Source organism: Lemur catta, chromosome 9, assembly GCF_020740605.2.
Source record: "Lemur catta isolate mLemCat1 chromosome 9, mLemCat1.pri, whole genome shotgun sequence".
Classification (NCBI taxonomy): domain Eukaryota; kingdom Metazoa; phylum Chordata; class Mammalia; order Primates; family Lemuridae; genus Lemur; species Lemur catta.
This window is the reverse complement of record NC_059136.1, coordinates 29,430,930-29,575,108: the sequence shown is the minus strand read 5'-3', so window position 1 is coordinate 29,575,108 and position 144,179 is coordinate 29,430,930.

Genomic DNA, 144,179 nt, shown 5'->3' with positions numbered 1-144,179 from the left:
ATTCAGACAGCCCCTTCCAGGAAGTACTGACCCTGGATTGGTATCCTAGCTTCATCTCCCATCTCCTTGATGAGTACCTAGGGTTATTCTGGAAGCTCTGACTCTGTCCTAGTACAAAGACAAGACCACTGGGTAGGTCGTGTATAAATTCTCCTTTCTTCTTGACTTTGGAGTTAGTGTTTCTTTGTGTGAGGAGAGGAAAAAACCAAAGTGTTTTTTCTTCTCTTACACAGTCAGCACAACAGAGAACATGTCACCTCACTCTTCTTTTGGTCACGAAATATGTGTGGGAATTTCTCCTTCCTCACACAACCAATTCTGTGGCAGACACCAGCTGGGTGTCCTATAATTATTCTGTTCAATCCTAATCCTCTCTACCTGGAGCTAGCGCCTAATCCCACAGGTTGAGGCCCAGTCTCGCAAGACTGGCCCCCACATCAGATGCCAGTCACAAGCCCCAGGTTGTGGCCTGTGTGTCTGACTGATTGGCTATAAATCGGGATTCCCATGACTCCCTCCTCAAGTCTGATTAATTTGCTAGAGCAGCTCACAGAACTCATAGAAACATCATTTACATTTACACATTTCTTACAAAGGATATTACAAAAGATACGGATGAACAGCCAGATGGAAGAGGTGCACAGGATGAGGTATGGAAGAAGGGGCTGGAGCTTTCCTTCAGACACCCTCCCGAACCTCCACATGTTCAGCTACTTTCAGAAGCCAGTCCTTTTGGGTTTTTATAGAAGCTTCATTACATAGTCATGATTGATTACATCATTGGCCATTGGTGATCAACTAAAATTTCAGCCCTTGTCCCCTGGGGAGTGGACCACAAAGTCCCAACCATCTAATCATGCCCAGGCCCCTAGGGTGACCAACCCTCATTCTAAAGCTATCTCGGAGTCCCCAGCTACAAGTCATCTCATTAGCAGACAAGAGATACTCATTGCTCTAGAGATTCCAAGGGTTTTAGGAGCCATTATTTCAGAAAATGGGGAACCATGGCAAAATAGATATTTGACAATATTACACTGTCACTCTGTTATCTGCTGGGTTGGCAGGCCTTGCTGCAACTTTATAGGGTAGCATCTATGAGCCTTGCAGGAGAGTACTGTTCTTTTCCTGTCTTCAACCCACAATACTGTTGAGAAGGAGATGTTAAGTAAGGTAGGAAATCAGGGCTCTGCTAGTTCTGTACCCTAGTCCCCTGGCTGGAGGCATTCTTATTTCTCTTGCCTTGAGTTCATTTCAATCCCAGCTCAGCACCACTCCGTTTAACCCATGTCAATCCAACCTGACTCATCCCAAGTCGACTCAACCCAACTCAAGCAACTCAACTGAAATAACGAAGAGATGAGATCTTATATAAGTCACAGGAGAAAGCAATATTAATTAATCAAACATTTATTGAGCACCTACCATGTGCTAGGTAAGTACAATATTGGAATAAATGCAGGATATTATGGTGGTGTTGAGGAAGTGCATGTGACCCAAACTGAGAAGGTTTCCAGAGGAATTGATATTTGAGCTTTGTTTTAAAGGGGTCTTTGGAGTTATCCAGGCAAAGAGAGAAGAAAAAGATATTCTGGACAGAGGGAAGGACACAGACAAAGTCTCAGAGGTAACAAAAAGTGTAGGGCCATTCTAGACACTTCAAGAAGTTCAAGGTGACTGAAACATGTGGTGAGAGGAGGTGAAGAGGTGGGGCTGGTGTGATGGGATGAGATGGGAAAGTTGGGAAGATGGCCACATTCAGGTCACCCGCGGCATTCTGTGCCATGCCCAAGAGTCTGGGACTTATCATAAAGGAGCTGACCTGAGGCTGAGGCCCCATCTCATTCTCATAGATGGCATTTTCTGGTGTTACAGTAAAACTGGGATGAAATCTGTGTCCCTGTCTGCGGCCCTCACTTGCAGCCTGTCTCCTCTGCCTCTGTCACCCACCCACCCCGCCCCATCTTTTGGTAGCTTCCTAATTCCCATCCTTCGGAATTGAGTGTTCCTATCCAGATTGCCAAGCGGATGCTATAACCTAGGCCTTTACTGGAAGCATAGCGCCATTCTGGATGGCTGATAATTTTGTGTCTGATAGCGAAAACGCATGGCAATACCTTCTAGTCTTCTTATGTGCACATGATAGACAGAATACATATTTATATTTTAACAAAAACAAAACTCTTCCTCCTCCAATTGTTAGTGTACTTAAGCATTCTAATACAGAGAAAGGATTTGACAGGATCTGCCACTGGCAATGAGGAAACGGAGCACACAACAATACAATGCCAGCACACTTAGGGATACATTTGAAATCACCTACGTTCCCTTTCCCCCAATTTTCAGGGAAGTAAGACCAGTTGTAGAGAGGGTAAAGTTAGGATCAGAAAACAGGTCTCCTTTTGTCTGGACTCGGTTCCTCTGCAGTCCCAGAAGATGGGACTATAAAATCTGTGGGAAGATAATGCCCTGCTGCTACTAAGAGTCCTTGCATAGTTAAATCCGCTGTACCACAAAGACTTCCTGCAACCTGGGTCGTTCTACCCTGAATAATGTCTAATTATATATTTCCATGGTTACTTTGAGAGATAATAACGAGTCCCCCAACCCCCTAAGACATCACAAAGACTTTAGGAAGCATGTCGAAGGGAGAGCAAAACAAAACTACACAATTACCATATTCAAGCAAATAATCAGAGGCGAAATTGGCTACTGAGGCATATTATCTCTCACTAATTATCATTTTAAATGATGAAAAACTCAAAATGAATGGTACTTTCTCCACCCCTGTGCTGCACAGAGCACTCCTTTTCCCAACTCCGGGAACTAAGGACCTAATTATTTGCACTTAATATTTCAGCCCCATCTCCTTGGCACGGATTCCATTTGTTGCTATAGATGGGGGCCACACATCTCACAGAAAGTGCAGTTGTTAAAAATAAAACCCTTACTTTCCCTGCGTCCTTTTCCCACTTCCTAGCATGAAGGATAACTATAATTAAGAACAGCCCAATTAGGGACCATATTTCAGATTCCTTTGCTCCCCAAACCTGGCAGGGGTACCTCCTCTTTGCCTTGAGTGGGTGCCATTCCCAGAGAAGTGAAATGCAAGCATCCAGGCCAAGTCACTCTGGGCTCAGTAAAATTTTATTTGCCATTTCCCCTGCCACACAATTCCAAAGGGAGTTTAAATTCAAGTGATAACAAGATGGCCTTCTCAAAGGATTTCGAGTGGTTATTATTTGGATGGAAATGAGAAGTGGTTTGTTTTAATTACATCACTGATTCAGTGCCTCACTTATTAGGTGAGCACCTGTCACGGGCTGAGCTCCATGCTGGGAAGTGGCTTCACAGAGATGCACTTGACACAGTGTCCACGTCCAAGATGCTCATGGACGGGTGGGTGGCTTCATGAGCAATTGGGGTGCGGTGTGGTAACTGCAGCAAGAACCAGATAGCTTCTGTAGTGGGGCAGTAGTATTTGTGGAGACAGATAAGGGTAACTTCTGAGAATATAGTCACTGCAAAATAAGCATACTCTCCCAGGCCCACCTGTGGAAAGGGAGGTCTGGCTGGCAGCAGAGAAAATATTGAGTTGCTGTTGCTGAGTACTTGTAGGGAGGGTGGAACACGAGGCTAAGCATTGTGTAAAGTATTTTCAGGGCACTTGTGCTATGCTGAAATCTTTTTGGCCACATTTTCTACATACGTGTACATCAAGCTCTGCTTTGCTATGCCAGATACCCCGTGTTGCCCTGATGCAATACACCTTCATGCCTTTGCTCTTGCTGTTTCTTCCACTGTCATTCCCTTCTTCCCTATGTCTATGGAATTCTGAACCATCTTTCAAGGCCTGTTCAAGACAGCGTGCTGTCACAGAAAGAATATAGACTTTGGAGAAAAACCTTGTCTTTAATGCTGGCTCTGCTATGGGCAAGTTGTTTATTCTCTATGAACTCAGTTTTCTCAAACATATGAAGGCAGGGATAATGATCCCTACCTCTAAGAATGGTTGCAAGGATTGAGTGAGACAATGTAGGAGGCTCACAAGATAAAGCATATGGTGGGCACTCCATAGATACTACTTTCCTACCTGGCTTGGTGAAATCAATTTGCAGTAAATTAGATTAAAGAAATAAACAAGGAGCCCAAGTCCTCCAAACAAGAAGATATATTGGCCGGGCGTGGTGGCTCACACCTATAATCCTAGCACTCTGGGAGGCCGAGGCAGGTGGATCACTCGAGGTCAGGAGTTCGAGACCAGCCTGAGCAAGAGTGAGACCTCGTCTCTACTAAAAATAGAAAGAAATTATCTGGCCAATTAAAAATATATATATATAGAAAAAATTAGCCGGGCATGGTGGCACATGCCTGTAGTCCCAGCTACTTGGAAGGCTGAGGCAGTAGGATCACTTAAGCCCAGGAGTTTGAGGTTGCTGTGAGCTAGGCTGATGCCACGGGACTCACTCTAGCCTGGGCAACAGAGTGAGACTCTGTCTCAAAAAAAAAAAAAAAAAAAGAAGATATAAACCACTTCCTGTGGTCCAAGCCCCAAGCCAGCAGCTATGGGAAAGACAGCAATGTGAGACCTAGAGCTTTCATTAAAGTGCTGATAGCCCAGATACAGAGAGAAGCCCCACTGCACACATGAAACAAGCCAACCCAATATTGCATTGTAGTGTCTACATGTAAGCCACATGATGGCTGGGGGTATTTATCTTTGAGTGTTCAGTAACTAGCATGGTGTCTTCTATTGAATGAATGTGTAAATGAATTGAATGAGTAAATGAATGCACAGTATTTTGGCACCTTCTGCAGCAACTAGTTCAAAGTATGTGCTTAATAAATTGTTATCACCATTTCCATTAATGAAGGAATGGTTTGCATTGCATGTTATAGGCAATTTATGGTTTAGAAAGATGTACAGGAAATTTGGGATGAGATAGAATTGAGTTGTTTGCTAGATCTGCCTACCATTTACTGTCTGTATGACCTTCAGCAAGCCAAATATTGATAACTACCTCAGGACTTAGAGAGCAGAGGTCATAAAAGGACAGCTTGATCTCTCTGTCTCTCTCTGTCTCTCTCTCTTTCTCTCTGACTCAGAAGGGATTTCTGGCATTCCGCAATTCCCTCTACTCCCTATTGTCATACTCTGTCTGCAGATTAGTGGCTTAGGTAAAACCATACAGGACCTTCAGGGAGGAGTCTATGCCTGAGTTGAGTTTTAGAGGATGAGTAGGAGTTGGCCAGAAGTTAATGGGGGAGAGGGAGCAATGCTGAAAGATCCTAGTTCCTAGAGGGAGCAGGGAGATGTGCAGTAATAAGATGAAGAAGGTTCGTTCGCCTGGGAGGGTGGGTTGAAGGTACAAGGACAGTTGGAGATGAGGACAGACATCAGGTGAAGCTGGACCATGAAGGGTCCCGCAAGACACTCTAAGGGGTCTTCATTCACATCAGGTATAACAATTATTTAATTAAGGCCCTGTTGCATGTTGGGCAATGTCCTTATCACTGGGTGATGATGGATTAGGAAGATGTGGTCCCTGTCCTTGGAGCACAAAGTCCCACTGGGGACAGACAGCCAAGGAACAGGACATTTCAATGCAATGTGGCAGTGAATGCTGTAAGGGAGGTAAGAACAGGCGCTGGATAGCACAACAGAACCTTCATCTTTGTACTGTGATGTCACTACAACTACCATCACCATTTTATAGATGGGGAAATCAAGCTTGCTTGACTTCCAAGCTTGAGCTTGATCTACTGTGCAAGGGATGGCAGACAAAGTGCCAGCAACGGTGGCTGTGTTCCAAGCTGGGCTTTTGGGGTAGAGTCACTCTTACTGGTTTCAGGACCACAGAGATGCAAACTCACCTCTCAGGTCACCCTCCCTTCCAGGAGAGGGGGAAGAAGGTGGGTGTCCTGAGTGTGTCTCTGTAGTTCTGCAGTGCCCAGGCCTTGGTGCCTTTTTTGCCTTCTGTCTCCCTTTGCCCCCTGACATGCCGCCAGGCAGTTGCTTAGCAACCTCTCCAGCAAGACTGTGCATCCTGGCATAAATTTCTGTTATGCACAGGGAGAGATTTCTCCCTTCTCTCTCTCCTGCGTTTTAAGCAAAGAGACATCCTAAAATAGGGCATTTTTTTTCTAGTCCTTTTTTTTTTTTTTTTGACAGACAACTTCTGTGTAAATGTTGAAATCTGTGTTGTCTGTCAGGAGCAGTCAATCTGAAAACTTTGCTGAAGAGAATGTATATTTAGTAACGAGTGACAAAGAGATGAAGACATTGAGATGTCAATTATTCTGGTGAGCTAATACAAAAGCTGGGTATTTAAATCAAGTGGTTTAGGGAAATGAGAAGGAAAAAAGAGATGGGCTCAGTACAGATCATTGTATTTTAAACAGTGCAGGGCTCTGTTTTATTTAACTCCATCTGTTGCTAAGGTTGTCCTCGGTGTCAGCCTAACCCAGAGTGTGTGTGAGAGTATTCATGCTGCTACAGTGGGGCTCACTCTCAATCCTTGTAGGAAAAGATGCTGGATTTATAAACAGAGAGGCTGGATTTGAGCCCCAGCTCTGCGGATTTTCATATTTGAACCTGGCATGGTGTTCCCTTTGTTAAAATATGGAAAATTTCTGAATGAGTTGGGACATAGCCTGGCCACCCCCCCAGGCCCCTCCTGGCCCTCCCCCTGCATGCTTAAAGCCTCCAGCATCTTCCTTCTGTTCCCTAGTGCCCTGCACAGCACGGGGCCTTTAGGCCCCTAAATCAGTGCTCTTCTGCACGGTCAGTGCCAGGGCTGTCCTGCATGTGAAATTTGTCCAGTGCCGTCCCTATAACCCTAGGGCAATAGTTTTTAACCTGGGGCAGGGTTGTTCTCAGGAGACAGCTGGCAATGTTTGCGTTACCTTTGGCTCTCACAACTGAGGGGCAGGGTCGCTGCTGGCATTCAGTGGGCCAAGGCCAGGGAAGCTAACAAACATTCCACTATATACAGGGCACTTCCCCCTAAAGAAGAACCATCTGACCCCAAATGTCCATAGTGCTGACGGTGAGAATCACATTCTGCAGTGACCCCCTGAGGAAGAGAACCTGGTTGAGTCATCTTTGTATCTGGCCTCACATAGCACCTGCCATGTACTAGGCTGCCCAGCAAATCATTCTTTAATGAGTAAATGGCTGAATACAAGATGAATTCACCTAACAATTGAGCCAATACTTTCCTTTCCAGTTTCAAAATACTGAAACTGGACACTCCTCCAGCAGCTCAGTTGGTATATTGTTTCAGGCCAGATTTATTCTGGATGTCAGCTGGGATTCAAAAGTAGTTGTGATGTGATTATGTGGAGTAAATTTATTGCTGAGCAAGAGATGGTTGGGGATTAAATATCTTAACTTGCCTCTTAGGTGCAGGTTTGCAGTTGGTCCACAGTTTGCTGACACCCATAGAATTTTGTCTGTAGCTCTTGGGCGGGCTCTCTGGTTCCTAATGTCCTCCTCTCCACCTCAGCTCACCCCAATCTTGAATGATCTCCAGAAAGTCGGCTCTTCAGCCCATGTCTTTAAGATGTGGCACAACATGCATATGAGTGTCAACATTTCTACATCTCCTGAGTAGGGAGTTAAATTGTGTCCCCTAAAAAGATGTGTCCAAGTCCTAACACCTAGTACCTGTGACTGTGACCTTATTTGAAAAAAGGATATTTGTAGATGTTATTAAGATAAGGATACTGAGATGACATTATACTGGATTTAAGGTGGGCCTAAATTCAATGACGTGTGTCCTCGTAAGGCAGAGGGAGATTTGGGACACAGAGGCACAGAGGAGAGGAGGCAATAAGAATATAGAGGCAGAGACTGGAAAGATGTGTCTACAAGTCAAGGGACAACAAAGATTTCCAGGAGTCACCCAGAAACCAGGGGAGAGGCATGGCACAGATTCTCCTAGTGAAGGTTAATTTTAGGTGTCAACTTGACTGGGCCTCAGGGTGCCCAGGGGTTTGATAAAACCTTATTTCTTGGTGTGTTGTGAGGGTGTTTCTTGAAGAGATTAGCATTTGAATTGGTGGACTGAGTAAAATAGATGGCCTCTCCATTGTGCATGGGCATCACCCAATCCACCAGGGGCCTGAATAGAACACAAGGTGGAGGAGCGGAGAACTTGCCCCAGGGGCCTGACCACGTGAGCGGGGACCTAGGTGTCCCCTACCCTCATACTGGACTTACACCATCTGCTGCCCTGGGTCTCAGGCCTAGGGACGTGGATGGTCCTACGCCACAGCCTTTCCCACGTCTCCAATTTGTAGACAGCAGATCGTTGGACTTCTCATGCTTCATGATCATGTGAGCCAACTCCTCACAGTACATCTCGTCACATCTCCATCTACCTATGTGTCTGCCTGTCTGTATGCATGTATCCTATTGGCTCTGTTTCTCTGGAGGACCCTGACTAATATACTTCCTCAGAGGCTTAGAAAAGAACCAATCCTGCTAAGAACTTATTTCAGACTTCTGAACTGCATAACTATGAGTAACATGTTTCTGTTGTTTTAAGCCACCCAGTTTGTGGTAATTTGTTACAACATCCTCAGGAAACTAAAGTATCTTGCAAACCTGCTGCTCCTGGGTCCCATCTCCTGGGATGCATCACTGAGCTGCAGGTTGTCCAAGTTGCACGTATGTCCTGACTCAGCTCCCGCTAGACCCATGGCCTCCAGCTAACCAATGAGTCCTGCCGACTCTACCCCCTTAATTGCTCTCTCCTCTCCCCTCCACTGTGAGCTCCATTGCCACTGTCCAGTTTGGGGTCTTAGGAGTCACCACTGAACTCAGGGAAGGAGCCTGCTCCCACTCGACTCATGTCCTCATGCCTGGCCAGCCCACCCTCCATCCTCCTCTGAACTGAGATGCTATCAGATCCTGCATAAAACCCTGCATCGGGCCTTCCTTACAATAGGAACCATTCAGAATCTTCAGCAGACATGTCTGTCTTGACTGTCCTTTTATCAATTTTCTTTTTCTATTTTTTTTTATTATTTACAAAAACATTTGATTAGCTCCTAGAATACCAGTCCTTGTGCTTGGCCCTGGGCATATGTGGACCTGGTTTTGTTCATCCAGACATGGTTCCTGCCTCCTTGGAGCTTATGCTTGAGTTGAGGAGAGAGACACAAGTAGTGACTTCATTCCAGTAGAGATAAGTGTAGGATGAGAAGTTATTGGTGTTATGAGAGTGACTGATGGCAAGTGGGATTACTAAATTGCTAACCTAGTTTGGGGACAGAGAAATCTTCCCTGAGGATGTAATGCCTTAGCTGACAGCTGGGGGATGAGCTGACAGGAGGAGCGAGGAGGGAGGAGGTTCCGGACCCAGAAGGATCAGCCTGGGCATGCAGCATGGCCTGTCTTTGAACCTAGCAAGGCTGCAGGGGGCCGTTAGGACAGAGATGGGGTGAGGTGAGGCAGAGAGGCAGAGAGGGGACAGCCACACGGGGCTTGGGGACAACGATATGGGGCCTGGATTTTATTCTAAATGAAAAGAGAAGCTAGGTGAAGGGAGGGTTACCCAGCTTCACATCCTGCACACCCCACACCCAACCAGGACCCGGCTACATGTCAACATGCAATAACGATACAGTTCTGTCTACCAATACGTGATTTCCATGATCATCCAATAAAATAAGGATGTGAAAGTGTTTTATAAACTCAAGGCACTAATGATTTGTGAGATGTTGAATGAAATGAAATAAAATCTTAACAGACCTGACTTCATATTTGCTGGAAAGTTGCATTCAGTTATGAAAGTTTGAAAGATACCTCCTTTTATTACCTAGATGTATTACCTAACTACATCCTTTAAATCATGAAAATCAGAAACAATCACACAATGAGATTCTAGGGGACATATTTTTTAGAGCAAAGTTTCACAGATACGGGTGTGTGGACCAAGACTAGCATGTAATGAAGTTTTTACCTGTTCATAGCAGAACTGTCAGTGCAACATTGCCAGCTTACCTATTTTGGGAAGAATAATCTTCCCTTTAAAATTGAGATTAATTTTTTTAATGATATGTATTAACAAAATAAGTTACTTTCCTTAACTCAATAATTCAATTATTATTTAGCAAGTCTAAATATAAAAAAAAGTTGTGTCCACTGTTTTAGGATACTTTTTATATTTGAGATTGTTTTTTCCTATTGAATTTTTTGCAAGTGCTGAAGAAACCCCAAGGGAAATAAATTGAGCTGGAAGCATTGGTCTCTTTGTTCTGGAACTCTATGGGGCTGGAGGCAGAGTAAGAAGCTGTGATCTATTAGGCTTTAGCTGGAATGGACCTTACAAGTTCTCTCATCCCACATCCTCCCTAAGCAATGCTTTCATGCCTTCCATAACATCCCTAAGATCTGCAGGGATGACCAGTGACAAACATTTGCCAGCTTCTGAGACAGCCATGCCATCTTTGAACAGCCATGACTCTTGAAATGATCTTCCTTAATCTGAGCCTGAATCCATCTTCACCTTATTCTACGTATTGTCTCATGACTCCCATGGAATCCTATAGAATGTCTTTGATTTCTTCTTTGTGGGTGTTATTCAAATATAAGAATTTAGTTATCTTGCTGCTTTTCTTTTCTAAGGCAATCAGTTTGGACTCCCAGGAAATACATTTGAAAGAATCTGAGCTGATACCTTCTCTACTTTGGTGATTCTTTTTTGTCTTAGCCTGTTTCCTACCTCGGGGTCCTGGTGGCTCTTTAGGCATTCCCTGTGAGGATGCATCAGCTCCCCAGGTTAAAAATTCTTGATTACAGACCCATGTGCTCTGTCTGGTGTCCCTTCCTCCTGTTTGGCTTATCGTGCCCGGTTTCTGCCTCTCTGTCTACTCATGTGTTTCAGGTACTGGTGTTTTATCTATTTCCTTGACTGAGTCATGGCCCTTGGATGCAGACTTGGGTCTCTGGGATGAAGATTTATGGGGAGGGTGGTGATTGATGAAGGAAGTGCTTTCAGGAGGACCCACATGGAAGCAGGGTGGGCAGCATCCGTACAGCTTCAGGTAGAGCCTGAGCTGAGCTGAGTAGACCCCTGTGGGAGCTCTGGAGTAGAAAGTACCCCACAGTTCATCCCACCTTTAGGCAAGGAAGCTTTCGTGCCCTTGTACCAGTCAGTTGGTGATGGACAGCTCTAAGTTCAGAAAATTCTGATTCTCAGTTTGCCTGTGTGAAGTGGCTCCAGTAGCACAAGGATAGTCTTTTGAATAAAAGATTTCAGGTGTGAGTCTTTTGGCATGGAGTGTGCTCAGGTGGGAGTCCTTTGGCGTGGAGCATGTTCAGGTGAGAGTCCTTTGGCGTGGAACATGTTCAGGTGGGAGTCCTTTGGCGTGGAGCATACAAGAGCTGAGAATGGGGCAGGAGGGGCTGGGTGGAGCCGGCAAGCCTCTGCTGCGGCTCCCTGCTGTGAAATGTTCCCAGTTTCCTGCTCTGCGGTCTTGCTCCATCCCACTGGACCAGCCTCACTACTGAGCTGAGACCAGAGTGAGTAGGACCCTCAATCCCCTCTTATCCCCCTGAGCAGTGCGTCCCAGTGCTCTGAACATGCTTCAGTTTGCTAGGAGCTTTCCCAAACACATGGCTCCTAGGTCTGCACTGGACTCTAGGTACACTCTGACCAGATGAGTGAATCAGAATGATCACGCCCCTCATTCTCCACCCCCAATGCAACTAACATGGAATTGTGGGGCTTTTTTGAAAGGGATTGCCTCCTATTCATCCCATCAGTGAGGAAGGGATTCCCCCTAAATACATGATGGCCAAACACACAACACCCGATATGGGACAGATGAGATTGAGGGCAGCTCATTCATCACATAAACTCAGAGCCCAGGGGAGGCGGACACCACATGCCATGCAGGGCCCCATGGAGGTTATACCTGGGCATAAAGTGAGCCAGCAGGAGCTGTGGGAGGCAGGCTTTGCAGGAACAAGAGGATGAGGTGACCCTTGGTTCCCGTGGGAGGATGTGGTTGGCTTGTCTGAAGAGTCCACAGCTGGCAGGGAGGTGAAACCCGTTAGACTGAGGAGTGGGAGGGGTGTAGTTGGTCGGGCTGATAAGGGGAATTAGCTGGGTGGGGAGCCTTTCCTCCTGGGTTGGGGGCTTATCTGGGGAGAACAGGAAAACCCATGGTTAGCTCTTTGGGCCCTGTAAAGCTCAGAGACGTCAAGGCAGCAGCACATGAAATGTTAGGCATTATAATATATGGGGCAGCCTCATTTTGAGCTTCCTGTTGGTTAAAGCATCTGAATGTCTTCTCAGCTGTGCTGCAGCTAAACTATTCCGTCATCCAGCCCTGGTCCCCTGTGGCTGGCCATGTGCTAGGGTGGCCACTTCTGCAGTTTCCCACTCGCTGCAGGCGCTCAGTGAAGTCCTGAGGGGGTAAGAGTGAATGAATGGCTGTGGAGGAGGGACAGGCAGAGAGAATGGAGAGGAAGTGGCTTGGAACCAGACACATTTCTCACCGGGATGAGCAGCAACCCCAGCTGCTTCAGTCCCCTCACACTGTCATGGTCAGTCAGGGAGACCATGGCTGGACTTCGTGAGGGACCCAGGAAGAAAAAAAGCGGCCCCGTAGGCACCAAGGCTGAGGAACTGCTCAGTCATTTGGGTACAAAGGTCCATTTATAACAATAAAGGCATCTTGTAAGCACAATGCATATTCATTATTAGTACACCAGGCTGGCTGAAATGCTCGGGTGAATCCTTAAGGAGAACACCATTATCATGCCTGAATTGTGATTTTACAGCATAGAGGGTAGGGGCAGGGAGTCAGATTGGTTTTTTTCAACATTAGCCTGATTGGGGAAAAAAAAAAATCTCATAAAACACATCATGGTCTTGTGTTTTCTTAAAATGCAAAATGTAATATGTAAAGAAAGCCTTGATCTGCAGGAGACAAACTGAAGTGAAACAAATTACGGTCTATGCTGGGAGCACTCGTCTCCAGCTTGGCTAATGAGCTCTGGCCTGTACACGTAGTGGGAAGCGGAGAATTGCTGACATGAAGGGGAAACATGGGTTGCCGACAGTTGGCTTCATTTGTTTTTTCCCAAATACTATTCTATAAGGTTTGTTTGTTTGTTTTTAATTCTGAACATTCCCTTGAAACCCCCTTAGGAAAATGTCACGTGATGAGAGATTAACCTGAGTTTTGGAAACCAAAGAAACTGGTTTGTATTGTTACGGGAAAGAAAGGATCTGACCTAAAGATTAAAAAAAAAAAAAATTCTAACTCTTTGTGACTTTGGGGTCACAGCCAAAATACAGGGAGCCTTGAGTTGTGGAAAGAGTAGCATTTTTGTCAGATTGCTTGAGTTGGGTCATGTCTCTGTCTTAGTAAGCTAGTGACATTAGTCAAGTCGGTTAACTTCTGTGATCCTTAGTCTTCCTTGTTTACAAATGTGGATAATGAGCCCTACCACACAGGGTAGAGTATGAATAATAAACTAGAAAATGGGTGTTAACATGAGATGGCAAAGCCCTATGTAAAGATAGCTTATTATTATATTACCATCTCTGGGCCTCGGTTTCCTCACTTGTCAAATGAGATATTAGAACAATTTCTAAGGCTGCTTTCAGTTCTAAGTTTGCCTGCTGAACAGGGGAGGACAATGCGCAGGTGATGGCCTCTGTAACTTGCTGTGCACTACATAGAGAAGAGTGAAAAACCAACGTGAAAAGAACAAAGTGTTTGCCCTCGAAGTGGTTAGCAACATACAGAGGAAGATGGTCATAGGAATAAATTGGTCCAGTAGGAAACGCAGTCCAAGGATGGGAGGGGCAAGCCGTGTCTGTGGCAAGGTGGGACGTGCACAGGGAGTGCCCGGCTGTCTAGTGTCAGGTCCATATTGGAGTCAGCTTTGAAGCTTTTGACCTTGGTGTCTTGGGCACATAGGGATTTTGCAGGTCCAGTTTTTAAATCCCCTATTGGTGGCATTACCAGATGCAGGAATTGTGCAGCAGGAAAGAAAGAAGTCAGCCTTTTGTCCCCATTCTAGCTGTGTCACTTGAGGTCCATCCTTGCTCAGCCTCCCAGGCATGAGGGCAGGCTCAGTGTCTTACTCGAAGCGAAAGAATCAGAGAGTATTTTAGAGTCGGGTAGATGGATTCTTAGAGAACACCTAGTCCATAGTGGGAGGTAGGAACTCAAGGGATGAGGGCTACTTTATTATTATGAATCTGTCTTCTCCAAAACCTTTTCCCTCCTTTTCATCATTAAGTTCCAGTTCATGATCTTAGCTGCACCCTACAGTCACGGGGAGATTTTTAACATCCCAGGCTGCCCACCTGACCAATGAAGTCGGAATCTCCGAGGGTGGGACAGGCTGTCAGTATTCTTAAAGCTGCCCAGGAGACCCCAACATACAGCCGGGGTTGAGAACCCCAGGCCTAACCCTGCTCATCTGCTCCCGCTCTCCCGTGCTGCTCAGCCGCAGCACCCCATCTGCAACCTCAGGACTAACTGTCCCTGATTCCTGAGGAAGGGGTGCTAAGGCAGGCTCACCCCAGGACCTGAGGTCTGGAGTGGGTCTCCTTACCCATATTCCAGTACCTGGGGCCATCCAAGCCTAACTCTTTGAGTTCCCCTACTACGACTGTCTCCCTGCCCACTCTGCTGCAGTCCAGCTGGAATTCCTCTTGTTCGTCCAAACACCAAGCCTGTTTTCATCCCATGACCCTGGCAGCTGCTCTCCTGTTTGGCTAGAAATTTCTTCCCTTTGACAGTTGCATGGTGGCTCCTTTTACTGCTAAGATCTCAGCTCAGAATCACCTTCTAAATGCTCTCTGTCCTCCCCACTCCCCGTACTCTCAGAATTGCCCACTTTCTTTTTCCCATAGCGCTGACTACTGTGTGAAATGATCTGCTTACTTGCTGACAGTTCATCTTGTTGCACAAGAATATGTGCTCCGAGAGAGCAGGAGTCTCGTTCTCTGGGTCACGGGCTAGGGCTAGGGACAGCTCCCAGGGAAGGGCAGTGCTTGGTTGATTTCTTTAGCTGGTCATGCAGGCTGTCCACTTTGCAGTGATCTTGGGCCCTTCTCCCTCCTCACCCATTTCTGTATCTGCCACCCTCCTGCTCCCTCAATGGTGTTACACACACAGTAGGTGCACATTCTCTGGCTCAGTGGGATCTACAACACTTTCAGGCACTAAAGGACGGCCCCAGAAAGTGTTAAGTATATAGAATCTTCTACTCACTGAAGCCTTGAAAACATTTTCTTTTCCTCCTGCTACATAATCACCAAGTTTGGGGAAGAAAAAGTTCTGGACCGAAATGTTTGAGTCACGACCGAAATGTTACATTTCCTTCCTTCAGGGACTTTATTAACTTAAAATGGAAACACTTCTTTTGTGAAATGTGTATATAAATGTGTTTTCAAAACATATTGAACTGTAGCATGTAGGTCACTCGGAACCAGGTCCCTCCCTTCTCTTCGTCTGCTCGGCCCTGTGGCCTTTCCCTCAGGCTCATGATGAGACACTCTCCAAAGCCTTGGGCTTGACTTTGAACTTGAGCCATCTTGGGCTCAAATTAGATAGACACAAAAATAAAAGGGACTGAAAAAATTTTTTTCAAGTCTTAAATCTGGATAGGGCTACAAGGGACATAGGCAGAGTGACCTCAGCCCTGGACCAGAGCACAGCAGGTGATATAATTACACATGAAATCAATAACATCCACTTTCCCTGGACTCTGCACTCTGCAAAGGCAGCCCACACTCCAAACATTTCTTCTGAATCAGTACAGTTACTTGTATAAGTCCCCCTACATCTATTCTCTCACATGACCCTCAGAAACTTGTGAGCAAAATGGTTCTGATATCATGATGGATTTTTGCCTTGGGATAAGGAAGCCACCAAGACTCAGAGTATCAGGGTGACCTGCCCAAGGTCACCCCGGTGATGGGCATGTAAGCCGTGGCTCAGATCTGCACCCAGGGCAGAGCTGGTACTGAGATTAACATGTGCATTGAGTGTGTCCTGGGTCCGTGGGTGCCTGGGTTCTGGCAAAGCAAAGCTGTAAGCAGTAAAGGATTCGGAGCCGCAGTTGTAAGGGGCAGTTCTCAGCCCTGTGGCTCACCAGTCGATGGCCCTGAGCAAATCCTTTCCCTATTCTCACTGGCATCTCTTTGCTCTGTAAAATGCAGAGGTCAGAAGTGTGAGTGTCTAAGATTCTTTGCTCTTTTCCTGTTTTGTGTCTCTCTGACACTTGGTATACCATTCTCCAAAACCACTGTGGGGTCTCTTTTGGTCAGTGTTGCTTTTTGGGGTGAAAAAGAATTTAACAGAAATAGGAGTACTTAAATTGTGACCAGTTATTGGTAAGATTTTTCCTAGGTAAGGGACTACTCTTTGCTGGAATTCATGCATTAAGAAAATTTTTTAAAAAAGACAAAGAAAGTGGAATCAGAAGCCTTGGGTATCACTCCTGGTTCTGTTTCCAACAGCTGATAACCTCTCAGAGCTTCGCTTTCTTTGTTTATGAGTTGCGTATGGTATTAATACCTTCCACTCAGGGTTGTAAAAAGACTAAATTTAATACTGAACATGAAGGTATTAGACAATGTACATTGACATCATTAAATTGAGAATACCTGACACCAAGAAGCATCGGGTGTCAGAGGAGGATTCCCCTGCCCCCCTGAACCTGACACCGTCTTCCATGCTGGGAGACCACTGGATGTGCACGCTTCGCTTCTTTTCTTACTCTGCTCCAGGCACAATAGTGACCTCTCTGATTGGAGGATTGACAAGATTAAATTGGGCATGGTCAGCTCAGCTTGGACTTAACCTTCTCCTTAGAGAGCAATTTGCTGCAGAGAGCATGAGGCTGAGGACACTTCCAGGGTTCTGTCCCTGGGTGCAACTGGAAAGCCGCCCCAGGCCACCATTGCCTGGGACCAGGGACAAGCAGGCCCCATCCTCTGGTTCATTTAACAGTTTCTTTTGGCCTTTACTATAAGCCATGTCCATCAATTTAGACTTTTATGTTAAAAAAAAAGTGACATTTTGACCTCCATCTGCCATGCTATTCATCTGATTTTTGTTTGTTGAAAACCTGGGTAGAAAGGGTAGTATAATTTATTGCTCTCCAATCCCCTCTTTGAAACCCCCAAACCCAGCTCCCACTTGACTAGACCTGGACTCGTTCCTCAACATCTGACTTTGAGAAAGACTTTCCATCTCCTTCCCGGTGATCTTCGGGGGCAATAGATGACACAACCTCATCAGTCACTTACTGCGGTGTTTCATAACCCTCGCTGACACATTCTCCTTCCGGAGCTAACCTACATTCCACCCGCCACCATTTATTAAGCCCATTCCCTCCAGGCTCACAGCACCCAGCCTTATTCAAGGGAAGATAAATACCTTGCTCACAATCACTCTCTCCTTCTGTACAAAGTCACCCCTCTGCCTGGTGTTGTTTGTTATTTAGACAGATCTCCAGTAATGTGGCTTTTGTTGGGTTATCTTTCCCAAACATGATTGAATCTCACATTCATAGACAGCTAGAATTGGAAAAGTATGCCAGGCCCTCTTCTCCAGGTGGTCTTGGTCTCCCACTAGGCACCAGCATTTAAAGACATAGTAGGTCAGCTGTGTTTATTCTTTTTTGTGGCCTGGCCAGGAGCACACATAAGCCATCCAACCTATTAGAAATGCACAAGGTTTAGATACTCCAGTACCTCCTCTTGCTGGTAAACTGGGCTTTCCCAGATTGAGCCACAACATGAACCACATCACAGGATATTACAAGCCCAGAAGTTTTGGGACAGTAAGCATCTACATGTATGTTCTAGAGGTATCCCAGGGACCCTTGGTGACAATCTGGTGACCTGCTCTGAGATCTGGGCCCTGCATTTAATTCAAGGCAGTTTCAGGTCTTGATCTCATTGATTCCTCCTTTGACCAGAACTCTTCACTTTGAAACTGGATTATCCTTCTCTCTCTCGTCTTATCAGTCAGGATAGGCTGGGATGTGCTATAGTGACAGCAACCTCACAATCTCAGTGCATTAATGTTGCACTGCGGTCATTCAGAGGCCAGGCCGATGGGGCAGCCACCATATCAAATATTTTTGAGATGCCACTTTCCATGTCAGAGAGAAAATAAGAGTGAGATGAACCATGCACAGGTTCTTAAACCTTATGACTGGAAGTGATACATAGCACTTCTCGTCACATTTCATGGCAAAACAAGTCACATGGACATATCTACCTTGATCGTGCTGGAAATAGCCATCCCACCATGTATCTGCAAGCAATGCACCAGAATTATTTGGTAGATAGCACTAGTGATTTTTATCTCTCTGGCTCTCTTTCTCTTTCCAGAGGGAAAAAATAATTCTATAAACCATTTATTAAATTGAAGAAACTATCCAAGCATGTATTCTAATTTACTCAATTTAAAGAGAAGCAAACTTTGACCCAAAGAGGGAAAATAGTTTTTCCAAGATCACACAGTGGGTCAATGGAACATTATTACTAGAAACCAGGTCTCCTGACATGTTTTTTTTCTTTCCCCCCTTTTGGACCACAATGTCATGTAGATATATTGCTCTGTGGATGTATCCATGTATTCATTTGGGTTTCTGAATCAATAATGGTGTTAGTAATTTTACCATAAATGGCTGGGAGGTGGTAATACTATGGTTGACTATTAGCAAGGGAACTATTTAATTTAATAACCCCCTGAGCTTGTAAAATAAAAATGGGATGATTTTCTTTATGGAAACACGCACCTGCATCAAGCAGCAATGCTGTTTTCCTCCTCTGTCAAATGGCTGGCCTCAGAGCTTGACCTGTAAACTGACCACAGTGCTAGACACTTAAATAGGAAATGCAATTGGACAATTGAATTGGACAATGATAGCACTAGCTTTGAAAGTCTTCTCACGGCCCTGTGCTGTGCTATTTGCTATGTTTTCATTAACTCGCTTGAGCAGGTAGGGATTGGCAGCCATACTTTGTAGTCGAAAATATTGATGGCCACCAGGCTGAATAACTAGCTGAGGTAGTAAAACTAACAAACAGAGAGAATGGCTTTTATAATGATCACCATATTTATTCTTGGGTAGAGAATCCCAGATTGAAATTACTGTGGCCATTCATTTATTATTTTGGTCAGTCTTCCGCAATGGTGATGCATACACCTTATGAGATCCGGGACGTTGTCTGTCTTTGCCTGCCATATCCACAGCTTCTAGCCCTGTGCCTGCCATGTAGTAGGTACCGCATCAACACACAGAATTATCACTATAGGTCTGGGCTGCTTGGTAACAGGCAGGGATATGTTTAACCTTCTGGGTTTAGTCATTTTGCTTTGGAAGCTGAGTTTGACCCTTTGCTACCTCCTTTCCTCCATAAGCCCCATCTATTTCTTTGGAGTATTCTATCTTTCGTGCACCAAGTATCTTAATTTTAATATTTTTACATCTCTTTCCTTTGTTCTTGCTCTCATTCTTGTCCTTTTTTGCTCTCTCCTCCTTTCTATCCCCTCTTATTCTTGCTCTTGGACTTTCTCTGTTTTAATGATCAAGATATAGAAGTACTGACTCCAAAACCTTCATCTGTAAAGTGTCTCATTGCTGGGTGATTTAATTCTGAAATAAGAATGCACACCTCAAACGCACACCAGAGCCCAGTCTTTGATGTGGTGTCATGCAATCTCATCTGGTATCTCTGCTCATTAGTGCACTGAAATTTCCTTTAATTATTTCATTCATCCAACTGTAATTTTGTAATTTAACTGTGGAATTTAATAATTGGGTTTATCCCATCCAGCCCTTACTGAAAACTGATGCATCCTATAATATACTTTTTGGTCTGGTGACTTGTCAGTTTAGCAACAATGTCATTAATTAGTGAATTTGTCAAATGCATATTTAGTATCTGCTATGTGCCGGACATTGTGCTGATTATGGTGATGTAATGAGTAAGACATTATAGCTTCCAGAAAAAAAGTCATAAATCAATGGGGGAGAAAGATATATACACAGAAAATCACTATGCTTATGTAACAGATGAAGTTAGAGGTGCCTGGGGCAAGGGGAATGCAGAGAGGAAGATCCATAATTTCAGCCTTTTTGGCTATAGTAGATAAGCTTCCAATTATCCCCGTCTTCTATACTCATGCCTTGTGTAATCACCACCCCAGAAGAACATATAACTTCCTTTTAACCAACAGAAAACAGCAGAGAGGACTAATGTAACTTCCATATTTATGTCACATAAGAATGAGATGTCTGTCTGTCTTGCTGGCTGACGCTCCCTTGCTAGCTTTGATGAAGCCAGTGGCTGTGTTGTGAGATGTTCTGTGAAGAGGGCCACATGGTAAGGAAATGAGGGTGGCCTCAAACCAACACCTGGCAAGGTGGTGAGGCCTTCAGTTCAGCAGTCTGCAAGGGCTGGGTTCTGCCAGCAACCATGTGAGCCCGGAAGCCGATCCCTCCGTGGTTGGGCTTCAGGTGAGAACTCAGCTGAGACCAATACCTTGATTACAGCTTTGCAAAAAAACCCAGCCAAGCCATTCCTGGGCTCCTGTCCCATAGAATCTGTGAGATAATAAATATGTATTGGTTCAAGCTGCTGAGTTCATGGTGCTATCGTTACGGAGCAATAGATAACTAATACAGTGCTCAAGGAAATCTTCCTGGAGGAAGTGATGCCTGGACTGTGCCTTAACACATTAACTGCCACACTGGAAAAAAATTTTTTTTTCCCTGGCAGCCATGGTGTTTTATTACGAAAATAGAATAAAAACTTCAAAAGCAAAATGATCCTTTCTAATTTGATGAAAAATTTGTTATTTTTGATTGTTTGCTGTGTGTGAGTTATATGCAATTTGAAAAATAGTTCATGCAGCCTCCTGGGTGAAGAGACATGTGAGTTACATATGCTTCACGAGGCCCCAGGCTCAAAACTAGCGTGAGTTAAATACAACTCACTTGGCAGTTAATGTGTTAAAGAATGCGTAGGAGTTAGCCGGGCACTTTAGGGAGGGATGGGGGTGCAGCAGGGAGAAGAACTTTTAAAACAGGGGGCACAGCCTGAGTAAAGGTCTGGGTTGTCAGGGGGCTTATTAGGTTGAACCAAATGAAATTGCTGCTAGACGACGTGACATGTTTTGATTCGCAAAAATGTCAGTTTCATTAGATTGGACCTATTGTAAACAGCACAGTGTTGCCAGAGCTTACATTTTGAGATGAAGGAGAACCTGTTAACACTCACTTTGACTCATCTAATATATTTTTTCACTTAAAAAAAGAAATTAAGATGGTCTGTCTTCATGAAATCCTCTTCATTTCCTAGAGTTAATTTAAAATGTTAGAATTTCTCTGGGTGTGTTTGAGCTTCACAGACTTGCATTTCACACGGTCATGGTGAAGGAGGGCTTTGAGGACTATAGAAGCTCTCGCATCCCTGAGCCCATTTCAAGCTGGAAATACATGTTTCACGTCTGCCAACAAGAACACCAGAGCTTAGAGAAGTTAACATCCAGGGACTGCGATGAGAATGATCTCAGTTCCTATTACCCTACTCAGACACTTACCTGCATCCACGCCCTGCGCTCTTTTCCCTGCTGAGGCTGAGTCATTTTCCTCCTGACCAGGCCAGCCCCTGCCCACGTGTGTGACCTTGGCCCCTTCTGCGTATTCTCAACACCTGTCCCTTCCTCCCTGGCATTCTTGACTTTTTTTTCCTTCTAACGATTTCCTTTTGGTCTGAAAAGACGGCTAAGCATTTCAAATCCTAACATGACATTCTCTCTTGCTCCTACATTTTCCAAGTTCTGCTTTTAGTTTTTCTTTCTCCGTCTTGTCCCTCTCAGTGGAGGTTCTTGAATGAGTGGTGAGTTCTCCCTGCTTCTGTTTCCTCCCCTCTCGTCTCTTCCTGAATGCACTCTGGTCTGGTCTGACTCCCCATCCTCCCCAACCTCTTGCTGACACTGCTTTGGCCAGGTCACCCCATCTCTGCCACGGGGTCCACGCCCACTGCACTCTGCAGCTCCCTTTGTCCTTGGCTTCCGCATCAGCACCCTCCTTCTCCTCCTTTTTGAGGATGGTCCCTTCCCTCTTTCCTTTATCTGTCCCTCCTCCTCCTTCCCCCATTCTGTCCCTTACTGAAATTTGGATGTTCCTCAGACTCTGTCCTTCCAGCCATGTGCACTGGGAAGGTGCTGTCATCTCTCCTGGATTGAGCCCCCCTTGTAAGCCCAGGGCCACCAGACCTGCATCTCCAGTCCTGCTCTCTGTTGACACTCCACTTCGGCTGTGTGGTCTGACACGCCCCACAGATGTGAAGCTCTGTTTGCATAGTATCAGCTTCCCACAAACACCAGCGTATGCCACTCACTCCGCTTCTGACACCTGACACTGTCCAGGCTGCCTTTCCCCCAACCCCTCCATACCTGGCTCATTCCTTCTTATCCTTCAAGACTCAGCTCCAGTACTAGCTCTTCCTAGAAGCCTTCATGAGCCTCTGGTACCCATATTCCTACTCTGGTGACATTGCCTGTTTATGGCTGCCTCTTATTGCTTTGTGTTTGTCTGTAAGCTCCTGGAAGATACAGGCTTTCTTTTCTTTCACCCTTGCATACCCAGAGACTGTCACTGTGTCTACCATCCATCTATCCACCCATCCATCCAAAAAGTAGTGATATGGGACCTACTCTTTGCTAGACAACTTCCTGGGCATGGGGGATCATGGTGAACAGGGATCCTGCTTTCCTAGAGCTCACAGGGTGTTGGAAGACACAACATAAAAGGCACAACATCCTGGGAGTTGTGCTTGGTACAGGGTATCATGGGACTTTGGAGAAATGTCACTAATTCAGACCGGTAGTCTTGGAAAGTTTCCAAAATTTGAGCCCTGAGGGAGGGAGAGGAATTAGCTCAGGGAAGCACGCAGGCTAAGGGCCGAGGGTGTAGGAATGTTCCAGGTAGAAGGAACAACTATGCAAAGGCACAGAGGTGAAATGAAGGGTGACTTGCTGGACAACATGGAAGTAGCTCTGAGGCTCGAGCTGCAGAGAGAGGAGGCTGGAGAGGATTTATGGCTCTGATGACAGCACAAGGAACAGATGGAGAGGGTCAGCGTGCATCTAGAGAGTGCTAGGAGGCTTCTGTGTAAACTCAAGTGAGAGAGAATGGTGCGAAGTAGCTGCTAATTAAAAACGCATTGATTCGAACAAAAGTGTTTGTCAAAGGTGTGATAGATGACAAGTGGCAAAGCCAGATCTTGAATTCAGACTTCTACCTAAGCCACAAGGTCAGATTGCAGGACTAGTTGGCATGGTTCATTGTAGACATTTGTAACTAAGATATGTAGACATCTCATTCTGACTTAATCAGTGTGTGGTTTCCTTCTTAAGAGAGGCTGGAACAAAGTTTGGATTCATGATTTAGCTATTGGGGCTTCCTGTTTTGGGAATTTACTTTTGCCTTGTTTTTCCCCCTTTTAATTGACAGATAAAGTTGTATGTATTTATCACATACAGCACGATGCTTTAAGGTATACACACACTGTGGAAGGGCTAAATCGAGCTAATTAACACATGTGTTAGCTCACATGGTCATCATTTTATGTAGTGAGGACACTCACTCTTGTAGAAGCAGGGAGCAGAATGGGGGTTACCAGGCTGGGGCGGTGGAGGGGGGAGGTGTTGGCCAGAGGGTACACAATTACAGCAGGACATGAGGAATAAGCTCAAGAGATCTATTGTGCAGCACGGTAACTGTTAATGACAAAATACTGTATTCTTAGAACATGCTTTTGCATTGGTTTTGAGTGACCACATTGCAGGGTTTTGTTGGTTTTAAATGACAGAAAGAGACCAGCTGTCCCTGCTTTGCTTTTCTCAGTTTGCCTTGATCAGAAGCAATCAAGGTGATGGGGCCTCTGCTGGGATCTGTGGGGAAATCAAGCTTCCGCTGGCCTCGTCGCTGTCTGAGGCGAGAAGCCTGAGCATCACTGAAGGCAGCCGCATCCCAGCTGGCCCGATGCAGCCTTCCTAAGGCAGGTAATAAAGGCAGACAGCAGCAGGACAATTTAGAAGTAAATCCGTCTGCTTCTGGAAGCACGGAAGAGAACCAAGAGAAATGATACTTATGTTAGACGTTATCTTTCCCTGTATTTTCTTTCCGAAGTTCTGATGATTTCTTTTTGTGTAGCTTCCTGGAGACGCATTTGCAGCCCACCTCCCCGGCACAGTGCAGCCTTGTGGGTTGGTAACCCACGCAGCGCCGTGTGGAGGAGGGGGCCACAGGCAGAAAATGGCTTTTCTCCTTCTCTAAAAAAATGTCCTTTCATGCGCAGCTGTCCCCTGCTCACCTCTCTGCCGTCACCTCTTTTGTCTCCAGGGAGCCCCAGCTGACTGACAACTGCTGTTCATGACCTCACTCGGGGGTCTCCTGTAGGAAGCCTGCAGTGGGCACTGCGGGCCAGCGAGTGCTCCGTGGTTCACGTGGCCTGGTTCGTGCCTGTTCACGTTCCAGCCATCCTCAAGGGCACCCTTTCCCGGGGAAGCCCCACGTCCCCGGCCCATCATACGTGTTCATAGCTCAGTGTCCTCTCTTTCTCAGCACGGGTCATAGCCACAATGGTACCGCATGTCTGTATAATTATTTGGTTCATGTCTGTCTCCCCAACCACACAGGAATCTCCCTGGGAGCAGGGGCCACACCTGGTTTGCTCACTGTTGTCCCCTGTGCCAGAGCATACCGACACATACCAGGCAGACAGCAAATATTAGCAGAAGCAGCAAAGCAGTGCGTGAATACTTTATCACATCACCTATCCATTCTGTCGTGGTTCTGTTTATTTACCTGTCAGTCCTGCTGGACCAGGAGGTTTGTAAAGGAATTGCCCGTGATTGCGTCAGGTCCTCCCCGCAGCCTTGGGAGGTGAGCTCTGGGAGTGTTGTGATTTTAGCTTCAAGGAAACAGGCTTGGAAAGGCCGAGGCGCTTGTGGAAGCTCAAGTGTGGCGAGTGGCGTCAGGAACAGTCGTCTGCTGTCTTCGCTGCTGGCCTGGCGCACACCTGAGACGGAGTGTGTCGTCTCTCCTGCCCAGCACGAAGTTCACCCAGTGAACTGTTAGTGTCCGCCAGCTGCTCTGGCCACATTTGGGAGTCGTCTGGACACCTCCCTTTTCCTCACAACCAGTGTGTGGTCAGTTGCTAGCTCCTGTCAATTCCTTCTAAACGTTTCTCACGTGCTCTGCCTGCCTCCACGTTCCCGTGTGAGCCACCGTCTGCCCTGGTCTGCCCTTCACCTGACTTGAAAGCTCCGAGTCTGATGTCAGACAGAGCCAAATTCAAATCCTGTTCCCCACTTATTAGCTGTAACCTCTCAAGCCTTGGAGTTGAGTTAGTCAGGTCCTCACCTCAGAAGTTGTTCTAAGGATTAAAATAGACAATGCACGTTAAGGGCTTAGCACAGTGCTCAAGATCCAGTAAATTCTCAGTATGTGTTAGCAGGTGTTATTGTCACTCTGTGACACCACGTGGGAACGTTCGTTGGAGGTGTCTACAAGATGGAGGTTGTACGAAAGCTGAGAAGAAGTGAAACCCGGGAAGGGACCCCAGCTCAGCTCAGGGAAGCCCAGAGTCTGTGTGATGCAGGGAGGGGAGGATGATTGAGGTTCCCGAGCATGGAGCCAGGATTGTGGGGGCTGGGAGGCATGGCACTGCCAGCTTTCTAGCTGTTAATATATAAGGAGGAACTTTCTGGCAAGGGGCGCCTTTGTAAAGTGGAACAGTGGCCCTCCAGAGTGCGGGACACTGCAGCGGAGATTCTTCTTGTGCGTAGGGTCCCACTGAGTGACCTCATGGTCCCGACTGACTCTCTGAAGCTACACCTCTGTGTCACTTCCAGGAAGCTGACTATGGCTTTAGTCAGGGGACTTCGTGGGAAAGGTAGTGATTATAGCCGATCTTGGAGAGGGATTTGGGGTGGGTGAGGCATGGAACAAAGACCCAGGAATGAAAGAAATGAAATGAAAACAATGTTTTGTTTGGTTAATTTTTTTCTTATATCTAAAAAACAGAGCTGTAGTGGGGATTCGAGCCACTGAAGTGTGCATGTCTTCTTGCTCAGCTGGTCTCCATCCTGCCAGAGATGCAGCCCTCTCCTAAGAGTCTTTTCATTTCTTCTGTGGGCCCGTGAGCCACTTCAAAGCCCTCTCCTGTGTACCTTGGCACCCTCTCACCTCCTCTATTGTTTAGGAAAAGTGCAGCACGAGCCACCGTAATCATGACTGACGAGTTACAGCCCTCGCTGCACACTGCAGCCTGTTTTAAGGTGTTGCCCCACTTCACATCTGTGCTCCTCACACTCACTGCTGCAAGGGAGAATCCACTACTGTTCCCGTTTTGCAAATGAGCAAACTGAGGCTCAGAGAAGTTAGTGACTTGTTCTAAGCTACCAGCTAGTAAGTGAGAAATCCAAACTCCCAGCGAGTTAGGAGGGCTCAGGGGTCCCCTTCTTCACAATGTCCCCATATCTTTCCTCCTTAATGCAGGATGGGCTCCCTCACCCTGTCTGGATGGTGGGAAGGACAGGGAGTGCTGAGAGTGTGGAGCGGGCCCTGCACAGGGGAGCCGCGTCTGGGGCTTTGATGAGGCTACAGAAGGCCTTCCCAGTCACGGTGATCCCACTTGTCCAGGCTTAGGTAGGGGGCAGCTCCCTCATCTTTTGTCCAACAGAGGAAAATTAAGGGATTTTGAGACTATAGCTCCTGCCTCACTCATGTGCTCCTTGAACATAGAAAATAGGGAGGGAGTGTCTGGAGGAGGATGCACAACCTTGGGGTTGATGAAAGGGACAGGAAAGGTGGATGCAAAAAACAGGCTAGACCTGAGAACAGGCCTCTGGAGCATTGTGATCTGAGATCAGATATAAGTGGTTGGAGGCTTCTCAGGGCCCAGGTTCATGGAGTGACAGGGTGGAGGAGGCTGGTGTACTCCGCAACCACAGCCCCAGCACACTCTGTCCTCATGAACTGCTGCATTTCTCTGAAGCCCCCTGGACTCTCACGACTCCAACATGAGCCTTGGATCTTTCTTGCTCCCTGTTGCATTTCTAAGGTTTAAGGCAGCACGTGCACAGCACACATATATTAATATGGGTCGATTTGCAGCAAGGACAGGATGGGGAAGATGGGTCCTGCCTGTGTGCTGTACGTGGATGTGAATTGCAGAAAGGCATGGGAACCTGGTATTCATCTAGGGCTCTTTCTCTTGCAACTGAAAGAACACCAACCAAAACAACAAATTAGAAAAGGAACTTTTAAGGTAACACGAAGAAAAAAAATATATAGGGTTTGGGCAGACTCTAGGCATAGCTTGTTTCAGGTGTGTGTTCCCGAGTGCTCTGTCCCTCATTCTCTCCACCCTGCTTGCTTTGTGAGGCAGGAGAACATGCACCAATGGCTTCAGGCTGAATTGGTCCCACAGTCAGTAACCCTGGAGGAGGGAGCATGCTGCTCAGTAGGTCAGGGAAACATCCTCGGGAGGGCTCTTACTGTTCCACTTGGGTCCTGTGTCCATCCCTTTAACCATCCATTGTGGCCACCAGATGGTGTCCTCTGATTGTCTAGGCAAAGATCACATACCTACCCCTGAGGTCAAAGGGGTCAGCTACACACAAACCATGTGGACAGAACAGTATTCCACTGAATGGTCCAGGATGGATGCTCAAAAGTAGCCGTCCTGCCATACAAAAGTACATTTCCATTTCCAGCGTATTAACAGGTTTTTGATCTACATTTTGAGTCTAACTAGATTAATCTGGCTTGGTATTCACTTTGCAGAGCACTGGTGCTGAAAACCACTCTAAAGAGGTGAACCTTAAATCTACAGGGGTGGCCCTGGTACTGTGAGCATCTCTGCTGGCCTCCTGAGCAGAGGAAACATCAGTAATTAAGTGACAGGAGTGGGGATGAGTATGGTAGCATGTGTGGCTATAGGATGACTATTTTGACTTAAATAAAAAAGAGGCAGGTAGAGATGAAGTTGATTAGATCATCATGGCTCTGCTTATGAATTAGGATAAGGGGAAAAAAGAGGACTCTTTATTGATCATCTGTTGGATGCTTAATACTGGTGTGCTTCATTTTCCCCACCTGTAAGAGGTTACTGTGAACATTAAATGATGTAGCAACTGTGAAGCGTATCTTGGCATATTGATTTAGTCTGTTTGGGCTGCTATAGCAAACTACAATAGACTGAGTAATTTATAAGCAACTGAAATTTACTTCTCACAGTTCTGGGGGCTGGAAATCCGCGATTAAGGTGTCTGTAGATTTGATTTCTGCTGAGAGCTGGCTTTCTTGTTCATACATGGTGCCTTCTAGCTGTGACCTCACATGGCAGAACTCTGGTCTCTTCAGCCACATATACAGACACTAATCCCTAAGGAAGGGGTGAGGGGTCTCTCTCAGGCCTCTTTTATAAAGGCACGAAGTCCATTCCTGAGGGTTCCACCTTCATGACCTTCAAAGCCTTCACCTTCTAATATCATCACATGGATGATTAGGTTTCAATATAAATTCTGGGGGGACACAAACATTCAGACCATAGCACACATGTTACAAGTGTTGGGGGGACACCATTTTCTTATTCCTGATGTTTCTTCTCTGGAGAGGGGCATTCGTCAGTGTAGCACTCCTGGCTTCTCTCCTACCTGACTGGTAGGTGTGGGACAGGAGTTGCCTGTCTTTAGCTGTACCTCTTATTGTCTTTTTGGGGGTGAGGGTGTTGGTGGTGGTGAGGGGAGCTCTGTAGCTCCGTGCTGTAAATTTTATAGGAGCAAGATACTCCTGTTGGGGGGTGTGGGGGGGTAAGTGTTTCTAATTTTGGAGTTCAGCATTAGGAAATCTACTTGCTCACAGAAACAAGCACATTTTTCTTTACCAGCTTTTATTAAAAAATGAAGGTGACACTGTGACCACTATTCATTTTAGTGCTTTTTTTAATCTCTTAATTTGTTCTTAAATTGGCTGACGAGTTGAAGTGCTACTTGTTAGGCCACTTTAAATTACAACATAATTTGGCTTTATAATAATAGTAATTATTGTTATTATTATTTTGCATCTCAGTTTCCAATAGACTGATACCTTGAAACACCTCCATTAGCATCACATGCAGGGTTGAGTGGTACTCACAAGGATGCAGATTCCTAGGCCTGTTTCTAAACCTAGTCAGAGTTTCTAAACCTACTGAGAATCACGCTCCCTCCTCCTCTCAGGTTCCTGACTGTGGGACCAATTCAGCCTGGAGCCATTGGTGCACCTGGGGGGCTCAGGACTTTTCATTTTTAGCGATCATTCCAGCAATTCTTAGGCAAACTACAGTATGAAAGCCACTGCATTTTCTTATTCGATTTCCACTAAAATCACACAAAGAATAACATATTTTTCTTTGAAAGGTGAGGGACCTGGGTTTCAGAGAAGAAAATTAATAATTAACTGCCTAAGGCCATCCTACCACTAAATGGCAGGACGATGACATCTGTATCTCCTGCTAAAGCACTTGCCCTGCTATTCCCAAATTTGTGCTGTTCTATACCCTTAAGACTGTGTAAAGCTCTGAGGCTTACAAGAAGTATAAAAATGGTTCCTCAATTCACATTGGCTATAATTTAATTGGGGTCATTAGAGGCACATGCATGAAAGGGGAGCAAGGAATTTGGAATGTGTGTACAAATTCACAGATAAGGGGCAGGTAGCAGGAGTTACAGGAGTTTGGAGGAAGAAGAGCTGATTTGGGCTAATTCCTGATGGAGGAGATTTTAAGAAGTGGGTGGGACTTCAGACTGATCATCTAGAATGAGTAAGACTGGCATAGGTAAGGGCAAGGAGAGAACAATATTGCAGGCGAGAGGAACAGCCTGAACAAAGAGACGGAAGTAGGAAATTCTAAGCAAGTTTTAAAGGCTTCCAGCCTGGCCCACATCAGCCACACAGCTGGCAGGCTGTAATGACTTGGGCCTGGCTTATTAAGCACATTTGAAAATTGGGTGAATTGCTTGATTTGGTAAAAAATTACATGGTACATTTAATCAGGCCTCCTTTAAGGAACAAATGTCATTAAACACCACTCAATTAGCTGCCCCTGAAGCCTGACTGGGTGAAAATTATATCCTTGACAAACTACAAAACATTTTTAAGGTCAAATATGGAGAATAAAAATACCACTGGATGCCCTCGGGTAATAGGTCTATAAAAGCTTGCCTCATTTTCATTCATTGAAAAGATTCATTCTGGATTGCAGCTAATCAGAACTTGATGGGCCTTCTTTGGAGCAGAATCTTAAGACCCAGGGTGTGTTGGTCTTTATGGAGAAGTGAAAAAATAAAATACCCAGAAAAGCAGACACATATACATTCAATAATATACTTGTTTATCAGCCTGCTGATTTGTTACGGGAATAAACATGTCTACTTGCTCTATTAACCCAGGATATAGTGGTATATTATAGAGATCTGAACTCTGGCTATGCCCAGGACAGAGAAAGAAAATCAGAGATTATTAAGGAGAAGGGGACGAGAGTCATGATTTGCTGCATTTTTTAAAAACTCTCCAGTGATATATTAATACAATATTCACCCAGAAAAATGCACACGAGTATATAGCTTGATGGATTTTCTTAAACTAAAATCATCCTTATAACTAACACCACCAGATCAAGAAAGGAGACATTATTATTACTGGGGGCCCAGAAGCCCCTAGTGCTTTCTTTCCTTATCCCTTGCTCTCCCCACACTGTGGATAGTTGCTGTCCTGACTTCTCTCAGCAGAGACTGATTTTGCCTGCTTCTGTACTCGGATGGATGGCATTACACAGTGTGCATTCTTTTGTGCCTGGCATCTTTCACTCAGCATAGTTTGTGAGATTCATCCGTGTTGCTGTGTGTATTTGTAATCAGCTTCCTTTTAGTGCTATATAGCGGTCCATGTACGTATCACAACTTATTTACATATTTTTTTGGTTCATGAATATTTGGGTAGTTTTATTTTAATTTGTAGCTATTATGAATAATGCTGCTATGAATATGCCTTTTGTTGAGTATGTTTGCTTATAGGGGCCTATCTAGGTGCAAGATTCCTGTGACATAGCATATGCTTAGCTGGAGTGTATATGACTTCATTCACTTTTGATATATATACACATATATATGTAAAAAAGCATTAATATGTATTGATAACTATATATAATATGAACATATATGTGTACATACCTAATATGCATGTGTATACATATACATGTATATATCAATACATATATATACACATATATATAGTCGTGGGCTGCAAAATGTTTTAGTCAACATTGGACCCATATATGACAGTGGTCCCCTAAGATCATAATACCATATTTTTACTGTACCTTTTCTATGTTTAGATACTAATTATAACACCATTGTGTTATTATTGCCTACAATATTTGGGTCAGTAACATGCTGTACAGGTTTGTAGCCTAGGAGCAATAGGCTACACCATATAGCCTGGTAAACTATACCATCTAGGTTTGCTAAGTACTTTCTGTGATGTTCACATGATGAAATCATCTAATGACATATTTCTCACAGCATATCCCTGACGTTAAACAATGCACGACTGTGCACACACACACACAAACACACAGTCTTTTGTGTCCATGGATTCCACATTCATAGATTCAACCATAGTTTGAAAATATTTGGAAAAAATAAATTTTACGAAGTTCCAAAAAGCAAAACTTGGCTAAATAGTACATTGAATCCACGCAATTGAAGTGATGTATAGGCATTGTATTAGGTATTATAAGTAATCTAGAGATGATTTAAAGTTTATGGAAGGATGTGCATAAGTTATATGCAAATGCTATGCCATTTTATAAAATGGACTTAAGCATCCTTGGATTTTGGTATCTGAGGGGGTCTTGGGACCAACCCCCCACAGACACTAAGGGACAGCTGTGTGTGTGGGTGTGTATGTGTGTGTGTAAAACTATCTATTTCTTTAGACCATCAGTTCTTTGAGTGCAGAGACTGGCTTATTTTATCCTATGGAGAAATAAGCTGCTTGGCACAGACATTCTTGTTTTTCAATAGAAGTCTTATTACAGATGATTCTTATTACAGATGGTGTCTACTTAACCTAGATTGGGATTCTGACATGATATCCCCCCAACAGAGAAAACGTTCTAATTGCAATCAGCAAAATCAAGCCATAATTAAATGCTTGCAAATTGTTATGTTAGTAGAAAAGGCATTTTTCATTTCTGCTGGTCATTGCCTCCCATGAACCTGAACCTCGTCCCCCACACTGGGCATTTTTCATGTCTTTCACTTCATTGTTAAGTGTTGACTAAATATATCCTTCTATACATTTAAATAAGCTCTAATCCAAATGACAAAAACTAGAAAATATAATTTGAACATAGTTTCTCTTTTGTAAAAATAGAGTATGTTTCCAACGATTAGTTCATGTATTTGGTTTCCCTGCCTGGTTTGTAAAGTGGGGGAAATGAGACCTACATGGCAAGGTTGTTCTGTGAGATATTTCACACAATGCCTTCACAGAGATGGTCTCTGGGACTTCATGGAAGAGTTTCCAACCATCTCCCCACTTTTGAGGCCAGTCGCTTGCACAATCAGAGCTGGCATTTTTGACTAAGCACTGGCTCTGCATCATTACTGGGTGGGTCAATGACTTCTCTGGACGTTCAATTCCTTATCTACGAAAGGCAGGGTTTTTAGGTAAAATTATTTCTAGTTTTTAGATTATTCTCTAAATTTTGGAATAATTTTAAAAAGAATGGGGGGGGTGAGGTAGATGACAGAATGTGATTGATTGCATTATTCTTCTTGATTTTTCATGCCTTCCTGTATCCTCTGCCTTGAGATCTAGCACTTCCATCCTCTAGAGATGGAGGACATAGCCACACTCCAACCATGTTGGGCATGGCCTTGTGACTTGCCTCTGAGATGTGGGTGGAAGTGATAGGGTGACAGTTCCAAGTCCAGATCATAAGAAGTATTGCATGTTTCTAGTTTCCCTTTTTGTGCTTTCAGCCTCTCACATGTGAAGAACATGCTCTTGGATATAGCTGCTACCCCTTCAGTCCTGGACCCCAGAATGAACACGTGGATCTCCAGCCTCCCCCAGTACCCGTGAGCCTGAGAATACAAACTCCACTGGTAACTGACACACACAGTGTAAGTACAGTCAGTCCTCCGTATCTGGAGGTTCTCATCCCAGGAATACTGTATATTCAATCTGAATTTTGTTGAAAAAGATCCATGTTTAAGTGGACCCATGCTGTTCATACCTGTGTTTTTCAAGAGTCAACTGTACATTATTTTGCCATCCAAAGAAGCAATGACTAAACATATCCTTGTTTTGAGTGTCCATTCTTGGTTGGTAAGACAAGGCGGGTAAGAAAAATGTCAAAGAGTAGAAATCTGTCACAGGTAACAATAAACATTGTTAGCCTTCTGCATAAAACTCCTTGTTGAGCCATTTACTTATATTATTTTGCATATATTCTTTATAATAACCTTATGAGGAAATATGATCACTGTGATTTCATAGAAGACAAAGGCCAGCTCTTAACTACTCTGTTCTACTCCCTTTCAAAAACGGGACTGTTAAGTGTGAGTTTTCTGGTGTGTGGCAATGTGTTCTCACCAAAGTCTTGTGTGTAAGTATAGGTCATACTCATACAGAAGGTGCTGGGGTGGGCCATGGTTGTAGAATTCAGAGCAAAAGGGAAAGGTTTGGATTCGACTCCTGGATCGTGGGTGTGGCGAGCCTGTGGTGCCCACTGACTATCCATGTGCTCCTCTATCTTTACCAGCCACCCTTATGATTATGTTGGGGCAATGTGACTAGGTTTTGCCTGGTGAGATGTAGACACATGTGATATAAGCAACTTTAAAGTTTAGCCCTTACAATCATCCCATGAGATCCCATAGCCTTCCCTTTCCTCTCTACAGTGTCCTTGGAGACTATTGTGTGCCAGATGGTGTAAGTACAAGAGGGAGGTAGCTGTGGCCCTGAGTCACCATTTAGTCACCAAGAACTACTTAACCATCAGAGGACTGTGACATGAGTGAGAGCTAAGCTTTTATTGTGTGAAACCACTGAGATTTGGGAGTATACCTGCTTCTTCAGCAGAGCCTGTCCTAACCTAACTTTAAAAAAAGAATTGTGATTTGACTTTTCAGTAGCATGGAGAAATCTTAATTTTCTACTTAGAGTGGATACCAAAGATAGTTCAGTGTCTTTTGATAACAATTTAAGATGTGTGACAGCAGACATGACAATCTAGATTCTGTAGTCTCTCTGTACATCAGTTCAGAAGCATATCTGTGTCTTGTTTATTTATTTTTATATCCTCTGGGCCAGGCAAAGTACCTGGAATATAGTAGATGTAAATCAAATCAAAATTAAAATAGTAAGACAGCAGGATGAATGAAAGAAAGGAAGAATAATGAAAATGTGTTTGAGAAAATATTTGAGGACATGCTGGGAGGTGGGAGTCCAAATGGTTTCCTTGCCGGAATGAAAAGCGCTCCCCATAGCTCTTGCGCCTTCTCTCCTGACTGTAATCTCAGTGACATCCAGGCAGGAACTGTTGTTTTAGTGGACGACGAGTGTCAGGGCCCTGGCATGTTTGATTGTCAACCGCTGACTCTGAAGAAAAAGCTTATTAGCTTCAGGAGCTCATAGCTACCCCTAATCCAGTGGGAGCTGCCTCTAGACAATGCCATTCTTTATGGCTTTAATCTGAAACACTTACGTCCTTTGCGGGACTGTATCAGGAGAACTTTTAATGAAAAAACATTTTATTTGAAATAAGCTCTTTAAAAAAAAATTCTTTTCTTTGTTTCCCCCTCTCATTCTAGAGAGACAATCTATATACAGTGTTTATAATAAATTTTCCTCACACCTCTTGTTTGCTGAACATTTATTGAATGACCTTTGAGGAGAATTTTTTTTATTATCCACTTGGGAAGGATAATAGAATGCAGAATTTAAGCAGGCTTGGTCATGGGAGTGGTAGGAGTAGGCAGAGTCCTGGGCTCTGGGATTCGAGAGTATTCTGTATGGGGCCTGGACCCAAAAGTGCCTCCTTTGGAAAACTCAAGTATTAGAGAATCTGCACTCAGAAAGTTCTACTCTGAAGAGTTGTAGGTGGAAGCTATGGATTTCTAGGCAAATGTAAATAAGATAAATAAGCATAGATTCTCTGTGATCTTGGCATGTAGATTGGAAATGATACAACATATATAGTCTCTTACATCTTCAAATCCCGCCATGTCATGGTCTCACATAACGTGTAAAACAACCTGATAAGTTAGGGCGCGTTCCTCATTTTTCATGCGGGACTGAGACTGAGGTGAGATTTATTATGTTCTGGCTGAATGGGGATGTTAAGCTGGTTCTAGTCAGGGCTGCCTGAGGATGGTACAGAGCTTTCTCTCTCAAACCATCACCATAAACAAACACCATAGGTACCATTGCTACTGAAAGCTCTTGACACTTGTCCACGAGACCAAATCAGAAGAACAAGGACAAGTGGTTTGGGGAGGAGGAAAGAGAAATTGTATTACTTTGCCAGCAAAGGTGGAAAACAGTAGACTTTCTCATTTCAAAATCCAGATTTCCCACACATTTGCAGAAATACAGAGCCTTTAAAGGATGGGTTCTCAGCTTCAGGCAATTACTGTTCAACCACAGTTGATTCTGATGATCCCATCTCCGCTGAAGACAATCTCATGGCCTCCACCCAGGACCTCCGTTTACCAGGTCTGGGCTGGGCCATCTCCCATTGCACAAATAAACAAGAGACTTACCTTGTCCCTCCCAACCACTGGCCTGAGGCTTTAGTTCTCAAAAGGGAGTGGGGGATGTTTAGAGACAGAAAATATTTTTGCCATTTTTTTTCCAGGCCATTCCCTCTGTTACCTATTCTCCACTCTCAATGTTTCCCTTCCATATCTATGGGAGGAGGAGTGACTACTCTGTTACAACATTACCACCCCTGCCATCACTATCACCACTACCACCACACTGTCACCATCACTGTCACACCAACATCACCATCACCTCCAATAGCACTGCAACTACCAAATTACTACCAAACTAAGTACTCAGAGTTCTGTTATTTCTTGGAGCTTACAAGTATGTTGACAACTCAGGTGATGGTGATGATGGTGATTTTTCTACAAGGGGTGGGTTGCCTGAAGATGGAATGATGATCTAGCTGGAATTCACCAGTCAACAGGAGAAATGCTACACTGTCCAAAGGAAGTGTTCACTAGACAACCCCAGGAAGGAGAGCATGATGGTTAATTTTATGTGTCAATTTCACTGGGCCAATGGAGTAACTAGATATTTGATTAAACTCTATTTCTGCATGTGTCTGTGAGAGTGTTTCTGGATGAGATTTGAATAGCATTTGAATTGGCAGACTGAGCAAAGCAGATTGCCCTTCCCAAGGTGGGTGGGTCTCACCCAATCCATTGCAGGCTTGAATAGAATAAAAGGCTGAGTAAGAGAGAATTCTTTCTCTCTGCCTGTTTTTGAGCTGGGACATCAGTTTCCTCTTGCCTTAGGATTTGGACTTGAACTGGAAATTATATCATTGGCTTTCTTGGTTCTCTGACTTGGGTTTGAACTGGAACTATACCATTTGGACTTGGACTGGAATTATTCCAGCAGATCTCTTGCATTTCTAGCTTGCTGATGAAGATCTTCTAAAGTCTCCACAATCATGTTAGCCAATGCCTTGGGGTGTGTGTATCTCCTATAAGTTCTGTTTCTCTGGAGAACTCAGACTAATACTAATACAGAGAGTTGGCATCGCTTTTTGTGCAATGATGCTCAGTTACCTGAGAGGAGATTCCGTATCCCTGCACATTCCAGGTGCTGGCATAGATGGTGCCCATATGAGGGGAGGCTGAGCTGTCCATACACCCTGACTGCAGTTCTTCCCAGGGTCTCTCAGATCTGCCTCCTTCTTAATTCTATTTTCCACATATTTTACTCACTTCTCAGTTGCCCTCTGTCTTTTTTTCCCTCAACCCCACTGCAGGAATTATGTTTTCAACTAGGGTGGAGGCTGAGAAAACCTGCATTTCAGGCATTTAAATGCAACTCGCCAGGAAGAGATTGCTTTTCTTCCCCCTTTTGCTATCTGCCGTGTCCTCCCTTCCTTGAAGGCATACACATAGCTTAGTTCCTTGTCCTTGGAGGTTTGGTCTTCAGACGGGCAGATTAGCATCACCTGGGGGCTTATTAGAAACAGACTCTCAGACCCCACCTCAGACCTACCGAATCAGAATCTGCATTTTAACAAGATTATTTGGGAATTCCTAAGCACGCAATTTGAGAAGCAGGACTCTAGCTGCCTAATTGGAGGAAGACAAATAGAAAGAATACAACAAAAAAGGTGTAAATAAACCTAGAATTTCAAAGATATTTGCCACACAGATAAGGGAATTGAGACTCAAAGAGGGCGACTACGTGCTTCATGCCCTACTGTACAGGAGCCAACAGAGCAACACAAGACCCTAGACTGCTGCCACCACAGCGCGGGTTCTTTTCGTTACAGCTTGCTGCCCCTCACTGTCCAGCACAGGACAGTGCTCCTCGCTCTGGAATCCAGGGTGCACAGGCAGCCGGTCCAGGCAGGGAACATCCACGCAGCGCCAACAGCCTGGAGTCCACGTTCTAGTGGAGAGTGCAACGCTAGTCACAGGACGTTAGACGAGAAGAATCCTTGAGTAACATCACTCCATCTAATTCCTCTATTTCACAGCGTCCTGGTTATTTTAGTCCCACCTTGAATCACTGTCTCACATTATTTTATTTGGCTATTTACTTATTTCTTATGGCTTCTCCCATGAGAATATGATTTTATGAGGCCATGAACCTATTTCATCTGTTTGTCACTGTATCCACAGCATTGTCACATAGAAGGTGCTTCATAATCATGTGTAGAATAAATAAATGGAAGGAAATTAAAGTCTTAAAAATGAACATAATTTAATAATATCATTTTTTCACCTCACAAAGACAAGAAATTATCTGCAAGGTATGACCCTGGCCACTGTATATGTGCAACCCCTTATAGTAGGAATTATTATTCCTATTTTTCTCATAAGGATGGGAGTCCCAAGTGACAGAGATCATTAAGAACCCAAGATCTTTCCACAATAACGTGTTGCTATCCCTGACTGACCCAAGACTTGAATCTGAGTCTATTGACACTTACATGTCAATAAGAGAAATAAAAAGGGGAATGAATAGAGGGAAGAAAGGATTTGTTCCTATATCTATACTAAGCATAAACTCTATGCAAGACAGAGAGGGAGACATTTCCTATGCATTATCTTTTTAAATCTACCATTATCTTTTTAAATCTATCATTATCTTTTTAAACCTATTACATTATGCAGAATAGGTATTATTATCCCAAAGTTTTATTGAGGAGTTAAATGGCAAAGAGCTCTTGTCCAGAAAGTAGCCAATACATATTTTGAAATCAAAACTATTTTATTCCAAAGCCTATGTCCTTGAACTTTGTCTCTTTCTTCCTTCTTATTTAAAGGAATGGGTCCCTATTGTAGAATACTCAGCAAAATCTTTATTTATTTTGGCTGAAGTTTTACCATAAGAAAAGAAAAATCAAAAGTAGAAAGCTGCTTTTAGGGATTTATTTTAAAGCAATCATTTCAATGTTTTCCCTTGAACCTGCATCTGCTTAGTCTTTTATACCTTCTTCTCCTACTTAGGTCCTGAACACTTAACTTTAACTGGATCCTCACCTTGCAAAGAGGGCCATCCACAATCTCTATTTTTCACTTCCGCAACAGCAGAGCTTGCCTTATGTGTTGGATTTCCAATGAGGATTAGAATTGGATTGGGTGAACTGAGGAGACCATGAGGTTTAAATTCAGGTGGACTTGGGTCTGAATCTTAACTCAGTCGCGTACTAGCTGTGACATCGTGGGTAATTGGGTCATTATTGCAGTCGTCAATTCCTCATCCAATAAGTGATGGAAATACCTGGCTCAGAGGCTGTCTTGAGGGGTAAGTGCTCTGACACGTCAGCTGGTTCATTCATGCTCATGCTTTGTGAATTCCGGTTCACTGAAGTTTGCCTGGTTGAGGTTTGCACAATCTTGGGGAAACGGACCAGGTGGTTTCCTGAAGCTCACCTTGTGTTTTGAGTAGAGATGCTGCCACCCATGTGTCCAAAAGTAGAGGATAAATGGGAGAGCTAAAAAGTAAAGGCCTTTCCCTGACACCTTATAAGATGTGATAGGTTGGGATGAAGAATGTCGAAAGAAAAGCCAGCAAGCAATTGTCACTATATTCACTTAGAAAAAGTAAGCTGCATATAAGGCACAAGTAGGGGAGAAGAATGGGATCTTTTTTAATGGACAGACAACAAATATGTCTTAACAAATCTTTAGAAGAGGCAACCATGGCAGGATTCATGTGAATTAATCGAATGACAAGAGAGTTAGTAGAGCCAAGAGCAAAGAAAACCAGAGAGGAAAAATATGAATCACGATTGCATAATTTGGAGTGTACTTTGTAGAGTAAGAACTAATTTCTTACTTGTAGAGTAAAAACTAATTTAGATTGGCCTAAAGGTTGCCAAGACACAAAGGATTTTTGAGCAGAATATGTAACATTACAAGACTTTTAATGGAAATGTGGAAAAGAAAAGTTAAACTTTAAAAAAATTTCCAAACTATTTGTAATGCCATTTGAAAATAACTGCTATGCTAATTATAAATAAAACTTATCTTTTTATTAAAACAGAGCTAAGAAACTGCAGAAAAATAATTTTTAGGCAAAAAAAGACATAGATTTTTAGCTTTCAAATATACACTGTGACTCAAATAAACCTTTTGCTAATCTACTTCCAATTACCCTGTGTTCTCGGAAGTACAGGCAGCACATTTCCTTGATTACAAATGTGAAATTTGCACTCTTCGCTAACACAGACTGTTGTCCCCTGGGCAGTCTCAATTAATGAAGTTTTATTTGACTTGTCGCATAGTAGCGAATTTATCCACTGGAAAATTAACAGAAAGACAACCTGGGGCTTTTTAGCAATAATTAATGTGTTTGGAATTGCTGTGGAACTCTAATTGCTGGTTATAAAATGTATAGTCCTGTTGCTTTTCTTACTGGGCTGATGCAGTTTTGGCCTGGGTGCCAGGGGAAGGGCGGGGGAGAATTACCACGTATTAATAATTCTGTCTCATGGACAGACTCTTTCACGCCAGGCCCCATTGATTTATCTTCCCGATGTCACGTTGACGTCTGCTCTGGATTTGCAGCTGATATATTTTGGCTGCGTTAATGTGAGCAACGTCACTGGGCCTAATGATTAAGTATTAATGGTCGGCTATAAATTACTCTTTCTTTGCACTAGATAATAACAGATTATTTTTCACCACTTCTGAGTGTGAATTATGAAGGACAGTTACTTCTTTAATCTTCAGCACGTCTTGCCCGGAAAGGTTTGTGCATCTACTTCTCCCATTTCAGGAGAAGACAGGTTTTTTTCTGAGATGATAAGCTTGAGTAAATGAATTGTTGCTCTCAAAAATGTACCTGGGCACTATTGTCTGGTGGGAAGAAAAACCTGGGTTGTGTGTTGGGAAATTTCAAAGATTTCCAGGGACCTGCTGCCAACAAGCTATGGGAATAGCTAGAAATTCAATTTTGCCAGACCTCAGTTTCCAATGTTTTAGTTAAGAAGGACAATATATTTGCCTCTACTTTAAAGTTATTATGAGGATCAATGAGGACAATAGTCATATCTCATAAGAGAAAAATTAGAATGATGTAATTATATGTACATACACATATATGTACTTGTGTGTGTGTACACATATGTATAAATTTTTTTTTCTCTAAAGTAGGCTAGCTAGGATTTTCTCTGGAACTTCTAATTGAAGAAAGCATAAAATAATTCTAAAATTTATATTGATCATTTAGTGATAATAGCTATCATTAATTAGCACTAACTGTGCTTTTCAATATTAGCTCACTTGGCTCTTAGAATGCCTGTGTAAGTTGCTATTTTTTAGTACTCTCATTTTACAGAGGAGGAAACTGGACCTCAGATACATGAGGAATTTGTTTTAGGTTATGTGGTGAGAGCATGACATGGTGGGCTGAAACCCAGGGTGCTGGCCATTATGGGAGCTCCTGTCTGTGCCATCGGCCCCTCTCTGTGGGTGCTGTCCAGCACTTGGCACCCCACTCACAGCTCCTTGCAAATTCCCTGTACACAGGTCTTTTAGGGTCATCTCATTTTTCTACAGATGAGAAAATGAACCTTTAGGGGAATTAATACAAATTTCTCAAGCAAACTAGTGATGAATCAGAACATTTGAGATCTAGGCAAAGTAGAACATCACACTTTTAAGGATACAAGGAGACATTAATGGTTAATGATAACCCAGTCTCAGCAATTCAGGCCCAGAGAGCTTGGAGGGGGAAAGGATGTATCAACTGACATAATAGAACACTCCAGGGGCCATATCTCCTTCAGATGTGGTTATATCCAGGGAGGTCAAAGGCATCACCCAGAGACTTCCTCACCCTTCTGTTGGCTCTGCCGTCTCATGCATTTAGAGCCCAAAAGAGAATAAAACGCTGTTTTCTCCAATACTGTATTGTCTCTCCCTGAGGATCTTGGCCCATCTTGCTTTGAACACTTTCCCATCCCTCAGACAACCAAAAACATCCTTTTGTGGTTGAGGGGAGCTTCTTGATGGGCTCTAGGTTTGAGGGCAGTCCTGGGTGAAATAAGAATCATTTTCTGGAAAATAAAGAAGGACACGCTTGAAGCTCTGATTTGGGGGGCAGAGTGGGGGGCAAGGGCAATATACATAATCTAAACTTTTGTACTCCCATAATATACTGAAATAAAAAAAAAAGAATGTTTCCCTAACGTCTACCATCACATGAGTCAATGAGATATTTCTGCAAGTGTTGTTTTTTGTTGTTAACAACATCCAGTCTTCTGAGGACACTGATCAAGACTAGAATATATTTTTCCTTGTGCAAAGAAAGTGAAATACTGAGTAGACATGAGTTCATTACTCATGTCACCAAAAGATACCATGGATGGACCCAAAACAGATTCAGGATTTAAGACAAAGGCATAAACAAAAGATAAAGCTGCAAGTGTTGTTGTTATTGTTTTTGTTGTTTTTAATGTGAAAGCACTTTGAAAATATGAGCAAACTGTTTGCTGGGGTCAGTGGCTGGGTTTATTGACACTTGGTGAGAGTCAATTTACTAAAAGGCGATAGGACAGATAATTAGGGAGGCCTCTCAGACTGAGGGATCAGGTGACTTTGGGGGCCACCTGCAGGAGCTGGGACTGAACTTGAGCAGACAGCCCATTGCTCTGGATTCTAGCACTAATTTTGTATTTGGGGAGTTTGTATGTCATACCATTCCTTCCACTTGCACAGCCATTACCTTCTATGCAGGCCTCTGCAGTGGGAGCTTCCTAGCTAGCCTCCCTGTCTCCTGCCTTGCCCCATCCCAGGGGTAAAGGTCAAGGGTGTTTCAAAAAGTGTTCCTCTGATGGGAGGATAACAGAGGAGAGGCAGCCAGGTGGATAGCTCATAGCAAACTGGGCAGGCTAACGTTGGATGTGCACATAGGACATACGATGGAGCCTTCCAGTAGCCACTATACCCAGGGGTTTATAGCTCAGTGAAGAGGTAGGGGTGGAAGAGAAGGATTTAGTAGCTATGAGTGTTTAGATGCTGGCAAAGTCAACTATTTCTGTGGAATGGTTAGGAAGCCCATGTAAAGTGTAAAAGAAGCCCTAGAATGGATTCCTGGAAAATACTAACTATTGGGATCCACGAGGCAAGGACCAAGAAGGAGCTGTTGGGGATGGGAAGGAGAGCCCCTAGAAAGAGCACCTGGCCCAAATTCAGAAGAGGAAAAGATTTCTGGAAGGAGGATACAGCTAACCATTCCCAGAGTCTGAGAAGGCTCAGGCTGGGACTTAGCAAGTGTGAATACCAACAGTCTCAGTGAAAGCAATTCCCAGTGGGGGCTGTGGGGGGCTGGACAAGAGCTGCGTGCCTCTGATCAGGCCGAGGCTTACTGAAATCCCTTACTCTGCCCGTGGCATGCGAGTGCGAATGGGGGGAGGGCAGAGGGCAACCTGTCTGCTCTGAAGGCAAAGCCTCAACTGGAAGCGTGGGACATCACCTCCATGACTTTTTGTGCCCAGAACTCATCACATGCCCATATTTTGATGTGAGGAAAGCTAGGAAGTGATGTGTTTTCTCTGTGTAAGTATAAAATCAGGGATTCTTTTTGCAAAGAGAAGAGTAGAAGGGTGCAAATGGGCTCCAACCAGCAGCTCAGCCACAAGCAATATCCCACAATCAGATCCCCCCCCAACAACCTTCAGACTGATAATGCTTTCAACAGGTTATCAGCCCACATAGGTCTAAAAACCTGCTCTGTCATGTATGAGTTGGGAGAGCTTGTGTAAATTACTTAATTAGTCTTTGTCCCATTATTTTTATTTGTAGAACAGGGATGATAATTTTTTACCTACCTTATTTGGATTTGTTACAAGGTTCAAATACATAACATCCCTTAGCCTAAGGCCTAGCATAGAACTGTTTTATTATTATTATTACTATTATTAGCTGTGAATATTTGTTATTATAAAATATGTACTTTGAAAATTGTATTAATACTTTAAATTGTTATTAAGGGTTTACTCTCGGTTAGAGCAGCAGAGCCCAACCTTTTTGGTACCAGGGACCAGTTTCATGGAAGACAATTTTCCCACGGACTGGGGCCGGGGGAACACTGTTTGACAAATTCTCATAAGGAGCGAGCAGCCTAGATCCCTCGCGTGCACAACTTACACTGTAGGGTTCATGCTCCTGTGAAAATCTAATGCAGCTGCTGATCGGACAGAGCTCAGGCAGTGATGTAAGTGATGGGGGGTGGCTATAAACACAGGTGAAACTTAGCTCATTCGCCTGTTGCTCACTTCCTGCTGTGTGGCCGGATTCATAATAGGCCACGGACCAGTAGGGGGTTGGGGACCACAGTGTTAGAGTCTGTATCAGCCATTGAAGACACAGTTTTGGCTTTGCTGAATTTTCCAATTTCTGAGAGAATAAAGTATGGTAGCAGAAAAGCCACTAAACAAAATTACATGTTATCGGCACTCTGCTGAAAATGAGTAGCAGTTTTTCTTCATTGATTTATTAACATAAAGTAGGGTTATTTTCACCGTTTACATAGTTGTGACAATTATAGTTCATCTCCTGAGCCATGGTTATGTCTACCACTATTATAATTACTCTTTGTTCACACTATTATCGGGGGGAAGGGGAGTGTGTACATAAACATGACCTTGAGAAAGTTACTACTTACTCAAGGAAACATAAGTGTAGAGGAAGGGTTGTCCTGGGTGTTCTTCTGGTCTCTTGCAACTCTGACTCTCTACTTGTCACATGGAAGTCACTGGTGGTAGTTTATACCAGGTGTGAATGCTAATTTGACAATTGGTCTCTGGTTACTTGTAACTGAAAGTAATTTTTCCTCAACACGGGAACATTCATTTCCATTTTCATTAGAGGAAGAACTTTTCATAGAATATGATTCATTAGAATTTCAACTAACATCAGCTGGATGTTCTTCCTTCTCTTCAAATCCATTGAAGTTGTGAAGATTCAAATACCGTAAACTAGAGGATCAATTACTATCCTTCTATCCCCTATCAAATGATTTTTTTTGCATTTTGTTTTCATGTTTGAAACATAGTTGGACATATATTTAGTGAAGTGAAACCAGCATAAACAGAAAAAATATTATTAACAAATCATTATTAGTTTGGTTGCTCCTCTGTCATAACATTCAACTCATAAAGTTTACAAAATATGGTTTAGAATCTTTTCTTGTCCATTTCCCAAGGCAATTTCATGAGCATTAGATGCAGCAAATGGTTTAGTGCAAAAAAAAAAAAAAAAAAAAGTTTTACAGGGAGCAAAGTCAGGTTTCAAGCTCAGAGTCTTCCTGACTCTATACTCTGGATTTCTGTGTTCCATCCAGCTTTCCTGACTTTCTTGCTATTGTCCTTTCCAATGGACAACGTGACCTCTCTCGTATATTTAGGCTGAGTCTGATGTTAGAGCACAGCAGTATTTTTGCACTTGTGCTTATCTCATTGTCGTGTGGCATGATTAATTTGATGAGTTCATCTGAAGTTTGCAGCCAGTGTCAGTCCCAAGGGATTTCCTTCAAGAGGCTAAATACAGCCTTCCCTGCAAAACTCTCAGGCCTTTAGGTAATGAGAGGACCGAGTAGGGAAACACATTCTTATAACTTTAAAAATACACTCTTGTCTGCCAACTAGAAACAGCCTCCTAATGTGCCACATCCCACATGCATTCGGATTTAATTTGTTTGCCTTTTCTCAGTGATTGCTCTTTAATTATTGCAACATTGAAACAACTTGCTCTGTCTCCAAAAATACGCTCCAGTAAGTGGGGTGGGGAAGCCAAGGGAGTGAAGAGCAGGTGACCTGGAGTGCTCAGGCAACACGGCCCTGGGAGTGTGCCAGTGCTTGGGGGCATTTGCTCTGGGCCTTTCAACCTCACTGCCTCTCCTTCCAAAGGGTGAGGTCACTGTGTCCAAAGGTGACTTCTTGGCAGTCACTTTATAGTCTTTTGAAAAATTGCAAAGTTGTTTTTATAAAGATATGATGCACTAACTTGAGATAAGTTAAGCTGGTTAGAATATGTCAGCAGCAGCAGGAAGATACACATTCCACTTCAACCGAAATCAAAACAACAACGCTCAAAGCATGTTGTCCACTCTTGCCTTCACTCTCCCATGTCTACTTTCTTGAGATTCAATGGTGAAACCCAAACTCATATCAGACTTTTAGATTCTTTGTTAATGCTGTGAGACGTTTTATTGGATCAGTATACACTCCATTAGATCTTCTGCCTTTCACAGCCCTCAATAGACAACAATGCCAAGTGACAAGACTAATAGCTGATAATATGATTACACATTAATTTGTATAGCTTGTTCTAACCCTTTAAATTTCTTGAGGGACAAATTTGGTAATTTCCCCACAGTTACAGAGCTTAAAGTTAATCTTAACTTACTTTGAGTTAGTTTAAATAGGCAGGCCTATTTCCAAAGTCTGACTTCTTTCATTAAAACATACAACATTATAGGTTGGTTTTCCAGTATGAACTTGGTGTGTGCTAAGTTTGTTGGGGAATGCTCTTAGAAACAGCTTCTCTAAAGGAGTGAGGAAAGCAGGATTATGCTGAGAAGAGGTTGAACTGTGACACGTTGCAACAACCATTCCCAGGGAATTCTGGAGATAGGATGGCCCTTAGAGCTGTCCAGAATTGAGGGGACCAGTTTTTGGTTATGTGCTACCATCCAGGAAGATGAGGCAGCTCGCTTTGGCTGTGGGCAATTCTTAGAGAGACTCTCAGCTGTGAGAGGCTGGCAGTGATACCTCCTGCACCTGGAAGAATGATTGTTTTGGTTCTTAGGGGTCTGTATGTGTGTGCATGTTGGGGGGGAGATTTGGAAAGTCACAGCCTCCACTAAGACCATCTTCTGTAGAACTCTCACCCTTTTGCTTTGTATATTGTGTTTGCCTCATCTGGGAATAGCACCTCCAGGATTCTTGGTCTCTTTGCTTTGGGAAAGTTATCAGAGGACAAACTATAGTCTCCTAATTCCCACTGCAGTTGGTCTTGAGGCTACAACTCACTCACTGTCTCCCATCTCTGCTGCTGACTCTAGGTTCCCTGACCTTCAGTTAGCACATCTGCTGATCTAAGGGACTCACACCAGCATGACCCAGTCCCTTATCCCTGAAGACTCCGGTTACTGTGCTTTTGGGGGATGTGGATGCTGTTCTTGTCCATTTAAGTCAAAACTGGGCAGGAGGAGTGACGAGAGGCACCCTAGTGGATCAATTAGGTGCCAAGCATATTTTTCTCTGGTTCCATATGTAAGACAAGCCCTATGTCTTCTGGATGATCAGGGCCATTTCCCCTGTCAGGATGGTGACTCTTCTCCTTGTTTGCTGGTCTCTTGGCACATGAAACCTGAAGCTATTGGGCTGCAGCCATAGCTTAAAATTGATTTGGTATCGTGTTATATTCCTGATGCAGGCATTTCTCCTATGGGAACTAGACCCTCTAGAATGACAGAGCCTAATGTTCTGGGAACAGGAGACACACTACATCATTGAGAGTGATGGTAAGAGAGGCTGTGCTACTTTTACCCTTTGGTTCCTGGACCCATGTATTCTACAAATTGGGGACGCTGCAAGATATAATGGTTGCTTTAGTTTTCTTTTGCTGTATATTAAATTATTACATGTCTAGTGTCTTAAAACAACACCCAGTTATTATCTCACAGTTCTATAGGTTAGAAATCTTCATGGACTCAACTGTGTGCTCTGCTGAGCATCTCACAAGGCTGGAATTAAGATGTATGCCAGGCTAGGCTCTTACATGGAAGTTGTAGGGAGGAATCTGCTTCCAAACGCAATCATATTGTTGGCAGAATTTAATTCCTTATAGTTGTAGGACTATGTTATTCTTTAACCATTTCCATAACTCTCTGCAGGTGGGGATCCCCTGGCTGCTGTTCTGATGTAGCCTTTCCATGCTTCTGTTGGTGAAGTGTCTCCATTTGGCATCTATTATATGCAAGCCCTCACATAATCATCACTATGTGTGATGTAATGGGGTCCCTGTTGCCAGCCCTGGGCTACAGAGGGAAGCCACAACCAAGCTTCCCAGTGATGCTGGTGCCTCTCTCATCTGTGCATTTTTGTCACTTTAGTAAGTAGTGTATCCTCCATTGGAACATAGAACAAAGAGCTAGCTGTGGGTTTTTGTCCCTTTGTGGTATATAAATTCTAGCAGGCTCATTCCACTGAGTCTCTTGATCCTTCTCTTCCCCATCCATCTGCCATGGTAGTTCTGGCATTTCTACTTCACTTAGTATTAACTGTTTATTTTTATATTCCTAAGAGCTATTGTAGTATGTGTTACTTCCTTGCCAGGTTATTGACATGTATCACAAGATTTAATACATGTATGAACTTTCCCTTATCCAACTTCTTCCCACTTTGACCCCAGCATCTTTGGGATCTAGTGTCATATGTTTGCTCTGATACATTGGCCAGTCTTGCTCCTTCAGCATGTAGTGCTTTTCCTGCTTTAGTGTTTCACCACTTCTCTGGCCAGGTTATGTTGTCACTCGACTTGTTATTGGTTTGTTGCCCAAGAGGAGAGATGAAGATAGGTCTTGAGATCTTGTGTGGGTTCATAGTTTTGCAAATCAGAGGCACCTTTATCTTGTTGAATACAGTGGGGTGGGCTGCCAGCTTCTAACAGGGTGAAGCGAGCCACTTCTGTAGGCCCAGAGAGCTCAACAGAATTTGGGAATTCAAGAATTTCAAAATAATCAACTCAGGGTTCCATCCCAATTTTCGGAGTTCCACCCCCTTCCCAATTAGGACCTGACTTTGGCATAACAGACTGTCTGGACTCGAGAATTCAACCTTCTCTGGAGCTCTTCTATTCTTGTAATTAAGTCCTCTGTCTGGAGGAGGTGAAAGTACCTTTATATGCTGCCAAGGTGGTCCTCTAGCTTTCCCACTTCTAAAAAGTGGTGACCAGTCACCCTCATCCTTTCACAGTCTTATTCCAATGCATCAATATATAGCCCTCATCTTGGCCAGGCATGGTGGCTCACTGCTGTTATCTTAGCACTCTGGGAGGCCGAGGCAGGAAGATCACTTGAGGTCAGGAGTTTGAGAGCAGCATGAGCAAGAGTGAGACCCTGTCTCTACGAACAATAGAAAAAATTAGCCAGGCCTGGTGGTGTGTGCCTGTAGTCCCAGCTACTTGGGAGGCTGAGGCAGGAGGATCACTCTAGCCTAGGAGTTTGAGGTTGCTGTGAGCTAGGCTGACACCACAGCACTCTACCCAGGGTGACAGACAAATAAATAAATAAATAGCTCTGAGCAGCCGCCATCAATTACCAAAATCCTAAGAATTACTACTAATACTATGTCTGGAAACTCCCGAGCACCTGATTAATTTCACTAGCCAGGGCACTCCCTCCCACAGTCACCTTGCCCCATTCTACTGAGGAGATTTTAACAGTTGCACTGTTACAGGTGTAAAGAGTTTTATCACACTCCACCTACCCCCAAAGATGGGGTTGCCATTGCCAGCCAGTCAGTGAATGCTCCACTCTCAATCCCATGTTAGTCTGCTTCCTAGTCCCACTCTTGGCATTGACTGTCTTAGATCAGATTTGCCAGAAACAGACTCTGAGTCAGAGATTTGGATGCAGGAAGTTTATTGAGAAGTGCTCTCAAGAATAATACCTGTAAGAAAGTGGAATCAGGGGGACCGAGAGAGTGGACTGTGATGTTATTGCAACCAGGGTTCAGTGGATCCTGAAGGTGTTCTGGAGCTAGGATTTGAGATGAGGGGCCAGGACTTTGTGGCCACTCATTTAACAGTCATTGGATGCTATCTGCTTCCAAGGAGGGAACTTGCCTTTGGACAAGGTGGCTTCCTTCAGTCAAAGGTAATTCCTGGAGAGGGCCTCAGCTGTTAGAGCGCAGCATCCCACACTCCATATCAAATAGGTGCCTTGGTCCTGAAAATGAGATCTGGGCAGCACATTACAGTAGGTAGCACATGCTGTGATTGGATTCCCAGGTCTGCCATGGACTAAGACCTTGAACAGTTCATTTCTCCTCTTCGTGTCTGTTTCTTCAGACAGAAAGGAGAAGCTGTTTTATTGTGGAGGCTAGACTAGACAATATCTAAGGAACTCCATTCCTCCATCTCCCTGCAAATATAACTGAATAATTTCCTTTTAACAATATGGGATGAAATGATAGAGTGAAAAAAATCGACAAGTGTCAGTTAGACCTGTTTTAAGACCCTTTTCTGTCGCTGGTAATCTTTGGGACTTTGACCAAGTTTCACAAACTTCTCTGTGCCTCAGTGTTTCTGTCTGCAAAATGGGGATACTGCTATTGAGTTCATGGGCTTATTGTGAGACTTAAATGAGAATGATTTCTCTTACTGTTCCATCTCCCTGACTTTCAACAAATACTAGCTGAAGACTTTGTTTTGTAATATTCTGCTTTATTTTGATATAGAAGTTCATTGGTATCATATTCATCAGACCACACAGCCAATATATTTAGTAAATACACAGCCATTTTTCTATGTGTCATTAGTTGTGTCTGAGGAAATCCCCTAGAGACTATAGAGGAGGCTTTCTCCTATGGGAACGGGGATATTAGCAGTGCCCGCCTCGGGGAGACTGTAGGGCAGGTCGTGCATATGCGGTGAGTTATCTTGTCATCATGCCCCCCTCTTGGTGACAGGGACAGTTCTCTGATAGCATGTCATTCTGTTACTCTGCTTGGATGATTTTGTTTGATGAAACACAATCTAGTGGTGTGTCTTCAGAAAGAAGTGCTCGCATGGGACTGGGATGTGCCTTCCAAGGAAGGGGAAGGCAGAAAGTCAAGGTGGGAGGGGAGATGAGCTGAAGGACGAAGGTCATGGTCTTTTTGTGGGGTAAGGAAAACACATTTGTAGTGATATTTACACAGTTAATCTTGTCCCAGGGAAGAAGCCTGTGCAGGGGTCAGTATGGAAGGGAGGATGGTCAGTTGTCTCACAAGGGAGTTCCAAACCCAGAGATGCCCTTGACTTCAGCACTTCCCCAGGGCTGTGACCATCCAACTCCCCATCTGAAGGCACATATCTCCCCCCAGAACTCTCTAGACTAACAAAATGAGGCTCTGAGTACCTTGAATAGAATTTACAAAGTCACTGATGCTCTGGAAAGAGCACTTACTCTTTCCACAGCATGCTCATAGAACAGAATTGACTTTGTTTCTAGCTTTCTTATTTACTTGCTGATAGTTTAGGAGAAATTATGTAACTTCTCTGAGCCTAAGTGTCTTTGGATATTAAATAGAGATAGATAACCATACTTATTACAAAGCAATGCTGTCAGAAATAAATTAGATCATAATATAAAACACTTGATATTAGCAGTTGATTGATAACATATATCTTTTATTATCAAGTCACTCCGGCCACTTCCTCCTGAAGCTCATCCTCGGAGAGCCTCTGTCTTCATGACTGAGCTTCAGCCTTGATCTTTTCCCCAAGTCTTTGGACCTGATTCCTGTCACCTAATGCAATCCAGACATGCTTTTGCCATACCTCCCTCCAGAACTGTGTTTCTGAACCTTCAAGCCTGGGGATGTCTCTCCCTGACATGCCTGTCTATCTGGATTTGGGTGTAACCTGGTACACAAGCCTCGTAAAATTGGAAATGTTTCTCAACTTGGCTCTCGGTGGTCAGTTGCCCTGTAAATATATTTATGATAGTTGTACTGTGCCTTGTCCATCATGCTGGGCCATATTTTACATGCTGGATTGTTTCCTCTCAGCTCCTTTGTCTGCCTGCCTCAGAGGGCAGGTGAAATCCAGGCATCTCTATGGCTTCTCTTCTAGCTTGGGAGGGTGATCAATACAGACTATAGAATCAGAAGACCTGTATCCAGACCCAGATTTTACTATCGTGCTTGGGGGAGTCACTTTTCATCTGCTAAGGTTGTTGTGAGGTTAAATGTGATGGAAATGCTGATAGGACCTGTTCTTGAGCTCTTTATTATGTGTCAATCATGGTAAACTCATCACATAAATTATCTAATTTAATCCTCATAAAATCCTGATATTCTCAATAGGCAAAATCTCTATCATTCCCATTTTACAGATGAGAGTCAAAGGGAGTACAGGAAGATAGAAAGGTAGATGTGAGAGAAAGGATGTGTAAGGTAGGGGAGAAGAGAAAAGAAAAAAGAAAGAACAAGTCTCAGAGAGAGGAGACACGATGGCAAGTTGCAGCAAGTGGAACTTTTATTTAAGCTCTCTGTGCCCTCTGCTTTGTTAGCAACAACAATCTGAATATCTAAAAGGGAAGAAATGGAGTCATAGAGTCAGAGTTTGAACAGGACAAAAGACTTATTTGTGCTTTGTCTGAATACCCAGATGTCAAAATTTTTCAGCACCCTTAGAAAACCATTGAGTATTTTGTCTGTTTCCTGTAGTGTCTGGTCCAAGATCTCAGAATTGATACTTGGTAGACTAATGACTGGAGCTGGCCCTTGGTGGAATTGTTTCAATGTTAGGAATGCCTTATCCATTCGACTAATGTTTACAGAATGTGCTGTATAGACCAGGTGCGGATCAGCACTGCAGTAAAGCTGAGAGCTGGATGTTGTTTAGGTATAAACAGCTTAAGCCATTCATTTCTTTTGTCTTTTGGGTGAACAGTGGGTAGGTAGGCAAGACCATGGAATTAACAATATTTGGAAGTTCAAATAATTTTATATGCAAACTATTGTTTTCTTTGGTTACAGGTCCACCAAATAAAGCATGTAGCTTAGTGACTGACATAATCCATGTGTATCAGTTGGGGTTATTTGCAATTTTTATTCTTTTTTCATAATTACCAGTCATGTTGAACCTGATCCTCACCTATAAATTGGACATATCATATTCATATCTACATTACAAAGGTATTGCAGGTGTTGCCAGTATCCTTTGTGAACTATATAGCACTCCGTGCGCGAGTGTACACACACACACACACACACACACACATACACTATTTTGGTAAAGGGCTTTATAGTTTACAAAACAAATTTACATCTGCTATTTAATAGTTAGAACAATCTTTTTAAATGGCCATCCCTTGCCCTAGTTTATAGACAGGGAAACTGAGATTCAGAGGGAGAAGTAGTCTGAGCCAGCCGACCCAGGTTAACAGATTCAGGAGGCAGGACTCAGCACAGGTCCTGGAAACTCAAGTCCCAAGTCCTGAGTTTCAAGGTTTCCAGCAGCCTTTTTAAATCACTAATTAGCCTTGATAACTGGTAGGTCTTTCATGACAATATTGTGGACCATGCTGAGAAAAGAACTTGCTGTTTTTGACACATTACCAGAAGAGAGGATGAAGAGAGCCAGTGTGAGCTGGGTACCAACCACGAACCGGGCATCACTTGATTGAATGCTGCAGCACCTCTGAAAAGCAGAGGTTATGGTCTCTGTGTTACACATGGAAAAATGGAGACTCTGGGGTTTATTTGTAGCCTGAAGAGGTAAAGCTAGTAAGTCACAAAGTGAGACTGGAGCCCCCAACCACTCTTTGGCAACACGGCCCCCTCCTTGCAACCTACTGTCGGTTTTTCAGGCATTGTAGTCCCCATCTCTGAGCCCTTTTCACGATGCTCTGCACTTTCTGATCAAAAATGCCCAGTGGGAATATATACTGGGAGGCACTTTAGCCAAATATCCTTTTTAGCAAATGATTTATTTACTGCTGCTAGGGCAGCATTTTCTCCTAATTCTTCTCTGGCCGTCTTTGTTCCTTCTTGCCTTTCTTGTTCACTTCTCGCCAGGAAGCCTCTTATCTTTGCTGATTTGGGGCCAGTACATCTTCTCCTCACAGTCAGTCTGAGGCTAATGGGCACCCAGAAGAAAAGGAAAGCTTAAGGCTACTCAGAAGCATGACTGTCTTCTTCTGTAATAAAGTTATTTTTTCCCTTAAATTCATAAGGAAGATGGCTTCTAAGGACCTTTCTTCCCCTCACACTGCTCACTTTTTCTTGTATGTCCATCCTTCTCCCACTAAGGATAATGGAACACACTTGGCTTATTTTGGGAATAGGAAACAATGTTGATAAAAATCAGTGTGCCTTTGGTATTTGCATATCTGGGAAGCTGCATTTGAGAGAAAGGAAGCCATATTCGAGGCTCGTAGAAAGGGAAGAAGGCATGTAGTGGCCTTGTACTCTGAGCTCATATACTGAATAATACTACCCTCATTTATGCATTCAGAGAGTCATATGGCTGGTGAATTGTGAAGACAGAACCAAAATTCACCAAAAGCCTTGAATATCTTTTATCTATCAATATGAAAAGAAGGACCTTGCTCATAAGGTTTGATGGAGGTTGCATAGTTGAACAAGATGTTGTTGGATAGAATGAGACCAGCCCAGGTCAACTTGACACTTTTTCCTGCATGTCACTATGGCTTGTTGCCTAATATCCTTCAGGTGTTTGCTCTGGTATCACATTCTTAGTGAGGTTATCACCCTGCTTGCATTGTCCCTCCAACATTCTCTGTCACCCTTTCCCGCTTTATATTCTCTGTAGATATTCTCTGTAATATTTATCACCATCTGACACATTATATATTATACTTATTTATTTGTTCACTTTCTCTCTTCCCTTGGTAGAGTTTAAGCCCCATTACGTAGGAGTGTTAAACCGTTTGTTCACTGTTGCGTTCCTAATGCCTAGAACGGTGTCTGGCACATCGTAAGTTTTCGGTGAATAGCTCATAAGTGAGTAAGTGAATGGTTGGAGGAAGGGCAGTTAGGTTCCTAGTGGTGAGACCCAGAGCTCTGTTCCAGGTGCTGCCAGGATCAGGATCTGTGTTTCACAGGCACAGAGCAGCACACATGCATTTCAGATGGAAAGATTTGCATGTGAACAGCTACTGAGCTAGCTCTACCCAGTCTGGGGGGCTTCTCCTATGGAATCGTTGAAATCGTGATGGGGACTTTATATTTGTTCTGTGAAATCTCACCCTTTTGACTTTGATATTGGAGATTGTTTTGTATCTGGATTCTGACCTTGAAATGCTAGATGATTTTATCTTCTACACCTTTTTAGAATCCTCATTCCTTCTTCTGGTGCTCTGACTGCTCAGCTTTCTATCCTATAGTCCATTCTGTCAAGAGCAGGCTGTCATGTAGCCTTCAACAAATTCCATGTCAAAGGTTATCTGATTTCAAAGCAAACTGCATTTTAATTAAACATCCTGGGGGATAGCTGTTTCATGTTTTCATGTTAGCATTTTGTTTTTATTGCCATTCATTTCTTTTGTTTTTCGATTATGATACAAAGAAAGACAATTTTAAGAGATTTACAGACTAAATTTATTTTTTAGCAAGTCTACTGGATTCATATTTTTTGTAGCATGCCTTATGAAGCTCAATTAATAAAACACACTTTAAAAGGAGAAAATAGCTGTTCTCAACAATTTAAAACATGAATTCACTGCTACTTCTTTCTTAGCTTCCTCCACGCTTCTCTCCACAGGGCCTGGGAATGAACAACTTGCTTTTCACACCTCACTTATCCTTGCAATACGATCACATTGCTTCATTCTGCATTATACTTCATGATGCTGGGCCTTTGAGGCAGCCAGTTTTGCTACCACAAGCCACCTAGTTGGCCTCCAGCCAGGGAGCTTTGAGCACTCCAGCTGGGCTGGCAGGAACAGCCCCAAACTCTCCTACTTGTTTGTTGTCTTTCGTTTTGTTCCCTGGCTCAGTTCTAAACTTGTCTTCCTCCTAAAATGTATGGGTTTATTTCCAGTCTCTGATCTTGTCTGACCTCTTGTCTTAAGGACATATTCAGCTTGCCTAGTTTGGGCCATCAGCTCTTTCTCACAGAGCAGGTTTGCACTTATCCTGGAAGTTTGTGATCATCTTTTCTTGGCTGCTCTTATCTAAATATTGAAGCTCACCAAGATCCAGTCTCCAGTGCCAGCTTGCCTTAGAGAGAAAACTCTTAATAGTAGGGAACAAAAAAAGTTAATCAAGGACTTACCAACTTTTTAACATATGGGTTTTTTTCCCCTGCTAACATAAAGAAGGAAGGAAGAGTGGGAGGAAGGGAAAGATTAGAAAACAAAAACAAAGAGAATAAAGAGCAAGAATTGTTCAAGCCAAAACCAAAATAAACAAAGGCCTTGCAAAAACACCCAACAAAGTAGAACTAGAAGGGAACGTCCTCAACATGATAAAAAAGGCATCTACAAAAGCCCACAGCTAGCATCATACTGAGTGGTGAAAGACTGTATGCTGTCCGCCTAAGATCAGGAGCAAGGATAACCACTCTCACCCATGTGGAGGTTCTAGCCAGAGCAATTAGGCAAGAACAAGAAATAAAAGGCATCTAGATTCTAAAGAAAGAAGTAAAACTATCTCAATTCACAGATGATATGATCTTGTATATAGAAAATACTAAAAAATCCACTAAAAACTAGAACTACTAAATGAGTTCAGACAGGTTGCAGGATACAATATTAATGCACAACAATCAATTATATTCCTGCATACACACAGCAATCTCTTCATCTTAGCTTTTCAGAAGTTTGATGTGATGTGTCTATGTATGCGTTTCATTTTATTTATTTTACTCAGTAAATTTACTGAGTAGATTCTTCAGTCTGAAAATTAAAGATCACAGATATTTGTAATATTTTATAATATTTAATGTTATTTCTTTAATATTTAATAGTATTTACCAAATTTGATCATTTTTAATTTTTTGCTGTGATTTAGTTTTCGTGTTTATTTTTTATGCCTCATCCATTCTGTCCTCTCTCTAGGTATGGTAGGCTGTTTGAAATTATCCTACACCTCACCATGGCTCAGATTACTTTTTAAAAAAATAATTATTTTCCTTTTTGTTCATTATATTCAATCATTTTATTGATTTTTCTTCAAGTTCATGGACTTTTTGTCTGTTCTCTCCAATCTGCTGTTAGTCTGCCCAGTTAAGTTTCTGTTTCTGATATTTTACTTTTTCCTTCTGGACTTTCAAGTTTATTTTTTATTTTTTTATTTTTTTGTAGTTTTTATTTCATTGTCGAGATTCCCCATATATTCACTCATCATGTCCATATTTTCTTTGAAATCTTTGCACTTATTTTATGGATCTTTTGAAGTTCTTCTCTGCTGTTTTCTTCTTCTGTTTTGTCTCATGGTTGTTCCTATTAACTTCTTTTTCTTAAATTATTTCTCACATTTCCCTGCTTCCTCATAGTGTAGAAATTGTGTTGTATGATGGCTCTTGTGGGTGCTGTGTTGTAAGAAGTCTGGATCATGTGGCCTTCCTTTAAAGGAAAGACAGGTGAGTTACTGGCTATATTCTCTCTATCTTGCCATGCTGGTTTTTACATTTCATGTGAGGTAGCTGTCTATTTTTTTTTCTTATTATTAGAGAATGTTCCATAGTCCTAAAGCGAGGCATTTCTGGAGTCTCAATTGGGTGCCCACGATGCTCAGTAAAGCCTCTCCACCCTGCTGCTCCAGAACTCTAGTGTCTTCTGCCACTTTGGGACCTCTAAATTGCTTCAGCTTTCAGCTCAGCTGTAGCCACTGTTTTATAAACATTTTGAGTCTCTGCCTGTGCACAGTCAGCTCAGTTTCCTGCTAAGACCTACAATGCCCCCCACACAAACTTTTGGGGCCTCTTCTGTACACAATTTCCTCTTTTATTGACAGACTTCCCTCAAATTCCAGCATCTGTGAACATTGTTCTATGCCACGTCAGCTCATCCGGACCTCAACATTCTGCCTGGGCTCCGCAGCTCCATTCTATGACTAGGAACAGGTTCTCAGGACAGGTGAGGGTCACAACAGCCTCCCAGCAGGTGCTTAGCTTCCTATTAGGATCCCAGTTTTGCTCTGCCTCTTATCCAGTTCATAAAAACATTTGCCTCTTTTATCATTGCTATTTGCACTACATAGTTGTTTATGGTAGGTGGGTAAGTCTAATAATTTCTCTCACATATTCATGGTGAAGTTGCCGCCCATTGAGTTTTTGTTTTCCATAGATTTGTTGCATTTTTAGATGTTTGAGTGTATTTTATATCTGCCCCTAATTCTTGATAATGTCTTCTTTTCCTCATTTCTGTGAGGATGCCCTACATTGCTTAAATATTTTATACATAGTGATTTAATATTTTCTATCTTACAATTCCAACAACTGCAATCCTTGGTGAATTAAATGGGTTGTTTCTAATTTCTGCTGACTCACATTCTGGTGGTTTGTTATCCTGGGTGTTTGTTGATCTTTGATTTTGAGATTATTGTTTGGTCTTAATTTGTCAAAATCTACAAAACCAACATTGGGGAAACTGTCTTCCCAAGGGCAGATGTTTCTGGGGGTTGCAACCAGCCAGAGGGCACTTGAATGCCCCTTAAAAGTCTTGGCTCAGTTCTGGTGCCCACCTCAACTTTGTCCATAGCTCTAAGTAAACACCTTGCTGTTATCAGCATCTGCCATTCGGTGACCCCCCAGCTTCCTGTCATAATGTTGACTTCATCTACATGCTACTTTAGTCTTGGTTCTTTTTTCCCTTTCTTACTTGAAATGGAAAAAATAACTGAAAATATTCCTTACATTTTGTGAGAAGGATAATTATTTAAGAGATATGTCCTCTTCAGGATGGTTTATGTGAGGGAATCTGCCAGAGCTTATTCAGCAAAAGTGCCAGAAATGAGTATTGGCTTCTTATCTGCATTCATCTTCTTTTTCATAGGATGAGGATTCACACGTCATAGTATGCTAATTTATGTTGGGTTTTGCTATTATACAGAGTGGCATTCAAGATTACACTTTTGATATTTATACACATTGGTAATACATATAGCAATAGAGATCACAAAGGATGTGTTTTGATGAGTCTTAGAGTGACTGGGGAGCCCCAGCTAGAAGAAAGCAAATGGAAGAAGCATATATGAGGTCTGTCTTACTGAGAGCAAGAGAAACACCTGGAGGGTGATGTACTGCTTTATCAATCTGGACTTCATGTTGAGTGCAGCACCAAATGCATGTTTATTTGATCCAAACATGTATTTTCTTATGTAAAATATATGCAGATATAAATCTACGTGTACTAAATGTACCCCTAGAGGTCCAGCTGGGTAGAGATTATTCTGTGGCAAGGGCTTGACAGACAACTCCCTGTCTAAGCAAAGACATGCAATACATATTTTTTTGCATGAATGACTAAGTGGCTGCAGCCAAATTATGATAGTTGCCAAAACCAAGCCTGTAGAATTTAATTGCCTTACAGGTCATCTGGAAGTTTCCAGGAGGTTTTGTAAGACACAGTGGTCTTCTCTGGTCATGCTGAGTGAAGGCACTAGTGAGTCTGACTTGATACTCCTGACATACCTCTCTGAATGCCCATCTCCACGTGGTTCTCATACCCTAAGAAGGCCATGACTACCAAGAGGTGGCGGAGTTCCCAGTGCTCAAACTTGGGGGGAAATCTTCATGATGAAGTAGAAAGAGCAGAGGACTTGGGATCAGACCAACCTGAGTCTAAACTCAAGAGCTGCTCTGTGCTCTGTGACCTTGGGAAGTTTCCTTAGTCACATAGAACTTCAGTCTCATGACCTGTAGAATGTGACTAGAAACATCTCTGTGGCTGTAGAGTGGTGGTAATAAAATAAATGAGATAATGTACATTAAAGGGCTTGGAAAACCTTTTCACTACACAAAGGAAACGTGAATAGAGCGAGGGTGCAGAATGCTACTTGAACGCAGACACAGCAGCATTAAGACATACCAGGTCGGTCTTCTCAGGATTCTCAGTTACCAGAAACATAGGAGAGAACGATTTTGAGTTTAACTTCCAAAGTAACTTAGCTATGAGTTTGAATCAGAAAAATTTAAAAATGTTTAAGACAATTCATTCTCTGTAAATTAGGTTAAACACACACACACAAAAAGCAATTTCCCATTCTGCTATTTTCTGGAGGGTATTTAACTATTGGGAGTTATGATTCCGAAAACCCTCGGGCTAATGAAAAATGTCGCCATTTGCATATTGGACCTCAGAGACTTCTCTTTCCATAGCTGCTGCATTGCTCATACCCTCAGGGCTGGAAAAGCCAAGTTATTCTGGGCCAAGCAAGTTGTGTTTGTTAAAAACAAGAAGATAAATAAAAGTAAGACAAAGCAATAAAGCAACATTGGGCTGAAAATCAGGTGATGCAGATGCAGATGCTTACCTCAGCTTTGCCTGCCAAAAGCAGCATGGCCTTGAGCATGGGCTAGGGGGATGCTGTCTAGGATGGTTGCATCTTTCTTTTTTTACCTCTGAGTCTGCAACACCTGGTGAAGTGGCTTGAGCTACTTTCTGCAGACCAGGGAGTTTTTCTATGTGCAAGTTCTAACTGCTTCAGGAAACATTCCCAACAGCTTACAGTTGTAAACGATCTCTCTCTTCTCTAAAATCTAATCACACTCTTTCTCCCATGTGGAACTTAACCCACACTGAGCCATGTATTATCTCCCCACTATACTATGAGCAAGGTAGGATCAACAAGGTAGGATCTGTATGTGATGCATTTTGCATCTTCTCCTTGTCAGTTCACAGTGGTAGCTCTCATCAGATGCCTCTGCTGGCCCCATCTCCACTAACAGAACCAGAGCTAGAAGCTAGTTTCACACACTGAGAGCTTGCAAATGTTGTGTCTCTCTGGAATGTTCTTCTTTCCTTCATTTGGTTAATTCTGCCTCCCTCTTTACATTCTAGCCCAATCATTTACTCAAAGACACCATCTCTGACACCTGCACTTCCCAGCCCTGTCACTCCGGTGCATCTGTCTTTCACAGGGCCTGTCTCAGGTGTGCTTTACTCTTTCATGAGAGACTCTTAGCTCCATGATGACAAGGACAGTAACCAGTTTTGCTCATCCTATTATCTCCAGCATTTACAACAGTGTTTGGTTCACATTTTATTTAAAAAACAAATAAAATGAATGTCCATAAATGAACAACAAACTTTCATTAAATGAATGAACGAATAAATAGTGGCAAGTGTTCATTATTTTCATCAGTGACTATGACAGGGTCTTTCCATCGTGGTCACCCAAAGAATTTCAGTTCACTTTGGAAAATACAGCCAAGACTCACGGTTTTCCGGCTCCCGCAGGCCTCCTGATGTCAGAAAATTGCTCTGTCTGCAATGAAAACAGCGGGCAGCAAGTCTACAAGCCTGTACATAAAAGGATCCATTATCCCTCCAGCCAAATGTCACTGCTGGAATGGCTTCCAAATGCTGCCAAAGAGAACATTATTAATAACAGTAATGATAATAATAGTGATCATAATAACACATATTAAATTTTAATTTATATGGCACCCAAGCTCCACAGCTCTGGGAGGGAATCATTCTCACAGCAAAGGGGAAGAAATAAAGCAAAACTCCAATTGAAAGGAAATATGATACAATTTGGGCCCAGAGCCAGACTTTAAGCTGTTTTGTGGGGATAGAAAAAGAAAGGGACATCACCAGGCTCCAGACTGTTAGACTCAATGTGAGAATTCTGAATTTCAAGGATACAACAGAGAGAAGTGGAAACATATGTATCAGTCTCATTTCAAGATAAGTACTCTTCATCACTTTAATGCAAAGCATGTAAAATGCAACCCTGGAAGCCCTTCCCTGAAGGATGCAAGGACACCTGTCTCAAGGCAGTCTGAGTCTATGTCTACACTGGGATGCTATGAAGAACAAGACTGGATGGGTGAAGGGTCAGTGGTCCAGGCTATGTTTACAATGGTCAAACATTTGGGGACTGAAAAAAAAATATAGATGTTTTGGTGGTGATTAGGACACTTGAAACATTTTCACACATATCAAAGTTTAATGACTGTAAAATGGTAATAGCTAAAAAAAGGAATAGCTTTAATTTATTGCGGTAACATCGTGTAACGTTAAGAGTATGGGCCTTGAAAGTCCGGAAGATTGGGTTTGGGTCATGACCACTCTGCTTACTGTGGGATCTTGAATATATCACATGAATTCCCTAAACTTCCATTCCATATTATTAAATTGAGACCAATAATGGACTGTATTGGTTAGAGTTCTCTAGAGAAACAGAACCAATTATATACATACGTACATACATATAAATGAAATAAGAATTAGTTCATGCTATTACGGAGGTAGAGAAGTCCCACAATCTGCGTCTGCAAGCTAAAGACTCCAGAAAGCTGGAGGTATAGTTCAGTCAGAGTCTAAAGGCCTGAGAACCAGGGAAGTTGATGATGCAAGTCCTGTTCTGAGTCCAAAGGCCTGAGAAATAGGAGCAACGATGTCCAAGGACAGGAGAAGAGGAATGCTCCAGCTCAAATAGCAGCAAATTTCCACGTCCTCCACCTCTTTGTTCATCCAGGCCCTCAACAGTGAGATTATGCCCACCCACCTTGGTCAGGGTGATCCTCTTTACTCACTCTACTGATTCAAATGTTAATTTTTTCCATAAACACCCTCACAGACACACCCAGAGTAATGTTTTACCAGCTATCTGGATATCCCTTAGCCCAGTCAACTTGACACATGAAATTAACCATCACACAAAGTTTAACCTCATAGGTTAAAAATGTTTGGTGAGAATTTCTCATTCAATAAAAGTTTATTTAGTTCTATGAAATAGTTAACACTTGAGCAAAATAAGAAAGCAATTGAATAGATCTCCATATACATCAGACTAAGATTGAACAAACATTTGCAAAGCAAGTCTGAGTAACCATTTTTAAGTTGAATAGATCTATGAAAAAATTTATTTTTGAGTCTGAGAAGTTGGAAGACAGGATTTTTGCCTGCCTGCTATCTGAGTATGGTGTGGGACTTGGGGGAAGTAGCCAGAGGCAGATGATTAATGGCTTTAATATTAATCATTGTATAACCTTCCTTCCCAGGCCACAACCTCCCCCAGGCTGAATTTTAATTCAAAGTCTTATTCTTTTCTGGGTGTCGATCTTTTTCATTAGAGCTATAACTTGAACCTATGTCTTTATCTTAATCTAGAGCAGGTAAAGAACATGATGGTTTATTAAAAAATAAAAATATAATATGTGCATATGCTAAAATTTTCAACTATCAAAATGATACACAATTAAATTGTCTTTCTTCCTCACCAAACCTCTGATACTCATTAACAGTTGAGACATCCATAATTTTTCTCTTTTGAAGTTATTTTAAAACTTGATTTAATTCACATGACTACATATATCATAAACACCTTACAAATTGCCAAAGTGTATTATAATAATAATATCCAATATTATTGAGTGCATACTATGTGCTAGTCATTTTCCTAAGCACTCTATATGCAGTGCTACATTTAGTTTTCACAGTAACTGATTTACTAGCTGTGTGGCTTGAGTCAAGTTCCTTAATTTTTCTGTAGATCAGTCTCCCGCTATGTGAAATGGAGACAGTGTGGCCATCCTAGCAGGGTTGATCCATGCGCAATGCACTGTATAGTTTCTGGTACCTAGTAGGGGCTCCAATATAGTGACTACAGCCCCATTTCCATACCTTGTCTCTGTCCTAGTAGTATATAAGACTAGCCTCCATTCTCATCACCTTAGCTTGTGTTACATAGGAAAATTCTCGCTATTTGAATCTTTTGCACTGGTTTATTCTAGATAAACATGCCTGGTGGGTATTAGATAAGTATAATTATTTTATGTTTTCTGAACACACAGCTGTTCAAGGTTATCATTATTCCAAACACTAGGTAGAGAGATACATTTTTACTTTTACTTTTTTATTCTCCCTTAAAAGAATCCCTTCAATGTTTTCATACCTGTGGGCACTACTAACGAAAGTGATCCAAAATTTTGCTTTGTTCATTGACTGACTCTCCCATTATGGTTTGAGAAGAAGCTGGTTGGATAATCCTTCTCTCTAGGCTAGGACATTAAATTATGTGGTCTTAAACAAACTCAAATAGCAAAATTAGAATCCCTGAGGTTTGGATTTGAAACAAACAATCCATAATTCTCAGAATAGCTCTCTAGAGCTTAAATCATTTTCCTATCCCCTCTCAGAAAGATCTTAAACTCACCATTTACCTGGTTGTACAAACTCCACCTTGTGACCTTGGGGAGTCTGTCAATAAATTATTTTCTGATTTGTGGACCTTTTAATACAAAAAGTTACAAAAGTATGAGTTTAATAGACTTTATACTTATGTGTATATATATATATATATATATATTCTTATTTCAGCATATTGTGGGGGTACAAAAGTTTAGGTTATGTATATTGCCCTTGCCCCCACCCCGAGTCAGAGCTTCAAGCATGTCATGTCCATCCCCCAGACAGTGCGCATCGCACTCATTATACATGTATACACCCATCCCCTCCCTCACCCACATCTGCCCGACACCCGATCAATGTTATTTCTAAATGTGCTCTTAGGTGATGATCAATGAAACCAATTTGATGGTGAGTACATGTGGTGCTTATTTTTCCATTCTTGAGATACTTCACTTAGTAGAATGAGTTCCAACTCTTTCCAGGAAAATACAAGAGGTGCTATATCATCATTGTTTCTTATAGCTGAGTAGTACTCCATGGTATACATATACCACATTTTATTAATCCACTCATGTATTGATGGGCGCTTGGGTTGTTTCCACATCTTCACAATTGTGAATTGTACTGCTATAAACATTCGGGTGCAGATATCTTTGTTATACAATTAGACTTTATACTTTTTATAAACCATGTTGATTGAATATTATGCAGAGAGAAAGACACAAATCAGTAGAACAAATAGACTGAGAACTACAGTATTTGTATTGTCATGTTTATCACTTTGTCCATAGGTAGGTGTTCTCCAAACAAATGAGGGAGGGAAAAGCATTTTAGACAGAGTGAGAATTGTCTGCAAAGGCATAAAAACATGAAGAAGATGCCCCCTTTAAGGAACTCAAAGTAATTCTTTTTGGCTCCTAGGAACCTGCTGGGGATCCTGTACAACATTCACGACTTGTGTTTATTTGGTAGCAATGGGGAATGGCTGATATATTTGAAAGCAGGGAAGTAATATACATTCTACTAAGATAAGTCTTTCTAGACTTATTGAATAGATAAATGAGATAAATATTGAATTAAATTATGATGAAATATTAAATAAAATAATATATTAGATAATTATTTGTAAAATTCAATTGACCTAGTGGTAGATTGCAAAGCGGTTGGCTGAAGGCACACCTGTATTAGCCCCTTGTTAGAAGAATGTTGAAATAGTTGGTATGAAGATTAATAAGTAATTTAAAGAGGTTAGTGGTAGTGAGGACAAAGCAGAGGAGAACAGATCAGTAAACATCCTCGATGTGAGGACCATGACCCCAAATAATTAAAATAATATTGAATGGAGAAATGGTTTAAGGAATGGAATGGACAAGACTGAAAGGTCAGTCATGGGTGGGTGGTGAGAGTGTGGCAGAAGTTTATGGTCCTTAGCAAGGGTGTCTGGGTGAAGAAGGGAATCATCAGTATACAAAGAGTACTTGAAATGAATGGGAATTTAAAAATTACCCCAGGTACGGTGAAATAAGGTGGATTATGGAACCTGGAGTGGGGGCATGGGCATTCATCATAATAAAGGTTAATACCTAGTAGGCAATTATCATGGGTCCTACATGGCTTAAAATTTATTACATATATTATTCATTTAACTTTCCACAATAAACTTGAGGCAAGTACTATTATTAAACCCATTTGACAGATGAGGAAACGAAGTCATAGGGAAGTCAATACTCATTTGATGTCTAAATTCAAAATCAGACTCAAGCAATCTAGCTCCAGAGGTTTTGCTCATAATCACTCTACCTGTATCTTCTCAGTATAAAGATGAACATGAGCCCAGCCCATTGTTGGGATTTAATATACATCAGGTAGATTGATAAAAGACCCCAAAATAAGTCAAAAGATTCCCATCCAACCATGTCATGTGCCCTTGACATATTATTTAAACTTCCTATTTTTCAGTTTCCTTGTTTAGAAATGGATGCACTATTGGAGTTGTCATGAATTGACACATGTAAGACATTTAGATAAATACTGTCACTTACTATATATTTAAGGCATCTTGGTTATTACTCAGAAAATGAGACCAGTCAAAGAATATCCCCTGCCTTTACTTTTTTCTTCTAATTTTATTACATGGTATTCAGAGAATATGTGTCATATGATGCCAATTTTACTGCATGGCTGACTTCCACAAATATCCCAGATGTGTTTGTAAAGAAAGTATATTATCTATTTATTGGGTATAGGGCTATATCAATTAACTAAACTTATACATATATGCATCCTCAAAATTAAATATGCTAATTTGCTCATTCAAAATCTGTATTCCTGTTTATTTTTATCTTATTGATCTATCAGTTTTTGAGAGAAATATTTCTAACTCTCCTGTTACATACATTTGTTATTTTTGTCATTGTTCCCTTCTTTTCCTTCTCCTCCTTCTCTTTTTTCAAATATATTTTGAGGCTAAATTATTTGGTGTATAGAAGTTCACAATTGTTTTAGGACCTTGGTGAATTGTTCCTTTATCATAATTCACTAGTTCTTTTTACTTATTTTGTTCATTTCTATATGTATTAATGTGGCTACACCAGCTTTCTTTTGACTAATATTTGTCTGATGTATATTCTTCTATTCCTTTATTTAAAACACTTATATGTTTATATGATTCCATTTTTGCCAGGTCCTTAACTCCTTATTAAGAATGCTAAGTACACACCCCACCTTAACTTTCAGACCTTCCAACCACACATACAATGAAAGACAAACTCCTTACCATGGGTTACAAATCCCAACACATCAGGCCCCTGGCCATGTCTCAAACTTTGTTTCCTACAAGTTCTCCCCTCGTCCTGTCTACACAACTACACTGGCCTCCATATTGCTTAAAGAACATACCAAGAATGTTTTTGCCTCCAGGGTGTTTGCATTTGCTTTGTCCTCTTATGTGAACATCCTTCCCTCAGTTGTTCTCTGGGCTCACTCCCTTGTATAAGTCAGCTCTCTGCTCATGTTTTAATTCCTCTGATAGGCCATTCTTGGCACTCGTATCTAACACAGGACCCCTGCCACACAATTACCCGCTATACATTTACCCAGTTTTATTTTTCAAGAGTATTTTGTATGTGTTTCTTAGAGCTGCTGTAACAAAGTAACACAACAGGGTGACTTAAAACAACAGAAATTTATTCTCTCACAGTTATGGAGCCTAGAAGTCTGAAAACAAGGTAATGTTAGAACCAGGCTCCCTCTGAAACCTCTAAGGAAGAATTCTTCCTTGCCTCCTCTTCCTAGCTTCAGGTGGTTGCTGGCAACTCTTGGTGTTCCTTGGTTTGATGCATCACTCCAGTCTCTGTCTCCATCTTCACATGGCTTTCTTCCCTGTGTGTTTTTGCACCCTCTCCTCTTCCTGTAAGGACATAAGTCATTAGATTTAGGACTCAGTAGGACCTCATCTTAACTTAACTAATTATATCTGCAAAGATCCTATTTCCAAATAAAGTCACTTTATGAGGCTCTTGGTAGACGTGAATTTTGGAGAACACTATTCAACACACCACAGACTTATTTACATATTATGTATACATGATATTATGTATGTATATATTTGCTTGTTTGTTTACCATTTTACCCTACTAAAATGTTAATTCCATGAGGGTAAGAAATTAATCTCTTCTGCTCATTGGTATATTTACAGTGCTTTGTGAATGGGTATAGATGGGTATTTAATCAATATCTGTTATTGATGGATATTTAATCAATATCTGTTAAATTAAAAAATTATGTTTATATATGAATATGGGGTAAACAACATATTTTAAAAAATCAAATCTGGAGAATCAAGATTTACTGTGATAAGACAGGTCTTTGGGGTTATTTCTACATCTTATTTTTCATTTTATATTTAATGTTTTTATTGCTTTTTCCTCCTTTTCTACCTTCTCCTAGAAAGGCTGAATTTTATCTAAATCTATTTCCCTTTTCTAGTTTGGAAGTTAATCATTCATTGTAATCATTTCATGGCTCCCTTCAACTATAATAGTCATTCTTTCAAAGTCCAACATTAATCAATACTTTTATTCTCCTCCCTTGTAATACAATCTACTGTCTTAAGTTCCAAATTGTCTTTAAACCAATTCACATGATCATCCTCATTACTTTTATTCTTACAATTAATGCTGACTTAAATTTATGTTATCTAGTGTGGGATCCTGGGCTTTTAGAAAGGTATAATTGTCTGAAAAACAAGCATGCAAACAAACATACAAAAAATGCTTCTAGGCCAACAAATCCAAACCAAGATTCAAATGCTTTCCCCCCAAAAAGATAAATTTGTAGTTCCTCCCACTAGAGAGAGAGAGAGAGAGAGAGAGAGGAAGAAAGCATGATACTCTAATATAAAACAATTTTTTTAAAAAACCCATAGATTTACCAATTCCACTTGTTTACCTGTGCTTATTGCTTTCCACGCTCTCTTTCTGCTTTTGAATCCCTTTATTCTGACATACATTTTTAATGTAGCATTTTTGAGTCAGAGTCTATGAGAATTGATCCACAAATGTCTTTATGTTGCTCTCACTTTTGAATGGTAATATATCTAGCACTAGAATTCTGAGTTGACAGTTATTTTCTGCAGAACTTTGAAGACATTATTTTATTGTTTTCTGTCATTTGTTGCTGTTGATGAAAAGCCCACTGACAGAATATTTGTTGTTTCTGGAATTAATCTATACATTTTTTCGGTTGTTTATCTTTGACATTCTGCTGTTTTGTTTTGTTTTTTATTTTTTTTCCATAGTAAAACTAGAATTTCTTTGTATTTATCTTGTCAAGAGCTTGTCATTCATCAAGCCGGAGATTCATATCTTTATTCAGTGCTGCAAAGCTTCTCATTCAAGTTTCATCAAACATGAGCCTCACGCATTCTTTGTATTCTCTCCCTTTGAACTCCTCTAAGATGTATGTTGGACTTTCTTAATCTCCAATTATCTCTCTCTTTGCTATTGATTTTTCATTTCTATCTTTCCTACGTTCATAAAACTTTCATCAAATCTTGAAAGATCTTTCATATTGAAATGTTATTTCAATTATGTCTAATTTGGATTAAATTTATTCTGTTTAAATTTAAGTAACTATTAATCAAAGCTTTACTTTGGACATTTTCAAATGTGCTTGTTCTTTCTCAGATTGCCTGCTTTATAAATTAAACATGAATGTTTCTACTTTAATTTCCTTTATCACTTTAAATATATTTATTTAATAGCTTTTTGTTATTGTTGCTGTTATATATTTCCAATTCTTGAGGCACTATTTCTATATTCATTGTATCTGGTAACTCCATCATGGTAGTTTATTTCTTTTATTTTTAAACCAATTGCCCTCCCCCTCCATGGGGGGGATTTCCTAATTGCTTTTAGAGGAGTGTGGGTTTTTTAATGGTACTAGATTAGTTTTTTGTGTTTATTTATGAGCATAATAGCTTAGGCCTGGGTCTCAGTTTTTCACTGGTTCCTTTTGTCCACAGCCAATGCCCTGGACAGAGTCAAACAGCCTTAATCTTTCCCAGACCAGTGAGCAGAATGTTCATGGATGGGAAAACTCTTCAGGAATCTGGAATTTATGCAAGGGGTCTGCTTTCATGGACCTAAAATCCTATCTTCTGTATCTTCCCGAATAGCAGAACCCTAGTTCTCAACATTTACAACACACATCTTAGTCTAAAACCCTGCAAAACTCTTACAGCATCAACTCTGGCTAATCCTGCTAACTTTATTTCTCTTTTTATGACCACAACCTACCAATTCCTTTTCTTTCTTTTGAGTTCACTTTTGTGTCAAACACTTTGTTATATTTTTTCAGCATATATATGATTTTAATAACAGGAAAGGGCCTATCTATAATATTCTAGACTACTCAGATTGCCAGAAGCATCCCTTACAGTTAGTGGAGTTTCAGGGATTACACATGACACTCATGTAGACCTTAAAACATCTTGCTTAAATGCAGGAGGGAATCACAGTCTGCAAATCCCACCTGAAAAATAATGGAAAGGATTCCTCAGTGGTCAGAGAGGCCTTGTAAAGTGTAGTGTAATGAGAACCTCCCTTAACAGGGGATTTTTGTTTCTTATTTATTTTTTGTATTCCTTTAGTTTCCATATTATCTGAAATGAACAAGGATTAATTTTGAAATTATGAAAATTGGTTTAACATAATGAGCCCAAACATCAGGGGAAGAGTGAAGTCCGTGGACCGGGACATGTCATGCGGCATCTCTGTCCTTCATCTCTGATTCTGGCACCACCCTCTCAGCACTTGGATTTTTGTGTTTGAACAAAGCTGCACTTGACCCTGATTTCCCCCTTATCTCTACCCCCTGAATCTGGGATGAGATTTGACATTTGGTTGTGCCTTTTTTATCCCCTCTCAAGAATATGTATTTACTGAAGAATTTGTAAGAACAAAAGGATGGAAGTTCTTTAAAAAGAGAGGCTGTTTCCTCTGAACAGCAGGCATGAGCAGGCAGCCAGTCTTTGGGTGGTTTCCCAGAAGCTGGATTTCTGGCGTGCCCGGGCCCTTTTCTCCTGGCAAACGCCGTAGTGTCTCACCACAGACAGTAATCCCTGCTTCCTTTTCCTCGCCTGCCCACGGCCTGCCAACATCATCTGAAGGAGCATAAATAGCTGTACTGGGCATGTCTCTTAATCAAATCAGTGATTTTATTTTTAGAAAATTCCATTCAAAATATGAAATTATTTGAACAAGAGAAGCTTTTCCCAGCTAGTGTGGAGGGGAAGGGAACCAAAAAGTTCCCTCACAGATGTGCAAACAGGTTTTGTGCAATCTCCTCTTTCTCAGAGAGGAGAATGGAAACGAGGTTAGAAGACTCCATGGCATGTGAGAAGAACAGCTGGTAGATTCTCTAAGGACTAAAGTTTTCTGTACCCAGCAAATGCTCATGCTAGTTGCCCTGAGGTCTTTATGATGGGTGTTCCTCTTGGGCTGAGATATTATACCTCATTCGTTATCCCCAGCAGAGACTGATATATGACTTTGAATATTTATTCTTATATTCTTTATTTGTAACTACTTCCAACCAGCAAATTTTATCTGGGTGTGTGCTTGTCCTGGATAAAACTTTATTTCCTATTATTCCACGCAGTCTAGCATAGCCAAGTGACCATGTTCTGGTCAATGGTATGCACATAGAAGTGTCATGTGGGAAGAAATGTTCCAGTGGGAATGTGTGTTTGTTCATGTTCTTCCTTCGTGCTGAGAGAAGACGTGATGGCTGGTACTTGAGCAGCTGTCTTGGAATCTGAGGTAGAAGCTGTGTGCTGAGGGTAGCAGAGCAATAAGGTGGGAAGGACTTGGGTCCTGACAAATTCAACAAGCTCCTCTACCTGCCCTACACTGCCAATCTCCATCCCTCTGTGTGGGTATGAGAGAAATGTATTTGTATCTTGTTTAAGTGTTAGATTGGATACTCTATCATTCTTAGATAGACTTTATCTTAATGGATATATCTTCTTTTAATGGCAGTTTTTTTGCCTTGCTCCATTTCACCATTTAATAGCATTTAAAACAAAGTTCACAAACCTACTACCACTAACCCCTCTATGAAATTTGAGAGATTCTTCTGTAGGTAGATCCTCCAGTACAGAAAAGGCAGCACCCTTGGACTCCGGAATGCTGGTGCTATTTAAATGTGAAGGTTGCAATGTGATCATTAAGCAGTTATTGAACATAGACATTGTGAATTTTGCATCTCCTGCCTTCCTGATTACCTTTTTAAAAAATGTACAAATAGCTAATTAAGTTAGAGTAACACAAATTTAATATATACACTCTATTAATGGGGAGTAGGTTGCAATGCAAATTTTACAACTAATTTAGGAAGAATGCCATTTTGAGAAGAATTTGCAGAAGTCTCCCCCTAGCAGTTGACTTCAGACTGGGGAAAACTAGCACTTTAATTACAAACTAGACAAATACAGTCTGTAAAATCTTGTTTAGTGAGTTCAGATATAATGAGCTTTCAGAAAGCACCAAGAAGGAAAATGATCATTTATTTATGTGGTTTTTCTTCTTGGCATTTTGTGTTTGCATTTCCTTGGTGTGGTTGTCTATTAAGACTTAAAGGCACTGTTTCCAATATAAGGCAGAAAGATGCCAAGAAGTCAATCCTTGTGAAGATTATTCCTACTCCTGGACTTGATAGAGTCTCCATCATCAACATCAGGGAGCCAGAGAAACATAAAAACCAAAACAGGGCCCAGTTTTCCTTCTCGTTACTGACTGGTGAAGACTTCTTGTTAATAATGGCCAATGTATTGTCTATTGAATGTCCAGTCAGAAAGGAGACCTGTCTATATGACACACTTTGCATAGCCCTCTATCTGACCTGCATTTGTAATCAATACCTTGTTTAGTTTCTTAGGACATTTGCAATTGTCTCCCCGAAATAAAGAATGGGACTGGGACCTCAAGAGGGGTATTGGTGACATGAAGAGAAGGTTTTCATATTTTACCAGGTGGCCTACTCAGGATCTTCCTAGCTGGGATAGTGGCAGACACTTACTCCAGAGCACTGGCACATTATCTTTCTTTCCTTCTAGAGTGTATGTGCCAAGAAGGCAGATCACTTTTATCTTGGTCGTTGTTGCGTCTTTATTTCCTACCACAATGATCAGCACATAGCAAATGTCCAATAAATATTGGTCTAAATAACAAATGACCCGTTTATCTTCAGAATGAAATTTGGACTCTTTTGCATGTCACTCAAGACACTTCAAAATCTGGCTTTAACTTCTTCAACTAGCTTCATTTCCTACTCTCGCCTGGCAATTACCAAACAACCATATTGAAGCCACCATAGTTTCCAAGCAGACGTAGACTCTCATACCTTATACATTTGCTGAGAGTACCCTTGGCAAACTTTTAAGATGTAGCTTAACTGTCAGCTCTGTGCAGCCTCTCCCAAACCTAGCAACTGTTTGTGTAATGAATTTAATAATAAACATTTAGAGAGCAGCTACCCTGTTCCTGGAACAGCCCAAAGTTCTGAGACCAGCACCTGAGGGTAGGAGGACACTCAGATAGAACAAAGAACGTAAGGGCAGAGCATGATGGCCAAGGGTCAGCCACATCCACATTAAAAGTCCTTCCTGTTGTGTTTTTCAAAAAGAAAGTGTGAACCTGTGGATAACCAATAGATCTAATATCCAGGTGCTTGGTTCAACAAGACTTGCCTAATTCTTCCTTCCTCTCTCTGTTCACTTTGTGTTTCAACACCAAGTGCTGTGCATTCCCTGTGCAACCCATCCTGTCTCTGACCTCTGCACCATTGCTCCTGCTCTGTGCCCCATTCTCCACACCTGTCTGGTCAGCTTCTACTGGACCTTAAAGAGTTAGATCAGGAGTTCTCTTCCTGGAAGCTTTGCTGATTGCCTCTTTGGTTTCAATTAAACAATCCTCCTTTCACACATATCGATCACTGCTCTCACCATTTATAATTATCTATTTATGTGTCCAATCTTCCCCTCTCCCTGAGAGCCACATGGCTATCTTGTTGACAGTGCCAGTAATATATTAACAAAATCAGACCCTTCGAGGGTGAATCCTGGGAATTCAAATTCTGGTAATTTTCCTAGATGGCATCATGCACATTCAAAACCACTTCTCTGGATTGTGAGTTTCTGGAGGTTGGAGCATCTCTCATAATCATTACATGTCTGGTAGAGTGACTTGTACATAGGCGATGGGAAATATATGATCATTAACCAAGTAAGTGGATGACAATGCCCTGATTGGCATCAGAACAAACTATCTGATCTCTCCCTGTCTGCCCCATGTGGTGTCTTCAACACTGACCTGGCCCATCTGATTTTACCTCTGAATTTTTACCTCTCTTAAGAATGCATCTGCATTCACCTTTTATCCTGTCTTAGCTTTGGGACCCTTCTTTGGGATTTAGCTCTTGTGTCTGCCCTAACATGCTATATAATTTATTTGTTTCTTAGATTCATTGTCTTCTGTCTGTCTTCCCTCAACAGAATATAACCTGCATGGACATGAGGATTCTTTGTCAGTTTTGTTCTATCATAAATTTCTACTTCAATTACCTGGAACAGTGTCTTGCATGTACTAGATGCTCAGTAAATACTTAGCAAATAAATGAATCAATGAGTGAATGAACAAATTTTCTGAAATGGATCTATTTTTGCTCAGCCTTTACTCTTGAATTTGATTTGTTCAATGGCACTTTCTCCCGTATTGATTCATTTCTGCCAAACAGTCCTCTCATAATTTTATCCACCTGCCAATCTCCTTGCTAGATACCCCAGTTCTCAGGCTCTGTCCGTAGACCACCACTTCAGCCACACCCAGGACTGGGCCCTCCTAAGCACTTCGAACTATCACTGGCCATCCCTAATTTCCAAGGGATCAAAGATATAGCCCTTGTTTCAAAATATTTGCACTTTCATGAAAGCCAACGTCCCAGTTTCTGTCTTTAATTTATTCCAAGGCTGGGCAAAGAAACTTCTGCTTCCTACTAGGAATGCAGGGAGCTTCCCCCTCTCCCTCCCTGAGAAATAAAGATGACATGGTTTAGATTCATCACCACAGATGGCACTCACGGCTGCCTCTTCCTAAATGATTCCACATTTGGGCAAGCCAGTTGGGGCAGAATGGCCAGCTTCAAAGGTTTTCTGGCTTGCTAATGAGCTACGTGGCTGAATTTTTTACCTTGAGGTCACTGGTTTGAAAATAGCCTAGCTTTCTGGTGATAAAAAGTATTTCTGTCTGACAGATGGAAGGCAGCATGTCTGAGACATGATGTGTTTTCAGACCAGGCCCTGGTGAATAATTGTTTCTTGTTCTTATGGTTGAGACAGATACAACAGCTAGCCTGTCCCATCCTTCTCTGGGACATGGTCCCTGAGGCAGATGGTGGGAGCTAGCCATATGGAGAGGTAGCCTGAGACTTTTGATGGATCTGAAAATGTCCATATGCGGCTGGAGACCTCAGGGATATGAGGAAGTTAAGGGTGAGTTATCAGATGGGGAAAGTGATTTGTGGAGAGTTAGGGAGGCAGGTGGAGGGTCAGCAGGGTGGAGTCATGGAGAAGACACCAGCCTGGGTCCTGGACAGGCATGGCTTTACTGGCTTCACGCTTTGATGCTGCCACTTACTAACATGTGAGCTTGGGTTAGTTAAATAAATGCATTTCAGACACTATGGTTCTAGTCTGTAAAATAGAAACAACAGTGTCTATCTTGTGAGCTTATTGTATGACCCATGCATGTATGAATTGTATGTAAACTGTGAAGTGCTATAGAAATGGAAGTCAGTGTCAACTAGCTGATCCTCTGCTCTCTTGTTTGAGGAGTGCCAGACCCCTTTGCTTCTTTTTTCCAAATCATATCTTTAAAGACTAATCAATTCTCCTTGCCTTGACTCTCCGAGTTGGAGAATTTTATTCAGAGATTATCAAATTTAGCCAGCTATGGTGATGAGAAACTACCATCCAATGAGGTCAACTGAGTTGTTTGCTCAAGAAGGTATAACACAAGTGGTACACACAGAGCTGGTACACATACACCTAGTGCAGGTACAGCTGGTACACGGAAGAACTGGGGCTATGTTCCAGGGACTCTAAAGACTGGTTTTCTCCATATATGCTGGGATGACCACTGGGATAGGAAATCCGAGGAGAACAGGGAAAGACAAGCATTCTTGGGTCAAACATTGGGGTAAACTTTGCTACTCTTGTTTCACAAATATGGTTATTAATTTTATAGGAATTCAAAAAATAATGAGAACTTTCTTCCTAAAGGAGGCTGGATGAAATCACTTTCATTTTATTCATTCATTCAGTCATTAGACAAATAAGTATTAAGTGTCTAGTATATGCCAAATGATGTCCTAAGTCCTGGGAGACAAGGCATAAGGATTCAAAGTTGCTGCTTTCATAGAACTATTGGGAAAAAGGTTAAAAAAAAAGCCAAACAAACCCTAGGCACAGTTATTTTTATGTTACATAAAGAAGTACCTCTGTTGGGAGGATTTAAAAAATAATTCTACTCCTAGGAATTTATTTTAAGAAAAAACAATGGCAGATTGCACAAATATCTATTTTCTAAGAATGTTTTTCACACCATCATTTATATTAGTAAACAATTAGAGAACTCTCTAGATGTCCATTAACATGGAAAATTTAAATCGATTGGTAGCATATTCACTGAATGATACCTTGTGTCTGCCATTGTACAGTGTGTACCGTATGATCCCAATTTGATGAAGAAACTATGGCTCTAGGTGGATAGAATAAGGACAGGAAAGATATAAGGAAGGTATACTAAAATATAGTATGCTGGCTCCATGTTATTAGTGGTCTTCCTTATCTTTTTGGGGCCACAGAAAACACGTGGGTTTGAATCCTTTTCTCATGTATGACCTAAATCTCCTCAGCCTTCTCTCCAAAATGGAAATAAAGGTGACCTTGCAGGGCTGTAGTGAATCTATATTAAAGTTTATGTAGCATAGTGCCTAGTCCAGAATTAGAAGTTAATAATGATATATTTATCCATATTATTAATATTTTTCTAAGATGTCTACAATTAATATGCATTACTTCATTAATCAAAAGAAAACCCAATCAATATTATAAAGAGGAAGGGTGGGGAGCCTGGCAGATAGATCCTCTGACAAGCAAGACATCAAAGGCCCTGGCTGTGCACCTGTCACATAGTGGGTAAGAAACATTAGCTTAGCAACCATGCAGCAATCACGTCACGATTTTTCTCAATAGGAGGATTCAGAAGAGACCTGAAAATATATCTTAAGGTCCCTTATGTCCAAGAGAGATTAGGATTAGAACGCGGAGCTATAGCCAGTGAATCGGCTTTGTCAGTTCCATTTAGAAAAGGATGCTTCTACAGAGGATGCTACCTTGTGAGGTGGTGAGTGTTTCAGTGACTGGAGGTAATCTAGCCAAGAATAGGTGGTCATTTTTCCATTAGGTTGTAGGAAGAATTTCCGTACTAGGTGGAGGTTAAACAGGTTCCCTTCTATCCTTGTGATACTGTGAGTCTATGAAATACCACAAAGGAATTTTTTTCCTTCATGTCTTCCTAGGAACTGCCACAATCACCCCTGATTCCTACCAAATTATAAATGTGGCAAGTTTGGTTTTGGCACCTCCCGCTGTTGCCCAGCTCCATGCACAGGAGCATGGTAACCTCATGGTGCTCCATGGCTCTGAGGCAACTCTTTGCCACATGAGAGCGGGTTCTTCAGCAGTGTTTCCACCACCATGATGTGGAGAAAACAGCCTGGACTTTGAATGGGAAATGCAACATTTATATCTCAAGTACTTTACTCAAAAGAGAGTCACCTGCAACAAGGTTTTCAAACCCTTGGAGCTTGGTTTTCCTCACCTTTAAATATTTGATAGCACAACAAGGTGATTGTAATCAACAATGAGTTAGGGTATACTCCAAAATAACTAAAAGATTGTATGGAATTGGAATGTTCCAACACAAAGAAACGATAAATGCCTGAGGTGATGGGTACCCCAATTGCCCTGCTTTGATTAATACACATTATTTACCTGTATCAAAGCCTTGCATGTACCCTATAAATACATACAACTATTATGTACCCATAATAATTAAAAATAAAAAATTAAAGATGCATTTGAAAAGAAAAGATATACACAAGAAAACATTTACCATCCTTTTTAGTATTAAATAAAGACCAGCTGGGAAATATGAAAGAGCATTGCTTTGCACATAAATGATTCTTGCCTTTTTCTTTTTCCTCTTTCATGTTACTTTTTTTCTTACTGCCTTTTTCCCTAATTTTCTTTCTTTTTTTTTTTTTTACTTTTTTAAAAATTTCAGCATATTACAGGGGTACAAGTGTTTATGTTACATACATTGTCCTTGCCCCACCCGAGTCAGAGCCCCAAGTGTGTCCATCTCCCAGATGGTGAGCACGGCACCCACTAGGTGTATATATACCAACCCCTTCTCCCCTCTCTAATCTGCCCAACACCTGATGAATGTTACTACTATATGTGCACATAAGTGTTGATCAGTTAATACCAATTTGATGGTGAGTACATGTGGTGCTTGTTTTTCCACCCTTGTGATACTTCACTTAGTAGAATGGGCTCCAGCTCTATCCAGGATAACACAAGAGGTGGTATATCACCATTGATTTTTGTGGCTCAGTAGAACTCCATGGTATACATATACCACATTTTATTAATCCACTCATGTATTGATGGGCACTTGAGTTGTTTCCACATCTTTGCAATTATGAATTGTGCTGCTGTAAACATTCTAGTGCAGATGTCTTTTTTATAGAATGTCTTATGTTCCTTTGGGTAGATGCCCAGTAATGGGATTGCTGGATCAAATAGTAGTTCTACTTGTAGCTCTTTGAGGTATCTCCATATTACTTTCCACAGAAGTTGTACTAGTTTGCAGTCCCACCAGCAGTGTATGAGCGTGTCCATCTCTCTGCATCTATGTCAACATTTATTGTTTTGGGACTTTTTGTTAAAAGCTATTCTGACTGGAGTTAAGTGATATCTCATTGTGGTCAAACCATACCATGCTCATGGATTGGCAGAATAAATATTGTTAAAATGTCTATACTACTCAAAGTGGTCTACAGATTCAATGCAGTCCCTATTAAAATACCAACATCATTTTTTGCAGATCTAGAAAAAATAATTCTACACTTTGTATGGAACCAGAGAAGATCCCGTATAGCTAAAGTAATCTTAAGCAAAAGGAACAAATTGGGAGGCATCAATTTACCAGACTTCAAGCTATATACTACAAAGCTATAGTAGCTAAAACAACATGGTACTGGCACAAGAACAGACATATAGACCAATGGAACACAACTGAGAACCCAGATATAAAACCATCCTCAGATAGCCATCTAATCTTTGACAAAGCAGACAAAAACATACACTGGAGAAAATAATCCTTATTCAATAAATGGTGCTGGAAAAATTGAATAGCCACATGTCGAAGACTGAAACAGGATCCACACCTCTCACCTCTAACAAAAATCAACTCACAGTGGATAACAGACTTAAACCTAAGGCATGAAACTATAAGAATTCTAGAAGAAAATGTTGGAAAAACTCTTACAGACATTGGACTAGGCAAAGAATTTATGAAGAAGACCCCCAAAGCAATCACAGCAACAACAAAAATAAATGGGACCTAATCAAATTAAAAACTTCTGCACAGCCAAGGAAACTATCACGAGAGCAAACAGACAACCTACAGAATGGGAGAAAATATTCACATGCTACACATCCAATAAAGGGCTGATAACTAGACTCTGTACAGAATTCAGGAAAATCAGCAAGCAAAAATCAAAGAACCCCATTAAAAAGTGGGCAAAGGACATGAACAGAAACTTTTCAAAAGAAGGTAGACTAATGGCCAACACACATATGAAAAATGCTCTTTCTTCTCTTTCTTCTTGTGTTGTTTCCCTTTTCCTTTATTTTCCCTAAAAACAATAACAATCCATTAACTTTGTCTAGTTCTTTTAAATCTTTAAATATATGTTCTTAGGCTTCTCCATTGGCCCTGACCAAAAAAATAAACAAGTTCATGAAGAGTAAAGGGTAGAAGGAAAGAAAAAAAGGAAAAAAGTTTAAAAAGAAAAAAATAAGCAAAAATCACTCCTGTGAGGTAGGTAGTAGCATTTCGACTTTGCAGATGAGGAAACCAAGACCAAGAGAAATTAAATAATTTGTCTAAAAATGAAGGGCAGGGCAGACAGGGGTGAGACCTGGACCAGCCCTTTCGTCTTAGGACTAAAGGAGACACTAGCTATTCTCATTTTTTTTGGATGTTTTCATTAAATTAAAAGGGGGGAAAATATCAAAATAGGCTTTAAAAAACGGGTTCTACTTATAAATGACTGCTGTTAAAGTATACAAAATACATATAATGATTTATATATATTATCATTCAGAAAAAAAAGTTTAAAATATAGATTTGAGGATCTTCTTAAATGTCAGTTTGAGGCCAAAGGGCCTTTTAGAACTCGCCCCGTCCCCTCTGCTGGGCTGTGCCATCACCATGGGCTAGCGGGGAATATTCTGGTAGGAAATCAAATAGAAGCTGGCCAGTTGCTTTGGCAAAGGGTGGCTGGTAGACTTTTCAATTAAAATAAATCACAGTGATTGAGTCATCATATGAGCAGAGGTTTGCAGAGCAGCAAAAAGGAACACGCTGATGTGTTTTGAAAGGTTGGTGACTAGCTGCGTGGAGCACAAGGAATGAAGTGACACAAGGCCTGCCCCGCGCAGTCCCCCCTCCCCCCAGGCTCCAGGAGCATCAGGAAATGCGCCATCACCATCATGAAGCGGGGCTGAGCCACGGATGCAGAATTGTTCCCTGGGCCTCAGACCAGCCAGCCAATTTGATTACAATTTGGCAGATGCTGGGTCTCTAAAGTAATTCCAAACCTGCCCCAGTCACAAGCGAATATCAAGTCATAAAATGAAAGAGCTGGAAGGGCAACTGTTCCAGCCCCTTCATTTTACAGATGAGCCAAATGAGAATCGTGGCACCGAGGAAGCACAGGGAGTTGGAGTGAGCCGACCTGTGCAGGGTCTGCGTCTGTCCACTTGCTGGTCAGATGGCTTGGGCATGTCCCTCGGTGGCCCTGGGCCCCGTCTCCTCACGTGTACAGTGTTGACAGCACCAGCTCCTTCACAGGGTTGAGAGGACTAGATGCACCAGGCGTGCAGTCCTGCGCAGGGGCCTGGCACAGAGGAGAACTTAGTACGTGGCAGTTAGAGCACTCTGCCCAGGGACACACGGCTTGGCAAGGGCAAGGCCAGTGCCTGGGCTAGAGCCCTTGACTCCAAGTCTATGCCCTTTCCGCTATGCCATTTAGCCTCACAAAGTCACGAATTACAAAAATACGGAGACTCGGTTGCATGGTTTAGGAACCCCTAAACCATACAACTTTAGGGAGGAAGAGTGGAAGAGGATGTGTCTGTGAGAACAGAGGTCATCAGGTCATCACAAAATCACCACATGTAGGGTTGGGAAGTGGCCTTGGGGCTGTTTACTTTTCACCTGAGAAGCCCAGAAAAGTGACTCCGAGGAGCAGTGTTCCTTCCCCACTCCATCCTCTTCCCCAAAGATTCTGACATTTCTAGGCCTGCTTTCAGGAAAGTGCTGAAGTGATTTTCCTCACCGATGTTTGGTTTAATGATTTCAGCTTCAGTGTAACCCCGCTCCGGGGGACTTGCTCTTTAATTTAGTCATGATTTTAAGCTAAAAGAGTCAATTGCTAATGGTGGAATTAAAGGGTTTAAACAATCAACAGGAGAGCACTTGATGCTGTGTCCCTACCCCAGAATTAGGCCAGCCCGGCTCTTAGGGTTCTTCTTGGTCTTCTGGAATCTCCAACACTCTTTATTTCAATAAACCCTAAGGACTCATTTATTAATCAATTCTTCAGTTAGTATATGTTAAGGTTCTACAAAATTTTCTATACATAGCTATTAACCTAAGAGAGGAAGAAGTATAAATAAGTGCATCCAGTGAAACTGGGTGTTGGTGTGACAGAGCGAGCTCCAACTTCTGTAGGCACATGGGGCCATTTCTGGTGCCCAGGGGCCTCCAAGGAAGAATTTCAGGACAGGTAAGATGGCGAGGGTGCAACAGAGCAGTTTTCCAAGCGGCCTGGGAGGAAGGACACCTGGGTAAACACAGTGAGGTTGGAAACTGTATAGTATGTTTCAGAATCTTAAGTCATTTCTCAAGGGTAGAGAACAGGATACGCAAGAATTTCAGATATTGAATCTCGAGAATTCAAGAGGCAGGCAGGGAGCACTGGGCTGTAAGTAATGTCTTTGGAGTTGTTCACTGTGGTGACCCAAAGGCAGCATCATGAAGGGTTTCTGTGTTAAGGAGTACGAGTTTGTCCCCAATAACAAAGGGGAGTGGAATGTACTATAGTGAAGAGGTTAAGAACATGGCTTCAGGGACTGGACTCCCAGGGCTTGGATCAGTGTTCCACTGGTGTTAGGCAAGTTACTTAACGACTCTGCCATTTCCTCGTCTGCAAAATGGGAATAATGAAAGTATCCACTTCATCGGGTGATTGACTAAGGCTGTTGGGAGAATTTAATGAGTTGAATTATGTCAAACATTTAGAATTGTGCTTTTAACCTCATGGAGCTGTATTAGTGTTGCCACCATTGTGATTATTCATGGATTTTAAACAGGAAGGTAAGTTAGGCAGATGGTCTTCTTGACAATGAATTTTATAATAATTAGGAAGAAGGACTAAAAAAGGATGGGAAAAGAAGCAGAGAGCCCATTAATAAGCAGTTGCAATAATTTGAGGGAGAGGATGAAGATCTAAAGTGTGGGAGAGAGGATAGGGAATGAAGGGAGGAAGCCAGTTAATAATGCCCTCATTAAGTGGAGTACCATGCTACCTTGTTAGTCCGGGTAGTGTATTAGTCTGGGTTCTCCAGAAAAACAGGACCTATATCTGTCTATCTATCTATCTATCTATCTATCTATCTATCTATCTATCTATTCTCCAGCTATCTGAGAGAGATTTACTGTATGGAATTGGCACATGTGATTGTGGAGATTGAGAAGTCCAACAGCTGCAGTCAGCCAGCAAGAGATAAAGGACAGTTGCTGGCATAGGTCCACTTTAAATCCTAGTCCAAAGGCCTGAGAACCAGGAGGGCTGATGGTGTAAATTCCAGTTTGAATTCAAGTCTGAAGGCAGGAGAAGATTGATGTCCCAGCTCAAAGACAGTCCAGCAGAGATAAAGAATTCTTTCCTACTATGTCTTTTATCCTATTCAGGCCTTCAACAGACTGCAGGAGGCTCACCCACACACTGGGGAGAGCAATCTACTTTACTCAGTCTACTGATTCAAATATTTATCTTATCCAGAAACACCCTCACAGACACACCGAGAAGTAGTGTTTAACCAAATATCTGGGCAACTCATGGCCTAGTCATGTTGACACATAACATTAACAGTCACAGGTATCAGGCTACCCCAATATTCAGTGGTTAAAACAGCAATGATTAATTATTGCTCATATGACTACAAGTTGTCTTGGTACAGCTGATCTAGGCTAGGCTTGGTTTAGCTGGGCTCTCTCCTGTGTCCACGGCTCTGCTAGAGATTGGCTGGCCTAGGCTGGGCTTAGTTTGGGCAGCTCTGTTTCACATGTCTCTCATCTTCTACCTGGGACTGGTGGCCTAGCCTATGTTAGCCATGGCCATGACAGAGCAAACTGAAAACATGAAGGGTGTCTTAAAGCCTGCGTTTGACACTGGAAACTGTTGTTTCTGCCCAACACCATTGGCCAAACCAGTCACAAGGTAGGAGAGTATTGTCCACCCACAATGAGGCTATGCCAAGGATATAAAAAAACCAAGGCTGTTAATGCAATCCATTATATCCAATATTTAATTTTTAAAAAATTTCAATTAGTATAACTTGATGATGCATTACATAAAGACAATTGATATCTAGAGCCATTTCTTACCCAATTTTGAATCTTAACTTTGTTTCACATCTTGTAGCTGCTAAATACATATTTATTAGATAAACAGATGAATGGATGGATAGATGGATAGATATAGGGTGAGTGAACAAATAGATTAAATAAACTATGACCAATATTTATTTTTTAATGGGATAAATAAAAAATTTTTGTTTTAAAAATTCCTGAGAAATAAAAAAGGAAAAAATATATATTTAGTTGCAATGTACTATGTTCCAGGTACCATGTTGCACTCTGCTCTGCTGGGTGGTCTCATGTAAGAGAAATATTTATTAACTGAGATGTTGAGTGCTGAGGTAAATTGAAATATTTACTTACATCTTTATAATTTGAAAATATTTATGAGATGTACAGCACTATAATTAATCAGTGCTCTGCAGGGCGATGCTGAAAGAGTCGTGACTCTCCCCATTGGTTACCATGACCAAATCTCACAAACTGCTTCAGTCTTGTTTTTCTCAATGAAGGAAGTTAGGAGATTGGGCCAAATGTTATGTAAGATCCTTCCTGGCTTGTCTATTTTTCGAATCTAGGTCTACAAAAATACAGCATGATTTTTGTAGTTGGGCTTCATTTCATCTGTGCACAGTGTCATTTACCTTCCTCTATTCTTGGCAGAAGCATTGGAGATAATGCTGCAGAAAAGCCAAATACGCTCCCCAAGGATGGGGTTTGGCAGGAACAGCCATGATAGTGAGCTGAGGATCCCTAGCCAGGAGGGCTAGATGAGAAAGATTCAGGACTGTCAGAAACGCATGATGCTGTGGCAAAGGGGTTGGATGATGCCTCCTCACTGGCCCCACGGCTCTTGGAATTTGTTCCAGAGAAGCACAAAAAGAAGAAGGCAGGTGCCAGGAGCCACATCTTACGTTGAAAGGTGTAAAGAACAATTATTTACTGAGAACTCACTAATGCCAAGAACTGTTCTTGGCTAGAGGGGAGAAGGTTGCATGAGGAATATGATCTAAATCAGACCTGGTACCATCCTTTAAAAGATCTTGTGGTAGTGTTTGGAATCAATGCTAAGGGTAGGATATGTTGTAGAACACTCCAGATTCTAAGATCCAAATTGGAGTACTGAAATCACTGTCACACACATAGTTTGTGTAGCTATTTAAAAATACCACATCACTCCTGTGCTCAACATCAATGTCCTAGGTTATTTGGACTTGCGTGAAAATAGGTTAACTTAATTTTCTACTTAATATTGCTATAGTAAGAAGGGAATTTTTACTACTTTTCCCAAAAGGGGAAGATATAAAATGAACAATCCAAGACTGAAGCATAAGCAACTTAACTGATGGATGAATTTAAGGGAAGAAATTGAGCATGTCTAACTCTTTCTCTTCTCTCCCCTCTGTCAAACTAGGGGATGAAGTTCCTAGTGCAGGGCCAGGCACAAAGTAACTCTGCCAAAATATTAGCTGCTATTATTACTATTCAATTTAATTAAACTTAAATCGAAGGAAATATTATTATTATTACTATTGTAGCCTATAAAATAGACTGTGTCCGCTGTCCAGCTGCAAGCACAGAGGGTTTTGAACTGTCTTTGGTTTGGGTAGGCATGTTTAGAACATTGCATTAGCCCAGCAGGTACGTGAAGCCCTAAATCATTCAACAAACACTTCCAGAAACAATGCTAGACTGAAATCAGGACAGCTGAGCTTTTTATCCTACCCTACTCTGCCACCCATTTGCTGGGAGACATCAAGATGACTTCCTTGCTCAGAGCTTCAACTACAAACCAGGTGTACCCCATCTCCTCTTTATACAGGGCTCATGCAGGAATTCAATGAGGTAACAGAGCTTCACAAATGCCAGTTCCATCTCCTAGAGTAGGTGCGTGCACAGAACATTTTTTGTAAACTAATAAAGCACCAGATGCAATGCATCTGACAGTCTCTTTCTCTTATAACATCCCTGGCTTCTCAAAAAACCATTGTATTCATGCAGCAGAGGCAGCTGTGGCTTTCTGAATGGCTGGAAATTTGTCCTTGGAGGCCACCACAGGGCAGATGGGATGAGGGAGCCATGAATTAACAAAGGCCTGAATAAGCTATTCAGCTCCAAGGGTATTTAAGCAGTGGAGAATCTGGGCTCACTTGTTAATTTTACCCAAAAGCTCAAGTTCCTGTTGAAGTCTTTGTAGGTCAACCGGAATACCCAGGCCTCTGAATAACAAAGGGTGTTTTCAAAGTTCATTGACAAGCATGAATGAAAGGTCTTACAGTCATAAACACAAGGACAACCAGTGTTCTCAAGGAATTTAGAGATTATCCAGTCCAACTTCTTATTCTTAAAACTAAAAAAAAAATCAACGAGACCTGAAAGGTCATGTGACTCATGCAAGGTCACACTGTGTCTTCACTCTTTCATTCATCTCCAACTTACTGAGCACATGGTATATTTCAGGTTTTGGGCTAAGTGTTGGTGATAGGAGGATGAGCAAAACAGTCTTTGTTCCTTGGGAGCTGCCAGAAACAAATGAGCAACTAGGTGATTACAAGTGTCCTTAATTATCTTCAAATGCTTCCTACCATGCATTGTATCTATGTTAAGCTCGTTATGAAACACTTGGTTATTGGACATTCACGCTTTTCATGATTTGGGCGAAGATCCGTGTGCTGGATAATGTTTGTTGATCTCTCCATGTTTGCTCTCCAACTTGCTTGCTGCCCCAGGAAGATGACTTGAATAGATTCGCTCAAATGACTCTTACTAGGCTCAGCCAATGGGAGCTCCAGTCAGAGGCAGGAGGAATGAAAGTGAGATCAAGGTATTTACAGTATTTATTCTCTTGCTGTAGGCTCACACCTCAGCTGGGCTGTACCTTTAGACAGAAGGCCAAGGTGGTCATCTCCATAAGACTTCTAGATTCTGATAATTACCCCTTTCCCTAATCTCTTCAGGCCTTATGGTTATAGGCCCGCTGTTACTAATGCTGCACTGTCTGTGTGGTCTGCCCATACCCGGCCCTCACCTCTGGAAATAGGCCCTTTGTTAAATCCTCCCAAGGTTTGAATGTGTCATCTGCTTCCTGCTGGGACTGTCAGTGATACAAGGTGGGGAAAACATGCTGGAATATTTGGAACATTGTCTGATGGTGGCAAGAAAAACAAAAAAAGGCAAGGAAAAAGTAAGTTTAGTATGTGGTTGAAGAGAGAGTGGAGTAGGAGGTAGCATAGACTCACTGTTATATAACATAGGCGTATATAAAATAGCAGAATTACCAGGATGAGATAATTTTATAGATGAGTTTTTAAGAAAGAGATACTTTGCACTGTCTTCCAGAGAAAAGAAAAAGAGGAAAAGTTATATAATTATTTTTGAGGCTAATAAAAGCTTAATTTAAAAAAATTCAATGGATAGTATTAATAAAAAAGATGTTAATCTAGCACATATTTTAAGAAACAAATGAAGTAAGACAAAGTAAAGTTTATTTCAAGAAGGCAGGGATAGTTTAATATCAGGGAAGCCTTCAATTAAATTTATATTTGAAAAATAAAGAAGAAAATAATATTTGATATTTTCTACCTCTCAATACCTAATGCTATGGTCTGAAGGTGCCCCCCAAGTTTCATGTGTTGGAAATTTAATCACCAATGTGCCAGTGTTGAGAAGTTGTACCTTTAAGAGTTGATTAGGTGGTGAGAGGCTCTGCCCTTATGAATAAGTTAATGCTGTTATTGTGTGAGTAGGTTACTGATAAAAGGATGTGTATGGCCTCTTTTCTTTACTGCTGTCATGTGCTCTCCTGCCCTTCCACCTCTCATTATGGGATGACACAGCAAAAATCCCTCACCAGATGTGGGCCTCTTGAACTTGGACTGCCCAGCTTCCAGAACTGTAAGAAATTATTCTCTGTCCTTCATAAATTTCCAGTGTCAGGTACTCTGTCATAGCAGCAGAAAAAGGACCAAGACACCTTCCTAATGCCATCTGGATAATTAATCTGTTCCTGTGATTCACAATTTTATTCTGAAGCTAATTCTATCGCATTATTTAGCCATCTATTCTGTACTGTTTGCCTTCCTTCAACAATTATATCTTTTATACCTAATCTTCCTTTTGTTTCTCTTGTATTATTATTTTAAAAATTTCTTTCCTTGTTTTATAAAGCTAATATCTCCCCTTATCTCCCATGTCTATTGAGTATGCTTATTTTAAATTCTTGGTCCATGTTTCTTGAGCTTTAGGTGGTGTGTGTCTTCCAGAAGTTGAAATTGAGTCAGACTTTGCCTCCAAATGTGTTAATTATAGAATCTGAAAGTTTTCAGACCTTTCTGGATTTTGGTATGGGGTAAGGAATTTTAGCTCTGTATGTGTAAGGGCTAAAATCCAGAGGCAGCTACTGAAGTACTTTTGTTATCTGTTCTCTCCACCCCAAGGGAAGAGTGGCTAATAAATATACTGCATGTCAGAAATGAATTCTTATTGGTAAGACTAATGACTTGTTAATTAGCCTGACACACATGCAAAAAAGAGCTCTTTTTGATAAAAGTAAAGATATTCAGAATTTGTGCCTGACATTTTAGAAGCACTCTGCCCTTGAGGAATAGGTTGTGAAGCCCAGTGGACACCTGGGGCTAACCCTCTAAGAATCTCATGTCCTGTGAGGGCTGGATTGTCATGGTTTTACATATACAGAGCCCTGCACATGGAATCTTGATGTTTGCCTTTCTGGAGCATTTTATTAATAGAATGTCCCTGGTTCCGAGAAGGAAAGGCCTGGCTTTTCTTCAAGTGTTCAGAATGGGTTATATGAATTATTTGTGCCGTCTTTCCTAGTGAGTGGTTATTTAATAATATCTCACCTTGTGATAGATTTTGGTCTGAGACATGCTTTTAATATAACATACTGACAAGACTGAGGGGAGCAGCTAACCCTCCTCCACTCCAAACTGTTTTGGGGTTACCAGTGCCCACTGGTGATAAAGAACTTTGGAGCTTTGGTGACTTCACAGCAGCAGAGCAAATGCTACTAGGTGGACAATCTGACCTGCTGGGCAGGCATCTGGGAGCAAATCCAGGCTTAAAGCCATTCACCTCAGTCTTTCTCCCAAAAAGGAGCTGGGGAAACTGAGGACCTTGGTGTCCCAGCCTCAGAGCTTCAGGAGAAGAGCCCAACAGCTTAAAATAGGGAAGATGTCTGCAGCCTTATCCCTGAGATTATCTCTCAGTTCACACATCAGATATCCGACGTAGGCAACAAGATGGGACAAGGGGTGCACGAAGCTCATGTGGCCATGCAATGGGAAAGCTGAGCCCAGAGCTCTCTTCCAAGCTGAGGAGCACACAGGTGCCCACTCAATGGGTTTCTTCAGAACGTGGGAAGAACACACTCAGATGACTTAAGAGTGCTCTGGCACAGGGCATAAACAGTGTCTGTTATGTTCCAAGTCTTGCAGAGAGTTCATTCCCAGTAGAACCTGGGCTGGTGCTGGGGAAGCAGGGGTGGGGCAGGAGGTCAGGGAGCAGAGCTGGGATCCAGCCAGGTATGGGCAGGTCTGAAGATGTGTGCATGGTGGGGTCAGGTTATAAATGGGGAACCCAAGGAGTCCAATCACAGAGACTGAGCCAAAAGGGTGAGATGTATCCAAATGGTCACCTGGTCCAAGGCCCATGATCTCCAAACACCCCCACCCTTACCTGCTGCTGGGCAGAGGCTGCTGCTGCTCTTCTGGTACTTTCTTGCGCTTTGGGGACCAAAGTGTGATGGTAGAGCTTGTTATGTCTGTGACTGGATGGCACGCCATGACTGCAGAAGGGATTACAGATTTCTCTAATTGGTATTCACTATTTACTATGAATTTAGCTTCTGATAACCCCCTTTGTACTCACATGTCAGAGTGATAATCAGGTTCCTCATTTTAAAAATGAGGAAAACACCCTACAACAGAGCTGTGAAGCACCTGTCACTAGTCTGGCACATAGTAGATGCTCAGGAAACATCGGTTGCCTTTTTCTCCCTCCTTTCCCTAGAGGTGGCCAACAAAGACTTGTTGACTTGAATTAAATTTAGTATAAATATCTCATCTGCCTGTCTGGAAGCCTCCCTTCCTTTCTTTCCGAGATTGCCTGCTGCCTGGTATGTATTTACTTTCATTTGGGGTTTTCAATTCAACCGAAAGTCATTGTTTCTTTGAGGTAATGATGCTGCCTCGAGGAAACTACAGCAAAAGTCACAGCTGAGATTCAACTTGCCCACCAAAGGTGCCCAAGAAGATGAGAAAACGGGGAAATAAATCATGTCTATTTTCTGAAACATGCACACAGAAGAAGAAAAATAAAGCTGTGTGCGGCCTATTTATAATCGTTTTCAATTTGAGAGAGGTAGTGACCTGCAGCTCGCTAATATAATGGGAAAATTTGATTGTGCAGAATCTGGTGAAAAAAGGGGCCCAGAAAAGTTGTCAGTGGGAGGAAAAGAAGGGAAGTGCAGCTTTGAGGGTCAGAGGTTGCTGTCATTGGGTGGCAGGACCCTGTGAGGGACTGAACTGGGAAGCTCAGGGCAAAAAACGCTATTACTGCGGATGCTGGCCTCAGTGAGACGGGCGTCCCAGGAGGCTGTGCAGGACCCAGTCAGAGAGCATGAAGAGAAAGGCAGGCAACTAAACCAGCATGTGGCACAGTGATTAGGAGACTCAGACAGACCCAGCTTTAATTCCAACTCTGATGCTTTCTCCCAGGGTAATCCGAAGTATCTTTCTTACCTTTGTGACCCACAATTTCCTCAGTTTAAAAGTACGGTCTAAAGTCTATCATGCAATATTGGTTTGGAGTTAAGTGAGATAAAGTAAATCAAATAATGTATTACCTGGATCAGAGAAAATCCCCCAGGAGTCACCCATCTTAGAGGTCCTTCATCTTGGGATCCTGAACTCTGGGAATAAAGGAACCAGGAGAGAGTAGGGGGTAAGGATCTGACCCGGTACTGGTGTGTCTTGGTGTGCCTTATGAGCCTCTGGTTGCCTGGTGATTAAAGATCAGGTTGTGCTCCTGGAGGACGCCCATCCCCCTGGGAATATAATGTTTACTGGTGGATGGTTGTCTATTTCAAGAGGCACTCCGCTCTTGGTTGTATTACACGTACCTGGTAAAGGAAAAGGGATTTTGGCCTGTCTGCCCTTTAGGCTGTGTTTCCAAGCCCATCGGAAGTTAGGTTTTCAATTATTTCAGCAAGGCTGCATTATGTATTAGGAAGAGGCTGAGTTCTAAAGTCAGAAAGGCAGAGGTTTATATCTGGATCATCATCTTTTAGTCTTTAATAATGTAAAGCCTCATTTATTAAGGCTGGCCCAGTTTAAGGTGTAGGGGAGCCAAGGCTGGGGAGGTCATATACAGAAATTGATTAGAGCAATCAATGCCTCCATGTTGCTCACACTCCATCAGGGGAGCAGGAGCCATAAGCACAGTAATATAAAGTGATGTGTAAGCTCAGAGGTGGAGGGATGGATGGACAGAAGACTAGGGAGCACACCAAGCTCAGCTGAAGATGCTATAGCCTGGATTTCCTTAAAGAACATAGGGATAAAGAGGATGACATTCGGGATTGGGACAATATAAACAGTTAGAGGCTTTATATTCTTAGAACTTCATTTTCCCCGAATATGAAATAGAGATCACATCTATCTAACAGGGTCATCGTGGGCTTTGAGATTCTAGTGCATCAAAGAGTCTGTTTCACTGAACATCAACAGCTGGGCTGTGGTTTGAATATATATCCCCTTCAAAACTCATATGGAAACTTAATCCCCAATGGGCAGAATTGAGAGGTGGTACCTTTGAGAGGTGATTGAGTCGTGAGGGCTCTGTTCTTATTAATGGATTCATCCATTCATGGATTAATGGGTTAATGGATTAGTGTGTTATCACTGGAGTGGCACCAGTGAATTTATAAGGAGTGGAAGAGAGACCTGAGTTAACATGCTTAGGTGAGGCATCTTGCCATGTGATGCCCTGCGCTGCCTCAGGACTCTGCAGACAGTCCCCAACAGCAAGAAGGCTCTCACCAGATGTGGCCCCTTGACCTTGGATTTAGCCTCCATATTTGTAAGAAATAAGTTCTTTTCCTTTATAAGTTACCCAGTTTCAAATATTCTGTTATATGCAATAGGAAATGGACTAAGAAAAGCTATGAGCATTAACATGAAAAGACTTTGATCATTTGATAAAATGATATTTTAATGTTACATAAATGCATTTTTGTAATTAATGCAGTTAAATATTTTTCATATAATTATTACTCATTTATATATATTTTTTGTGAACTTTCTGCTCTTGCCCTTGGCACCTACAAGCTCTAGCTTTAGGGTCAGTGCAGTGACTAGAAGAGTGGCACACAATGTGAAACAAAGGGGATGGAAGGATGTATCAATAGTCATAAATTCTAGATGGTGAGAGGGCTTGCAGACTGGGCCAAAACATAGAGAATTGTATTTCTGTGAAATATTATGGATTTCCTGAATTGGAACAAATTTTTGGGCTCGTTTTCCCCTCACCATGAAGATAATCCTTTAACTCTGATTATTACACACTTGTTCTTTCTTGATCGGCTCCTCTCTCTGAGTAGATTCCTCCTTTGGCCCTGGGGACTCAGAGATGGACGAAGCATCGGTTCTACCCTTGAGGATCAGATTCTGATGGGAAGATCGACACGGGAGCAGATCTTTTTAATATAACATCATTGCTTCGAAGATAGGGCTGTTTCGGGGGCTGCAGGAAGACCACTTGGTGCTCACTGTGGGGTTCAGGGGAGTCTTTCTAGAGAACAGGTCAGCTGGGCCTGTACCTCAGATTTGCAGAAATTATTACCAGAAGTGGACTGTTGCATATTTCTCTCTCTTGGATTTACTCCTCGAGGAAGTGTGATGAGAAGGGAATGAGTTAAAGGTTGGAGCCCTGGGGCACCCTGAGGCGAAGAGGTAAGAGCGGAAAGTCCGGGGAAAGAGATCCTGAAGAGGGGCAGCCCAGTTGCTTCCCCTCTAAAATGAGGGCAATGAATGGGACCCACATCAAGGTGTCTTCCAGGTTCAATGAAGCAACAGCAATAAGGTATGGCTCAAGAGCCGAGGGTCCATATCACATCACACTGATTTGTAGAATTCCCCAGGAGTCTAGAAATTAGTGAATTGAGAATTATGAGATTCCTTTGTGGTGGTATCAGGGAACCGTCTCCCAGTATAGGTGATGTGAAGCCCTGGAGCATGTCCACACTTTGCTTGTGTGATAGGAGTAGTAGAAGGAGGAGGAGGAGGCGGGGAGGAGGAGAGAAACTTAACTCTAACCCACTGCTGAGGAAGACTGGAAGGAGAAGGGATACGAATACACCTTAGTAATCTGCTATCTCTGAGTTAGTAATCAAATCTGGTTCAACCCTGAACCATGTAGGAGCTCCCTAATATCCTAGAAGGATATGCAAGTGGCTCTGTTGAATAATTTTAAGTAAAGTGTGCATTTATATCCATAATCATTAATGATGAACCTTGTCTAAATATATATTTTGTCTTAGGATATTAAGTAATGGTAATAATAAGCCTATACTACATACCTTATAAGTAATCATAGGCAGATTTATAGATGGATACATAGATAATGGGGGAGAGAGAGCATGTTGAATATTTTTTTATTGTTGAAGTACAATCAAATACAGTCGACTAAGTTAGACAACCACTGCAGTAGTGAATAGATTGAACAGCATTTCCCACTTGAAATGGGGGGTGCTGGCAGGTTTACCCAGGCAAGGCATTTGAAAGAGGAGTGATTGAAAGAGGAGTGAAGATAGCTATGGAGTTTCAAAGAATATTAAGGAAGTAGACTCATGAGAGAAAATTTCATGAATACATGACAAATTGCAGCTATTTTGGAGAAGCACCAGGCTGTGAGTCCAGATAGAAGGTACAGACCAAGGCAAAATCCTTGTCTCGTGGTTAGCTGATCACAAACAGGATCAGCATGTTAAGGATTGTCATCAAAGACCCTTCAGTTGTTCAGGGTGGGATGTATAGACCAGGAGATTCTTAGGAAGAGAGAGAAGGGCTTGGCTGGTCCCATTGGACTACTTGGAATCAAAGAGGGCCATTTCAGAGGGTCACCTACTCTCTGGTGACAGCACCAATGAGGGTTAGGGTTATATTGCTCCCTCCAATTAGCTTCCAGGAAAAAAGAAGATGGCAAAATACAATTTTGTGGAAAAAGCAATTATTTTGTAGAAAATATCATCAAAAGAATGAGGGAGGATACTGTAAAATGAACAGGAAGAGATGAAACAAATCCAGAACTCATCAAGAGGATGATGATGGAGATAAGAAAATAAATGGGAAGGAAATAGAACCAATATTCAATGATGTTTGAAAAGACAAGAGAAAATCTAAGTATAGAATAGTTACAAGCAAAGTAAGAAACAGAACTAGTGTGAGGAATACAGAGAATCCCAGTAGTGTACATTTCAAGGGTATAAATTAGTGGAGCTTATGGAGGTGCTGATTTATAGAGGAGAGATTACAGGGAGGATGCAGGAGCAAGAGTAGAAAGTCTGAGGTTATGGGGCAGCGAAGGTGAGATCATGTATTATGTTGCATATTCCTCTTTCTGTGTTGTCTAAGGATGAACCTCAGCTACTGTCTTTAAACAAGGACTGACTATAAATACAAATCCATTTAGCAGCTGTTTATTGATTGCCTACTAGATACAATGTATTGTACTTAGGACTGTGGGAGCTCAGGAGACAAATGAGGCATGGAGTCTGCTTACACATGTAAACAACCAGCTAGAACCAAACAGAAAACACAATGAAAGCTACCTGGAGTGCCCAGCAGCCTGCTGTGAGCCATCCCCTCAGGAGGAAAACTTTAACTCTGACTGGGTACCTTAGGGAAAGCCTCTGAAAGGGGTTGCTGCTTGATCCATGTTAGGAAGGTTGTGTCTGGAAGGAAGGAAGGGGAAGGATTCCAGACAGAGAAAACAGCATGGACAGAAGCTCAGAGGTAGGACACTGCAGGGCATGCTCAGAACCTGTCCACCCGTCATTGCAGCTCATCCTTCAAGGCCAGGCCAAGGTGGCTTTGCTGAGGGCCCTCCCCGATGACACTATCAGGGTGAGTTATTTGGTTCCTCTAAGACTTTTCTGGTTTGGGGATAGTGGAATGGTCATGTCACTGAGGACTTGTGGAAAGCATAGAAAAATCATGAAAACGGGCCCAATCAAATGAAAAGTTTTGTTTGGATTTACTGATTGAAACAAGCCAAAGTAAGTTGACCTTAATAACTGCTGATCTTCCTTTTTCAGCACAATTGAGCACATCCCCATAAGGAATACATGGGCATATATACATTTTTCACTACTTAGTGTCAAAAATGCTTGAGTTTTGCAAGCAGCTGTTACATTTGGGGGGTCAGTTTCCACCAGGATAATACAGTGGTAATGTCTGAACACATCACCTCCAACAGGAGTCATCTGTCATCCGTCACCTACTCTGGGTCACACCCTCATCTCTTCCAGAACTCCCTTTACACTTGGCATGTATATCACTGTTTTTGACAGTGTGCTGAAAGGAAAAGGAAAGATTATTTTATTATGTTCACTTCAGAGTAGCAAACTGGGGCTCTGATCTTTAATTAACTTGCCTAAAATCTCTTAGGCTGTTAGCAGTGGAACTGGGCATAACAATGCAAGTCCATAGACCCAGCCATTAAAACCACGCAGGCAACCAAGAAGTCTTCACTAAAAGGTGATGACAATGCTGTTCAATTAAGTCAAAATATAATTGGAACAATGGTTTGATTGTTGTATAATTCTGCATGTTGTGTAATTTGTTAATAAATTTGTTTAATAATTTGGATAGTCGTTGTTTAATTTGAGCATATATCATACACCACCAGAAAGTAGATGATTGGTCCAATGCAGATGATATTTTCATGTGAAAGATCATATATAACTATATCATATATGTGGACAATTATATATATAAATTTATATATCACATTACATGTACGGAGAGGGAAAAAAAGTACTGCTATGGACTGAATTGTGTCCCTCCAAGTTCATGTATTGAATCTCTAACCCCCAGTGTGATGGTCTCTGGGGATGGAGCCTTTGGGAGGTAATTAGGGTTAGATGAGGTCACGAGAGTGAGACCCTTATGATGGGATTAGTGGTTTTATAAGAAGAGGAAGATAGTTTGCTCTCTCTCTCTCCACCATTTGAGGACACAGTGAGAAGAAAGCTGTCTACAAGCCAGGAAAAGGGCCCTCACTAGGAACCAAATCAGTCAGCACCTTGACCTTGGACTTAACAGCCTCCAGAGCTATGAGAAATAAATATCTGTTGTTTAAGCCACCCAGTCTATGGTATTTTGTTACAATAGCCCAAGCAGACTAATACAGGGATTGACATTTTTGAACACCTGTTTTATGCCAGACAATTATGTTAGAAAAGTTACAGACATCATTTTATTTTTACAACCACCCTGTGAATTGGGCACTATTTCCATTTCTGGAAGTGAAGGCTTAGAAATGTTGAGTAACTTCCCTGAGCTCATACAGAGCATGCAACGGGGCAAGCCCAGGTTTGTCAGACCCCCAAAGCCTCCCTCTCTTAGATCACAGCTTCTTCTAGGTGTCACACAGGTGTTAAATAATAATAATCCTTCCTCACAAGAGTCCTAATGAAGCCTTAAGAGAAGATCACTAGCTCTGGCAGGTCCTAGCTTTGCTTTTAAGGCCTGTCCCCTCTTCTGCTGCTTTTCCATGCTCCCTGTGGGCTCACATCTCATGGTGTTCCTGACTGTGTCTAGCAAATGCAGGCTTCCTATCACTGAGCTGAGGCTCCAAGAATTTAAAATTCTTCTTATTACTCTGCAGTGATGTGAACTTCAAACTCTACATTTTTGTGTTTGTATCTGCCATGTTGCAAAGGTTTTATGTCTGTTTCTATTTGTGACACCACAGATGTACAGACACACCAGAGAGGTGGTGCTCATTCATTTGTGCCACGAGGTCTTCAGCAGCTTCCTGTGTTAAAGCCACACCCTCCCTCCTCCTCTGGGCTGATGGAGTGGGAAGGGTTGGTCAGTACCACTGGCTTTTGAGATAAGCGAACAACTCTCAGCCAGAGCAACTCATCACCCAAATGTTCTTCCCCATGACATCTATTCTGGGTCTTATTCTCCCTGGTCCATCCTGGCTAAACATCCCAAGTACCTCAGTTGGGTTTTGAGGTTAGATACAGTTTTTTTCCAAAGAAGCAAAGGCATAAATATTTCTGACAGAAAATAGGAAATGAGATAACGAATGTGAAATCATTTTATAAATAGGGGGGAATCAAGTTGTTCCTGCTCTGGAGTACAAGGAGTCTGATCATTCACGGTCCTCTCCAGATATTTCTCTGTAACAATCCACTGACGGGTTAAATTACTTTTCTTTGAGGTTTCCAATGTACTTTTCAAAGTGGGCTGGCCAATAAAATGAGGGATAGTGGATTCTCATTCACAGAAAGGCAGGATTGTCCCGAGGAAGCGGTGCTCACCACTTCTAAATTCAGACCATAAATGCTAGTGGGCCTTTGATTGCTAAGACTTGTGGTCGCATTTGGCAGTGTGATGCATGAGACCCCAAACTGCAATAAAAGGAAGGAAGATTGCAGCTCACTTGGTCTCTGAAGCTAATAGTGGAGAATGGCAAGGTGGTGGGCTGGGAGGCAGCCGGGGACCTGGGATGTCGTGGGGAAAGAAAGCAGTGGTCACCTGCTGAGACTAGAAGGGACAATAAGAGCTCTGTTGGCTTTTCCTCTGCAACAACAAAAGTTGATTTAAGAACTACATCGCAGACCATCAGAGTCGCGTTCAGAAGGATCACAGAAATCACCCAGAATGCTGTTTGCCAATAGGGTTTCACTGGGTCTTTAGGTCCTCAAGAGGGACCTAAAATTTGATGAATTATTAAATGTATCTCCCACCCCTCCTTAGTTCTTATATGCCCCTACCCACTTCTCTATACTCATTAGCCCAGTGCCTGTGAATTGATCCTAGGGAATAACTCAGTGGAGATGGCAATTTAATGTATAGGCAGGTAAGTGCAGGTGGAAACCTAGGTGCTGGTACTCTGTGCTGGTGCACAGCATTAAGAGCTAGAGGCTGTGTGTGCTCGTTATAAGAAGAGTAAGAGGAGGCCCTGTGGTGTTGTAGAGTGACAGGGCCACTCATCCTTTGGCTATGGGCAGTCTCCTTAGACACTACAGAAATCTATTTTCCCATCTGCAGAGCGGGACAATTGTATGACATGATCTCTGAAGTCCCTTTGAGCCCTGCCCTTCTGTGACTCTGGGGCAACAGAAAGGTGCCATTCACCTTCTCTTCAGACTCCAGCTTTATAGTGCTTACTGTACAAAAAGTGCCTGAGGCTTCCCAGTGTATAAGATGTGTTTCTAGGCCTGTGGAAATAAGGAAGGTGACGGGAAGAGAACAAACATTTATGCTGGGTTTTCACATTTGTTATTTTGTTTAATCCTCACAGCAGCTTACAAGGTAGGCTACTACCTCATGCTCCCAGTATGGCTGGTGCCTCCACCCTGGGGCACAAATACATTGATATTTCTTAATTTTTTTGAATTATTGCTCTAGGATCTATCTACCTTGATTGCAAAAGAGTCAGCGTCTTCCTCTTGAGGCCTCCCTGTGTCCGAATCTGCTAAATGTTCTGGGTCCAGCAGGGTGGGTCCTGCCTGCCGTTGCCAGTAGTTAGAGAAAAGAAAATCAGATCCCTCCAGTTTATGAGCCTTCAGGGGCTGCCATACGCAGACAGTGGGGCAACTTAGTTCCTCACAGGTGCGTGGATGTTTTTTGACAATGCACTGATTGCTGATGCTCAGAATGCTCACGGCAAGGCTACCCATGGTTGGGGTTACTTGGTTCACAATGGCGTACCTAGACATTGGTCCTGAGTCGGGTCCGTGGCTACAGTGTTGAGGTGCTAAAGGGCTCTCAGTCCCAGCTCCTGACTGTGGTTGAGCCAGCCATCCCCACAAGCACCCAGACATTTGTCTTCCATCAAGGTCAACTCTCAGATTCCCTCTTTCCTTCTGCCAAATTTCCCTTTGGGGCTCTAGGTCCATCCTCTTGTAGTGGCCTAGGGCAGGCCCACCTAGTCTATCCTGAAAGCTTTTCCCACCTTTTAATTCCAGGCTACTTGTGTATGGTCTTAGCTTTTGCCTAAAGGCCTTCTGCTGCTTTAACAAATTGGTCCAACCTCTCTGGGATCCTGTGCTTGCTGGGGTGTCTGAGGGTGGACTTCATGGAGCTGTAGAAGGTCCTGTTCACTATCTTCCCCAGCCAGTGAAAATCTATGTGAACGTAGGCCCTACTCAAATGTTAAGCTCCATGTCTTGCTTTGCTGCATCTGCCTGCAGAGATAGAGGCAACTGGAACAATTTTGAAGTTCTCCTCTCATATTTTCTCTTTATATGCATGTTCATGATGAAGACTGATGCTCAGAATTCTTAAATATCTGGCCCAAAATATTACCGTTAGTAAGTCTCAGAAGTGATATTTGAATTCAATATTCTCTGAAGTAAATGTACACATTCTTTCTGTTACAACTTAGACTTTGTCTAGACAAAGAATGAGATTCAATGGTTGTTTTTGAGGAAATCATTGGTTGGTTTTAGAGTAAGGAATATCGCTATAAAGGCCCCCAAAGAAAATTAGACAATATTCAACACCCACTACAGAACTGCAAGCATCGAACAAGGGGACCCCTGCACTGGCCAGGGAGCACTTCATGGGGGGCTGAGAATGTAGCTGGGCCTTGAAGATTGGGTAATACCTACCTGCAAAGCACACCCAGGAGGAGCATCCCAGGTATGGTTGGGCAGAGGACTCTGCATCCTTGTAGAATATCAGATCTGGAATAAACTTATCTTCAGGTAAGACAGGGTGAGTGTTGAAATGACTTACCCAAGTCATACAGTTAATTTCTGCCAGAGCTTGGAAATCAAAAAAATAGTGCCTACCCTCTGTGTAGGATTGCCACACGTCGAATCCTCTTGGATTCTCACAACGACTTGTCTGGTACCTATTACTATCCCCATCTTTTCCAATGGGAAAATTGTGGCTTAAACATGTCAATTATGACTAATATTTTCACAGCCCCTTAAAGTTCACAGAACACATTTCATTTTGCCTTCACTACATCCCTGTGAATGGGGTGCTCAAAGAAGAGGACTTTTGTTTTTTTTCTTTCCTTGGAATATAGACATTTTGGGGTCACTGATAATGTTTTCTTTCTGTAGTTGGGGAACATTAATTATGTTTTGGAAAATTGCTACTGACTCCCTTTACTTACATACGAGTAAAACAAGTACCACCTATTACTCTAACTGAACATTTGGCTTTTTGATGTAAGTTGTGTGTATCTTTCTCTGACGAGTCCTTGAAGAATTGCTCCTCCTAAATGTGGATTTACACTGTACTCTTGGTGAACTCAACAGGTGCTATTTAAAATTGATCAACTCAGACTTTTTAAGAAAAATGCCAAGGCAGCCATTACCCTGTCTGTCCCCGGCGATCAGACTGCCCTGTGGGAGGAAGGAAACCCAGGGTGTTTCCTGGAGAAATGGGAGCTCTTGCTTCTCTCCTTCTGGGTCAGAAAAGAAGCCAGTGTGTGCTGGATGTGGGCAGGGATCAGGCAAAGGACGTTTTTTCTGTGCACCAAGGAAAGACCATCTGGTCTCTGAGGGAGAGGTTTCTCACCACTGAGGGTTGAAAGCTTCTTCCACTTGGAAGCCTGCCAGCTGCAAAACAGAAACCCGAGATGGGGTTACTAGCTAGTGAGGCCCATGGACAACCGTGGAAGCAATGTGAGCTGCTCTTTGCTTTATTCTTTCTTATTCCTGAAGCACGGGCCCCATGTAGCACTGAGATATTCTGGGGAGAAGTTGAGAGAGAAGACTTTATCCAAGCTTAGAACAAACTGTGCTGCCTTCTGCAAAAGGAAAAGCTGCAACCGGAGTGGGTTGGTAGAGCCTATAAACAATATTTGGGCAGTCATGGAAATTTTGGGGAGAGGAAAATCCCAGGAGAAAGACTAGATATTCTGTTAATCTACAGTCATGGGAGTGGGAGATTTTCTTATTTGATTGTTAAAGGAAATATGTCTTTAATCTGTTCCCCAGAATAGTGAAGTGGTATAAACCAATGACATTTTTGAGTTAGGAATAAAATAATAACATGTTTATTATATTCCATATATTTTGTTTTACATTTAGTAGCTCATTTAACCCTCATAATAATCCTATGAGGAAACTGAGGCACAAAGAAATTAAATGACTTGCTGAGAGTTGTAAGTGATCAAGGCGGAAATCAATTCCATATATAATTATTTTCTCCTTTTACATGTGAGGAGTCTGAGTCCCAGCCTGTTTGATAAATTACTGGTGAAGAGCTGAGATTCCAGGGCTGACTGTGACTTCGGATCTGTGTGCTTTTCTTCCCTTTTGCATGATATTAATAAAAGAAGTGAGTGGAATCAGGTTCTTCTGACCCCTGTCCTAGGTCCATTTTGTCGTGAGAGTCTGCACATTCTCGTCCCTGTTACCCTCCCAGGTCATGGAATTCAAACCACACATGAGTGTGTGCATGTACACACATACATATACACACACAGGCATGAGCCCCCCACATATACTTACACATATGCACATGCGTACGTGCACACACACATATGTGCACACACACATCTCCTTTCAGTGCTGAAATATCACTGCTTGGGCAGTGGCAGGGAAGGTAGGATCACTTGCACTGTGGCTGACTTTGTTGGTTTTAGAGGATTTTGAAAGATTTGAAAGGATATTGTTGGTAACAAATAGGCATTTTTAAAATGTCAAGTCACTCTCAAAAGGGATATTCTTCCCTTAATAGACATATGCTAGTCGCTTAAATGCTACAAGACAGGCTCCCAGCTCCGGTGCTAGACATTTCAAAATGCTGACATGGGCTGACGTCTCCCACAGAGACAATACTCCAGTGGCAGGGTTTTCATGTAAATTATATGGAATTAGATGATGTGCTGAGGGAGAGATGTTATTACTCAGAAATAAAACCAATATACCAAATACATTTCAGAGTCGGTGTGGCATGGGGGCTGCTTCCGGCCTGAAGTTTGATAGGTGTGGACTCAGACCTCTGTTTTGTACTGGCTGAGTGATGGTGTGAGGGTTAGCGATGGTTACTGTTGGGTCTAGATTAGTATAGAGGATATAGTTGGAGCTCAAAAAATGATAGCCAAAGGTTCCACTATTTCTGCTTTTTAAAAATCAAATAGAAATGATAAACATGCCCATGAGCAATTATTTGCCAAGCATCTTGGGACTGTGAGAAGATTCCCTCTAAAAACCTTCTTGATCCTTTGCAGATTTCAATTCAACTAGTATTTGCTGAGCACTTGTGATGTCAACAGGCAGAGTGTGAGTTCCAGCTTCCTGGTCACATTGAGGGAGCCATGGCCATCCTCATTTCGTGAGAGGAGACCCCCGTCCCTTGCTGCCATGCTGGTGTGTGCAAAACAAAAATTGTTCCTCTGGTCATTGGTGCTTGCTGGGTGGCCCAATGTCATCATTACAGGAACATCTGAACTTTGCTGAACTTCCACTTATCCCATTCATAGTGGAGGGGAAGGGTGGAGGATATAGGACTCACACACAGTTTGGGTTTAGGGCAGAGATTCTCAGACTTGACTGCATATCAGAATCACCTGGAGAGCCTTTACAACCTCCAAAACCCAGTCTGTGCCCCAGACCTGGCCAGTCTGCATTTCTGGGATGGCACCAGGGTGGCCAGTGCTCAAAGCTCCCAGTTGATTCCTATGTGCCACCGGGCTTGAAAATCATGTGTCTGTGGTCTCTATGGCTTCCACGTGCACACCATTATGACTGCTTCAGGGTTTTCCAAACTTGAGCCATTGGAGAAGCATCTGGGGTGTTTGTTAAAAACACCGATTTCAGGGTCTTTCCCTGGAGATTATGGTCCTTTCTTTGCACCTGAGACTCTGAGGTTTTAACACTTTCAAGTTAGGTGATTTTTTTTTTTTGTTGTGTCAAATTGGGAAAACCAGCCTGGACTGAAAGGTTTTGACTCTATTTTAACAGCAAACACTCCTATGGAGAATTGCTGCAACTGACAGTTTGCTTAGTGGCTTAAACGGTATGAGCATGGATTGTTTTTTGAAGAAGGACTTTGGGGATTACTTAGTCCTATGTTCATATTTTATATGGAAGAAAACTGAGGCTCAGAGAGATGTGATTTCTCCAAGGTCACATATTGAATTAGCCCTAAAGCAGGCTGAGAAGCCAGACCTTGGGCTCTGTAAATGGAGTGGTCAGTGTTTCTGAGCAGGCAGCCAAAATTGCTTTCCCCCTAATATATCCTTGTGACAAGGTGGTTGGTGCTAAACAAGGTCCCCAGAGACACAAAAGCAGTGTTCCCCCTAGGTCCACACCTCATGGACCAGGCTAATCCATTTTGGTGGACAGCTCCCCTCTGCTCAAGCACCCGAAAAATTTCATCTTTATTATTAACTCATTAATCACCATAGCCAGTGGCAGCACCTCGCATCCCTAAGGAGAGACAGCCAAGAAGGGTAATGCTGGCACTGGTTTCCACGCACTTTAATAAATAGTCCCATGGCCTGTTATTAGGTCTTTAATCTAGAGAGTATCTGCCCTGATGGCATATGGAATCCTCACACCAATGCTCTACGAGGAAGGAAAGGTTTGGGTCATGAGTGCTTTTGACTGAGGAAGAACTAGGCAGAGGAAGGTGTCATGGGGCAAGGGGTCTGGGTGAAGGATAGAAAAAATTACTTGATTGAAATGACAACAAAGAGTTCAAGTGTTTGGTGTAATGCTTCACATCTCTGGACCTCAGTTTCCTCCTTTCAAAAAACTGGCCTATTACACGCACTTCTGGTGGTTACTTGTGGGGATGGCTGAGCCCATGAGGTGAAAGAACCGATCATTTGTCTTACTTGGAAAAGGCTGTCACCAGGCTAGACGAAGTCATGTCCCCCTCTGTGCAGACCTATGCCTTGGCACCCCACTCCAGCTGATATTTATTGGATATATATCTAACAGCTATTAAAAATAGAGTTGTTCAATAATGACAATTATTAAGCAATAACAGGAAAAGGCTCTTACATCTTACATCAAGGAAAGATGGAGAAAGAGACCTGCCGGTGTAGAACTCTGGTTCTCTGTCAGGGCCATTGAAAACTCGGCCTTACCCTGACACATGGTCTCACTCTGCAGAACAAGTTCTATGGGGTCCCAACTTCATTCTCCTGCAAAGACCATTTAGTGACCGTCTGTGCTTTTAGGCTTTTTGGGGATGGTTCACTTGCTGTTGGTCCTCTAAATGCCTTATCAAAATACAGGCGTATCTTGTTTTTTGCACTGTGCTTTATCGTGCTTCACAGATGTTGTGGCAACCCTGGATTGAGCAAGTCTATCAGCACAGCACCATTTTTCCAACAGCATGTGCTCACTTCATGTCCCTGTGCCACATTCTGTTAAAGCCCAAAATATTTAAAACTTTTTTATTATTGTTATATTTTTATGGCAATCTATGATCATTGATCTTTAATGTTACAATTGCAATTGTCTTGGGATGCCTCAAACCATATCCCTATAAGATGGTGAATTTAATCAATAAATGTTGTGTGTGTTCTCACTGATCGACCTACCAGCTATTCCCTCATCTCTCTCCCTGTCCTTGGGCCTCCCTGAATCACAACAATATTGAAATTAGGTCACTCAATAACCCTACAACGGTCTCTAGGTGTTTAAGTGAAAGAAAGAGTCACACATCTCTTGCTTTAAATCAAAAGCTAGACATGGTTAAACTTAGTGAAGAAGGCACATCTAACGCAGAGATAGGTCAAAAGCTAGGTCTTTTTCACCAAACGGTTAGCCAAGTTGTGAAAGCAAAGGAAAAGTTCTTGAAGAAAATTGAAAGTGCTACTCCAGTGAACATATGAATGATAAAAAAATGAAACAAGTTTATTGCCGATATGGAGAAAATTGTGGTGGTCAGGGTAGAAGATCAAACCAGCCACAACATTCCTTCAAGCCAAAACCTAATCCAGAGCAAGGCTCTCTCTTCAATTCTATGAAAGCTGAGAGTGGTGAGGAAGCTACAGAAGAAAAGTTTAAAGCTAGTAGAGTTTGATTCATGAGGTTTAAGTAAAGACAACATCTCCATAAAATAAAAGTGCAAGGTGAAGCAGCAGGTGATGATGTAGAAGCTGCAGCAAGTTTCTAGAAGATCCACCTGAGATCATTGATGAAGGTGGCTACGCTAAATAACATATTTTCAATGTACGTGAAACAGCCTTCTGTTGGAAGAAAATGCTATCTAGGACTTTTATAGCTAGATAGGGGAAGTCAATGCCTGGCTTCAGAGTTTCAAAGGACAGCCCTACTCTCTTGTAAGGGGCTTATGCAGCTGGTGACTTTAAATTGAAGCCAATGCTCGTTTACCACTCTGAAGATCCCGTGCCCTTAAGAATTATGCTAAAGCTACTCTGCCTGTGCTCTACAAATGGAACAACGAGGCCTGGATGACAGCACATCTGTTTATAGCATGGTTTACTAAATGTTTTAAGTCCACGGTTGATACTTATTTCTCAGAAAAGATTCTTTTCCAAACATTACTGCTCATTAACAATGCACCTGGTCACCTAAAAGCTCTGATGGAAACATATAAGGAGATTAATGTTGTTTTCATGCCTGCTAATACAATATCTATTCTGTGGCCCATGGTTCAAGGAGTAATTTTGACTTTCAAGTCTTATAATTTAAGAAATACATTTTGTAAGGCTATAGCTGACATAGGTAGCGATTCCTTTGATGAATCTGGGCAAAGGCAATTGAAAATGCTCTGGAAAGGATTCACCATTCTAGATGCCAGTAAGAACATTCATGATTCATGGGAGGAGGTCAGCATATCAACATTAACAGGACTTTAGAAGAAGTTGATTGCAACCCTCATGGATAACTTTGAGGGCTTCAAGATTTCAGTGAAGAAATCACTGAAGATGTGTTGAAAATAGCAAGAGAACTTGAATTAGAAGTGGAGCCTGAAGATGTGACTAAGTTGTTGCAATCTCATTATAAAACTTTGACAGATGAGAAAGTTGCTTCTTCTGGATGAGCAAAGAAAGTGGTTTCTTGAAGCTATTCCTGGTGAAGATGCTGTGAACATTGTTAACATGACAACAAAGAATTTAGAATATTATATATCAACTTAGTTGATGAAGCAGCTGCAGGATTTGAAAGGATTATCTCCAATTTTGAAAGCAGCTCTACTGTGGGTAAAATGCTACCAAACAACAGCATATGCTACAGAAAAATCTTTTGTGAAAGGGAGAGTCAATCGATGTGGCAAACTTTACCATCGTCTTATTTTAAGAAATTGCCACAGCCACTTCAACCTTCAGCAACGTTACCCTGATCAGTCAGCAGCCATCAATCAACATCAAGGCAAGACCCTCCACCCGCACAAAGATTACAACTTGTTGAAGGCTGGGATGATTGTTAGCATTTTTTAGCAATGAAGTATTTTTAAATTAAAGTATGTATGTTGTTTTTCTTAAGCATATGCTATTGTACATATAATAGTAGTATAGTGTAAACACAACTTTTATATGTACTGAGAAACCAAAAATTATGTGTGAGTGGGACTTGACTCTCCAATTCTTGGGACCAAGCACAGTTGGATGTTATGTTTCCCTGGGCATCTTGTCTGGCTCAAGGATGGGCACATGATACAATCAGAGGAAACAAAATTTTGGAGAGACTTCTGGGGAAAAAAAAACTCACTGTTTATCTGTAGTTTTTAGTTTGAGAGGATGTAAGACTGGAAGCTGCTACAGTCTTTCTTTGTGTCTCAGTGGGCGATCTCGTCTGAGGAAGGAGCCAACGGGGAGAGAGGCAGAGCTGAGAGAAGATGACCATGCCTTCTCTCAATCAAATTGTGCCTGAAGATATTCTTTTGAAGTATTCAGTTACGTGAGACAATTCCTTAAGACATTTTGGATCAGGAATTCTGCCATTTGCAATGGAGAGAGTCCTAACTAAGGTCCTCAGCAACCTTCTCGTTATGGTGGCTTTTCCTGTACCTCAAGACTGGGAGAGCAGAATGTCTCCGGTAAGAAAGCATTCTGGTTGCTTAAATGAAATCTTTATTGTGAATTAATGCATTGCTATTCTCCTGTTAATTTAGTCCATGTTAGGCTAATACTTATGTCTAACCATCTCTCGGTAGCTGAATATATTCGTCTTCTGGATCTGCAAGGCTGTGGCCTAGAACCTGGACTGCAGAAACCTTGCCAAGAGTCTTTCCCATGTGACAGTGTCTCCCAGTGTATAGCCACAAAATGTGCAATTACACACACATACTACACACACGTCTGCATGTGCATGTGTGTATAGCTGGCTACCTATGCTAAGTGCACTTGAATTTTGCTTTAAACTTAACTTTGCAACATAAGCATTGCCTATATTTGTGTGAAAGTTTTACAGGCATTATTTTTAAAGTCTGAGTCCCAGTTCTCTCTGGCTTGGCTGTGGCAGTTTCCTCCCTGTGTAGCCCTGGTGAGTACAGCTTCTACGACTCAGGCCTCGCCACCCTTTGGACCACCTTGAGGGGCTTTCTAATCACCATGGAGCTCTGCTGCATCTGGATGTTTTTTACATCTTGCAGGAAAAGGACACAGGACAGCTCCAAAACTTTCAGGCTTAAGGATGTATATTTTCCTTTACACCCAAGCAATCTGTTTCATGTTTTCTTCCTTCTGAATCCATATTAGCAGAAAGACCTTCCCTAAGTTGAATCTGCCTGACACTGAACGATCTGTAGGAAAGATAAAAAAGAATCACCTGATCTTTTGAATGATTGTCTTTATGATGCCAAGGATCCAGATGAAGTATTTGCAAATCTGGTGCAGGATAAGTGGATTTTTTCCCTTTTAACCTGACTGGCGCTTTAAAACCTGTCCCAGATGCACAGAAGTGAGATGGTCAGACTCCCTCACTTCTCTTCTTGCTCCAAAAGGCCTTGTAGGTGGATTTTCTCCATTATTTAAATTGCTTCATTGACTCGAACTGAGCCCAGAAACTGTCAAGCTGAAATACTGTGAGCACGACTGGTCTTACATTTTCCTATAGTTTTAACGGAAAGCTTCAGAAGTTAAAGATTTGTAACAATCTCCCAACCTAGAAAGTTCAAATATAGTCTTAGGATTTGGATTTTCATTGTTGGTGTTGCTATTGAGCTCAAATTGAAATGCCTTGGGCTGATTAAAATTTTATTGTCAGCACTTATACCATTTTTAAAAGCACTTATATGACAAATCCAGTGGTCAGCCACTGTCCTGTGCTAGGCTCCTCAAAGATGAATAAGTCAATGTCTGCACTCTCAAAGACCTCACAGCACTGGGGGCATAAAAATATTAATTTCACATGTGACATAATGAAATATGCCTAAAAGAGGCAAAGACCAAAGGTGTGGGAGCCCCGAGGAAGAGGCACAATTCTACCTGGGAAAATCAAGGAAGGCTTCTTCGAGGTGGTGTTTTTGTGTTGCATCTTAAATGATTTCAGAAAATAAGAAGAGTGAGGAAAACTGAAGATCATAACATGAACAAGGCTTGGAGACATAAAAACAGATTTCAGGTGTGAGGATAAGAGGGCAATGCACCCAAAATGATCCTAAAGTTCACGTCAAGCAAGAACAGCTTAGAGCATACCCTCTCTTTGGTCCTTGGTCCAGGTGTGTCTGAGTTTTGGGAGATATGTGGATAGGAGAAAGAAGAGACATCTCTGGATTTTTCTTTCCTATGGTTCCAGTCTCTCCTCCCCACAACATATGACACATATGCATGTACCCATATATATTCATGTATTCTGCAATATTAAAATATATGGGCTTCCTTGTCTATTACCTAATTTGTTATGCCTTCAAGCTTTGTATATTCTATTCTTCCTGCTTAGAATGCCTCATTCTTCCACCTTTTTCACGTGGATGATACAATTTTCTCACTCTTTAAGATTAAGCTCAAGATTATCCCTTCTGGGTAACTTATTTTTCTCTAAGCAACTTTACATTCCTCATTCTCTGTGTTCCTATGAATCTATTTATATTTGTATTCTTCTAGATGTGAGTGAGAGAAACCCAGTTCAAACTTGTGGAGTCCTAAAAGAGGAATTGTTGGCTCACATAACTAGCATAAGGAGATGATGGAGACAATTTTAAGGTTTAAATGTTAGAGTTTGGGAATTGGTATACTTTTTCCCTCTCTCTACCTTTTGGCTCTGCTTACCCCAGCTCTGATCTCAGCAAGATCTTTGGGGAGGAAAATTGGCCTTTGGCAATACTGAGTCTTCATTGTCCTTCCAAGTCAGAATCCTCAAGTAGAGAGCCTCTCTCTCTCAGTGTAGACATGCTGGATATCACGGTAGGCCTTGGCTGTCCCTGGCAGATTGACCTGACAAACTTGAATCTTCTCTGTGGTTAGAGGGACAGATTTGCTTGCTTGCTTAGCTCTACTCAAACCACACAGAATAGATTTTCCATAGAAGAGACGGTTTCCATTATCAGGAGAAAGAGGGAAAGGCAAACTGGAAAAGCAAAATCAAACAAAAAAAAACCCCACCCATATTTTAACACCATTCTATTCTTACAACATTTATCACATGAATTTAATGGTTGGCTTGACAGTCAATCTGTCTCTTCCTCTAGGCTATAACCCTTGATAGCAGTGATGGAGACCAACGTAGGCCTGCAGCGGGGCGCCAGGCACATATGAGTAGGGGCTCAGGAATGAGTAAGGGGATGAATGAATAAACATGCCAGTGACATGAGTGGGTCAGGTAATGTCATTTCCATTTTATACTTTTATTCCATCATTTCTAGCCTGGCCTACCTTAATAGTCTTTGAGTTAATCTCTCTATTTCCAGTCTTCGCCTCCTCTAATCCATTCTTTACACAGCAGACAAATCAATACGGAAAAAATGCAGATATGATCATTTTATTCCTCTGCTTAAAGTCCCTTATTGCAGTAGGGATATTGAACAAACATTTTTGCAGGACTTATGGTCTGGCTTTTGTCTGCTTCTCCAGCCTCATCTCTTGCTACTCTCACCACCCCTAACACCACACACCTCCCTGCCATATTGTGTATGCATGTGCTCTTTGCAGTCAGTTTGAATCACTTTCACTTCCTGGAAGATGTCCAGTTCTTTCTCCCAAGACTTTGTTCCATTCTCGTAAAGTGTTAAGGTGTTCTTCCTTTCTCTTCCCTCTTCACCTGGACAATTTCTACTCATGCTTCAGAGTCCACCTAAAAATCGTCTCATAAACGAGCATTTCACGGCCTTCTAACCATTGTTCTTCCTGGGTGTTCCCACAGGACCTCCCACCCCCCATAGAGACGCCTATTATACTCTACTGTGCCTGCTTATTTCCTTCTCTGTATCACCTGCTAACTAGACTGTTTGCTATGAGGACATGGGATACATCTGTTTTATGCACTATTATATCTCTACCACCTAGATAGGACCTGGCACTAATGAATGAATGAATTAATTAATGAATAAGTGAATGAATATATTTATGAAGTCCCCATTGTGTGCTAGACATTTGGGGCTCCCTGTCTCTATACAGAACACCTAAGGCTCAGAAAGGGCATAAGTGTCAAAGGCTGGCCTTCAACCCAGTCCTGACTCCAGGCTCTTCATCCCACGTCAGCTGTCCTTGTGCTGGTGGTACTTAGCTTGGATCCATTTGTATAGAGTGGCATGTGGTTGGCCCATCTGGGGCTGGGTGTGAAATGGCACTTAGGCCAAGAGACATGTTCTAAATAATTGTCTTCCCATTCATCTGGAGAGTGGATCTGTTGATGGTGTTTGGTTTTGGAAAACACATTGGCACTAACATTCCATTCCTATCTGTGCAATAAAACATGCACATCAAAATATATCCTAGGAATCAGGAAAACAACCTTCAAAGTTGAGAGGTTGATTTGCTGGTGGTTCTTCATGGTCAGGCTTAGATTTCAGGAGCTAATGCTCTGGTCATTCTTGACCAGGACTTAGGAGACCAAGTTTTAGTCTCATCCTGACTGGTGGGCATTGTGTGATTGTTTTTAGGGAAGGAAGTCCCACTTCAGCCTCTAGGAAAATCAACCTTCATTGACCTAAAGCTGCTATGGAAATCTCATACTGTTTGGTTTACTGTATAGCTTAATTCTGCACAATGAAACAAAGAAGGAAGCCCTGTAAGAAACTTCATTTCCAAGTAAATAGATAGAGCCTTAAGAGAGAAAGAATGCAGCACATCTTCTTTTGTTCCTGAGAGGGATATCAATAAAAGGACATGAACCTGGAGTTGTAGAAGCTCTCTGATGACACTAAGACTATAAAAAAAGGAGAAGAGGACAAAAAAAAGGTCAAGGCCATGAATGTAGTTGACCAGGAACATTAGAAAGAATTTCAGTCTTTGCTAACCCAGTTATACCCGAGAACAAAGGCTGTGGTCTTCTGGTTCCATAAGATAATTTAATGTCTTCCTTCTTGCTCAGAGATACTCTGATTGTGTTTTTTCTTACCTGCACACAAAACAGTCCTAATGGTACATATGACGCCAGTTAGGTTACAGCTGTTGTGTTATACCAAAAACAAAAACAAACAAAAAGGATCTGCTGATTGGGAAAAAAAAAATCAATGGTCATGCCATACCTTTCTTGATTTACTCATCTGTCAAATGGGGAAAATATAATCGATCTTGACAAATATCAATAAGGGAAAGATGGTGTTGACTTTTCAGACACGAGGACTGGCACTTTCGGTCTCTGTATTTAAGTATGTTTGTATGCATGTACCATTGTTCTGGATGTAAGCATATATGTATCTTTGTTTTATGTAGACTCTACTTGAAATTCATATTTCTAGAAAATCTGTCATATAGCAAAAGGAGCAAGACCACTGGTGTCATACCCAGGTTTCTATCCCAGACCTTTTGCTTAGCAAGGTGTAAGTCCTTGCTCTTGTCTGAGTCTCAGAAGCTTGCTTGTAAAATAGGAATGATAATGTCTGCCTCTAGGGGGTTGGGGGATCAAATCAGCAAAAATAAAGGATGCAAAATTTCAGTTTGATAGGAAAAATAATTTCAAGAGATCTGTTGTACAACATGGTGGCTATAGTAAATAACAACGTATTGTGTTCTTAAATTGCTAAGGGAGTAAATTTTAAGTGTTCTTATCACAAAAAAGTATGTGTGGTAATGCATATGTTAATCCACTTGATCTAGCCATTCCACACTGCACACTGATTTCAAAACAGCATGTTATAAAACATGACATTGTCGGGGCCATGGGGCTCCTCTCTGAACTCTCTCTGAAGGTTCACTTAAAAATGAACTCACAAAAGGCAGATCAATGGAGAAAAGGCATGCAAATTTACTTAATGTGTATACATGGGGCCCTTCAGAGTGAAGACCCAAGCCCCCAGTGGAGTACAGAAGCTTATATACCACTGTGAGGTTTACAGAAAGAATGGGCGCTTAGATCTTGGCAAACCAGATTATGGGAGGGGGAAGAAGAGGAATTCTGTTGGGGGTCAATAAATGATTACTAGGCAGAATTCAATGGGCTTGAAGAACATATGGTCTGGGGCAAAGTCTGTTGGGCCTTTAGAGTGGACAATGGTTTGAGACAAAAGTCTGCCCAGGTTTATTGACAGATTTTAGTCTTCCTTCCTGCAATACCGGTTCAGTGAATGAGAACTCAGGGAAGGGACTGAGGTCATTGTTTTCGTCTTTTTTGTGTTCAGCTTTTAGGCAGATAAGGACCTTCAGAGAATCCTATGCTTTGAGAGAGATTCTGTGTGTGTGTGTGTGTGTGTGTGTGTGTGTGTGTGTGTGTGTGTGTGTATGTGTGAGTGTCAGGGGAGATAAGAGAGACTTTGAGGCTCCTGTTTAAGTTCAGCATGCACAAAGCACCATATTTTGGGAAACTGGTTTCTGAGCCCCAACAGTAAATATGTACACAAAAATGTTGTAAATGTGACAGCCCAGAGCTGACATGTAGTTGACATGCAATGACTTTTAGATAGCATTGTTATTTCAATGTGTTACATGTAAGGTAACTACTTAGTTTTTGAACTATCACATCTTATAGCAAACTTCTAGGGATAATGTGTTACTCTTTCAATTTAACTTTCTTGTCCATGAGTAGTGCTGCATTGATGGTGATTACATACTTCATTGAGCTTCATGGTTAGGAGTCGATTTTGATTCTCCCATCCCCTTAACCTCTCAAATCTAGTCAGTCATAGAACTTGTCATTCCTTTTGTGTTTGTGTTTGGAGAGGAAGATTGGCTGGAGCATTGAGTAAGAGGAGGCAGTAAGGTGAGATGGGGCAGATAAGGTTACCTTGTGGCTGGAGGGTGAGGGGTCTCTGATGTAAGTTACAAAGCTGTGGTTTTGTGCTGTGGACATGGGGGAGTCCTGGGAGAGACTCCAGAAGCAAGACAGGTTTTGCATCAGAAGACAGGGAGTCTGGACAGAGGAAAGCAAGTGAGGCTGCTGCAGGCCAGCTCATGCACCTTCTCCCTGCTTTGTGGACACCACCAGTCAGCGCATGGAATCATGTAAAGCTGTTTGTGGTTCTGTAATAGCACAAAAAGCTTGAAGAAAACCAAAATATGCCACCCCAGAATATACTTCCTTGGCACATTTCTGTGTGGGTATTCAGAAGGGCTTCAGGATGAAGCAATGGCTCCGAAAAGCTGTCCTTTGTCGGGGGAGAGTTGCATCTGTAGAGAAAAATCTACATTAGCGAAGTAAACAGCAGATGCAAACAGGCTTTCTCTGAGTCCCCCTTATCTACATTATCTGGATCTAGGAAAAATTTAACGCACAGAAAAGGGACACTAAAAGTCTGACACTTTTAAAGGTCTGGCAGAGAAACCTTTTACCATCAGCCACCATCTGTTCTTTCTGAGGGCAGCTCCTGAGAGATCTGTGTCTGCATAACAAGTCCGCATTGCTTGCCACACCTTCTCCCCTCAATGGCCCAAGACCTGTGACTCCACCTCCCTCCAGGAAAGCCCAGGCCCCAATTCTTTCTAGAACCTCAGGATTATTTAAAAACTTCATTTATCTGGCTCTTCTTTGAGTCTCACATTTGCAGGACCCCTGTGTCTATGTGCTTATTAATAAACTTATATACCTTTTTCCCCCATTAATCTGTCTATTGTGAATTCATTTCAACAGACTTTGACAAGAACCTTCAGAGGGGAATGGAAATTCTCCTGGCCTCTACAAGCTAAAAGACAAAAGAAAATTCCAATGTTTCATTTGAGTATTTTGGAAACATAAGAAATCTTTAGGGAGCGACGATGGCTAGACAGAGGCAAAATGGGGACTTTTGGAAAGTTGTTCCTTCTCCAAAATAACTTCTCCTCCTCACACTTTGGTGTATGAGGGCTCTGAGTGCATTGTACATGGTGGGACATGGGCCCATTGAGTTTGCTACTAGAGAGCAAACAGTGATAGGAAATATAGCAAATTGAATCACATTGATCTATTAAACATTAGAGATAGGAAGGATATTGGGGATATTTAGATCAGGGTTCATTTTTATAGATGGGAAAACAGATATCTAGGAGAGGAAGTGGCTTGCTCACTGTTAAAGAGAACCGTATTGTGCTTATTAATTTTTCAAAGGAAAGTGGTGGGAAGGAAGCTTTAAGGAAAGTTGCCAGCGAGCTCTGGCTTATTTATTATGAAGCTTTATCTCCACTCTCTCGTAACTTTATTGAGTATCTATTATTTGTGGGGCACCGTAATAAATTCGGAAGATACAGAAATCTAGGTGATAAGGACCTGCCAGATACCTAGTCACGTAACTACCCCTTTATGAATACTGAGTTTGTAGTCTTCTTGGAATGAGAGAGAAATATATTCAAACAATGTCAAACTCCTATCTCGCCATGCAGCTGCCAACTTATGTAAAATATCACATGTGAAATACTGGAGGGGACTCTATGGGGGGAAAAAAATCTTTGTTTGTGACTGTTTGGCTTTGGTGTCTACTCCCTATGGTGAATGCCAGTGCTGGGACGCTGGGTGGGCCAAAAGAAATACTTGTGACTTGCATGTGGCCCAGCCCAGCTCACCTGGGAAGGCCATTTCTCCCTTAGAACACAGAAGACACCAAGGATCAAAGAAGCCTGTTGAAGGGCTGGTCACTGCCCCTGGGCCTGTTTCCTGCTGGGGCTTTCAAGGGTGAGTGAGGCTCCTTTTCCTACTGGCCCTTCAGGCTACAGCAGTGCCCAGTGTGGGAGAAGAGAGAAAAATATATTTCAAAGCAACAAAAGACTTTATGAGGGAAGAACAGGCCACACAGATGTAAGAGACTTCATCTAACTCTTGCTCTTTATTCTAAAAGTTCCTCCTTCCATCTCACTCCAGATACCTAGCCAGCTACCCCCACTCCCCAGTGTGGTACCCTAGTGGTATCCTTGGCTTTGATCCATATCCAAAACTCCTTCTCTGGAAGGTGTTGGGTAAGAGGTGTTGGAACTTTCCTGGAGACCAAAGTCACTAATCACATCAAGAGGACCAGCTCTAGCCACAAAGTAACCTGGACAGTGCTGCTAAATGGTTTTAAACTTGCCTGTGCTTAGAGTTTCAAGGGCAGATGTTCATGATAATTCATCTAGTTGCACGTGCAGACAGGATTTCTCTCTTCATTCATTCAACAATGGCTTATTGAAGCCCTATTGTGCACCAGGCATATTCAGAAAGGGCAGCTAGTTCTTCTTTTATCCATCTTGGGGAACTACGTGCAATCATGAATATTGGTTTCTAGGGGCAGAGACTAGAACATTATCATCTTTCATCAAGTCAAAGATATTGATTGTAGAATGCCCCACTACTTCATGGGCCATTGGGAAAGAAATGTAATGCCAAATAAACTAAATGTGCCAGCCTCAGTAGACGACTGATTTCAGTGCAGCTAGGGTGGGTCACACCTGCACTCCTCAGAGTCCTGCATCCCTGTGCACCCTGCTGACCCTTCATCCACATGAAAGCATGGAAACTTGCTTGGTTGCCATGAGAGGTTGCTCAGCCAAGAGCACAGGCACAGCCCTGAAGAGTGGTGGAGTTAATGACATAGGGGTACAGGATTGGCATTTAGTGCCCCAGACCCAAGCCTGCTCCTTAGCCTGGCTTGAGGAACCCAAGCCAGGACACATAATCTATTGTAAGATACATCTTGATTTCAAAGATGTGAAAATACGACAAACTTTTATCTTAGAAATGATGAAGTATGGTCATAGTGTTTGTGATTGGTGCTCTCCCTGGAGAGCCTCACTGATAGGCTTTTGAGAAAAGATTGGACGGCAGCGAGGCTGGGGGGTGTCTGCAAGAGGAGGTTTGCAGGGAGGGGGAACAGGCCACGTGAAGCTCTGAGGAAGGGGCCTGTTGGGCCTACTCAGGGACAAGGATGAGGTTGGTGTGTCTGAAGTACAGTAAAGGGAAGGAGAGAAAAACAGAAAATAGAATCAGAGAGGAAAATGGGGGTTAGGTTTGTGCAGAACTGTTGGTCACTTTCAGGATTTTGATTTCACACAGGATGAGACAGGAAACCACTGGAGGGCTCTCAGCAGAAGAGGGACAGGAACTGACTCACCTTTCCACATTTGGGTCTGCCTGCTGTGTTGACAACCGGATAAAGAGGAGCAAGATGCGAAGCAGAGAGACCAGTTAGGAAGCTACTGCAGATCTGTAGAGAGAGGACCAGAGTGGGAACACTGAAAGTGGTGAAAGGGGTCAGGATATGGAAATACGTCTCAGATAGTGCTAAAAGGATTTTCTCATAGATTGAAAGTGGAAAATGAGAGAAAAAGAAGAGTCAAGGGTGACTCCAAGCTCATTATTTTAATTACATTTCTCTGTTCTCTTCAAATGAGGTCCCATGACTCCCCTTTCCCCCACCCTCATGGTCTTCCAGAACATTCTGTTCTCTGGATCACAGGTCACAGAGGCTCCCTGTGTCTCAATTCCCTTATCTGTAAGACAGAGATGACACTAATAATGAAGACCTCATGGGGTTTTGTGATGATTAAAATAGATAATATATGTGAAATAGGTATTATATGCTGCATGCTTTTCAGTGCACGCCTCAGTGTTGCCTCAATAAATGCTAGCTATTATTTCTATTATTTTGTTTTATTATTTCTACATACAAAATTGTTCATGTTGGCGGGCACATGTGGGGGAGGTGGGCTCTCAGCCATCTGCTCCTGCCAGGGCCTCTGCCCACCCACTTCCTAGCAACCACACTTGGCAAGGGAGGAGGAAAGATCGGATTGGTCAGAACTCAAGGCAAACACTGGGTAACACTGGGCCAGGGCAGAGCCTCTCTGCTGCAAGGGCAGGAGTCCATATTTTCCTCATTCTTGCTCCTCTTCCCTCTCGCGCCCACAGGGAGAATAAGCAGACCCAGGCAGGGCTTGTTTCTTTGGCTAGGTCCAAGGAAATGTCCTCTCTGTCCCAGGTCCCTTGTGAATGAGAGAGGGAAAGGCCCAGAACCCTCTGTGACACAACCATCTCTCTCTGGCTGTCTGGCTCAAATGCCACCACTTTGCGAAGTCCTTTGAACGATGTCGTCCAGGTCTGTTCTGTCAGGGGGTCCTGTTGAACTCTCCAGACAGGTCCCCTCCTCACACCACAGAGCTCTGGCTACTCCTTTTTCTCTGCCTGCTGCACCTCCCTTCTCCTCCCTGGTGTCTTTCTAACTACCTCTTCTCATTCCTCTGTGTCCAACCAGAAAATTTAAAATAAACAGAGCACTTTCTATTTGACACACAGAAGGTGCCAGTGCGCTGGGCACTTTGGATGTGTTCTTCACATCCCCACTCACTCTCTTCCCGATTTCTGTTTCACTCCTTTAAATAATTGGCTTTTTCATCTTAGAGAGAAAAGGCATGTGGGGCTCAGATGAGTTTAGCTGTGCTTTGCTTCTTAAATGGGAAGGGCAAGGAGTCAGAAGGGCATCAGGAAAGCTTAGCAGGTTGGTGGGTGCAGGGAAAAACGACCAGAAAGAAGCTTGAAAACCATGTGGCTCTGCCTGCTGGGGTGGGGCCGCTGCGGTGGGTCACCCCAGCTCTGGGGTGGCAGGATGCCTAGTAAGGACACTGAATAGCTTACTGCTGAAAGGTGCTGGCTCTGGCTGTCAGTCATGCCAGCGAAGCCCAGAAAAAGCTGAGTGGGTTAGTTATGGAACATGTGGGACGTTTGTCTAAGAGATCACTATTAACAAGGCTCCATATTCAGTGTGCTGAGGGGCTTACCTGGATGAAGAAGACACACTCCCCGGAAATAGCTTCCACCTAGGAGGGGAAACAAGGCATATCTTTGTGCAGGTCTATGCTGAGTGTTTCTCTGATCTTGCAGGGTTACGTTGGCTCTAGGTGCCACCCAGCAGAAGCACCTGCTAAGGTGAGCTCTGAGATCTAGGTTCAAACTGGTGGGGCAATGTCCACATGGCTAGAATTAGCACCCGGACTGGAGCAAAAGTTGGTGATCACAGCTCTCTGATGAGGACAGTCTTGGGTGAAATTGTCAATAGATCTCTCAGACCCACAGAGTCTCACTCTCTCTTGCTTCCCTTTGTTCCCACCCACATCTCTCTTCTTGCTTTCCCCCAGAGTTATCTTTTCCCAGAAATTTCCATCAGCATGGGAATAGCAGGAGTGCTGAGGAGTAAAGGGCTGAGACATCCCTCGCTGGAAACCCCACGTTTTGCAGGCCACTCCGTAACCTTTCAGCTGCCCTGCGCGAATCTTACCACAGCTCTCTTACTACTCGGGTTGCCATAGCTCTATGTCTCCAGGAAACCCCATTAGCTTCTCTGGGCCTTAGTTTCCTTACATATAAAATAGGGTGGAGGAAGGGCTTAGAATTCATGAGTACTCAGATCTCTCCTTGCCGTGACATCTTGAGACTCGAAGTCATCTTTTCTTTCTTCCTGCCTCCAGGAATATTGATGTCTAAATGTTTTCTATGTTTTGGCTAAATGGACCAGACAGAGATGCCACCCTTTTCCTTAGCAGCTCATTCTAGGTTTTCATTTACCTCCCTGCTCTGAGAAAATCAAGTAGTTCTTCCTCATGTTTAATTAAGATCTCTCTTGTTGTAGGCCATTTCCTTCTGAGTAGATTTCATGAATGCAGAGAACAATAACTAAATGCCTTTTTATATACAGCATTTATATGCTCACTTATACAAGTTAATTTTCTTTTACAACGCTATATTTAGCCCCATTTGGGCCTCATTTCCATGCATTTGCATGTCGATATTCATATTTATGTAGATATATTCCTGGATTCAATGGGAAAGAATATCCTACACAGAAGGTTGGAAATGACAATTTATTCACAGAGTTTGATCCTAAGATTCAGGAGAAGTTCATTGGGCAGGATTGCCAGATTAAATACCAAACTGCTTTTTCTGTACTGTTTAAAAATGGTTATGGATTATATTTACTCATTTGTCTTCCGCCAAAAGGAAAGCAGAGGTAGAAGCTGCACACGGATGATGTCCCCTGGCAAGACAGTTCTGATGGATGACATGAGGTCTCTAAGATGTGTCAGGCATTAGGAGAAAATGGGCCACCTGGGTGCCAGAAATGTCAGTCTCTTGCTGTGTGGATGCCCCTCCTAAAATGTATTGTCCTTGGCAGCCACCACTGGTCCCCTCTAATGTATGGCTTTCCTGTCTAAAGCTTTAAACAGAAAGGAGAAACTCGTGAGTTCTGAAATTAGGATACCCATAGCTCCCGTGATCCCCAGGCGTAAGGATCCCAGAAGGGGAAGCTAATATTCATTGACTACCTATCCTGTGCTAAATGATATTCTTTTCATGCTGTTTGGCTACGTTTTAAAAATGACCCTATTAAACAGATATGCTTGTTTCAATTTTTCAAAGAAAGATACTGAGGTTCAGAGAGGATAAGAGACTTGGCCAGGACAAGTAAACAGCAGAAGCGAGTATTAAAATCAGGTCCATCTGATCTCAAGTCTCATTTTTACTTCTGCTTAATTGGGTCACAGTTGTTTGGAATGAAGAATACCTTGGACACCTTGGAGGTGAAACACATTGAATAACCTCTCTGATTATTCTTTTTGGCTAAGCCTTGTTAATGTTCAAGCAGGTTGTTTTAATTTTGTTCTGCTAGAAAATAAAAATTGAGGTAAAAATAGCATGTTAATGCTTTATGGGGAGGTGCAATCCCAGGGTAACGAGAGAAGGAAAAGGGAAAGTGAGACTCAGAAGGGAGGGAAACAAATACAAGGTGTAGGTCACTGAGCTGACTAGTTTTACAGGAGAACATGGCTCCACAATTGGCAAAGGGATGTCCTTAGACAGGCTAACTGGCAGCGCTTCCCTGCAGAACTGTCAGTCCAGGGAAGGAGGAAGTGGTGTTCCTCTCTCAGCAACTTCCTATCTTTTGTCTTTTACGGATTCATAGGGTTTTGGCCCTTCTGCACTGCCAGATGGTGTTGCCTAACCTCTCCAGGTAAACACTGAGAAAGTCAGGCCCATGTTACACGATGAGGTCTTTCATCTGAAATCACAAGTGTCAGGAAGAGTCAGAGCATCTGTTGGTCAGGTTGGGCTGGACCTGGCTGTTGGAGGCACAGAGGCAGGTGTATCAGAGGACATGCTAAACCCAGGGCTCAGCCAGGGAAGGATGAGACAGCCAGTAGCGCTAGGACATGAGGCTATAGGAGGTTGTGTCCTAAACCTGGAGGGCAGGTGGGCCTAAGGAAATCTGAGGACGTGCATACAAAGCTACCTCTCATGCCACTCAGATCCACTCACTATTTTACGATACCTGCATCTCACTCTAGGATACTAGAACAAGGTTTACTCATTAACTTTTCCACTTCTTCAAGGTAATGGCCAGTAGCAACTTTCTCAAAATACTTAAGTAGGATTGGCAAACCCACCTACAATTTCTGGTGCTGCAGCTAATCTTGAGGCTGTAATGAATTGATATTTATCATGTCTCCCTGCTATGATCCATTCAAGATTTTCCTTACCCTTGGGCAGCACTTTGCTTGTTCTAGATTGCAGGCCTACTGACCCTGATGTTCATCCCAGATGGGTGCAAGCCCCTAAGTCCCTTTGACAGGTCATGACCATTCATAGTATCCAAAAGTGTCGATGGACACCCATGTTTCCTATATCCATTTATTCTAGTTTACTTTAGTTATTGAAGACATAGAATCATACATGTTTGCTTTAGTGCAGGGGTAGGTAACTTTTTTTTTCTGCAAAGGGCCCAATGGTAAATATTTTAGGCTCTGCGGGGCCATACCGTCTCTGTTGCAGCTGCTACTAAACTCTGCCCTTTGAGTGGTAAAGCAACCATAGGTAATACTCAAACAAGTGGACATGGCTGTATTCTGACACAATTTTATTTACAAAAACAGACTTTGGGCCACATTTGGCATGCAGGTTGCAGTTTGCTAACTCCTAGTTTAGTCAGACGTACTGATAGTCACAGTTCAAACTCAGCGTTGTCAGGTTTTATGCTTCGAGCCATGATTCTTTCAGGCTGCCCACTTTTAGGTAATGGAATACATGGTTTGACCAGTAAATCTCACGGTTATGAAACCATCATAGAATTTATTTTACACTGAATGGCTCCCTGAGGCAATAGTGTATGGGATAAGGTGGATTGAGAATTTTGTAAGTCCTTGGGTGGGGATGCTACAGGAGGCACTATAGTCAGGGGAGGAAAACCAATATCTGAAGTGTGTATAAATAATGCTGCCCCCTCATGGTGGGGCATGTCTGATATGGTCAACGTCCCACTGAGTAGCTCATTAGTCACCCTAAAGAATGATGCCTTGTAGACACGCTGGCCTCTGCCGATGTGCTAGGCATCCAGTACCTGGATCCAGTACCTAGGCATCCAGTACCTTGACAGTGGCTATCATCTCAGACAGAAAAGACCCATGTGGTTAAGTTTCTGTGTAAATTCCATCTGCATTGCCATATACAATGTCCGTGAGCCATGGTGCACCCACCGGGGTGGCTGAAAGAAAAGGCTGGGCCCATCCACAGGTTGGGTTATTCCCCCCACTTGACTGCTCAGTGATTCCTCAGCGGTAGAAGCTCTAGGGTGGGCAGTAATTTGAAACATAAAGATCCACATCTTTGTAGCCAGTTCTACTGATTCATTTCCATACATCTTACCCAGACTTGGGTTTTTTTTTGCCTAATTTTCTAGTCATGTGACTGACTGACCAAGTGATTTACCTCTGCCCAAGAGTCAATGTATACTCATACCTCAGTCTAACCCTCCCTGCATTTAAAGTGGACAACCTCCCAATGGTCACATATCTGTCCATCTGCCTCTCCTCTGTAGCTGTTCAGGGCCACCCCAAGGTGAGGCTGGAATGAAGCAGCTAAGTTCTATCTTCTCTGATGGTTGGTACTAGGGAATATCCTACTTTATCAGTGAACTGCAAGATAAAGAAGAAACTAGTGCAACAGACACAGGTTGCAATGGGTGTCTGGGCCATCTTCAATGAAATTTTTCTTATTTCTCTGGATCTGCTGCAGCAGGTTCTGCATATACCCCCCTACCATACAATGTATCACTACTTAACCTGTCCACACTCATGACTTCACAGATGTGACAGCACCCAATTCATAATGGGCAGGTCCAACAGCATAAGCACTTGGTGTTCTGTGTTCATATGCTAAGTCTCCACTGCCAGGAGCTAATTTTCAAATGGAGAGTATCTCTCCTCTGCAGAAGTGATGGCATTGCTTCAGAATTCGCTCTTACAAGTCTGTAAGTCTGTACTGTAACATTTCCGATAGGCTTGTTGAAGATTCCACACACTATCGTTATCTATGGCCATACCTTAGCACCATGGAATCTGCCAGGCCTCAAAGCTCAAGTGAAAGAGAAGTTTGCACCGATTTTTGGACCTGTTACAGAGCACTCTCTTATTCTGGACTCCAGTTAAAAGTGGAAGCCTTTAAATTACTCAGTTTATGTGTCAAACAAAATTCCCAAGGGCAATATAAGCTGCCCTCGAAATCCAAAAATACCCAACACATGCTATGCTTCTTTTCTTAGTGATGGAAGCTGCAAGTTGGGATAAACCTGTCCTTTCATTGGAGGAAATGCCGTGGTACACCCCAGAACATCAGACCTCAAACAGTTCATCTGTGCTGTAGTGCACTGAGTAGCCATGGGGTTTGGCTCACCTATGACTTCCTGGGCCATCTAGCTTGCTTACCACCTCCCACTCACTCGCAGCTGTCATTAATATGGCAAACCAGTTTGGTGTCCTGAGGAATGTTAAGGTGATCAAGATTCCTGCAGAATGTTTTTGACAGACAGCTAGAGAGTTAACATAACCTTGAGGTAGGAGGTGTCCTTGTATTTAAAGGTAAACTTTCTTTGATGTTCTTTACTAATGGTATAGAAAAGAAAGTTCACCAAATAGACAGCCAGGTTCAACACCTGGCCAGAAGGCACGTTGTATAGCTCCACTATTTGGTGCTATTCCTGGGAATGGGTGCGCTACCTGGCCTGTTACTACATCTGAACTGAAAGGTGATGGAAGAAGTCAGAGCCATTGTGAATCTGATTGGGCCTGACACAAGCGCAGGGCCATTCTGGCTCCTGCCATAGTAGTAGCATTGGAGACAGGTCTAAGGCGAGCCCTCACTCCAGGGGGGTTTGAAACAGTGGGCCGTGCTCGGTAGTAGTGCTACAATTTTCCACTGAGCAAAAGGCTATGTCCTAGAGATAAGGTGAGGCTGAATAAATCTTTTGGGGCACATTAATTGCTTTCAGGGTAATAATTAAAGTAACCCTTGTGAGCTTAGCTCTTTCCGTAAAAGCTTCATATCAGAGCACAGGAGCTCTTAGCAGGATACTGTCACCCGACTCTGGCAGGTGCCTCTCACTGCCCTGGCAAGTGTCTGAACACCATTGTGCTGTCCACAGCAGCTCTTGTCTTCCAAAGCAGCAAATCCTCTTCTGCCAGCCACATATTTATCTCTGTTTGTCCTTCCAGCCTTCAAATGATTATTATTTTTCCAATGATTAACAGCACTCCCTATTACCTGTTGACTTAGTCCCAAAGGTTTTAAATAAGAAATAACTGTTTGAATAAGAGTATTTACCCTCCAGATTTTTTGTGAATATTAAATGAGGTAATGCATGAAAAGTGCTTAGTGGAGTGCTTGATACATAGCAAGAATTCTGTTTCTAATATTAGTTATTAGCATCATCATTTTACAAGTTGCTGAAAATAACTATTGGAAAAACAGTTTTCCATCTTGGTAGTGATCTGTGCTAAGGCTTCATGTGGCTAGTATAGAACGGAATCTTTGAACAGTGTACAAAATCTTCTGGACACCAGATTGTATTACCTTGACACCACTCCTCCCATCACTTGTGTCCAAGCTATCTTCCCCGCAGCATTCATTGTGTTCAGATGTCTCCTTTTCGTTTAGCAAGTTGTTACCCATCCTTCAAGGCCCAGGCTGAGGTTTAGTTTCTTTTTGAAAATTTCCTACCTCCCCTAAAGAAGCTGAAATTCTCTTTTCTCTCTAGTCTTGTTGAACCTTGTCTATCACTCTGTTACATTGTAATACAGTTATTTAGATTCTATCTCCTCTAATTTGTGAATGTTATAGAAGCAAGGATGTATCTTAATCATCCTCAAATCCTTAAGCAGAAAGCTTGGCAAAAAAGTAGGTGCTCATTAAACATCTGTTGAATAAAATCAATAAATGAACTTACGATGCTCTGTACGAGTTTATGACATTCAAGGTATTATATTGTTCTGTTAAAGAATAGGGATGAGAAAGGACATTATCACAATCTGAGGTATCCCTACTCTATCTCAGTAGGATCCTGACTAAATTAAAACAAGAAGCCAGGGCATTCAGGTCCAGGGTGTAATTTGACCCAGGTCCCAGGAAATAGAGGAGGCAAGAGGTGTTATTTGTTTCTACAATAGTGTTAATTAAATAGACTAAAATTGACAAATCATGTTAATTAAAAAGAGAGGCGCCAAAAGAGAAATTTGAAATCATTCATAAGTGGTCTTTATTTCCTCGAACCTAGCTAAAGTCATTGCTAATCTATTTACTTGAATTTGGCCTTCTTATTGATATTCTGACATTTTAGCATATTCTGGAAGGAGGTAGAAGAGTTTGCCCAGAATTGACTGATGTGTATATGAGAGCATGGATGGAGGTATAGAATCTATGAAACACAGATGCACAGAATTGCAATATTTTAGAGGGAACTTCCAATAGCTCTATGTGGCTGAAAGGTAGGCTAAAAGGAGAATGGTGAGAGAGATTGGTAGACAAGTACGGAGGGGCCATATAAGCAAAATCCTTTTCCATTATTCTACATAGTTTGAATTTTATCCCCAAATTGGAGACATCTTGAAGTATTTAAGCCATCCAGGAATATCCTGGGTATTAGTAGGGAGCATGAAATAGAGACAAATTTACACTGGAAATCTGTGGGTGCTAACCACTCACCCCTTTTCCCCACTTGGTTCCAAGCACTTAAGAGATGACCTTGAAGGTCAAAGTGCAATACTATTTGCTATTGGGCCAGAACAGTTCCTGTTGTGCCCCAACGTTCTGGGCTCCCTGATAGAGCTCAACTCAAGGAGGCAGCTTGAACCCAGTTAAACTGAGGCTTCCTCCTACCTCCCTCAACTCAAGAAGACAGATCCTGTATGGTGAAGCATGGTCTTCCAAGAAGACATATATCCAGCCTTTGGAATACAGGTTAGACTCTTGTTCACACACCCAGCATATGCTGGGGCCCAGGCATGAGGGAATCAACGTCCAGGGCCGTGCTGGGTCTTCAGGGCTGTGGCTCCTCCTTCAGCTCATGTGGTACAGGGTGTGTGTGGCTTCTGGGCACATTAACCAGACTCTCATAGAGAGAGGTAGGCAGTAGGTGGAGCCAGATGACCTGTGGCAATCAGATATTCACAAGTATTCCCTCCTGGGAATAAAATAGAGGGCTCCTCGTTCTTTTAGAAATTGAGCTGTGGAGAAGGGAAGAGAAAAGAGAGATGAAGGACAGATAAGAGTTCCCATCTAATATTGTATCTATATCCAGGCTAATACAAAAAATTATGACATCAATAGCATAAGAGATGATGAGACCCTAAGTTAGGAAACAACACTGAATGAAGAAGAGGGTATCAGGAAAAACAGGAGCTGTAGACACTCACAAAAACATCATCCTTAGAACATGCCTTCCTGGATTACAACATGCCTTCCTGGATCACACCCCCTTCCTTGCCATTTATTCATTATGTGAGTGGTGGCGGCTCAGGTTACCTCCTCTACACAATAAGCAGATTAGAGCTTCTAAGCTTGTTGACACTTCTTCTCTGAGCCAAACTTTTCAAATTTTCTTCTGCTTTCAAAAACTACACAGCATAAAACTTAAATGACCAAGAACCTATTTGAAAATTAGTAGTTGCAACCCCAAGGAAATGAAAAGTTTAACAAGGGTGCAGCCAGCGCTGGCATTTAAACAGGGAGGAAGCATTCACATAGAAACCTTAATTGGTAACTGGGGCAGCCGGAGTTAGGCAACTAACAAGCTAAACAATTTTGATGACATAAAATTAACACCAGGACATAGGAAAAGCCTGTTTTATTTGCTATTTTATGTGTTATGTGACAATTTAATTAAACTTTGAAGGAATTCAAGCAGTTAATTCCCCAGAGAAATAAACCAAGAATGACATTCAGGCCTGTCTCCTAAAGAGTTAGGCGAGGGAGTACTTTTTCATTTTATAACGCTATAAACCCAACTTTTACCTTGAAATTAATAAATGTGATTAAATACCCTTGGTCTTGCCTACATCCCTTCTCCTTCCTCCTCTGGGGATTGACTTGAGGCCATCTGGGGTCTCCAAATGGAATATAGTAAAGACAATTTGAATCACACCTCATGCTCTGTATAATGAACCTTTGGCATATACTGCACGGCAGGCTCAGCCTGGGCATTTCTGCTTTCTTTTCACATACACCAGGGGTTCTGGCATAATCTAATAACAACCACCACCACACAGTATGGCCAAGAGAAGCTAGGTTATGCTGCAGTAACAAACACTTCAACATCTAAGTGCTTCAAGCAGCAAAGAGGTATTTCTCACTCACGCTGCTTGTCCACTGGGGGCTTCCTGAAGATTCTGCTTCTTCTTGCCACTTCTTTAGTACCCAGGTGGACAGAGCAGCTACTCTTTGGATTACTGTTGGTCTCAATGGTATGAGAAAAGGAAGGACACAGAAGGAAGTGCCAGCTACCAAAGCTTCCATCCGAAATTGGCACGTCAATCCTACTCACATTTTATTGACCAAAGCCAGTGACGTGATCGCCCTTAACTGGAATTGCAGAGAAGCGAAATTTTTCCATGCACCTGAAGGAGGGAAAAATGGAAATATTTGGTGAGCAGTACTTACTGTGTGCCAGACGTTGTCCTAAACAACATATGTATATGCATGCATGTGTATGCATACACATACATGTACATACGTAGATACACACATAGATTCATTTATATACATAAAACTATATATATGTACTCTGAATAATATAAAAATATATGTGTAGTGGATGCAAAGATCTTGGAGTCTGGCATCCCAGTGTGTTCCAGCAGCATTATCTGTTCTCAGTCTTGAACAAGTAAATTAGCTCTTAGTTTCTTCACTTCTCATTTGTGAAATGGGAAGAATCAAACTGCCCAGCTCACAGAGCTGGTGTAAATATCTAATGCATACGACATTGTTTCATAAGTGATCACAAGTGCTAGTTATTATTATCTGCTAGGAGGCTTCCACTCCTTATCTCAATAAAAAAATAAATGGAGACTGATCAAAACGAAACTTTTTCTACTCTGATCAGAAAAGGTAGCTGGGTTCACTTTGACATTATGAATAAAGACTTTAATTAACTTACTTTAAGCTTTATGTATACTTTACCTTTACTGTCAGTCTGCATGTCTGTCATCTCAACTTCTAAGTTCCCTCTATGCTTCAGCTGTATTTTTCTCTGCAATTCTATAGCATTTACTTTCTGTCCCTTTTCATCTGGGTTTAACAGTGCATAGTTTGATATTAAAATAGACTAATAAACACTTGAATGAATGTATAGGTCTCTAGTTCTAGTTTTAAAGCCCTAAAGAGTAGCCTCCTAGGCCCAGGGCCATGGGAGTGGGAAGGAAATGTATCAATGGAGTACCCACTGTGTGCTTAGTAAATATTGTGCTAAGGTTTATAAATACATGATTTAGTTTGATCCTCACAATAGTTCAATGGATTATATATGATCACCCCTTGCTATATAAGGAAACTGGAAACTGATACTCAGGGCTCTCAATGTAATAATAAAAACAGCTACTGTTTTTTTGAGAACCCACAATAGGATGGGTACTTACTATTTATCAGACAATGTCCACACATGTACACACACATATATCACTCAGCACGGTGCCCACACATTAGCCACTTAACAAATGTGGAGAGCTGGCGTGGGAAAAAGCATGGAGATATTTGAACAAGAGGCTAAGGAGCTGGTACTTGCCCAGCAGCATTTTCAGGAGCTAAGTGATATTTGAGCACTAGCAAAACAAGTTGGCAACTGTATGTGGGATGAGGGGCTGGGAGAGATTGAAGACAATGAGATAATTTAAGAGATTGCTAAAGCCGTTCAAGCACCAGGACTAGGGAGGGACAGTGGAAATACAGTCAGGTGGGGGTGAGGCTTCCCAAGGGGTGCTGTATGGCAGTGTTGATAGAGCTAAGCACACAAATAGATGTGAGGGCCAAGGAGAGGGACGTCTAAAGAACATCAGCTGTAGAATGCGCACACCTACCGGAACGATGGTGTTATTTCCAGCAGTTGGGAGGCCCAGAGAAAAAGCTAGTTTGGGAAGAGACATGAAGAATGAATTTGTAAGTGTGTTGCATTTGAAGTTCAGACAAATAATCAGACAGAGCTACCCAGCAGACATTGGGCATTCCAGAATCTGGAACTCGGGAGAAAGAACTGGCTGGACCTGGACATTGGTGCATAAACAGCGGAGGGTTGACTGTTAAGACGTAAGGAGTGAGGAGCATTTCCAAAGGTAGGGTATAAGAAGACAAGAGATGGGAGTGTACTCTTTGGAGGAACACTGAGGTTGAGGGGATGGGATCCAGAATAATGGCAGGAAGGGGATGAGGAGAGGCATTTTGAAAGTTGAGAAGAATACAAGAAACAGACTGTATAACTTGGTCTCAATTCATTAGGCTCTGATGAGGCAGTGAAGGTTTTTTGAGGAAGGGCTTGTCATGGACATGAAAGGCAAAGAATGAGGGTGTGATCTACCACATAGGTGTGTACAGCCAAGGAAGGTTCTGGTCAGGAAGGGCAGTGGCTAGCAAGGAGCCCTCTTTCTAGATGTTTTGGTGTGAGGTGAAAGAGACAGAGGAGAGTCACTCAATATATAGGATTAGGGGGTAAAGGGGGCTTGTTTCTTTCAAAACAAGGAAAGCCTGAACAGTTTTTAAACTTGATGAGGAAATTGCTAACAAGAAAGAAAGAGAGTCCAGACACAGGTGAGAGACAGAAATTCACATTGCAGGTGACACAGCAAGCTTAAAGGCTGGCATCAAGGTTGCAGGTACAGATAATTCCAGTTAGCTTTGGTAATAAAAAGAGCCATAATAAAAGAGAGAGGCTGATGAACAGGAACATTTTAGGAGGAGGGAATGCAAGTTTAAGTTGCTCATGTGTCAGAGCCTTCACCTAGTAAGAGAAGGAAGGATCTAGCATTTTTTGCCAAGTGTAATAGTCTTAGATTAAAATTAGGTTAACTCGACAATGACAAAGGAAAACTTCATTTATTTTTCATTTTTTTGGGTTATGAGCTCATGATAGTACTGAATCCATAGAACCTGAGTTGAGTCCAGGGCCTCATGTGCGACCAACATCCAACAACACACCATAAATACAACCATAAGTAAATGTTGATTTTTAACATTATTTAAATTTGATTTATCTTGTTTCTAATCTTCTCTTTACTAACTCCCAACTAGATACTAAAATGAAAAAGTGAAAAAGTATTTCTGAAAAACCTACTTTATACTAGGATCTTTCATTTACATTTTCCTAGAGTCCTCAGCTGACCTCAGAGGTTTCCTGAATTCTTCTCAGAGTCACAGGGTTGGTAAGTGGCCTATCCATGATTCAAACCATCCAAAAACATGTATGTTCCCTCTAGTGTGAGGATACTGTACAGCAAATGTGAATGATTAGCGCACAGCCGTACATGGTTGACGCTCTTCAATGGACTTGGAACTCTTTTTCGCATCTTCAAGTTTGTTCTCACTCTCTCCCTCACCCTCACCCCAACTTTAATTTCCTGCATTTCCAGGAAGAGGTGACCATGAATCTATTACTGGTGTTAAGAATCACACTGGGCCGGGCGCGGTGGCTCACGCCTGTAATCCTAGCTCTGGGAGGCCGAGGCGGGTGGATCGCTCGAGGTCAGGAGTTCGAGACCAGCCTGAGCAAGAGTGAGACCCCGTCTCTACTAAAAATAGAAAGAAATTATCTGGCCAACTAAAAATATATATACAAAAAAAATTAGCCGGGCATGGTGGCTCATGCCTGTAGTCCCAGCTACTCGGGAGGCTGAGGCAGTAGGATCGCTTAAGCCCAGGAGTTTGAGGTTGCTGTGAGCTAGGCTGATGCCACGGCACTCACTCTAGCCCGGGCAACAAAGTGAGACTCTGTCTCAAAAAAAAAAAAAAAAAAAAAAAGAATCACACTGTGTCAGCATGTGGATCTCTCTCTCGGCTTATCAAAAGAAAACAGCTTTTATTTTTAATGCTGAGGAAAGATTGGGATGGTAAAAGGAGAAGTATGGCAGAGTGTGGAGGGAGGAAGGAGATAAGCACTACAGAGAGATGTGCAGCAGGCTGAGAAAGGCCAGAGGGAGGAGTGCAGAGGTGGGAAGTGCCGAGTACACAGACCGGTGAAAGGAGTGGAGGAGAAGGAGAGGTGAGAAAAGGGGTGGACTGGTGTCAAGGACAAGTGAGAAGGGGAGTGAAGGATTAGAATTTTCAACTGGGTGCAGCCACCTTGTCCCACCACTGTGAATTTTTGCTGCTTAGGAACCCGAGCAGACCAGGTCTGGGAAGACGGGAGACAGTCTGTTGGACACTTAATGATTTATAACAAGTACACAAGAATGCCATTAAAAACTAATTCATCACCGACAGGCTAAATGATTTGCAAACATCTGCTCTGCAACAGGACCCTCTTGGGAAGAGAATTTTCGAGGGTTGAGAAGTTCTTCTAGTGTAGATATTGCATATGGGAGTTAAGACACAGACACCAGCATTTGGGTCACCAGCTTTCCATCCAAAGTGATTAATTAGAGTGATGCTTAAATGTCTCCTTTTGACCTGCCTCGTTCATGTGCTGGAAATTTTTCTAAAGCCGGTTACCCTCCATAGTGATATGCAGATTAAGACATGGCTGTCCCCTACCCTGGAGGTTTGGTTCCTGGAGATGACTAAGTTTCTTACAAATGGTAGGTCTCCACCTTTAAATCTGCAGACTTGACCTTCGATCAGACAGCAAATCCCAAAATAAATGAGTTCTGAAGGCTAAATATGTTCACTTCTTCTTGCCTTGAACTTGACAGTAGTTCACATTCTTCCTTGGTTCCTTCCCTATCTTTCAGGCAATTTTAGACAATCCTTAAACTTATCATTCCATGTAAAAACCTATAGCTATTGATATCTTGCCCCATATACCCAGTGCTTACTTCTGAGTTAAGCTGAGCCATGGTAGTTTTCAACATGCTTACAGTTTCCCATCTGTTATGAGATTAACTGTGTTCCCTAGGATGATGTACCAAAATCCTGATCCCCAGTACCTCAGAAGGTGACCTTATTTGGGAATGGGGTTATTGTAATTAGTTAGGATGAGGTGATATTGGAGTAGGGTGGGTCCATAATTTAATATGACTGATATCCTTATAAATAGGAGAGAGACACAAAGTGGGGACATGGGCATGTGATGAAGGAGGCAGATATTGCAGTGAAGCATCTGCAAGCAAAGGAAAACCAAGGATTGACATCAAATATCAAGCTATTAGTGGCAAGGAAAGATTCTCCCCTATAGGTTTTAGAGGGAGCATCAACCTGTCGACACCTTGATTTTGGAATTCTAGCCTCCATAACTGTGAAATAATAATATATATTTTTGTTGTTTTAAGCCACCCAGTTTGTGGTGCTTTGTTAGAGAATCCCTGGGAAACTGTATCTCTCTCCTTCTTTGCTCGAAGGAGGCAGTTTTGACATCATGGGAGCCCACTCAGCCAAGCACCAGCACAACATGGGAATGTCAGGGAGGACAAAGAGAATTCCTTGGGTGATAAGAGCCAGGAGTTAAATATTCCAACTAACCCATCATTTGGTGGGACAATTCAGAAGTGGATTGCACAGTTCTCAGAGGGTGTCTGCAGAAAGACTGAGCTCTGGGAAAAAAGTGATGGTGGCATCAACCAAGTTGGTAACAATAAATGTATGGAGAAGTGACTGGATTTGGGATAAATGTTGAAAGTAGAGCCAATAGGATTTCTTAATGGGTTAGATTGTAGACGTGCAAGAAAGAATTCATGGAAGTCTCCAAGGATTTGACCTGAGCAACGGGGAAGATAACATTACTGTCAACTGAGATGGGGAAGGCTGTAAGTGGAGTACCTTTGCCTGTCTTTCTTTGCTCAGCACATTTGGATTTGGCAACTTGGTTTGTTTCAATACTGTGGTAGATTAAAAATGTTCCCATGTTCTTTGCCACTCATCCCATGAAGAGTCATCTAATATTCCTCCAGCATGGACTCTGCACTTGGCCTGTGACTTGCTTTGGTCAATGGGACATCAGCAAATTTGACATAAGTAGAGGCTTCGTAAATGTGTCTACACTGGGCTTTCCCTAAGGTTGCCATGTATGAAAACTGGATCATCTACTGACAGATGAGAAGCCCCAAGAGGGGCCAGCACTAAACATCAGACATATGAGTGAAGCCATGTGGAGGCTTCAGCTTCAACTAAACTCCACTGACTATAACCACTTCAGTGAGCCTAAGTCAACCCACAAAATTGCTAGAAATATTGAGCTGTTGTTTAAAGTCCCTAAGTTCTGGGGGTGATCTCTTATGCAGAAATAGATAACTACCCAATCCCATGGGAGCTTTTCACTAGAAATCACCTTGAGGTTTAGGGTCTGCAACTTAAGCCACAAGTAGCCACGTTCTTGCAATTAGCTCATAGTCCTGGAGTGAACATCTGTTTTCTTCTTATTTTGGATGGTCTCTGTGTCCACTTCAGGGATCAGCTTTCAGTCCACCGTATTCCTGAAGCTGTTGATAGATGACACAGCCTACAGATGTTCTGACACTCACTGAGATTTGGTGGAAGACAGTGGAATTCAGCTAGGTTAAAGAAGCTCAGTAACTTGGAAATAATCACAGTCAACTTCTCTGATTTTACAGATGACAAAGATGAGTCTCATAGACCTGATATGATTTTCCCAATATCACACCGATCAGTATTGATCAGTTCATGGCAGTATAGAGAAGTGGTTAAGAGTTTGGGATTGAATCTCAGCCTTCCTCATTCTGGAACTATGTGTCCTTGAGCAAGTTTCTTAAACTCCCTATGCTTTAGTTCCTTACTTTTAAAATGATGTAAGAACCAGTAACTTTGTCATAGGGTTGTGATATTCTATGAGACACTAATAACACTTGGTACAGTGTCTGGCAGGTGGAAAATTCTCAAAAAATATTTATTAATCATTTATTGAATGTCAGGTACTTGTCTAGGTGCTGATGGTAGAGAAAAGGAAAACAAAGTAATTGCCTGCATGTAGGAGGCAGATCATCCATTAAAAAGCAAAATACATAGATGATATAATGTCTGGTGGTCGTGTCAGGTACTATGATAAAAAATAAGGTAATAAAAAGAGTTAGAATGATGGATATGCTGTCTGTATAGGTTGGTTAGAGAAAGTTTACTTGAGGAGGTAACATTTGACCAGAATGGATACACCATTATCATCATCATCATCATCATCATCATCATCATCATCCTCTTCATCACAGCAGGCATTGAACACAGGCTTTTGAAGCCCAGGGTAACATTCTTTTAGCAACATCATGTTGCCTCCTGGTGATTGAGTAGAAAAAGAGAATTTTATGAGCAAAAAATAAACAAAACAAGCTAAAGTATAAAGCTAGAGCCTCCCTCACCACAAGGTCAGGAAAAGAACCACAAAAGTAGGTCAGTAAAAATAAATCCTCATTTCGTATTATATAAAATATTAATGTTCAGAAAGTGACCATTTCTGATTTCTCAAGCCATTCAGCAAATGCCACTCCGGATTGTTCTCCTTCCTGCCTGAGTATATGCATAGGTCTCCAAGGGTAGAAGTTACTGAAGAACAACCACAAACAACCAGTACAGAACAGTGCTTAGCAGTGCAGGATTTGGTACCAGAGAGTACTAAATTTAATCCTAGTTCCATCAGTTTCCAGCTCTGTGGCTTTGCAGTAGGAAATAAACTGCGGAAATGTGAGCTCCATGAAGGCAGGTCCTGCTCACCTGAAGAGCATGGAGCTCACATAGTGTAGGTGCTCCATGGGTGTGACTTAATGGATTTGCCTCATGCCTCTAAAGTTCAATTCCCACATTTTAGAAATGTAAATGGTAAATACATCATGTTTTTATTAATTAAATGAGCATGATGCCTGACACATAGTAAGCAAATAAATGGCAGCTTTATCATTTAGTATTTGTAGAATAAATGCAATTATGAATGAATTAAGACTATGGTGGTAAAAGAATATAAGCAGGAGGGCTAAAGCTAGGGAGATCTTTGGAAATAGTATAAAATAAAATGCAGAACGTGGTCAAGAAGCTTCAGTCTAAGGTACTTGAGAAAGATCTCTAGAATCTTAGGTGAAGATTGGAGTTCAGACTCAAATGGCATTTAGGGAGCATCACTTGTGTATGCCAAGAACTGTGCTACATGTCTTCACATCTATGATTTCATTAAATATAATAACCCAGTTGTGTGGGTATGATTATATTCAAATTTATAGATTTGATGGAGGACAAAGTTAGGGAATGAACCAGGTTTTTAACCTGGTTCACTTCTAGAATTGATCAATTTCATGCCAGTCTTTTAGGATGAATGCCATATCATGGATTTAGCCAGAACTTTAGGTATCTTCATTCTGTTCTGAGTTCTTCTATTAACAACCTACCCCTTGGGTTTTGTCATCCATCAAATGGAAAAAAAAAGAGTAACATGTTCTGCCTACCTCCCAGAACTCTTCAGAGAACTGAACAAATATAGTGAAGCATTTATAAAGACAAATATGCAAATTTAAAATTATTATTATACAAGAGAGATAATGAGACATACCCCTTGTGATTTTTAAGGAGGTATTCTAAGATACTTTTGTGATGGCCTTTTTTTCTTCCCTCTCAAAGCATACCATGTACACCAATTTGAGACTTTGTAGCACCTGCCATTCAGTTGCAAGAAGTTAAATGCCCATAACCAATCCATGAATTCTTATACAGTCTTTGCAATTTCCAGAGGGCATTTGTACCCATTTTCTACTTGTTATAATAGGAGTCATTATGTTTATTTCTATGGGCAGGTGAGGAAATCAAGATGGAGAGAGGTAAAATGACTTGGCCAAGGTCACAGCTACTGTTTTCTCTGTGCTGCCCAATCAGCCTCTCTTAGGCCCAAGGGGCTTAATCTTAATTGATTATTGGTAGTGTCTTTTTATATGATTTCATTTGCTATGTTGTCCCAATCATAGATTTTGAGTGCAGATATAAGAAACAATGGCCTCTTTTCATTTGCTGAAAAAATATTTTGAGAAAAAAAGCTATGAATCCTTAAAACGTGTATAATCTGAATGCAGGGTAAATTTATAGAAATTTGCAAAGTCATGATCACGTTAATTGGATGATTAAGAATTTGGAGGACTTAATCAATGAGGTTAATAACTTAGCTGCTAAGATAATTCTTTACTTATTGGAAGCTAGGAAAAGTTGGTTTGAATGTACTATAAAAAGTGGGTGTGACATGTTCTCCTTCCACTCCCCCACCCTCCCCACCCTGCTCTGTGACCTGGGAAGCTGACTCCCAGGTCAGCTTAGGTTGAAGGATGGCTTCAACCTAACTCTCTTACCTTCCTGCTGTAGGTTGGATTCTGCCAAGGGAAGCACTAGCAAGAGATGGGAAGGGTGAGGGGATAGAGAGTTAGTGGTATTTATTCCCTGGGGCTGTAGTCAGCAGTGGAGTGTTCCTACCTAAGGGTATAACTCCTACCAGGGCTACTTCCCTATAGCTGTAGGACAACCACAGCTCTCTCTAGGGAATAATAATTCCCTCTCCAGCCCCTTGCCCTTCAGGCTTAGAGGGGCAACTACTCCTATATCTGCTGTCATTAGCCCAGGGTGTTTCATCATTCTTTGCTGGCTTTTCTTCACCATGACCATATCTTTGGAATAGCTCTGGAATTACACACCTCTCTATTCTCCCTGTTGAATGTGGCAGCTGCTTTCTACTGGGAATAAGTAGTGACAGCAGATGAAAGATGCAAGATTGTCATGCCTCAATTATATATGCTCTGACCTAAAAAAGCACTCCCCAGCCCCAAATTATGGTGAATAGGCAATGAGAATTAGAAGAACATGACAAATAGTCGAGCTTAATCCATTCATTTGAATGCATCAATGATGGACTGAGGTGTCCACATGAGGCAAAACTTCCATCAACCAGGCTCAGTTAAAAAGACAGTGGGAAGAATGTCCACAAGGACTTCAGCTCCCGAGGTGCTCGTATCTGTCACTGACTATCAGCAGTCTCGGGCCCCAGAGCTCTTCAATCTAAAGGCACAGGAGGTTAGATGAAGTTATAAATAATCCTTGAAAGTAGAGAAATAGCCAAGGATTTGGTTAAGTGGCAATTGAAAACAGAGTAGGGGATGAAATTCGTGGCTACTCCTATTTTTTTAATGTCAGTTTTTCATGTATATCTTAACTATCTATTATTTTGTGTTTAATACAATAGTTTCTGTTGTCGTGATTTTAATAAACATAAGAGAGATAAAAAAGACACCTGTTAGTTGGTTTCTGTGGTGCTTTTGTAATGTGTCAACTGGGCCATGATGAATTATGTTTTCCAGGAATCTCTTTTTTGTATGTTTCAGGAGAGATTCTTGGGCAAGCATTGGAGGCAAGGTGACCATCCATCTTAGTTTGCCCAGGACCGAGGGATTTCCCTGGACATGGGACTGTCAGTGTTAAAACCAGGACAGTCCCAGACAAATAGGAACTGCTGGTAAACCCATTAGAGGGTGGAAATGAAGCAGCAGTGCACACAGGTAGTCACTCACCTGAGTGCTCACCTTGACGGTGCAGGCCAGCAGTGGGTGCCTGTGACTTCTCCACCTCCTCCTGCCTCCTCCTTCAGCTTCTCCAACCCTGGGCCAGGTGTGCCCTCAGCTACCTGAGGGAGGGTGTCTACCTCTCCTCCAGACACTCACAGCATTGAGATCTGTCAAGCTTGCTCTTGTGGTTCCAGTTTGTTCTTGCTCTGGCCGACTTTCCATCCGTCTTCCTTCCTGAAGGCAGTGTATGCTATGTGGAGCTCAAGCTCCTAAATTAGATCCAAAACAACAGCATTACCACCACCTGAAATTCCATAAAGTCAAATTTCTACAGTAACTATATATGTGTGTGTGTGTGTGTGTGTGTGTGTGTGTGTGTGTGTGTGTGTGTTATGTATATATATACATCTACTTCTGGGTTCTGCTTCTTTTGCTGAACACTGACTGATTTAGTTTCATTTCCTAAGTTTGGGAAATTCACTAATTTCACATAAGAGCGAGCCTTACAGTGGGGCCCATGCAACTGGACCACAAGCACCATTTTTCTCACCTGTTGGCAACTGCCAGGATCACCACCTTTGGCCTAGAAGGTGGTTATCTACTAGCTGTTCACAATAACATTATAGTAGGTGAACCTAGGCTGGCAAAGAGGTCTGGAATCCAGAATAACTCTCTCCATTGCTGAAAATATAGTGTTTTCTAAATATCTACAAACATAATTCTTTATTGCAAACAGTAGAGTCCTTTAAAAGCTCACCCGTCCGTGTTTGTGCACCTCATCTCCCCACAGTTTTGTCCTTCCTTTATGCTCCAATGACACAGAATAATTTGTTATTCCTTCAGCATCTGTGACTAATTCTCTGGGTTATCAAAGGCAACAAACAAACAAATACCAAACAAAAAACTTTCTAGCTTTTAGTTGTAGTATCTGTTATAACTGATAATAATCACATATAACTCAGGCTTTTTCTCTTCTTGCACCGTTTTCCTTCACCTTGTCTACCTGCTAAACTCCCAAATGCCTGTGGATTAACCTTATCTGGTAAGTCTCCTCGACTTCACCAGGCATGTGTAGGGGCTGCTTCCTCTGGGCTACCTCAGAGGAACTCTCACTACTTCTTCTATATAACTACTAATTAATGATGATAATAATAATGGCAATAATAATGAAATAGAACAAGTAATTGTCATTATTACTAGGAACTGGGATAAACTCTTTACCTGTATTATTTTATCCAATCCCACAAAGGTCCTGAGGCATGCAGTATGGTCACCACCCCTTATAGATAAGAAATACTGAGATTCAGAGAGGGTAGGTAACTTATCTAAGACCTCAGAAGCTAGCAAGTATAGACCTTGATCTGAATGCGTTCTGACTCTGGAGATTCAGGGGACAACCCTAGCTGTCTGTCCTGGATCACGCTGATCACACTGTAACATTGTTGTCTGTCTACATGTCTGTACTTCATCTAGTTGGTAAGTTTCTAGTCGGTGAGGAGGGATCATGAGTATCCATTTTTGTTTCTCTACCCTTTAACACTGTGTCTGGCATGGGTAGCTACTTCATAAAACTTTGCAGAGTGGAAATGAATGAACTTTGCATGGGTGGAAAGATGGATGGATGCATGACTGGAAGTGGCCTGAGAGATCACTTGTCCCACTTGATATGCCTGAGGTGATGCCACTTGGCAGAGCTGGCCTGAGAAACCACATCTCTGGGCTTTCTGTTCTGGTCTCTGACACCACAGGACAACCTGGCATTATTCAGCAAAGGAGGAAACACAGGAAGCTTTGTACATTGTACAACATGTGAATATTGTAATTACCAAAAGAAAGGTGTGAGTAGCTTTCCCCTTTCTATTTAATATTTTATGGCCCCAAACAACTTTCTATTCTTACACATAATGCAAATATATATGTGGCTTTTGATAATTAATCTACTGCTTTTAGCTGTATGCTGTGTAAAAATATAAAAAGAAAACACATGCTGTGATTTTCTATTTTTCCTTCATTATTGTGTCTTACTGAAACTTGGGAATCAAATTATGTGCCTTTTCCATCAAGCAGCAAAACATTTTCCCAATTAATCTCTGCGCTGAATTTTGTTTTTCTTAGTCCAAATCTATGTCATTATGCATCATTCAAATCCTGAAAATGCAATAAAAGTGGAGACTAAAGCATATTTCAACTCTCATTGATCAACAAATATAATGATTCCAAATGTATTGGATGTACAATAAATGTGCTAATTTTGCTTACTCTTCATTTTTTTTTTTTTACTTACAAACAGAGAAAAACCACAGTGCCTCAGGGGAACCAAAACTCTGCAGTTCTCTGCACTTGAAACCTGTAATGAGTTTTGGCCGATGATGTCACACTGCCTGGCTAGTGAAAACACTCAGTCCCTCCGTACCAGGAAGCAATGGCCAATCAATTAGGAACCAGTGATAATGAGCCTGTGTTTATTAATTTTTTTCTCTAGATATGCTATTTTTACCACTTTATTTGATATCACAGACAACACTCCATTAACCAACTGTTGGATGAATTATTTGTCATACAGTCTGTACTCGAAGTCACAATACCTGCATCCTAGAATTTCCTCTGTCATCAAATAACTGTGAGACATTGGAAAAGTCATTTATTTTTAGGATACACTCATGTTTGCTCTCATAATAAAAATGAACACATATAGATATTAAAAATTTATAAAAATAGGGTGCTAAGCTAGCCAAGTGTTTCACACTCTATGGTCCGTGGATCTACTGGGATATGGGACCATATTTTCTTGGAGTGGTTGAGTATACTGTGAGGATTTTTAAATTTTGTGTTTTCATTTAGATGAATATTTATGAAAAGTTACAAGTGATATTTCAGTCATCCGTATGACTAATAACCAAGGTCTTCCTATAATTCAGTCCTGGCATTGGCATTTGTATTAACTGTTTCAACTGAAAACCTTAAGTGTCAAAGTTTGAATTTTATTTCTCTATTTCTCTTAGGGGTCCTTCAGAGATCTTGAGTTTGAGAATCAATGGATTAGAAAACATGCCATACTCTCTAACATTCGGTGATTTTCTGAAATAATTGAGAGTGGTTGATTTCATTCATTCATTCCTTCCTTCATTCATCCACTTATGTTTATCCCATGTTTTATTGCATTCCCATGGCAAGCTAGACTATTCTAGCCACTGAGGTAGCCAGAATAAAGGAGAGTCTCTGTGAGCTTCTAGAATCTTATCACCTGATTAGAGAGATATACATATCCACAGAGAGTTATTGGTTGTGTGATTTTTAAATTAAAGATACCTTTAAATTACAATACAACAAATTGATCTGTATACTTAGCATCACTTAAACTCTAGCTAACCTCTTGGCCCATTTACTCTGAACTTACAGAGATCTATCCAGGGTCTGTGCCTTAAGCAATTTCCTCATCCACATTCAAAGATTGTCATGAAAATGAAATGAGATATTCTGACTAAAATGGTCTTAAAAACAAAGGGTTTTATGCTTCCTTGAAGGTAGGAACAACTTCTGGTAAAATTTCTTTTTATTAGGCTATACTTTTTTCAAAAAGGACTTAAGATGGTTTACAACCAAAGCCATATACTACAATAGAATTGATAAAACTAGGAAAGGAAAAAAAATAAAAAAGAAGAGCATTTGTTTAGTCTACTGGCAAACTGGACATGGGATGCATTGCAAAGTGTGTCAACCTGTAAATTGATGTAATAATTTCTACTTCAGGGGACCTATGAGGAATAAATGATATATCAATGTAAAACTTCAAAAGGAGACTTCTGGTTTCTGATTCTGCATGTAAGGAGTTTGGAAGTCCTCACTGCATCCTAGAAACAAGTAAAAACCTGAGCAGGTTGAAAATTCAACAACTCTTCATGGATCTGTAAGAGATCTGGTGCTTTGCCTTGTAAGAGGATACAGGGAAATCCACTGCCCCCAAGATGGGAAAGACAGGCAGGTGAATACAGGGAGTCATGGGTTATCAGAGCATAGATTCATGAGCAGAAACCTCTACTGGGGTAAAAAAAATCCTGAACTGTAATTGATGAATTGCTGGAGGATCAGTGTGGACACAGCCATAGAGAGGTTCTACACTTTTTTAAGTTTTATCTCCAAGAACTCTCCCAGGGTCTCCCAGTAAATAATAGAGAAAAATTCCTTTGTGCTTCCAGTAGGAGAAGAGGAAAAAAGAACCATTTAAAATTTTCCAGAGCACTGCCTAGTTTGCCCTCAGTAGAAACTAGTTAACTAGGGCCTAACCTGCTAGGGTTAACTAGAGCTACACTGACCTGGGGTGGGGGAACTCTCAGCTCCAACACACTGTAGCCATCCTATCCTACCTGAGGTGGGAGAAGATGACTCAGAAGTATTTGTGAAGTTCACAGTCCAGAGGTGTAGGATCACTAAAAGTTTGAGACTTTATTAAAGGACTGTAGAACACTTCCTCTCCTTCTATACCTTATCACCACATTACTAAAGGCCTATTTACAGTAATTTTTTCTACCCAGTATAACATGTCTGGCAATCAAGAAAAAATTACAAGACATACTAAAAAGCAAAAGCACAATTTGAAGAGGTAGAGCAAGTGTCAGGACCAGATGTCACAGGGATGTTGAAATTATCATCCCAGGAATTTAAAACTACTATGCATAAAATGCTAAAGAATGGATAAAGGGATAAATGAGACAGCATGCAAGACCAGGTAAACAATGTTAGCAGAGAGATGGAACTCCTAAGAAAGAACCCAAAAGACATGTTAAGGATCAAAAAATACTGTAACAGAAATGAACAATGCCTTAGCTCAATGGTAAACTGGACACAGCTGAGGAAAACAAATCTCTGAGCTTGAAAATATCTCGATGGAAACCTTTAAAACTAGAAGGCAAAGAGAACAAAGGCTGAAAACAAAAACAAAAGCAAAACAAAGACAGAACAGAGTATCCGAAGAAATGTGAGACAACTACAAAAGGTGTAACATATGTGTAATGGGAATGCCAGAAGGAAAAGAAAATGAGGAAAAGACAAAAAAAAAAAAAAAAAAAGACACAATAATGACTAAGAATGTCCCTCAAATTAGTGTCAGACACCGAACCACAGATTCAGGAAGCTCAGCTAAAACCAAGCAGATAAATGCCAAAAAATATCTACACACAGACATATTTTTAAACCACAGGAAACCAAAGATAAAGAAAAAAATCCTTAAAGAAACCATAGGAAAAAAAAACACCTTAACTATAGAGGAACAAAGATAAGAATTGTATCTGACTTCTCTTCAGAAACTATTCAAGGAAGAAGAGAGTGGAATGAAATAATTAAACTGTTTAGAAACAAAAGCCACCAACCTAGAATTATGTACCCTGTGAAATTATCCTTCAAAAGTTAGAGAGAAATAAAGACTTTCTCAGACAAACAAAACTTGAAGGAATTTCTTGCCAGTAGACCTGCTTTGCAAGGAATGTTAAAAAAAAAGTCCTTTAAAGAGAAGGAAAATAACATAGGTCAGAATCTCAGATCTATACAGGGACAGGAAGAGCATCATAGAAGAAATAAGTGAAAGTAAAATTTAAAACTTCTATTTTTCCTATTATTTGTTCAATAGATAATGTGTTCAAAATAATAATAGCAATAATTTATTCAAATATATATACACATGTAGACACATGTATACTTACATATAAATAAAATGAATGACAGAAATGATACAGGGTTGGGAAGAAAGCATTAGGATTATTGTGTTATTATAAGGTATTCACACTATCCATAAAGAGATACAGTGTTAGTTAAAAGTGGATTTGTATTAGTTGTAAATGTATATTGCAAACTCTAGGGCAACCATCAAACTAAGTGAAAAAAGAAGTATAACTTATATGCTAAGAAAGGAGAAAAATGGAATCATGTAAAATATTCAGTTAAAACCACAAAAGACAAAAAGCTTCAATGAATAACTTTGACAAATCATGATGTTTGTTTTTGTCTTTTTCTTGTTCTTGGCCTGAGAGATCATACTTCTCTGGGTTGACCCTTTGCATTTTGTTTTGGTCCTGGTCTTCTGTTCACTCTGATCCACAGAGTCCTGCTTGTCTGGAGTCCATCATGGCTTGCTCCAGTCCCTGCCAGATAGGATGAACATTTAGCATTGTTATTAGGTAAAAATGAATGAGTGAATGAATGAATAAATGAATGCACATATGATTTTCTTCATTTTACACATGGGGAAATTTTGTGTCCTTGGTGCTTATGTCAGACAGTGGTCAGACAAGGGTTCAATCCAGAGAATGCAGAATCTTTCCTTGTTCTAACCTCCCCCTCCCCCCTCCCCCCAGCCTCTGAAGGTCTCACAGAACTTCTCTGACCCAGAGACAAAGCCTGCTTTCCCCTGATGACCACCATGACCCTCTCTAAGACAGAGTTTGTCTCCTGCTCATATTGGCTTCGGAATGTGGCATATTTCCTAACGTTCCCCACTTTCTTCTCCTTCCCTGATATTTCTGAAGTTAAGCTAAGAGGCCACTTTTGTTTAAAAGGCTCCATATGGGAAATAGACAAGATCAATGGGAAAGAACCAAAGGCATGCTTCCTCACCTCTTCAGGTGTGGGGATGATAAAGGTTCTTGAATTTCACAAAGTTCTTACTGTTTTTGTCCTGGATGAGACTATCTCCCCTTCTTATATTTCCTAGAATTTCCATTGGACTTTTCTTCTCATATTCTAGGATGGGTATTCATAAACCTTCTACCTTCTCAAGGCTATGGTGAACATTTATGCTATGAGACCCACTTATAAGGTAAAATGATAGATAAATAACTGGGCATTTTCTATGTGCCAGGAAATTTTTGAAATAATTCCATATATTCTTTACAAAACCTTATAGGCCTAGTAAAATAAAGCTTGGTTTAATGGCAATAAATAAATTATAGCTGCTTTATTTCTTTTGATGATTTTTTTTTCTCAAGAGCCACCATTTATTGGGTGGAGGAGAAAAAATGTACCATTCTTTTGGCAAACCAACTTTGAGCCCAGGACAGATATGTAAACAGCCTCTCTAGCCAGCT